Consider the following 143,551-nt stretch of genomic DNA (forward strand, 5'->3'; position numbering starts at 1 on the left):
TTATAAGGAGCATAAAATCCTGCCAAAAATTCAAAGCAGACAAAAAGGAGTCTGAGGAAGGAGCATGTGTGTGGGTGTCAGGACCTGTCAGAAACAAAATAGGGAAGCGGATGTAAGAAGCAACAATCCGGTCTATTCTGATTCATTTTTATTTATATACTGCTGACGGAAAGCCTTTCAGCTGCTTTGTGATACTCGGATAAAAATCCAATTCAACCCATCTGTGAAACTCAAGATAAAGCAAGAGGTGGTGGCAGGCGGAGGCAGCCCCCTCCTTCCACGTGCCCTTGGCACCCATCCCGCAGACGAGGAAGCAGCAGGTTTGCGGAATCGGCCAGGAGGAGGCAGAAGGGGAGCTGGGCAGTGAAAAGCAGCAGGCAAAGAGATGATAAAGCAGGAGAGCAGCAGGGAGCAACTGTGTCCAGCAAAAGAAGTGATGGCAGGAGAGCGGCCTGCCAGATAGACTGGAAATGCCAGTCAGATACGGAAATGCCAGTGAGGCGGTGGTAGCAGGGGAGATGCCTTAACTCACAGCGAGCTCCTGTGTAACCTTGCCAGGTAGCAGGCACCGATCCAGCACAGGCAGGGCAGAGAGCAGCGAGGACAGGCAGGAGTTCAGGAGGGCGCGGGAGGAGCCTGGGGCACGTCAGGAGAGCAGGAGCATCACACGGCGCTCGGTTTGCGCGCACTCAGGGCGCTGGCCTCGGCCTCGCGGCCCCTCTCGGCCTGCGCAGTCGGCCGGCGGAGCCGGAGCGGCTCCCTGCGCTGCTGGTGGAAGCACAAACACATTGTCGTACAGACTCACAGACTGCTTGAGGTTGGAAGGGGCCTCTAGAGATCATCTAGTCCAACCCCCTGCTCCAGCAGGGACACCTAGAGCACGTGGCACAGGACTGCGTCCAGGCGGGTTTGGAAGATCTCCAGAGAAGGAGACTCCACAACATCTCTGGGCAGCCTGTTCCAGGGCTCTGTCACCCTCACAGTCAAAATCTTCCTCACAGGGAGATGTACCTTCCTGTGTTTCAACTTGTCCCCATTATCTCTTCTGTCTGTATTACACTGTATGTACGGGCTGCATTTCATAACATCGTGCTGGTTGGTTTCAGTGGTCCTGAGGACGGGATCCTATTCCATGAGCAAGTGCTGCGCTCGGGGAGCTGCCTGACGCCCACAGCTCGCTTGCGCTCCCAGCGCTGCGTATTGGCAGGCAGCAGTGAACCAAAATAGAATCAGGCGTGGTATTTTTCTCCCCTGACCAAAAGGAATACTATTGCGCAGGTAAGGGAAGGTTGAGATGGAGGTCCCGTCTCCCATACAGTCAGCAGGACATGTGTTTTTAGAGGGTACAAGGGGAGTGGCTGAGTAGAGTGCCAGGTCATGGTGCTGCTCTGCCAAAGGTTCTGCCTGCTGTTTGGGAAAACACCTTACGGCTTTCGCAGAGCCATCACCCAAATGGATACCAATGAGAGGCACTAATCCAGGAGCTGCAAAGAACCTCTCTCCGTGGGCCACCCCGTGGCTGCCTTTCATCCCCTCGTCCTGCTGTGCCACAACAACAACTTGGACCCTCTCGCCCTCAGTGAGGTTGCTTGAAGCGAGGACGAGCTTTTGCCTGTGGCCTATTGAAAAAAACACAGTAGCTGCTTCCAGCATCTCTCTGGCTGGCTGTGCGCAGACTTCGCACGCTCTGCGTTGCTGCCTGTCACACGCGGGGCCTTGGCGCCTAATCCAGAGCAGTGCAGGGCACTCATTTCTTTTGCCATCCTTCTGCATGACATTCTCAGTCCAACTGTCTCCAGTGTTCCTACTGTCTGCCTACTTTTCCGTCACAGCAGTATTCAAGCATTTCCACTATGCCCAGGACTCCTGCATAAAGACATTTTTTTTCCTGTGGGCTAGACTCACTGCAATTATCTATACACAAACCAATCACTTACCTATTCTTCTGTCACGGCCACAAATTCATGAGTGAGAGCCGGTTCTTTTTGATTCACGTTATATTTGTACTCGTTTTCACTTTCTGAAACTGCACTTTTCCACCAGAGTGCTTTTTCCTAAGAAGAAAAAAAAAAAAAGAAATCACATTCAAAACATTAAATTAATTTACTCTTTTTCTTGCTGCAATATCTTTTACTGAGCAAAGTCACCTTGGGCAAGTAATTAGTGCCTCATTTTCCTCACTAGAAAAATGGAAACAATAACATTTTTCCACCTTTGATATCTTTAGGATGGAAAATGCTGCTACTTATTATTTATTATAATGTTTTACACCAAAATTTAATAACATAAACCTCAGAACCTGAAGGGAAGAAGGAAGAAGGGAAGCTGAGCAGAATACAAAATGCTGCTTTGATTGTGTATCTTGAAGACACCGGCAAATTCTTGCAGTCCATTGAATAGCGTTTGTCAAACATTCAAGCAGAGCTGGCTGAGTATTTTGCACAAGGTCAGCAGAAGGCCAGAAAACAGATCTTATCCCAGGCTTCCTTGTAGTTTTGCCGTCTTTCATATCCGAGGAATGTTGCATTTGGGACATGAGACTCCACTCACCTAACATCTGAAAGTGTTCGGACTTCGGGTTTTGCTTCAGGCCTGACTGTTAGGTTTTGCTTTCAGGATTGCCTTAGAGGAATATGCAGGATACTTCTTGGACAGCCGTCCCTTTTTCTGTGTCTGGTAACAACCGGCTCCTCCACTTAGAGCCCAATAATGGTCAGGACCTGCTCCTGGGATGCTGAGATTGCACATTAACAAACAATGTTTTATCAGCTGGGAAACGAAGCGATCTGCTAAGTGCTAACATTTTTTTTTCTGGAGCTATAGATGCTCTAAGTATGACATTCAATATTCCTGTTATAACTAAGGTATGTTACTGCAGGTGGCTAAAATGGGGGCCACCTGTAGCCTTCTGCACGTGCTTACCATGATCAGATTTGTGGGGAGGAGGTATTTTTTCCAATGCACGCTGTTCCCCAGCACATGGCATCGTGCTTTCCCTAGTCACAAGGCTTCGGGGTGACAGGAAGCAGAGTGCAGAAGGCCAGAGTCTGAAGCTGACAGAAGGGCTGTAGCTCTCCCCCTTTTCCTCCTCCGTGCCTGGCTTGCCAAACCCCTCTTCTCAGCCCCTTCTGCTTCTCCTTCACTTTCTTCCCCATCATCCCGGCCTCCTGCTCACCCCTGAACTCACAGCTTTTCACACCACTTGCCAGCATCACCCTGTCCCTGCTCCACAGGTGCCAGAGCCCTCCCGACATCCGTCCCTCAGGCTGTGAGTCCCCAGGGCGCAGGGTGCCCGCCTCTCGCACAGGGCTCCGGCAGTGGCTGCTTCCTGGGAAGTGCTGGAAAAAACATGTCCAACAACAATGATGCAGCTTCTCCGGCGCATGCGTGAGTACCTGGCGGCTGTGTATGACCGTGCCCGTGTGTGCAGCTACGCGGATGGGCTGTTCCAGGTGCAGCGTTGCGCCCCGAATGCTCTGCAAGGGCAGGCTGGGCTTGCAGCCGTGTCCTTGCAGGAGGTCGCTGCCAGGCGCTGCCGGAGTGTCGTGTCGCGCGGACGCTCTCCTGCGGGCCCACAGCAACTGCCTGTGCTCACCGAGGAAAACAACAACAACAACAAAGCACAATTAGGAAATGGCTGTATATGAGAAAAGACTGTAATCAAAACTTAACAACACCAGAGAAAGAACAGAAGCTCCCTAGAGTGACGTGCAGATAAGGAAGGGGTTTCACACACATTTTTTTTTTTTACCTTTCGTTTCCTTTCCATACCCTCACTGCACTCCCCAACAGGATGAGTCCTGAGCAGGAATGACCTTGCTCAACTCTTGGGATGTGACAAGAGCACAGTCCACAGCAGTATGGCTGCAGGCTAATGCTTTTATTTTTGTAACCATAAATTCCTAAGAGCATGGTAACAGCAGTTAGGGATCAAACCCATGCTTCTTGCGTAACAGAACAGAGCATTCCCATTAGGCTACTTGGCAAAAGATCAAGGTCTTTAAAAGACCAAGAGTTTTTTTTTTTTTTAAAAAGGCTTATTTAACAGGAAAGAGAGAAATACAGAGAACAGCTATGGCCAATGCAAACTCAACAAGCATTTGGAGGCAGTCATTTAGCCATGCTGCTAACAGGCACAAGCTACTTGTTTTCCTGCATGTGCTTCCAGATATCCATAGTAGATATCAGATACCTACTGGGCATGCAGCCACTATCGCCGTTGCACGTGCAACCCCAAGCCGAGCTGTGTGGCCTTCTCTGCTTTATTTCAGATACAAACTCTTTACAAACCAGTCTTCGCAAGCACTGATTGTGTCTACCAGGCTCCTGGCTGAACCTTTCCTTCAATCCTGCAATGAAGTTACAAGTCCTCATGAGCCGGTTAATCCCCTTCTGCCACAAGAAGAGGGCTTTAACCGAAGAGGTAAAGAGCCAGCTCCTACTCCCCATGTTAGCAAGATATGTAACATCATTCTTTTAATGCTGACCATCTCTGTTAAGCTTCTTTAGATATATGGGAGTGCTAAATGTTAGAGCTTGTTTCAAAAAAATTGGAGCTTCATTTTTTTTTCTATTCTGAGACTGAAATAAATGCCTGCATTCTGATGAAAATTCACTGCATTTCCAACTCAGCTTTAGACCTGCTTTTTTTTTCTTCTTCTCCTGGCCTTAATTCCAAAAGAAGAAAAGGATGGATGGATTTTTCAAGAACATTTCTTCCTATTTTTTAAATGTGTCTTTAAAAGATGGATGTATTACATCACAGATATTTAAACCAGAAACTTTTAATAGTATTTTATCATTTTCTTACATTAGCTTCAATGTTTTTAAATGTACATATTAATGCTTCAAGACATAAGTCATTGTTGGATGCAAATTAGGGGATTTCTGAATATATCTGGAAAGTTAATAAAAAGAGAAGCATGAAAAAGGATGCGAGTCCCTACATTAAAGATTAGAGTTAAAAATAGCTGGGAGAAGATATTATAATAGAAGCTTACTCAAATTATTAAGAATCTACTGACATATGTTAGTCTAAATAGCAATAGCAGGATACTTCCTACAGTTTAGGGCAGCCTTTTTCCAAACAAAATAATCAGGGGGCAGGACATAAAGAGAAGCTCTGATGAAGCAATTCATTTACTTATGGACAACATCAGTTAGGCTCCTACACCATTAAACTGTACTTTGGACATTGCCTGATAAGAGCATATTCTGGAAAAGGCTAACGTGTTTAAAACCAAACCAAAGAAAAAAATCTTTGCACCAAAAAATTGCTTTCATAAACACTTGCTCCTGCAGAGTTAGTTTCAAGCCGAAAACAATTTTTCATCTTTGCAAATATAAAGACTAACAAAAAGAAAATCCCTGGAAATGAGTCTAGCCCCTGGGATAAGAAGTTGATCCAATCTCTTTGTTGTCAATGGCAAGCTCCTATTTTAGTATTTAAGTGGGTGTTTAAATGCCTGGGTGGTGTGAATAATTGATTATTTGATTCTGTTGTTGAATCAAAAAATTAAGCTCTATTTTTGACCCATGGTCGACCCCAAAACAAAACATTTGTGTATATCTGGTAAACTGAAACAAATAAAACCACATGACTTCAGGGTAAATTATTTGCTTTTGGGTTAGTTTGGTCCAGCATACATTCTGCCATCTTTTTCCAGATATTTACAATAAAATCAAAGTACTGGATTCACAGAAGAACCTAGACATTGCATTCAGAGATGTTTTACCATTTCTATCCAAACTGGAAATGTAGTGAAGGCTTGAAATTCTTATGTGAAATATTTCTTCTCTGAATGAACAGTGAAATATATGTTAAGCCTTTCCAGTGATGTTATTACTCTTGCATTTCAATCTTTCAAATGCTTTCTATTGCTGTTAAGAATTTACATGAAGTTACTTCATTTCAAAGCTCATTTCAAACCATATTAGGCTGTTATAATTCCTTTATCCTGCAGGCCTGCTGGTCCTTAAAATTATGCCATATGAATTGCATTGCAATAACTGTATACTAAGGTGTCATGTTCTTTTCAAACTTTTTTTTTTTTTTTTGGTAGAAGCATGAACTTATTTTGCATCTGTTTGATAATGCTATGTTGCCATTTAATTCTAAGACCTACAGATATAATCTTCTTTTTCATTTACAAATTGGTAGGATGTGTATTTCCCACTTTAGTCTTTAATTTTCCTTTCCAATTTACAGAGATGTCAACAGGCAAAACACTATTGCATGCAACGGAACATCCATTTTAACAGTGAGTATCTTTGTCATTATCCCATAATAAAGACAGCACATTTATTTGATAAGTGTACCCAATAGTACTTCTGTGTGCTAGAGAAACTGTATTGCTTATTTCTAAAAAAATAAAGTGTCAACAAATTACTGTTCCAGGTGGTTATTTTTCTCCCTGGTTTTGGGAGAAGGAAAAAGGCTCAGAAAAAAAAAAAGCTGAAAATTCACAAATCTGAGCAATTTCATGCAAACCAGAGTGTATGAAGGAGATCCACCTTATGCCCCAATATTAATACCTTTTTCCTGGTAAGTGGGATACATTTGGGCCGGTGTGGGGCGTCACTCTGCTCTCGTTCCCACAAGCATCCAGACCAGGAGCTGCTGCGTAGCGGGGCGATGGCAGTTGGGTTGTGGCATGGGGCTCCCCTCTGTCCTTACCACCTTAGGAATTCACCTCTGAAATTCAAGTAATTTGTTTAATAAATACACAGGAAAGAAACACTTAATCATTCCTATCATGGTGACCTCATTGTTTTAAATGTCCAAAGTCTTCAGTGAGCGCGCTTCAAAATCACAAACAAATTTGCATCGACTGAATGTTTATTTTGGCAGAGAAACAATTTATGACGAATGAGCCAGCACTAACACATCGATTTCAGCGTGGCCTTCTGCAGGAGGAGAGCACATCCACTGCAGGGAGCCAGGAAGCAAAACTTTGCGGCAGGAAGGGATTCCGGACCATAACCAAGATCCAAACCTCTCAGCTCAGGCCCATCTCCAGCCGGCAATGAAAGTTGTGGTCTCAGACCAATACAGACCGTGGGCATTTCCTTGAAATTACCACTGGATGGCGAGAATCCAGGCTGAGACCAGCAATGCAGCAGGTCTTTCTGAGGAGGTCTCTCCATGCTGTTCGGCCTGCGTGTTTCGCTGCCAGGCAGAGGTGCGAGGTGGGCCCTGCTCCGAGCGGCCTCCGCGGATGCCTGGTGGCGGCAGAGGTGTCACCGTGGCCCGGAGGACCTGCCCACTGCTCCTTCCCACTGCTCTGGGCATGGGGACGGCCACGACGGGCAGGTCGCACAGCGTTAGGAGCAAGGAGGGGGCCTGCGAGGAAGGGAAAGTGTAAAGGAAGAGGAGGGATCGTTCTGGGTAGTTCAAAATGAGTAACTACAATCTAAGGCAAGGCAAATGAAAATATGAAAGAGCCACCCAGATATTTCTTAAAACTCGGAATGGTCTGGCAGTGATGTTGTTGGCTCCAGTGTGCAGTAGGAGCAGTCTCTATTACCTTGACTAGTGTTTACAGCCGAGAGCTTCTGGTTTTATTTTGTGCTTTACAACCTACAGCTATGCAAACTGCGGCACATTACTCCACCTTCCCTCTATCACTGCAGACTACTTCATATTCACTGCTGCTCCAGGACCACTCGGAGAGCAAGGTAGCTGTCATACAGGGTAAAATCTTGGCTCATTGACTGAAGTCAATGAAAGCTTTACTCTCTGACTTTACAACGTGCAGCAAACCATTGCCCTTTGTTCTACTTTTCCCATTCCCATAAAAGAGGGTGCCTTTTTTTTTTTTTTTCCATTTTCCAGCAGCCCATGGAATGAACGTTCTCATAGCTACAATAGAGCTGTTTAGGCATCTCCCATCAGCTCTACCTGCGAGTGCAGCTGAGGCAGCAGTGGCACCGCTGGAAGGGCCAGCGAGGATAAGGAGGACAATGAGCTTGGGGGTGAAAACGCCACCAGTTGCCAGAACATCAGCTCTGCCTGGGCTCTAATCACTCTAACTCTGGGTCAGCCAAGCCGACGGTAGCGATGATGAAACAGTTTTTGTTCCTATTCCTCTTTGGTGATACAGCCAGGATGGGCAGACCATGACATTACGAGTGTCTCCTTCCCCTCTTTGAACATGCCTGCGCTACGCCAGCAGCAACTTGGCCTTGTGTGTGGACTATTACCCTCACAGAGGGAAGGAAAAAACAAATTAATGAATGCCAAACCAACATTATCTCAGTCATTACTGCAGTATTGTCTAGGCCTGTTTCACTACATATAATAATCAGTATAGTACCGTTTATGTCCTGAAGTCTGAGCTATGGAATGTAGAGGATGTACATTATGGGAGAATTCCCACTGCTGCTACAACCTCAACTTCTCCATTTCCAGATGCCCAGCACTGTACGTCCACCTGCCTCACACTGCGTTAGTGCCAAGTTTGCATTAAGAAACATCTGCTTGTATTTCACTACTCTTGAAAATTGTTTTTAATCTGACTGGCCTCATCCTGCACCCGGCAGAGTCGAAGAACACTATGTCCAATTTTCCAATGACAGCTAAACCCATCCTATATCAACGAAATACCTCTGTATCTGAAAGACTGGTGAACGCAGGTAAATTGTAAATGGAGGCACATGCTCCAGATAGACAGATTTTTGTGCTTGGACAGATCCCACTGATTTCAGATGAGGCCTCACATACCTGCTTGCCTGCAGCAGCTTATAGGATTGGGGTCAGAGTTTTAGGTACGAGGAGAAGCCTTTCTTTCACCCCTGCTTCTGTTTTTTTTCTTATGCTCATCATGTTTACATCATCTTAAATAGCACTAATGCAGCCTGATCCGTCTAAACTATGTCATATTGGCAGAAGGAGAAAAAAAAAATGCCTCTCTGTGCTCTTGTCCTTTCTACTTTCCTTTTTTTTAAAAAAAAAAAATGCTAGTCATGATGACCTCTGCGAGAGTGCTGCATTTATTTTGGCAGATTTGGCTGCTAATTCATATATACTAGGACTGAAAGACATGATCTGAATTTCGAATATCTTTCCATTTGTAATCTGTTATCTTAATAAATATTTGTGATTTTTTATCTGACATAGATGATGTTTATTTTTACAATTATGCTTATTATTCATTATTTACATTGGTCTCTTATTTTGGATGGTTTTCATTTATATGTAGGCAGTTCATACTGGTTTATATATTCTGTCACAGTTGGTTGTGTTTTGCCTTTTTGTGCTGATCTATGTAAAAAACACAGCACACAAGAAATTAGAAAAAAAAAAAAAAAGACAAAGAGAATGTTTCCAAAATCATTCGTACCGCATCCATCCAGCAGTAATTTAAATGTGTATGAAAGAGAGTACAAAGCTAAACAGATGGGAAGCTTTTAAACAAATCAGAACTTAAGAACATGGGCTTTTAGCTCTGGTTACTGTAGTATCCAGACCTGAAGCTAAGGCAGAGTCCATGGGAAGACCGACGGCAAGCGCCTGCCCCTGGAGCAGGATCCCGCTGCCCACGGGCTCCGGCACAGCGGCGTCTTTGCAGAGGGGGCTGTACCTGCCACACGGCTCCCATCCCTCCCTCGGGTGCCGGGTGCTCTCTGCACTCCCACGGCAGCCCTGGGAGCGGAGCGGGCACCAGCCCCTCTGCCCTGCCTTGGCTCCGCTCGCCGGCGGCCCCGCTCCGCTCCCTGTCCCTTAGCAGCTCTGCGCCAGCCTCCCCCGCGTCACGCGTCCCCATTCCCAGCAGTTTTCGCGCCTCTCCATCCACCCTCCCGCTGTCACTGCTTGCAGGTGCCACGCTGGAACTCCTCATCCTTCTCCGTGGTGCCCTCCCTTTCCCAAGTGGAGCGCTGCAGAGATGGGAGGAGTGACTGAGCTGTCACCTGTGCACGGCATGGAAAGGAGGAGCAGAGCTGCTCTGGGCTTTGGGTTCTCCCCCTCCTTTAAAAATGGGTGTTGGGGTAACGGCAGCAGAGGCTTAACCCCCGAATAATGGGCAGCAAGAGGGAGTAACACACCTGAGTGGTGACCTCCGCAGCATGCAGACATTAGCCAGCCTCCAGGAGGACCACACCATGCATCAGCAGGTCTGAAGGATCCTCTCGAAAAAAAAGAGGCCAAAAAAACAAATGGTCCAAGTTTGGACAAAAAAAGACATCATTGAAAGAGTTCGGTCTGTCTAGCTTGCTAAAAATAATATCATCAGGTGATCTGATCAGTCACCTTCAGGGAGAGCAAAGCTTTAGGACTAAAGAGCTCTTTAGCCTAGTGGAGAAGAGCATAAATACTCCTGGCTGGAAAGTAAAAAAATGGTAAATTCAAGGGAGAAGTGTGTTGCAACTTGTCAGCAATTACCAGAATTAACTGTTGGGAAAAAAATACCAAGGAAAGGCCTCAATTCTCCACCTTTTATTTTCTTTCTATTGGTAAAAGAGGCATTTCTGGAGGTAGGCTGTTCTTCTACAAAGTTCCTATTTCAGAAGCTGCATGCCACCATATGGTAGGTAGCATGTCAGGTCGGGATGCTTTACTGGCTTGTCCTTGCCCTGAATTCCCGGAAAGCCGACATGTGCTTGTACCCGTTACGTAAGCGGGCACGAAGGCTGAACCAGCCACTCTCCGAGGTGAAGGAGGCGGCCAGGGAGGGTCTGCAGGCGGAAAGAGCCCTGAGCTCCGCTGGGGCTCCGGAACTGGTGATTCGAACTGGTACCACAAAATCAGCAGCAAAGGGAAAATACCTTGTTCTGTAAATCCGGCATAAAGAGCTGAGAGGTGGTAGGGACAAATACGTCAGTTTCTCTCATTGCTTTTTTTTTTCTTTTTTTTCCGTTTGGTGAAGCACGGCTAAGCTGACATATAAATATTTTAAACAGCTGCTCATCAGTAAAAATGGTATATTGTGGCCTCAGCTGAGACAGATACTGTTCACGCATGTTTTTTGTTTTCTTGACAGTATTTGGTCTCTGCCACTGTAGAAAAATCTTCTAGGTAGGGTATGAGTTTAGACGTAACATTATCCCATTTCTTCATGTATTTGTTTTCTTTGCATCTTAAGCAAGCCCAAATCACACAGATCTGTCCTATTGGAAAATTCCCATGTAATTCAGTGGGACTGGTCAGGTAAGATTTGGAGCAGCAAGCTCACATTCCATTTTTTCATTTTACTGCAGTATTTACAAAAGACCGAGCAACTGTCAGTTCAAACAAAAACCTGACTGCCTGAAAAAATGTCTCTGCTTTGCTTCTGCTCACTAGAATTAATCAATTAAATGGGCAGAGCTTCATTTCATAAAAAAGACAGGAGATAATGTAACATTTAGCAACATTAGAAAGGAAGGTGCATTAAAAAGAGGGACCTTGATACTGTTCAATTTGCTGTAAATACTGCAAGGTTGCAATGGCACAGTACAAATACAGGCAAGATTTTAAAATGTGTGAAAAGTACACAGCTAAGGCTACAATACTTAATTTGTACTTTTTCCTGATGAACAGCCGTTTTAAAATATTTACATCAGCTTAGCTGTGCTTCACCAAACAGAGAGAAAAAGAAGAAGAAAAATGCAATGAGAGAAACGGAAGTGTTTGTCCCTATCACCTCTCAGCTCTTTGCGTTGGATTTATAGAACAAGGTATTTTCCCTTTGCTCCCCATTTTGTGGTCAGCCCGAAGGAAGGGCTGAGTGCGCGGGTGCTGGAGGGCTCCTGGTGCCCCACGGAGCCCCACGGGAAGCGGAGCGGCAGTCCAGGGAGCTCCAAGCTCTCCACCTGCAGACCCTCCATGGCCTCCTGTGCCATCCCGCACTTCCTTTGCTCCTCGCCTCCATCTACTTAACAGGGGGAAGCAGATATCGACTTGGCTGAGATTCAAGAGGGTTAAATAACTCCCATTGATCTGAATAGTTTTGGATGAGGCCTTAAGCAAAGAAGTCTGAGTGAAAGAAGCATTCGGGAGATGCAGATTTTTTTTTCCCCCCATCCATGAATTATGCATGAGCACATTGTGATTGTCTTGATTCTATCCTCTATTTTGAAATTATTCATCTAATTCCTCTAGAAAATTTTTGGTTTGTAGACTGTTTGAAAGCAATTTTTGAGAATCTCAGCTCAGGCAGCTGCTAACTTCTAGAACTGAGTGAAAAAGCCTCAGCTTCCCACAGAAATCCAGAACGGAAGGTGCACACCAGATCATGATCCTTTCGTCTCCTGCCTCCCAGCTTTTACTGCAATTCTGCCTTATTAATATGGTTTGTGCTATGCTCCCTTGTGCACCCATCTTATGAACTGGATGGGACTGGATGCAGTGGGAAATGCGGGATGCAGCAATTTCACTAGAGTCCACCATGGTTTTAAGAGGGATGGGAAGAAGGGGAGAAAATGCTGGATTAATTAAAGTTGGTTGGACAATGTTCAATCTGCCATTCCTTGAGCTCTAAGAACCTGGCTGTGGTTGAGTAATAATATTTCTTGTTTTTAGGTGTGTTTGTACAAAATTATCCCCCCCCAAAAAACCAACAGAAATGCACTTGTCTCATAAAATGTAATAAATCCTTATTATAACCTTATAAGCTTATAAGAAGGTCATGAAATCACAGCTGGGAACCTAAGCTGTACGTCCTTCATCTTAAACTGATAGCACTTTAGGTGCTGAACTAGAAGGAACAAATTTGTTACCTTGAAAGGCCTGGGGCAAGAATGGGGAGGAGAGCTGGATCAGCGCAAGGGATGGAAATTCCTTGGAACAGAATTTCAAATGGAAAAACATGGAAAATCTCTACCTGCCAAAAAGCTGGAGAGATTTGTTGCCATCAAGTTTCAGTACACTGCTGCAATTTAAATGGGATTAGAACCTCTCAAAAAACAAAACAAGAAAAGATACAAGAATATTTTGCAGTAAAATTGTTCCGTAAGTGAAGTACACTGAGGTGTCAATACCTCTGTGATAGTGTATGCTTATTATTTTATTTTATTTATGGACTCATTCTATTCTGACTGAAGGAAATATTTAAACAAACACAAATTTCATCATGCAGTTTCAGACCTTTTTGTTAAATTCTGGGGCTCGATTCATTTGCATTTTGTTTAGTTTTTAAATGCATACTTATTTTAATTACAACTGCTGCACTTTAATTGTAATCTGTGTCTGTGCAGTGCCCAAGCACCTTGCTAAGTGGATAAGGGAAGCACTTTATTCCATAATAACATCATTAATCCATTATTATTCATTATTATTTCTCAGGAACGGACTGAAAAGAATCACAACTTTGAAAAGCACAATACCAACAAATTACCCGTGGCCAAATTAATTTTAAAGGATTCATACTTTCAGCATCTTCACCATTGTTTCTCTCCAGACATCACCTCTCCTAAAGAGGGAAGCAGCAGCATTTAATGACCTGAGCACCGGGCGAAACGCCGGTGGAAATCAGAGAGCTGCCGCCAGCCCTGCCCCTGCTCACGGCTTGGGCCGGCGTTGACCCGCTCTGCGCCCCCGCTTCCCTGCTTCTTTGGCTGCAGGAGACGCAGGAGGGCCGCCCCGCTGACATTCCCCTCCTGCATTACGGGAAAGCCTGCTTCAGGAGCGTGCACAGCTTTGCAAACGACGCGCGCCAGGTATTGCGGCAGCGGAAAGGGACGCAGCGATGGCCGGATAAAGGAGGAGGCATCTCCGAGCTATGCAGGGGTCATGCTACTCAGCTAAAGACATTCGGTTTCTTGTGATATCCTTGCAGATCCCTCCAGAATTAATGCCCTGTCTTCACTGAATTTTCTAATTACTGAGGATTATACACCTCTGCTGCTCTCTTGAATTTTTTAAGTAGATTCCTGCATATTCTTCTGTGTGAGGTACACAAGCATTCTGCTGTGTTTCTCTCTGGCATATGCTGTCTGTAAAACCTGGAAGCTCAGGGTCTGATTTTGCCTATTTTGGTCACCAGTCACCAAAGCTGTACAACAAGTCAGCTGGTTTCCTTCAGATTGTCGCAAACTGTTTGTCACCAGGTGAACGGCTGTGGGTCCCTGTTAATTTAATTTACGACCAAGATCCTTCGGAACAGACTGGGCTAATGAGGCTGGTGAAGCAAACGAAAGGTGCAACAAAAAGTGAATGAATAAATCGGGTCCACTCTGTATGGTAAAATCCACATCTTTCAGTGGGCATTCGAGCATTGTAACACATTTTTCCCCATTTCCAATCATCCAAAGCAGGACGAATTTCCCTTTTGGTTGGTACTCCCTCAAGAATACATGCCTCAGCCTGTCTTGTCATTTCAGAGAGGCCAGCACCACGTTTGTGACTCTCATTTCTCCATTATGCTTGTCCAGCTGAGCTGCAAAGGAACGTGATGTCCTCTCTGCAGAGCCAGCCCGAGCAGTCAAACAGCCGCCCTGCTCTGCAGGAGAAGCAGCCCCCACCTGAAGTCTCTCCTAACACGGACAAGGTAGCTCTTTTCTACATACGTGTGTACGCGTGCGTAAGCATGGACACACACAAGGGTGCCCACAGCTGTCCCCGCTCCTCACCCAGCATGTTCTAATGCCAAATTTGTGTGATTCCCATTGGTCTCCCTGAATTCCATTAAAGCCAAAATGTCGCCGGAATGAGACAGCGTGCCGGCACAATTCCCCAAATGATTATTTCCACCTTTCCCCTCAAATACACTATGTGCTTTCACCTCCCCTGTTCCTCTGTATGTGCCTTGTTACTGCATTTCCCCATAGCCATTTTTCCCACTTTACTACACAGCGCTCGCTCCTGCGTAGTCCGTCCCCCATCACAAGGCATTAAAGCTGCACCCGAGAATGACACAGAGGAAGATTTTCCCAGTAAAATCCTAAGAAGTGTGTGAGACGTGAAGGCTCTTATTCCTTGGAGTCCACTCCAAGGTCTTCCCCCTCCACATGAGGGACATACGGCAACATTTCGTGATTCCCCAAAGCCATCTCTAAGCACTTGCGAGACAACTGTGAAAAGGTTTTTCTTTTTTTTTTTTTCCGAAAGGAAATCTGTGAACAGTTTCTAATCCCGGTGATCCTGGTTGCATCAGTTTACACTTCCAAAGCTATCTGTGAACAGAAGAGGCTCGAAACACACCTTTCATCTCATCTGAAACATTTTTTTACATTTCTCAGTCCTTCACTTCAGGAAACCCTTGACAGTGGTGCAGGTTTAGCTCATCTGAAAAGGCTAACCCCCAGAATCACCTCCTTAAAAACAGATGCCTTTCATGTTGTAGGCTTGCACTTTCTATGTGGGTAGCTACATCTACTGACATGTGTGCCTGAAATTGGGTTTGACTGCTTCTTAGTTCCTAGTTCTCCAGGCCAGCAGTGACTGTACGGCATTTTTTTCCCTGATTTTTTTTTCTTTTTCAGAAATCATCAAACTTGTTTATGCAGTCATACAGAACTTCCTGGAAATAAGTTTATTACCCTCGGCTAGAGTATTTTGTTAATGAATATTGCAGAAAGCACCCAGATTTCTCAGCTGTCCCATGTTGCAAGTCTGTGAGCTCTGAAGGCTGTGGATGAGAAAGGGCAAGAGGAAGGTACTTCTTCAGAAATGAACATAATCCCTGTGGAAAGGTCTAAGGCCAAAGGCCTTGCCTGTCTTCTGTGGTATTATCCCCACAGCTTTCTCCCCCTCTCCCCCTTGAGGAACAGCAGTTAACCTCGTTTCCTTCCTTAAGGAGTGAAACTTGAGACCAAAGATGCAGAAGGGAGGGAAACTTGTGAGGCAGCAACATAGCATGTGCCTCTGACACCCATTTTCCCTTGGTAAGTGTTTCCCTGGGTCACCTATTGGTTCCTGCCTTCTAGCCACTTAAAAGAAAAATAAAGGGGAAAGGAATGAAAAAGAGAGAAAGACAGAGAAGGAAAAAAAGAGAAATCACTAAATCATCCTAGAAAAAAAAGAAAAAAGAAAAAAAAAGAATAAAGCAAATAAAGGAGGCGCCATGCGGGGAGGCCGGCGGGGGCCGCACGGAGCCCTCTCGGCGCGGGGCGCCTCAGGCGCCGCCGCTCCCGCCTCTCCCCGCTGTCCCCCCGCGGCCCCGCCGCGCCACGCGCCCCTCCGCGCCTGCGCGGAGCCGCCTCGGCGCCCGCGCGCGCGCGCGTGAGCGGCCGTTGGGGGCGAGCGGCCGTTGGGGGCGCGCGCGAGCGAGCGAGCGAGCGGCCGTTGGGGGCGAGCGGCCGTTGGGGGGCGCGCGCGGGCGGCCGTTGGGGCGCGCGAGCAGCCGTGTGTGTGCGTGCGTGCACGGGGCGGCGCGGCGCCTCCTCCGCGCACCCCGCGCCGCTCTCGCCGGAGCGGCGGCGGGCGGGCGGGCGGGCGGCGGGGCCCGCGCCGGGCGGCGGGGCATGGAGAGCCTGCTGGAGAACCCGGTGCGCGCCGTGCTCTACCTGAAGGAGCTCACGGCCATCGTGCAGAACCAGCAGAGCCTCATCCACACGCAGCGGCAGCGCATCGACGAGCTGGAGCGGCGCCTGGACGAGCTGAGCACCGAGAACCGCAGCCTGCGCGGGCAGCAGCCGCCGCACGCCGAGCCCCCGGCGCCGCCGCCCGAGCAGCCGCCGCCCGAGCAGCCGCCGCCGGGGCAGCCCGAGCCGCTCCAGCACCACCAACAGCTCCCGCCGCCGCCGCCGCCGCCGCAGCAGCAGCAGCCGCCGGGCAAGCAGGCGGCGGGGCGGGCGGCCGGGCACCAGCACCCGCCGCTGCAGCCGCCCCAGCCGCCGGCGGAGAAGGAGGCCCGCGAGAAGGGCTGCTGCGGGGCCCTGCTCCAGCACAAGCCCCCGCCGGGCCTCGGCAAAGGCGTCCTGAGCAGGAGAGCGGAGTAAGTGCGGAGGGCGCGGGGGCGGCGCCGGGCAGGAGCGGCTCCTGCCGGGCCACAGCGCGGGGCTGAAGTGGGGCTAACCCCGTGTGGGGGCGGCTGGGGAATCCCTCCCTCCTTCCATACCTCCTTGCATACCTCGTTCCATACCTCCCTTCCTTCTTCCTTCCCTCCTTCCTTCTCATCGGAGCAGACAGTGCACAACGGGGCGAGGATGCTGCCTCCATTCCCCCCATGCCCAGGCGCTCGTGGGGCCACTCAGGCTGCTCGCCCACCGTGCCCACGCGTAGCATCGCACCCCATTTGTCTCTCGTGATCCCGTGTCCGGCATCCAAGCGAGTGTGATGTAGCCCAGGACGGGGGAAGGTGCTTTGCAAAGGATTGCAGTGTTTGTGGCAGTGGCTGTTTGCCTCAAAGTGCTGCTTGTCCCTCAAAAATACCCGCAAACTTCCCTGAAAGGACCTGGGGTTTTCTTACCTCGCTCATGTAAGGGTATAACATATGCACTATGTTGCATGGGATGTATGCATGCTCATAGAGATGCAGATGCTTCACATATGCTTGATGTTTAGGGTGCATCATATTGTACTTGTATGTCAATTGTCTTTTATTTATTTATTTATTTATTTATTTTTGATGAGTGGCATCTGATAGTGATCCACGTCTTAAAAGGACAAAGTACTGTTTTGCTGGCCCTTCCTCTTCAGTGGAGGAAGCATGACGGCTACTACTGAATGCTGATAGTGCTCTGTGGGCATATACGTATAGTAAACCAGGGCAAGCATCCCAGTGCTATAGGGGGTGGAAGAGGCTACTATTGAGGAGGCACATTTTCTTGGATTGCTTGTCCTGTACGTGCCATAAGTACACCAGCCCGGCTGGTAGATACAGCTGCACTCAGGACTGTTTGCCTCTGCGTAGGCACTTGGAAAGTAAGGGAATGTTTTCCAGTTGAAAGACAGAGTTAGGGAAGTTAGGAAGAGAAGGAGCGTACTTTCTCATCTGGTCTCCTGTATAAAAATGAAGCTCATATAAGTAGTAAAGCTAGACCTGCATTACTTTCCTAGAATGAACTCTCTTGCTTTGGCTATCGTAATGTTGAAGCAAAGGAAGAAGGCAGCACACTCTGCAGCCCAGGACGTATTCTTTGTCTCTTTTGACTTGTAGGATAAATGGGCCCCTTCTCTCTTATGTTTGGTTTGAATACAAAATCATAGCTAGGGCATTGAGCTGGATTTTCAGCTAGTGTAAGTAGAGTTACGGCACTTCATATCAGCTAAGCATCTATCACGTGACTGAGAAAATCAGTGGAGACATTACTATTGAAAGAAATACTATTAAAGGAATGTGTACAATCTGAGGCATGTTTGAATCCCAAAAGACAAACCCATATTCCCAAAATACTGCACTGCAAGGACTCAGATTTGCACAATAGGGCAACTTAAAGGAACTGAGTGAGCTATGCAGAGTGCTAATTCAAGCATTTGCAGTATCGGGCCGTTATTCACCATGCCAAAGACGAAGTTTTAAAAGACATAGGGCCTGATCCTGATTTCAAGCCCTGCAGAAGTACAGAATAGCTTAGGTTAAGTCGCTGAGGTCAAAACAGTAAGAATCCCATATAAAAACACATAATCAACCTCATTATTTTTAAATAGTGGGTTCCTGCAGTGAAGGCAGTGTTAGAAACATTGCATTAGCAAGGGCTTTCCTTTCATCTGAACAGAGTTTCTAACATACGTCATTACACAGGTTGAAGAATCAATTTCTATGCACAAATCTAAATACCTCATCCTTATCTGAGCCTTTTTGCAGTGAGGGTTTCATTAGGGGAATAAAATTGTAGATTTTTTTTCTTCTTCTTACCAAAATGCACAAGGAGAACCATATTAAGAACACGGCTGATATCTAATATATTATAGCATAATCCATATATACATCAGATAGATAGATAAATATATGTAGCCTTTTTGTGGAAAGTCGGGGCTGCTGCTGGGGATAACAGAGCAATCCCTGCAGCGCTCTTCACTCAGGAGGATTAAAATAGACTGCTTCTGTTTCCTTCTATAGCTTAGGCAAAACAAAATCTTTGTATAGAAAAGGAAATATGAGAAATGCAAAACAGTCTGCAGTTCTCACTCCTGCAGGTTCCTGGGTTTTTTTATTTTGTCTTTTTTTTTTTTCATTGATTGTATACACTGGGTTTCATCCTCTCTCATCTTTGACTGTTAGACAGAAATCAAAGAGACCGTAAAATCTCACTTAAAGGCAACTTGGATGTGAAGGATATTTCACCTCCTTTTGACAGCATGCCCAGCATCCCTTATGATCCAACTGGCCAATCTGAGAGTTACGTTTTGTCTTTTGTGTGGCAGCAGGGGACATATGCTTTAATATACCTAAACAGAATAGGTGTCTGCAATCCCTCCCTCCTCACATCTATGGTCATATTTGTCACTGTATTAAAGACCCTGAAATTCAGCTCTGATTTTTTACCTCTTAACAAAGAACTTAGGGACTGACTAATAATCACAATAGAAAATGGCCACTCTGAGCAGAACAGAAATGAAATTTTAGTGGATCAGGATGCAGAGGCTGAAAGCGGGGGTTAAAACAGCACCCACGCAGCACCTGGCTGTCACTGCCCAGCAAAGGAATTTCCTCCATCTCTCAGAAAATAAGAGGCTCTAGACAGAATGTTTAAATGTATGTGTGATGTCCCTGCTCACCTCAGACACAGCCCAGTGATTTTGTTCATTTTGAGCTAGGACTGAGGGTTTTTTTTTTTTTTCTGCAGCCTGGCTCACCTAAAGTCCTGGGTAGAAGTGAAGAGCTGAGTCCTTGGACACATGTGACTGTTCATGTCAACTGGGGCAGCCTTCTGAGGGGGATTTGCAGGAAAAAAATCAAAAAATCCCTCTCCATTCTTTCAAGTTCATTCTTACTTTCTTTGCTAGGTTGCATTAAACCACTACCTTCTGGTTTTTTAAGCCTACAGTTTTTGAAGAGAACAAAGCCCATGTCCCTAGGCTATAAATCCTTCTCTAAAGAGGGAGGAATCTTGGGAGTTATGCGGAGACCCACTGTTGTGTGAGAAAGGCAGCGCTGAGCTTACCTATGAGAGGCAAGATAGGGTACAAGGTGTTTGAACAGATCCTCAGCAAGAACTAGGCTGATTATTATTCCGTGGCATCTGTCTCTTTCTACCTTAGGAATCTATTGCATAAGTGCCTCACAGCTTTAAAAACAAAAAATAAGGTCATTCATCATGGAATGTTTTGCTTCAAAAACACAGGTTGCCAAATTAGCATAGCTTGGATCACCCTTATTAGGCAGCCTCTTGTCTTAAGGGACCACCCTAAAGGATCGTCAAATGCTGTGAATATAATTTTTCCTTCCTTTCATTATCAGAAAACTACCTTATTTGCCAAGGATCAGTACCCTTCACCGAGTATCAGAGAAATACCACAGGGCTGAATTTAACAGATTAAGTCTAAATGTCCCAAATCCTGCAGTCATTTTATCAGTGAAACTCTTTAAATGGGAGCTCTGCCTATGGAAGATTTTCAACTCGTTCATTAGCTGGAAAACTCACTTTGATAAATACAGTTAGAATAGCAACTAAATACTTCGTAGTTCCTTCTGTCAAAAGACATGAGTCCAATATACCAGCATTCTATGTGGCACTAAAGTCTTTTTTAAGCTTGTCACCAACAGTGAGAAAAGGTGCAGAAACATTATAAATCTAGAATGACATAAATAACCTAAGCATTATTAGCCAATGTTTGTATTACAATCTCCCAATGCAAGAACAAACTCTTAAAACTCTTGGAAGAAGTTTTCTAAAATCACATTTTCCCAGAGGTCTTAAAGCTCATTTGTATTTGCACTGGGCTGAAACTTATTTTATTTTTTACTGGTTCTGGATAATATTTTCTATCTTAGTAAAGAAGGCATGGTTTAAAAGACTTGATGTTTGAGTCACTTAGTTTCTGTTGTGGTCTGAGGCTGTTTGCTGTATTTTTGTTTAATTTCAAAAGCTTAATTATGTAACTTTAAAATGAAGATATTGCATATGTAGAGGTGCTGCTTTCCATAATTTTTCTTTTTAACTATGCATTAATGTTCTATTCTATGGATTATCTCCAGGGTAAAGGCATTAGACCAAATCCCACAGATTTCAATGGGTACTAACAATTACTGTAAATATTATGGCTTACTATTAGCATATTTTGCTATATTTGCGCATTGCACCAGCACACACACACACACAAAAAAAAGAAAGAAAAAAGAAAAGGAAAAAAAAGAAAAGGCCAGAACAATTGTGATTTGCTTGTGAACCCCCAGATACCCACTTCTTTCACTTTGGGTGTACCCTGAATTTGCCCTCTGCTTTCAGTCTTTCGGATTCAAATTTCCCCCAACCTATTTCAAGGTTTAATTCCCTCGAGCTTTTACGTACCAAAAATAGTTGTGTGGTGCTGCTGCTCTGGGTGCTGCAAATCCCTGCTAGTAATGCACAGTTTCAGCACTGAAAGCTGTATGTAGTAAGGTGCTGTAAGCTGGAGTCAAATGACTGAAGTTTGCATTAGCGCAGCTACACAAATGCTAAAGCCCTGCTTAGATCAAATTGAAATGAATAGCAGAAGGAAGAAAAGAAACTAGACTGTCACAATCCCCTATTTTAAGTTATACCCATCCATTCTGGTTCCTTTCGCACTGTAATTAGCAGAGGGCATACATTATGGCATGAACATACCTGCTTCATATCTGCATCAGGACAGCAAAATCCCAGGCAAAGGAATATGGAATTAATGGTTCACAACGATATTGTAAGAAATACCAGATGAAGCAGAGAGGAAAAATCCTCAGTCTGGGGAAGGTTCAGGATGAAATTCCAGCGGCAAAAAGACTTGTAAAACTGCCTAGTAAAGATGGAATGAGGAATCCCACCTACAGGGAGAGGACCTCAATATGATGCTGTGTAAGATCCTGGCCAGAGCAACACAGGGTCAGCATCTAAAAGAGCTATTGTGGGAAATCTCACTGGCTGAATGAGAACCTCAGGAAGTAATAACAGGGAAGTAGTCTGTATAAAATACTGCCTACCTGCTTTGGACAGATACCACAGGGTTCTGTGTCTCGACTGAGAGAAGTACCTGTAGTAAAACAGACTCATCCTGATTGATCTTTTAAGAGAAGCCAAGGGTGGAAGAAACAGCAAAAAAGGTGTTGTTGTTATTGTTTTTGTTTTTTAACGCTTAAATGAAGAGGATGCAAATGCATTGTTTTGTTTTTCTCACAGGATAGTGCAGTTCTCGTTCTTATGTCACTCAGCTGTGTGATCTGTTGTAGCCAGGCTGTTCTTCTCTGGTGGCAAGGATGCAATCCTTGCATATGCTTGGACTGCTGCATTGGGTGTCACTTCCCAGGCAGTTCTGAGGTTAAGGCACACATGCAATAATTTTAAGAGCAGTGGACTCCTGTGACAACACTGTTAGCAATCAAAAGAACTCATACTTGTCTGTTTGGAAATGGTATCAAAGAAAAATGGCCCCAGATAAATGGATATTAACATCACCTTTGAGAATTCCTGATGGGCAAGCAGTGCCAGGTGACTCTTAGGCCACATGTCCCATTCTTGGCAGCACATACGGTGTAGGAGGTATCACTGTTCTGTAACCAGTGACTGGTACTTACGTGCCCTTCATAAAATCACATGTACACAGGAATATACAGTTTAAGACTTATGAATGCAGCTGGTTGCTACTTATATGAAACATAGACTCTGCATATTCCCACCACCCCACACAGGGTATTACTTACGCTCTTGGTCAGGGTAAGACAAAAAAAAAACCAGCCTTGGGATGTGCTTCTAGTCTTGGATGATGCCAGACCAGAGCATGTCAGCAAGCAGTTTGGTCATCTATTAATGTTGACTACTATATATTCAGTCAAAGAAGTGTCTGCATGATAAAATGAAGTATACTCTTGCAAGCACAAATACCTGTAGACACACAGATGTGCTGGATTGCAGTAATTTCCTTGTCTTGGCCTTTTAATATTTTTGCTTCTCTTGGAATCCAAGTAGAAGGAGTCTCTATATCTTAATATAGATCTTAGATATCTTAATATTTATCTTAATATCTAATCTGAACCTTCAGTTTGTTCATCCTTTGCTATTCCTGTTATTTTTTCCTGCAAGTGCCTACTTATATTGCTTTTTTTTCCTGCTTTCTATTTTAGTTCAACAATGGTTTATTTCTCTCTTTTTTAAAATCTCTAGTATGAAATCTTCTTTTGTTTCTCCCTTAGGAAAACATTATAGAAAGACAGAAATATTCCTCTGTGCAACAGATGGAATATACTTCATTTGTTATAAAATTACCTGTAGCCTGTGATCATTACTTAGTCTGCAACCATGGAACCACATAAGAGCAGATGAGCAAAAAAGGAAAAAGACATTTATGAAGTCAGAGCCTGAAATGTGATCTTTTTTTTTTCTTTTTCATGCAAATTTTTAAAATTATGTATTTTTTTTCTCTCGAAGAGGTGTGTCCTGGCACAAACTAACTAACAATATTATATAATCCATCTATTTTGGAGTTTGTTATTTCAGTCAGCTAAACCCTAGATGAGAAAACGAAAGTCTCGACTATTGGATTTGTTCTGTTCTGTGGCTATGTTGAAGAAGCAGTAAGATCTCTTAGCTAGAGCATTAGACTGGCAGTCTTAAGATCAAAGTTCAGTTCTTCCTAAATGTAATTTTAACAGACTTTTGATGCAGGACAGACATTTTTTTTTCTCTCTCTCTCTGTACGTTAAGCTCTGTGACAAAGCAGTTGAAGATGCATTGTTAGAGTGGGCTGGCAGGTCATGGACTATGCTTTTATGAATTTCAACATAAGAAGCAGCATAGAGTCCTTGTCATTACTTGCAATGTGTACTGCAAGGTGATATTGTATATTTGTACATATGTATGGATATATATAATGTGTATTTTATATATGTATATCTGCACATAGAGAATGTGCTTGCCTATACATTTGTCTACTGTAAATATCTAGGAAAAAAAAGTGAAAAGCACTTAGTTTCTGCGCTTTTTAAGCACAGAAAAGCAAATCTTCTGCTGGAGGAAATCAGTGTATCTTTACTGACGTCAATACAGCCAAGGCAATTTACATCACCTGAGGATCTGTGCCAGATTTTGTGTATCTGTCCTAATACACAAATACACAATCATCCACTAGTGTAAATGAGTGCTGACAATTGCAAAGAATAGCAGCTCATTGCAGAAATAACAGTGAATAATGAGAAAACCATCAAGCAACATTCTGATTTTTCATGTTGCAATGTTTTCTTATGGTACTTTAAGGTGATAAGAATTTTGGTGCTGTAGGGTTGTAAAGATATATTTGTTCAGTTTGTTCTGTTCTCTACCTTGAACATGCACTCTCAATCTGCTTCTTACACAAGTATTATTTTTATAGCTTTTCCTAAGATTATGCAAATTTATTCACTATTATTTTAATGTGCTCTGAAGTTAGAACCTTCTGAGTGGAATAGAAGGGGTTCAAAGTTTTCTGTGGTTAGTCCCATCTAAGAAGTGGTGTTTTGTGTGAATTGAACTGATTTTGAGTATGAAATAAGAGATGGTAAACCTCCTCATCAAGCCTGCCGTCTTCTGGCTGAAAATAAGGGGCCTGTGAGCTGCAGAACTAACAGAACTTGAGGTCCAGAAGATTTGTGTCATAGCTGCATTTTATGATGTCAGAGCAAGATATGAGTTCTGATCTAAGCTTTTTCTGATATTGAGGCTTTTATAACATTTCTTTCCAGCATGGAGTCTTCTGTTTGGAGTGATGGTTCAGTTCACTCTGCAGCCTTTCCCTCAGGGAAGACTCTACGAACCTCTCTCTCTCTCTATCCAGCCACCTGTTTTTATGGAACCAATAAGAAGTTAATGTATCTGAGATGATAACTATTTCTCTGTTAAACTTTGTAGAAATTACACACTGGGAACCATAGTTAGAAAGTAGGAAATAACACAGACACACACACAGAAAAACATATGCATTGAAAGAAGCACAGAAATACATGGTTATAGAAAATACATTTTCCTTAGGAAACAAGGCAAAAGGACCAAACCCAGAATTTTTTTAGAATTATTTTAGCTCAACCATACTCCACTCCAAATATGACAATATTTCATGGTGTTGACTTTCTGTGTGTAATTGCCTCTTAGAAGTCTTGGAATATTGAAGTTACAAAAATGACGGTAGGAATTCAGTGGGCAGCCAGGTGGGGGTTTAACAGTGCCATACAGAGTCTCTTGCTCTTCCTGGCTTTGCACATGAATTTGGTGCATCATCTTAACCCACATGCTAACAACTGCATGGACATAAGCTGTTGCTGAGATGGTTACTACAAGAGAGGTTAATTTATATTTCCTGAAACACACATAAAGCATGATGTCATTCTCAAGAGTAGTAGAAACATGGCACTGAAAATAGTACAGACGCTTGGAGTTTTCTTCAGCTTTTGCTGCACTCAGATGTTTGTTGAAATGCTGAGATTTCTATTAAAAATTAAGACCTCCCTCTCAATCTGTTTGTCTCCGTGCCCAAGTGGGGCCCTGTTCCTGAGGAACATTCTTGGATCCTGCTCCTGGAGAGATGTGGTTGTGGCACTGAGTCTCTTAGTTTTCTACACAAGACAGTGTTTACTGAAAGGGAGAGTATTTGTCCAGACTTATGGAGATTATTACCTTTCTTTCAAGTTTGCTTGCAGAATGAAGCTTGGCCCTTGTGTTTGTCCCCCCATGCAGACTGCTGTTTCTGCCTTTGCTGCACTGTTCTGAGAAAAGCTTTAGCTCTGCAGTCAATTCCAAAGAGTCACAAATGTCCTTGTCTTTCACTTGCTATTTTTTAATTTGAAAATCCATTCCCAGTAGGACACCAGTAGACTGCCTGTGTCTGTCTAGGCACACATATGCCCCCCTTCACCATACTGACTATCTGGGTTTGTCCTAAGGATCCATGCTGATTTCCATGTACAGTGGACACTGACCTTCATCTGAACTTGCAACTGATTTAAGGAATCACCTCTCTTTTCTCTGAACACTCTGTGGTTCCCATGCCAAAGACTTCCCTTTAAACATTTTTTTTTTCTATAGTGTTTTGTGATGATAAATCTATATCAAATCAAAGTCCTCAAGTAGATAGACAACACAGACCAGCGCTATGCACTAGTTTGCAATCTGGATAGGTTGAAGAGCCGGAGTCTGTTATCACTTAATGGCAAATCTGAGTAACTGAATTGCCTTAGTTAAGTGTCTGCAAATTTGAAGAGATGTGAGATTACGCTTGTATATGGTATCTGATGCTATGGATCTTCTTGAGGTGACTGCTGTCCCACCACTGGAACTAGCTAGTTTGAATTAGTTATTAGCCTGGCAGATTCCCTGCACACTTGCAGTGGCAATCATTTGGGATGGCACAGCCAACTGCTGTAATCTTTCCCCCAAGAATTCTTTATTAGTCATTTGGGATAAGACTGAGAGTCCTGGTAGCTGCAGTGACATCCACTGCTTGTTCCTTCTTTCTGCCAACAAAGGACTGAGATTCTCTTCTTCGTCAAGCGGAATACATAAATGCTAACTTCGCTAGACGTGCTCTGACTGGAATGATTATTCTACCTTTATCCCCTCATTTACTCTGACTCTTAACACAGCCAGAAAGATGGAGAATCCAGGACAAGATAGTATCATTGATGAGTGAAAAGAGTTGGCAAGGAATTCGGGTCTCAGACACTTAGGAGTATTTAGCCTCCTGAAGGTAAAAGGTGAAAGAACAAATGCATTACTTTTTAAGGGGTGGTTAGATTTGGGTGCCATCTACAGTGTATTTCTACTTTCTGCTCATGGCAGCCTTCAGGCTGGTCTTATTTCTTTGTTAACCTGCTCTTCAAATCCCAGGGCTGAAAGCTTGGCTGTAGTATTGCCTCAGGACTATATCACAGGGGTGGGCACAACTGCTTGCTCTCCCAAGCCTGTACAGCAGTCATAAAATAAAGCATGCCATACTTACGGGTTCTGCAGGGGTTACCTGTGCAGGGAGATATAGGTTGGTGGAAGAGCAGTGGAGAGGAGTTAAAAGGGGGCAGTGAAACGACCCACTGAAAGAATGGGTCCTTAAGAATACAAGAATCCCAGGGTCCCCATAACATTGTCCTGAAGAAGTCATAAGTGTTTGGTTGCTTGGTTCATTTATGTGTGCTACTGTAATAATATTTTAATGTAGCTGGGAGAAGGCAGGAATGATAGGAGTTATGTTCTATTTTTGTGAGCCTTTCTACTCTAGAAAAATTACTAATGAACACAATACCCTCAACATTACCTTTAACAGGTACTGTCTGGTTGAAGCCATCATCCCAGTCAGCAGCTCCGGTGCTTAAGGAAAGAGCTCACTACTGCATGCTGAGGTTGCATGTGAGTAGCTCTCATCACAGCAAGATGGGAGATTGCCAGATCTCATAAACAAATGCAGTTTGGCAGGGTCAGACAGTCCAGACAATTTTCAAAAAATACCTAGAGAGCTGGGAGGTGACCCTGGGGTGGGTCTGCAGATAGAATCCCTTTCAGCACGTTGCAGCCTAGTATTAGCACCAGTTTTTCAGATTACATGTCAGGGACTTAAAAAACCCGTGTCTCTATCCAGAATACACATGTAGAAAGCAATAGTCTTATCCCTGTTCACATGCCAGCCTGAATCTGTTGTCATGCTCCTCTCACATTGCCTAATGACAATAGGTCCGATTCTCTGTTGCCTTCCCCTCGTCAAGTTATTTACATGGGTTTGAGGTGCTAGAAAATCATCACTGAGTCATGTCCCACTACCTCAAGCACAAATGATAACATGACTTATATAACAGTAAGGAATTGGTCCCATTCTTCTGCTGCAGTTTTATACCAGGCTTCATTGCAAGCTACTATGGACAGCTGTTGTATCCAACCCTAGAAATGGCTGTGTTTCGGAGATGAGCAATATTCACAGTAATGTTAGATTCTCTAAAAGTGCTTTGGGGAATAATGCCCTTATTCACAAATGGGACATTTGCAGAGTATGTCTCTACCAATATTTGAGAGTGCAGAAAAGTAGCAAGTGTGTAAGCTTTTCTTCTAGCATATTTCTCACCATCACAAAATCTTGCTGCAGCATGGATGATAGAAAAAAACATAAGAAAAATTAATATTACCACTATCTTTTCTACATTGGGTTTATCAGCAGACCCTTCAGTGTTTTACAAAGGAGGTCCTACAGAATGGGATAAAAGATGGAAAATGTTCTGCTTGAGTTCACCCAACAAGACAAAGCAGAGAATAAAACCTGTGGCCCAAGGCACTAATCTGTCAAGTAAACTGCAGTGCCTGGAAAGAAGAGGACAAACAGAACAAGAAGTGTTAAATACTACAAGGTCAACTTCTATGGCATAAATAACATTGCTCTAACTCCTAAAATCTGATTCACTCCCTGGACGACTTGATGTTAGGAAGAGTTTTGCCCAAATAAAGATGCCAGAACGTGGTCGAAAATCAGTACCATCTGTTCATGATTGGTGTCAATCACATACACTAGAAAAAGGAGGGGTGAAGGGTGAGGATAAAGTTCAATCTTGAATTTGAGAGGGAATTGAAATACATGGTCTCAGCTACACAGGGCTGTGAATATGAATTGCATGTAAGTCCTTGTACTAATGAGCAAGAAAATACCACCAAATTTTAAAGATATGTAAGCCAATACAGCCTATTTTGTTTCTTGTGGCACCAAACCAGTTACAAGTTGCAGAGAATGATTTGGTGAGGGAGTAGTGAGAGGAGGTAGGTTAAGAGTCTACTGTCTCTGCTGTTTTGCTCTGATTTGATAAGAGTGAGCTCAGCAAGCGCATGGAAGGCACCAAAAACCCTTCCTCTTGTGGGAGCAAAAGGAAGAGCCTCCCACAGAGGTAGGCACTGCATGTGAGCTAGGAAAGTGGAAAGTAATTATCACAGCTGTGCATGTGAATAAGTTGACAGAATGCCTTCTCCAGAAGCCACAGCCTAGCAAGATGCAGTCCCTTCTTCCCACAGCTATTGTATCCCTCCCCCTTTCTCCTATCAAATAATGAGTCTGCTGTCTCCATCCCCCTGTACCCCTAATACAAACACTTCAGTACATGCAAACAACAAGCCATGCGTGCATTCTTCAAATCTTGCTCTGTGACATCCTTCCTGCCTTGGCCATGGAGAACTCCTGTGTGATTGGTACGCATGGCTTAATGGATTCTGGGCTGAGGTTTACCTTTCCAGCAAAAAAAAAAAAAAAAAAAAAAAAAAAAAAGGAGCATTTGCCCTGTTCCCCTCAACCTTCCTGTTTGTCATACAGTGCCTAGTGTTTCATTGGCTAAGTCTGGCTTGCTGCTACCGACCCTTTGGATAGGGACTTGTTTGTAACCTGACATTTACATTTAGACCTGATCCTCCATCCTGCCTTTTTTGTTTTGTTTTGTTTTGTTTTGTTAAGTGCTGGGCAGGCCCCACTGTTTTGCACAACTGAAATGTGCTCTTGGCCACATGGTCTCTCGCGCATGCATGAGAGGAGGACATTGTGGGAATTCCTCTGCACCTTGAATCCATTTCCCACAGTCAAGGGGTATATTCAATATAGAGCTAGCCTGCTTTTGAAAATGGCAGAGATGACAAGGGATATGTGAAACAGGCAAGAATGCCTTTAAGATGTAAAATGTGCCCCAGATTTTTCTAGACTTCCTTTTTCTGAGCAGCAAGGAACTATTTATGTTGGTTACTTATTTCTCTCAGCTTGTACTCTGGGAAAATACTGATTGGTCTCAAATTAAAATGACTCAGCACCTCAGAGGACCAAGACCTTGCTCATCTCTCCATCTCCCAGTGCCATTTTTTATATCTCCATTCTTGTTTTATCTCCTGCTGTTTTCAACTCCCTGGGGTAAAGAGTAAGTGGAGGCAAAATTAGCTGTTCCCTTGGGATGCAGTACAGCACCAGTTGGAGGTATGTGACAAAAAATAACTAAAATATTTTTCATGACATTTCCCTTTTATTACTCCTTTTGTTAAAGTCATGAAGAAAATTTAGGACCTGTATGACTCCTGAGAGCAACAGCAGCATTTGCGGGTACTGAATTAAATTGGCCTAAAAGGCGAGCCTTTACGTCCTCTCTCCAGACTTCACTGTCTCCTTCCAGCCAGCACTCATCCTTGCTGAGCTGGCCCTTGTTCCTCTTTCTGACTGGTAGCTCCCTTCCCTTTGCCCCCGCAGTCACCATTCTACAGCTCTGCTGCCCAGAAGCCAGCGGAGCAGATGCAGCTGCATCATGGAGGTAGTGTAGGAATAGAACTGCCTAGAATAAGGCTTTGATGAAGGATTCGGCTGCCTGCTTCCAAAGTGGCTGTTGGCAAGAGCGCTGAGAACATGGCATGAGGAGTGAAGAGTAAGAGGGAAGTGGGGTATATATGATACACCTGTATCCACAAGAACTTCCCGTTGACATACCTTTGTGTACAGATAGGTGAGGTCAGCTAGAAATGAGCGGTATTGAAGTATATAAATATATATATTCACTCATTTCTGGCTGGATGACCAGTCTAAGTGATATGTGCTTCATGTCACATACATCCGGTTTTTATATCTGATGACTTGCATAGGCTTCAGGAACCCCATGAATTAACAAAATCAACAGTAAGGAAACACTGAAGGGGAAAGTTGCCCAGTGACTTTTAAAATAACTTAAATTTAATTGTGTTGTTCAGTGGTGTGGTGATGACTATAGAAAAATCAGCTCCTTTGACCTATGTTTTGTGCTCGAAGGAATAAATGACCATTTTCTGAAACTGGGACTCAGAAAGCTCCAGAGACAGCTTTAGAATTAAGCTGTGAATAAGCAGAAAGGAAGTCATGCTGCAAGAAGGAGAGAACTAAGTGGAGGCTTCAAGCAAGAGGAAGTGAAGCTTGCCAAAACACAGGTAGGAGTGCTTAGGAGGCGAGCAAAATGCTGACTGGTGGTTCACAGTTCCAGCTAGTCCATGGAAACAAACAGGCAAAGGTACATATTACAGAACTGAGACTGCGGAAATCAGGTGTAGGCTTTTTGATCTCTGCCTCAACTGTCAGACTATAAGCCACGGAGCAGGAAGATTGTATCAACATTTCTTGCCACTCCACTTGTGTTCAGTGAGGTGAGCAGTGAGGTATGCAGTGATATCTTCAGTAGTCACAGTTCTGTTTCTATACAAACTCTAGAGGTGTATTTATGGGAATTAACAAGATAGCAGGGGATGCTCCTATTTAAATGGAAACAGTACATTTTGTCTTCATGAGACACCATGTTCCTGCCACTACCCTCTGCTAGATGAGGAGAGCTTTGGAGGCAGCAAGTTCATGTCACACCTACAGGCTGCCTTAAGTTGAACTCCAGTGAGTTTAGTGACTTCTGTTTACCCCATGTGTGGGTATTTCCCCAGATAACAAACTCAGTTTTGCTCACCAGAGCCACTGCACAAGTCCAGAACTAGATTTGCAAGGTAGAAGTTACTGGCAAAACTGAGATGATTACAAGAGATCTGCATTGAGAAGAAGAGACAGTGCAAACTAGAGGAAGACATGCCGCAGAACTCAAATGCAGGAGCAATGCTGTGCAAAAGGCTAGGAGATGCTGCACAACCAGCAATGCTGGTGAGATAGGTGGAGAAGCAATACTGAATAGCACGAGAAAGCCTAAGTAAGTCAAGAGTCTGATGCTTCAGCAGAGCTGTGCAGATGATCCACACCAGAATAACAAGGCAACTTTCTGCACCAGCAGCAGAGCTGCATGAATGAATAGGTCTGGCCCAGGAGGATCCTGGTGCACTGGCAGCTGCATGGGTGCTGAGGAGAAGGAAAGTGGAGTCACTGCAGGTGAAGAGAGAGTGCAGAGGACGACTGCTTGTGCTCTGCTTGGCACCAAGCAGTAGCTATTAATCTTTCACTTCCTCAAGCACTGATATTCATATAAAATATGAAAAAGTTCCTCAAATGCAGCAGAGAAGGCTCTTTAGCTTTCATATTTATGAACTTAGATAAAAGAGAACTTGATATGAATCTGAAAAAGTGACATCTCAATTTTATCTTGCCCATCATAATGATGAGTGCAAGTATGATCTGATTACTTGCTGCTGACCCCTCCCTTTCCCTCTTCCTTTGTAAAGTTCTGCTTTTCAGAGAACTAATTTTCACTGAACAGTTCAGGCTGTTCTCTGTCATTCCAGCCTAGTGATTTCCAGTAGCAGCAGGCCAGAAATCGCCTCACTTGCTAAGATATTCCAGTTAATAATAGCACGTCCATCTATCCACTGAGGATATTTCTAGGCTGTTTTGCAAGGTGGCAATACTGCTTTAATGGCACAAGGCTGGCACACCAGTGGGAAATCTGGAGGCTATTTGTGTAACAGTATGTTGAAACACAGTCCATTCGCCATGACAACTTTTGATGCACTACATACCTCACCAAATCTTAGTTGTGAGAGTGGAGCATAGCAGTTCCACAGGTATCTGAAAAACAGGTAGCTTTCTACCTGTGTAGAAAGACCTGATGCCTTTCCATAACACAGGATTTCTGTGTCCGCATTCATTGGCTGCCTGAGAATTAGACTTTGAAGAATCCAAACCAATTTTCTTGATCAGGCTTTTGCTGTTAGTGTTTTAATTATTTACAGCACAAGAATGGGCTCTCAAGGAAAAATAGATCAAGCCACCTCCCAAGCAGCAATCAAGCCAGTCTCCAGATTTTCTGCAGAATTAACTAAGCATAGATGCAAACAAGAATACTATTCACATGCTCTGTCTGTTCCCAAAGTGTTCTAGACAGATAGTGTGTAATTCCTCCTTTTTTTTACCTTGGGAAAAATCAAGAGTAACCATTCAAGGCAATGAAACCAGTCCAATGGAAGCCCATAGCCATGAAGAGATGTGAGAAAAGAGCAGAGGCCCTTGGAAGTCTGGTGAGCCCACAGAAAAGAGAGACAGATTTAATTCAATCTTTAGTTGCTGGTTGAACATTTATTAGGGAAGGCTGCTTCAGCCTTGGTAGAGGTATAAGCTGCATTGCTAAATAAAAGAAATACCTTGAATAAGCAAATAAGGAGTAGGGTAGCACTGTAGTAAATAATGACTGTTAACTGTAAGAGAAGAGGCTGTAGTAATAGGCATGGCATGAGTCCCAGTGCCACAGCAGCTGTTCTGGGCAGTGCTGCATATCTCGAGATTCATGTCCATTCCAGTTCTATCACAAGTGAGATAAAGATGATTTGAGATTTTTTTTTCCTTTTAATTTACCCCTTTAAGCCCCAGTGGATTTTTATTTTCTGGACACTTGAAGCATGATATCTTTGTTTCCCCTATTTCCTCCTTTTTGCTGGAGAATGCAGCAGAGCAAGTTGGAGAATCACAAGTAGGAACATCATGTGAAGCTAACACTCTTAAGTACTCCTTCCCTTCCATGCTCCAATACTTATTTTCTTTCTTTCAAAAAGTTCAAAAAGGCCACCAAGAAAATGATCATAACAAAACCCTCCCTAAAGAGAACAAAAGTTACCCTATGTTCCTCCCCAATTCCTTCATTACCCACTGTGAAGACCAAAAGCCCTGCAAGGTTGCTTTCAGTAAGGAACTGGTATATGCAATATAAAAAAGAAAAAGTTGGTGAGACTGAATAAAAATGGTGAGAGGAAAGGGAGTGTTAATTTAAAACCATAGTGTCATCTGAAGGCAGCCTTCATAAATGATAAAGTAGCAAAAACTTATGCTTCATTTTGCCTTGCATTTCCCCAGAAAGTATTTACAGGGGCATGCATGAGTGCAGCAGTCAGCCTGCTATAATACAGGCATAGTTTCTAGTAAACCTAATCAGTTGCCTTCCTTTTACCCTCTCCTTTAACAAAATGAGGGTCTTTAGACAGACTGCAAGCTTTCCCAAGGAGAGATAATAAGAAGAACATTGATACAAGAACTTGTTGTTAAGACAAATGAGTTTCAGGAAAGTCATTTATGTTGGTGAATTTATGTAAAGGATCTTGTAATCACTCCAACCCTGGCACTGTCTGACAGCAGTTGTTTTGATGAAGGAAGTTAAACAGAAGAATGACTGCTGCATAGCCCTCTCCCTTAGAAGGCTGGGTTAATTAAAACAAAACAAAGCAAAATAAAGCAAAACAAAAAACAACTGGAAAGAGAGGATGAGGTAGAAACTAACAGGTTTAGCTGATCAGATCTGTTGCATTTCAGAGGCTTATGCCCTCCAGAAGTCACAAAGCCTCAGCACATTCTGCAAGATGACATCTGAACACTTCAAGTTGCTGCTCTTGGGCCAGATGGCTGTATTGCTGGAGCATGTTGAATGCTCTACTCTCAGAAGCCAGCGTTATTGTTTTATGGAGAGCTAAGGGTGATGTGGCAAGTTTCCCATTCTCAAATGTGCTAGTATTGCTTGCTCCTGCAGGTTCTCATTTGTCTCACAGACCATTGTGTTTCATGTGGACCCCATCAATGGAGGAGCCTGCAGATGCATCATTCAGGAGCAGCCTCCAGATGGGTCTGAATTTCATTTCTATAAGCTTGTACAATTCCCCATTTTTTCTTCTTCGTTGCTTCAGTCTCCTTCTATTATTAGCAGTTCCTCATCCTTTCTTTCACTGGAGCACTCCTTGGATTGATGTATAAGCCCTAATTTATTTAGTCACCAAAACAGAATTGGAACTTCCAAACCACAGGATAATGCTCCTATATCCTATTCTTGTGCTTCCATCATACTCTGTTCCTTTTGTTTTTCTCCTGGCTCCTTGCAGGTTTTCTTGTTATGAATCTGCCATCAGTCAAAAAGAGCACATCATCATAAAGACGGAAGATTTTTATTTCATCTGAGGTCATATAATAAATGTAAGTGCTTTTCCTTGATATTTGTAAGATGCTGAGGCTGCCGTGGTCTTCCTGAGTCATCACAAGCAAGTGATAAGCTGAGGAAAAGGAATGGAGTGCAGATATGTCCTAATTTTAGCCTGACACTTGGAGCTCTCAGTACCAGCTGTTACAAAAACATATAAACCAATAGGCCAGAAGAGACCAACTGAGTCACTGATTCTAGTTTCTTGCAAAACCAAGCAACCATCCATTAGATATCTTACAACAAACAATCCATTACACTTGTATTCTATATGCATTGCAAGCTTCAAAACACTTTCCAGCAAATCTGGCAGACACTAGCAAAAGATCGAAGGCCATGACTAGAAAATGTGTTAGAAAGAAATCAAAGGAAATCAAGAATATCACATAGTCCTCGATTACTGCAGAAGAATGGTATGGTAAATAAAAACTCAATGATCCTAGAAAGTAGGCCATGCTATCCGCTGGAGAGGGGAATGACAAGAGAATAATGAGAGACTGAAGACTGGAGTGAAAGAACTTGGCAAACGCTTCTGGTTTAGAGTCTCCCCAAAAGGGAAAGTGACACAGACGTGCTTACACATAATTAAACTCCTTCCTCCCCAACCACAGCCCCTCAGAGGCCCTAAGAGGCCCTAGTGGAAACTAAGAAACCTAAGTCTCTGTCTAGGCGTTAACACCATTTCATTCAGTGCTTGGCACTTGGAAGCAGCAAGCTGTGGAGTTGGACTGAGCTGGTCTGCAGCTGCCATGCGGATGCCATAAAAACTGCCAAACTATGGCATTATATATATGAAGAAAAACAACACCTAGAGTGATTCAAAACACCATCACTCCTCCACTTGCAACTGTCTCATTTGCGCCTCTTGCCCTCAGCTTCATTTTAGTTTCTAAAAGTTGAGAAGGAGCTAGTCTAGTTACATAAATATTTCCAGAGGTTTAGGCATTTAGCTCTGGATTATGGAGAAGACAGTAGGAAGGAAAAAGCCATTTTAAGGATCATGAAATAAAATGTAAGCCTATGACAGTCAAGTGTTAAGTAAGGGATACTGAGGAACATCCTGCCAAGATCTAATATCTTTCTGATTCCAGCTAGCCAACACTGGATTTCCAGATTCACAGAATCAGGGATATAATGTGGAACTGTCCACAGCATGAAAGTTTAGCTCATCCGTTAGTCTCTTGCTGTGTAGTTTTGCTAAGGAATGTCTGGCATGTAGTTCCGTTGTGTGCGCGGTGGCCCTTAACAGTGCTCACCTCTGCAGTTCTTCCACAGATCAGCATCTCTGACACAACCATGAGGTACCTCCTATTCCCTAGCAAAGCAGTCAAGAAATTCTCTCCCTCCATACACATCCTTAACAAAGCTTTTTGGAAACATTTTCCCCCTTAGACATAAGACTCGGTGAATTAAAGAGTTCAGAGGATAAGTAATTGGAAACAGTTCCATCAAATAATGGTCATAGACATGGAATTTCCTTCTTGCCGTGAGGGACACTGTCCTTCATTTCCAAGTCAAAAGAATATTAATTTACATTTAAAGAGCTCTTCTTTATCCTGAGTACTCACCCTGATCGTTACTTGTCACTGAGACCCAGTTGCCTCTGGGAGAGAAGGCAGCAGTGCCCCTGTAAGGTAGCAGTGTCCCTGTGATCAGCTTTGCTATTTCTCCCACAAAAACTGTCGTACAGGTGTTAGGCTAGACCAGTTGATATCAGGGCATATGAGCATAGTGATTTCTGTCAACCAAATGCAGTTTGACAGAGGACTCCAGCTTTAGACAAGAAAGCACGAAAGCACAACAACAAAAAATCCTTTTTGTCTTACTAGGAGTTCAAGAGGTCAGGACTTCAGCATTATATCTTGCTGGGGGCCCTGGAAGTGTAGCACCATGCCATGACACTGGCTCACTGGTGACTCAGATGGAGGAATACCACCTACTCTTCAGCAGCACCCCCTTCAGTTTTCTTGGAACTGCAGGCCTAGACTGACCCACTTAGCTTATAATAGCTGACGTGCGTCCAGCCCGAGGAAGCGTAGCTGTAGGCCACCAAGTGTTGCTAAACAGACTCTGTTTCAATTCAGTGAGGAAAGTATAGCAACTGCAATGAAAACCTGACACAGTCTGCTTTTGAATCACTCTGAATCCATGAATTTTATCTTCTTAAATACAAGGATTCCACTCCAATTCTTTTTAAAGAAAGAGAAGCAGACCCTTGCAGGTGGAGATAATACAACACAGACAATGTCCATTCTTATTCCCAAAGTATTTCCACCTGCCAATCTTGAACTAAGTGAGCCTAAACTTGTACCTGTTCTCTACCCTTTTTCCTATTTTTCTTCTATAAAGCTTTCTCCAAGTCCCTTTTGCTGAACAGGTAATTCCCCTAAGTGTAACCAGATCAACTTAAACAATTTAGTGTGAAGTGCAATGAATAAATAAAGAAAGTTGGAAAGCGATAATGAATCAAATAGAATCTTACAGAGGTGAAAGCTAAAAGCAATAGAATGGCATACTTAAATAATGTGGACTTTGTGCTTGTTCTGCAACAACAGAATTAACTTAAGGAAACCTCTCATGTTTTCATGTTTCCGGGAATATTAGTTTCTGAACCCACATTGCCATAATTTGTGGGACTGTCAGCATACCTGAAATTCACAGCTGAGCAGGACAGCTCTGCAGTTGTTTCCCCAAATGGATTAATGATCTGACCACTTTGCTTCAAACCCTAACGCAGAAGAATGGGGTTCAGTTCTAAGGCAAAGGAAACTAACTTCTCATTAGTTCACTGTGGAACAGCAAATCTCTGATTTGACATCTGAAGGGCAGCATTCCCATCTACTCTGAATGAAGGCATATTAATGTAAAGACTTAGAACTTCTAAAGTCATGAGAAATATCACATGCCTAGTTTCCATTAACATTCGTGGAAAAGGCATCCTCCTAGGCAGACTTGGAGTCCTAGATAATCTTTTAGTACGTTTTGCAAGAGTAAGGATTTGTTTATATATTCCTGTCTCAAGGCTCCTCCTTTCACAGCTGTGCAGCATACTGACTGCCAAATCCCACCTAAGAAATGGCTAAACATCAATGTCTCTCTTCTTTTCACACACACAACCCCTTAAAAAGTACTTAAGGGATTAAAGGAATCATAAAGAAAATTTCTTATTGTTCCTATTCCAAACAACTGTTCTACTTTCATTGTACAAAAAACCAACCAAACAAAACCAAACAGTAGTTTTATGCCTGGTAAGGCATCTTCACTGTCTCCCTTGTCCAGCTATGTTCCTTACACAGGGCCCAAGAAATGACTTTGGCATCAAGATATTAGTTTTTCTCTTTTCAACACATCTCCAGTAATCAGATTTCTAACATTTCCTCCTTCCCAAAGCAAATAAAATCGCATATGTATCCATGGTCACCACTGCTGCATGAGAAGGAGCATGTGACATGTCCCAGATCAATGAGTAGCATTGCAACATCTTCTTCACAATCACAGCGTGAAAGCAGACATCAGAATGCCAGCTCACAGCATAGCTGGAGGGTGTTTTCACAGATAGTATTGAATTGTATTAACATCATTTTGCAGAGAGATCATTATCTCAGATGAAGTTCAGTCACCATAAGCTCAGCCGGATCACATCACTAAATGAGGAAGAAAATACTGCATTTGGTCCATTATGATCGAATTGTACTACCAGAATATTTCCATCTGGTGGCTAGCCTCAAAGAAGATCCTCTGCCATGTCAAGAAGCAACACAACCTGGTTAAGATTGAAAGCTTTTTTTCACTGAGCATAAACATAAGCAATTCTTGTATTCCCTCTCTTGCAATATTTAAGGGTATTTATGAACACTAAAACTGGCTAAGAAAGCACCCACACATTTTCAGTACCAGATAAAGTCTCATGAGAACCCGTATCTCTCAATTACTTTTAACACATAAGAATCAGCAAATGGGCTTTGGTTCCTACTTTTTTTCCATTGAAAGATAGCTAAAAAAAAGTTGACTAACGTGAAAAATCCAAAAGTGTTCCTTCTGGGCAAAAAAGCACTTGTCAAGAGAATATCTGGACAATTCTGAGCATACAATTTCTGAGCAGTTGTCATCTGATGAATTGCCATTCAGATAAAAATTTGACTTATTGCGCTTCAGTCAGGACTGATGTCGGTCATGGCATCTTTGGAGCAATCTGTCAGAAAAAGACTCAGCAATTTTTACTCTAATTGTACCCATTTAAAGACCAAGGAAACTTCCTACTCATTATTCCAAGAATAACAACAATGCCTTTTGAATGGGGATTAGCTGAAATTTCAAGTGTGCCAATCCTCCTCAGATCTGAAAGTTCTTCCATTGATGCCAAGCAACAAGATTAGTGTGCAGGAGGAGGAAGGCTGCATAGCAGCGAAGTGGAATAGTGCCCACAAGATTTTAAGGCTTGGTGACGTTAGTTGCAATGTGCTGAAAGCTCCTAGCTATTCAGTTTGAACAGACACTGTTATAGTAAGATGGCCTAACTGTGGGTTGATTCAGCAGAGGAACGTATGCCTGTGGGACCTGCAGTGATTAACAACCTTCTCAGACCTAACACCAAAGCAGAGGCACAACGTGAGAATAAGACAGAACTGCTTTGCCATCCTGCATGCATGAGGGGCTGATGCCTCTCATGATGAGCCCCTCATGCTCTTTCCTTTTACAGGAAAATGTGTTGGGATTAGTCACAGAAAAGGATCAAAGTGATTATGTGGGGGGCTACATTTTGTCTATATTGTTTGATTAGGAGAGAAGGTCATCATACAAATGCATGTATGAAGGTTTGTACATACTTATTTCTGTTCACTGGCTGAGGTTTCCATTTTGCTGGGCCTCCATTTTCTTTTTTCCTTGATGTGTGGTGGCTACTAGTGACAATCAGTTAGTAAAAGAGATAATATTGCCTGTTAGGGCATGTTGCAACTCTTCAGTCTGATTATTTTATTCTCTGTAAAATCAAACCAAATTAAATATCTTGCTTATGCTGTACTTCCCACCTCATGACATGTCTTCCGCCTGAATGGAAGCAGATGAGATGTGAGAACTCAACTAAATTGTTAATGTGTGCCTTGGGGAAAGATGCAGTTACCATTTTTAACAATCCCATGAAATAGGCCCAAGTTCTAGGCATGTCCTTTGTCTTTAATTTTCTTCCTGTGTATAAGTGCTACCAGAAAAAAACAAATATGAGCACATTCCTTCTTTGCAGTTTAGTCGCTGAGATGGAGAATGGTTGGCCTAAGGAGACTGGAGGAAATAATTCCAGCAACACCTATGCATTTTTGTGGAGGTCCTCTTTCAGCTCAGGAAGGAGAGGGTTATTTTTTCAGATAAAGACAACAGGAACTCCATTTCTGTACTCCCCACATGCAAGCAGCTGTTTAGCCAGGTGTTGCTGTGCCCATTTGCATGCTGCTGCAAGACTTTTGTAAGCTTTAGCAGTAATTTCAACATAAAAGTGTTGCTTATTTGCTATGTTGACAAACAGGTGGAGATTGTCAGTGTATTAGTGAGCACAGATGTGTGTGTTTGAAAAAGAGGAGACTGGTTAAAATACATGTAAAGTTAGCCTGTTAGCAACAACTGGGCAGTGCAGGTCAGGTTGATTTCTGCTCCTTTGGTTTATCAGTGACATGAGCCAATTCATTCCAGCCCATTTTGTGTTGCCTCCACTACTTGTAACTAATGGTTTGGTTTCCTCAACCTGTAAGGGTCAGGTTCAAGGCCCCTTTTTTGGCTGTGTGAGCTCATTTATTTTTCCAGTGACAGATTACACATTATCTGCAGGCCTGACAGTGCAAAAAGCTCAATTCAGACAGAGACAGTGTACTGCTGCTGAGGCAGACATACACGTTGTGACCACAATTTAGGCTATGTAGAAGAGCAGCAGGATTCAGGTGCCATTATTTTTGAGGAAAGGTACTTTCATCTGTTCCTTGGGGCTGCTATCCAATAAAGGAATTTACAATGACTTTGGGGGAACATCTGGTCAGGTGAGCTCTTCGGCAGAAGTGACTTGAATGATGTGCTCTATGTTTTCCAGTAAATGTTGCCATCATTTAAAGAATTTTTTTCTTTTTTGTTCTTTCCAAATTATCACAAATCAGCAGCACAGGAGGTATAGACGGCAAGCTTTAGCAGTTAAACGTAGGTTGTTTCTGTCTTTTAAGCAGCACACACATTCCCTCCCTCTCCCTCACAAACTTGTTGAATTTGCTGTGAAATTAATTCTTTTGGCTCCTGCTTAATATGATATTAAATGCCTACTTAAGTCTTTGCAGCAGTTTGAGCTGTTGAACTGTTGAATACGGAGGAAGCTTAGAAACCAGGACTGAGGGTTAGAAAAGTAGGAGCTTCTTTCTACAGACTTGCTTGCTGTGAGATATTGGGCAAATTGTACTGCCTTGCTTTTACCTCAGCTTCCCCCTGTGTGAGCAGAGAAGTGTTACTCACCTCTCTTGCAGGGGGTAGCATGAGGTGTCTGCTAGTGAGGTTTATAAAGAGCTTTGAGACTGCTACCTTTGAACGCTGAGGGGTTTTGCTTCAGCAAGAGCTGGATGACTGGACGTGTTTGACAGCACTTTGTGGAGCAAAGAAATGAGTGGGACTGTGCATTGTTGTCACAAAGAGGAGACTGTTTCAGAGACAGCTTTTGAAGCTGAATTCTGTATATCATTTTAATGCAAGAATATTTTAATTTAGACACATACAAGACAGTAAAACTTCAAAAACTAGAGCAGAGACTGAATCAGGCAGCTATGCTGGAACATTCCTGAACAACAGGCACTGTCCTTCAGGCAGCATTGAGTTTGGGGTCTTGAAAACCTCTGAAGGGAAGAATCATAAACCCCATTTCCTCTTCCAGTCAGGTTAGGTGGAGCAGTTTGAGATATAAATGCTGTTTGGTAAGAGAGCTCGTGGGACACTGATTTTAGATTGCTTAGCCTCATTACTATCTTTCAGGCATCTCTAGGCAAGTGTAGTGATTGAGACATACAGGTAACAGCTCAACTTCATACCCCAACAAGTGTTCTGTTGTACGTTGAACAAAGAAGGACCGTGGATTGAATTGCCTTGGAAAGCCCAAGGAACACAAATCTAGAAAAGAGGATATCCAGTCTCTTATGGAGAAGAAACAATATTCCTGGTTAGAACTTAGATATGTTTTGATTATTAAATGTGTGGCTGGGTAAGACATTCCAAATTCAAGAGAACAATTTTCCAGTGAGAATACTAATTTAAAAAAAAAAAAAAGGTGAAATTCACAGCCAGCCTAGTGTTTTTTTTTTTTTTTTTTTTTATTTAGAGTTCATTTGGAAGGGAGAGAAACATAGGTTCAAGCCCCTGCAGATTCAGAGCAAAGGTTTTCTCTCCAGTCACTGTGAATTAGGTAGAATAGGAACACAGCTCACTCGGTCTCCCACATGCCCTACCAACAACCGGAAAAGCCTGTTTTGGAGGTCAGTCAAGACAATCAGAGGTCTCCTTTTGGCCTTCTGGCACACTCCTGAGAGGACAATGTAAGACAAGAGATGAGATAGCTAAACATAGAGATCACTCCTGCTGCTCTTTTCCCTTCAAAGGGAATTTAGTCTTAGTGAGAAGTTCAGAGTTGACATTACTGAAGTCTGAGGTTTTCTGTTTACCTCAGAAAAGAAGCACAGCACAGTCTATGTCAGCTCAGGCTTCCATAGAATGCCTCAGCAAATCATCTTCAGCTTTCACACAAAGAGTGCATACCTCAGGACCATGGGAATAGTATCCTTGCTGCATATTACCACTTTGTTCTTTCAAAGCATCTTCAACCCAAGGATCTCAAAAGACTTCACAAAATTCCTTTGAGAAGGTTCACTGATCTCCGTGAGAAGATGGGACAGCTCAGAACTGCTGCTTTATTTCCACAGGTGAAACACACACCTACTTCTGTGGCAAGCCAGGCCTGTTCTTAGCATCAACTTAAAGGGATACAGTAAGTCATTTTATGTCAAGTCAAGTCGCATTATGATACTGGCACTCAGACTCTGCAGAGATAAGCAGGACAGTTTGTACCTCTCTTGCTGTGTGTTCAATCTTTTTGTGGTTCTTGCCAGTCATACATTGAGGATTATCTGTGAGATAGATTTTTCAGAACTGCATGTCAACACGCATAATCTCTTTACAAACAGACATTCAGGTAGGCTCAACATGGAATCATCATGGTCCCTCAAAATCAGGCCATTGATTCTGTTACACGTAGAAAAATGTTCCAATTTTAAATTATTTAGGAACAAATGTAAACAAGAAATGAGATAGAGAGGACAGCACAGGCATTAATAGGGGAGATAGCTCAATGAGAAGCTGTATTGTTTACTAATTTTCCTACTTGAAATGACAGTAAGTGACATTTCTTATTCAATAGACAAGAATAAGAAGGAAGAGCCTTCCTTTGAATGTCGATATTTAGCATTTCAGTCAAGACCTCCCTTAAGAGCTGAATTGGCTAGAACTCACTGCATGAGACTTTAAATCAGATCCTATATGAAATCAGTTGAAAGGCTGTTTAGCAGGAATTGGAGGAGATCCCAGCCGAATAACAATCAGGTTCCATTTCAACTCGTACTCTTTCCAGCTGCTTCTTTTGTATTAGCTGGGAAAGTTTCAAAAGTTTGGAAACAGTATTCATGTGGCATCTTATCCCAGTTCAGGGACATTTTCTGTCTGTACCAGAAGTGCTAACAGACAGTTAATAAAACCCAGACTTGAAGACATTCAAGAGTGTGATCATGGAGAACTGCATAAAGCCAGCCAGGGAGCAGTCTATTTCAATCAAAACCATTCTGCCTTGAGAAAATTTCAGTGACAAAGGATGATTAGATGTGGAAATGAGGCCTATACATATTGATATGAAGTCAAAGACTTCATATTGATAACAGTTAATCTTATGTTTCCTCTGAAAAGAGTAAGAATACACAGAGGGCTGCCTACTCCTCCATTATGTTCCAGCTCTACAGAGAAGTCCACATGTGCATCACTGTAAGGCTTTGGGTCTTCTGGAATCCTTCCAAGCTCTTTATTAATGGGGAATCTTCTAGTGTTGTTATGTTTTGCTTATGTTTGACTTAGAGGGAGTCTTTCATCGATCTCTCTCCTCTCAGAACTAAGCGTATACACATAAATAAGAAGTACCTATAGAACAATATCATATGGGAAGTTCTCAAGCCCTTTCTGGGAGAAGAGCACACTGCAGTACCTCTCTGAAGTGCCTGTACAGTAATGCGTTCAGAATGGGAAACAAGCTGGAGGAATTAGAAGTCCGTGTGGAGCTACAGGGCTACAATCCAATTGGGCTCCGCAGCAGCAAAGAGGTGTGGACCTACTGGAGAAAGTCCAGTGATGGGCAGTGAAGAAGATTAAGGGACTAAAGTGTCTGTCATGTGAGGAGAGGCAGAAAGAGCTGGAACCTCCCTGCTCAAGCAGGACTATGTAGCACAGATTGCCCAGGACTGTGTCCAGATGGCAGGACAGGAGTCAATGGGCACAAATTTAAACACGTGAAATTCCATCTGAACATAAGAAAAAAGCTTTTTCACTGTGAGGCCTATCAAATCCTGGAATAGGTTGCCAGAGTGACTTCAGAGTTTCCATACTTGAAGATATTTGAAACCTTCTCTAGCTGACCCTACCTGAGTAGAGGATTGGACTAGATGATCTCCAAAAGCCCCTTCCAACCTCAGCATTTCTGTGATTCTGTAACTGATGAATACTGGATTGCATGGAAACATTACTATGGCACTTAGGAAGTTCTCTAATAAAGCCAGGCAAACTGAATCTAGAATACGAAATAGTGCAAAGTTCACTGAATACATTATTCATTGATTTTCTTTTTTTCTTCCACTCAGCTACAGAGTGAGTAAGAACAGATTATACAATAATTCAATTAATGTCACTTGCCTAACTACTAAATAAGAACAGAATCCTACTTCTCCTGATATCAAAAGTTGACATTCCCTTTAACCTGGGTGATTAGACAGGAGCTGCAAATCTCCAAGCCGGATCTACCTGTGCATAGGCTATGGAAATGCTGTTCACAGAATCATAGAATCACAGAATCACAGAATGGTTGAGGCTGGAAGGGACCTCTAGAGATCATCTAGTCCAACCCCCCTACTCTATCAGGGACACCTAGAGCACGTGGCACAGGGTGGCATCCAGGCGGATTTGGAAGATCTCCAGAGAAGGAGACTCCACAAGCTCTCTGGGCAGCCTGTTCCAGGGCTCTGTCACTCTCACGGTAAAGAAATTCTTCCTCATATGGAGGTGGAACTTCCTGTGTTTCCCCTTACACCCATTACCCTTCATCCTGTCACCGGCCACTACGGAGAAGAGCCTGGCCCCATCCTCCCTACAGTCATCCCTGAGGTACTTGTACATGTTAATCAAATCTCCTCTCAGCCTTCTTTTCTCCAGACTAAACAGGCCCAGCTCACTTAGTCTTTCCTCATACAATAGATGCTCCAGTCCCTTAATCATCTTCATGGCTCTCTGCTGGACCCTCTCTGGAAGCTCAATGTCCTTCTTGTACTGGTAGCCCAGAACTGCACCCAATACTACAGGTGCAGCCTCACCAGAGCTGAGCAGAGGGGGAGGATCACCTCTCGCGACCTGCTGGCAACGCTCTTCCTGATTCAGGCCAGGATCCCATTGGCCTTCTTGGTCACAAGGGCACATTGCCGACTCATGGTTAACCTGTTGTCAACCAGGACTCGCAAATCCCTCTCTGCAGAGCTTCTTTCCAGTAGGTCAGCCCTTAATCTGTACTGGTGCCTTGGGTTATACCTCCCCAGGTGCAGGACCCTGCACTTGTCCTTGTTGAACCTCATAAGGTTCCTCTTTGCCCGACTCTCCATCCTGTCTAGGTCTCTCTGAATGGCAGCACAGCCCTCAGGGGCGTCAACCTGGGGGTGTCAAATTTGGCGTCATCTGCAAACTTGCTGAGGGTGCACTCTGTGCCCTCATGCAAGTCATTGATGAACAAGTTGAAGAGCACCGGGCCCAGTACTGACCCCTGGAGGACACCACTGGCCACAGGCTTCCAACCAGATTTGGCCCCATTTATCACCACCTTCTGGGCTCTGCCATCCAGTCAGTCCTCAATCCACTTCACAGTCCTCTCATGCAGTCCACACTTCCTAAGATTTCCTATGAAAATGTTATGGGAGACTGTGTTGAAAGCCTTGCTGAAGTCCGGGTAGACCACATCCACAGCTCTCCCGTCATCCATGCAGCCAGTCACCTCATTGTAGAAGGCTATCAGGTTTGTCAGAAATGACTTTCCCTTGTTTCCCTTGGTGAATCCATGCTGTCTACTCTTGATCACCTTCTTTTCGTTGACATACCTAGAGATGGTCTCTAAGAAGAGCTGCTCCATCACCTTTCCAGGGAGGGAGGTGAGGCTGAGCAGCCTGTAGTTTCCTGGCTCCTCCCTCTTGCCTTTTTTGAAGATTGGAGTGACATTGGCTTTCTGCCAGTCCTCAGGCACCTCCTCTGCCCTCCATGACCCCTCCAAGATGATGGAGAGCGGCAATGACTCCTGCCAGTTCCCTCAGCACTCTTGGGTGCATCCCATCCAGGCCCATAGATTTATGGGTGTCCAGTTTGCTTAAATAATCCCTAGCCCAATCCTCCTCAGCTATCGGAAAGTCCTCCTCTCTCTTGGTTCTCTCTTGTCTCCGGGCTCAGTACATGGGGACTGGCCCTCACAGTAAAGACTGAGGCAAAGAAGGCGTTTAGTAACTGCCTTCTCTGCATCCTCCGCCACCAAGGCACCCTCCCCATTCAGCAGTGGGCTAACATTTTCCCTAGTCCTTCCTGTTGCCCCTGACATCTCTTGCTAGAAAAATGCTGTTGATGCTCATAAATTACTGTAGGCTTATATCTTGTCCTGAATGTTCTTTTAGGTGTCTTTTCTCCATGAAGTCCAGTGTCCCTTTGATACTTTGATTTCATGCTAACAAAAAATCACCCTGGATTTTATTATTTATTGATTTTTATAAATAACTTTGTATCTGTAAAGCACACAAGCCAGCTGCTATTATATGTATTATGCTGTTTATTCTGATTGGCATTTACAGCCGCGCAAACAATGAAAGCTGACTACTCCACATAACATCTTTACAGTGACACTTAAACCCTGCAATTGGGTCTTTGCATACAGTACCATGAAGTGATTGAAACACCAAATACCCTTATTTTTCCCCTCGGTGCCTACTATGCAATTCAGCATTGTTTTGCAGTCGCTTATGCTGTTGTATGACAGTAATAACCATGAAATGTCAACAAATGCCAGAAGAGAGTGGTGCATTCCAAGCGCAACCTAGCCATTGAAGTCCAGTCTATAATGCAACCTGTTTTTTCAAAATGGGAAGTTCTGTGTCCATCCAACTAAGAATGGGTCACTGCATGGAAAATCCTAGTAGTGAAGTGGAGCTGTAGCAAGTGGGAATGGAATCCAAGGCTTGTTATCATAAGACTTGAAGAAAAAAGAGAGCCTCTTACATTTAAGCTATTTGAAGAGTATTACTTTGGCAAGAAAGGAAGAAATATTGTGATTCTAAGATCTTGCAAATTCCAAAATAATATCCCTCTGGATTTTCCCAAGATACTGTTCCAGTAAGCCTTTTCTGTCCTGGGTCAAAACTTTGGCTATTTAATCTTCATCATCTGAATATTATGGAGTGCAGGAACAGCTGGTACACAAATAAGATAATTGTTAATGCAGTGGTTGTTCGCTGAGATTTAGAGCACTTGCTAACTACAGTACTAACTACAGTACATAGAAATAGTATTTAAGATGTCTTAGGAATTTTGGTTCATGTGTTCATTTACTTTGGAAAAGAGAGATGATGATGACCACTATTGGCTCTTCAATACGCCTAAAAGCATGGATGAATTCAATTATTCTATCCAGACATTAAAAAAACCCAAGCAAACGCACCCTCAGACCTACTGTTACCATGAGCCTAGGTGTTTGTAAGATGTGCTTCATATAATGGAGTGGAGCAGAGAGAGCGTAAATCAGACACGGGCCTGTATCACCTTGCTCTTTACAGGCAGAGAGGCATGGAGTGAAATAGCAAAACAGTCCCTCTGCCAGTTGCCAGAGGCTAATAGTACAAGGGGATGAAAAAGGCATCAGAAGCTGCCCTTTTCTTTGAAGAGAAAAACCTCAAGCTTTTTATATACTTGCTGCCCCCACTTGCCCTTCCCTCCCACGCTTCCTTGAACGAGGGAGTCTGGCACCAGTAGAAGGAATTCCACAGCAGCACAATTAAAAAATGCCATCAGTGAGGGAAGCTTCTGACTTGCAAGAATCAATTTAATATCTTTTCATCATTCAGATTTATTCACAGTGCTAATACCTCAGGGCTCTAATGCACTGCTCCCTCCTGCCACATACAGATGCATACAGTACTTTCAAAAATACCTCTTTGGTCATTTGGTAAATAGTACATAATTACTTGCAAAACCCAAGTCCCTCCTGGTAGAAATCACCTAGCGGAGTACACATATTTGTTACTAACCCATATTTGTTACTAACCCTTGTTGTAGTCGGTTTCTTGCCAGGGTATCTTTTGCTTATGATGATTCAGATCCAGCAAAGTCTACTATGTACTGAACCCCCTCCCAGTTGTATTGTGGACATAGCTGCTGCCACGCAGACCAGAGAGAGAAATCCGCTACCTTCGAGCTTAATTTGAATATATGGGGGGTAAGTCTGAGTTCGTATAGTTTGAGTAACTACCAGAGTGGTCACTGAAGCAATCAATAGTCAGCTGTGAAAGGTATAAACTCTTATGAGAGATACATCAAAAAGGATAATAAAATGCTGCACAAAGCAGGTAGTTTGAGCAGGGATGTCTGGTAGATGCTGGAGAGGTCAGCTCAGGAAGACGGAGGTATTGACAGGACCATTCTAATCCAGCTTGGACATCCTCTTGGCAGCTATCGTGAAGTAGTTGAGACTAGGTAAGAGAGAGAGATAAGAACTGTTGAGAAGGTGCTTTTCTAGTTAAAACAGAATGCAAGTGTAGAAAAAGTGGAATTGTTTCTCAGCGTTATTTTCTTGTTGACTTTGGAAGTAAGGCAGAACAACTTTTGTCTCAATTGGAAAGAGGGTGCCCCTCCGTCACCCCATTCAGAAATTTTTGTCAGATTGGTCTGAATTGGTGGTTGTTCAGTATTCTTGCTCTGCAAAATGAATCAGTTCTCAGGATTTTTATCAGGTGCTTGCTGCCTGTATAAAAGAATTTCAAATTATAAATGGTCCCTGGATCACTATTCAAAATGGCCTTGGAGACCCCAGCCTGCTGAAGGCAGCAGCTGCAGCCCAGATTCTGCCTTTCTCAAGGGCACCCAGGGAGCAGTCCCAGATGGCACCCTTGCTTCTTTGTGCATTTCAAGAACATTTCCATTGTGTGAACATGCAGGGCTCTGCCAACTATGTAGGGAATCAGGTAGTAATCCTTTAGAAGAAGAAATAGAAGCTATTGGAAGACAGGACTTATGGGATTTTGAAGTCAAAACACCATCTTATTGCTCTATAGGGTAGGACTGGAGTGGAACAGCAGAGCAGCATGTAAGCAGGAGAGATATAGATAACTCTGGAGACAGAGTACAGGAGAGAGGGCACATAGTCTCCGCGGCACATTAAACAAGCTCTATTTCATCTCCATGAAGGAAATCCATTGACTAATGAATCCCTGTTACAATTTGCTTGCTCTGGATTCACCCTGAGAACACTGTTCTCTGTCACTACTTACAGAACAACAGCTATCCAAAGGGGAATTCCCCCTCCACACAACTTCTGAGGCTAAACTGGACTCTAGGCACAAGAAACAAGATTACAACAGCTCCTAGTGTTAACTACAGATGCAGATACTGTAGCTAGTGTGTGCACTGCTTCCTCCAAAGATGGAAAGCATCGTCACATCCCAGCATACAGGGTCTGGAACCATCACTGATGTAGCTTCACGGCTCAAGTGTGAAAGCAGAAATAGCACTGCCAGCTTATGTGGAGCCACATGGTGTCAACTTATGCCAGAGCCCTGTTAGCACCAGGGCACTGAAGCATACTTATTAAATCTCAGTTGTTAGAGGAGATTGCCCAGCTGTAGTACCACAAAGTTCAAATCTGCATCAGCCATCTTGTTTCAGGAGCATAATCAGTCCCAGTTCCTGACTCTGGCTGCCAGTAATTGTGTTTGCAGCTTGCCTGAAATATCTCAGCAGACCTCAGGCTCCTTAGGGTTTCAGAAGTACTCCTTAGATCCTTTTTTTTTTCTTTTTCTTTTTTTTTTTTTTCAAAAAAAGGAAAAGAAATAAGAGCTTAGGCACACTGGTGAGAAGCTCAAAACTGTGTTAAATAGAGAACAATAGTGGATTTGTAATTCAGATGCTTTGGCAAAGTAGGACTCCCCACAAGGCATAAGCTGGCTGCAGTAAGGTGCTACACAACGATCTGCAGCATGGAAAGATATGAGCAGCTCATTTAATTCAAGAGTAGCTCTACAGTTGGTTGCAAATGCAGGCTGTAGGTTCCTATGGTCATCACTGACTGAGATACTGCTTTTTTTGGTCAGGAGTATGAGTGCAGATTGACATTTGTATCCCAGTACTGAGATAGGGCATGGGTGAATTAGTGTAGGCAGACCATCAGCTTAAGAAATCATGCCTTCTCAGTTGTGGTGATTTTTTTCCCCAAAGCAACTCCACTGGACATGGAGTATCACACAGTCCAGTTCCTGGGACTGAGAGCAGCCTAAATTGTCTGTAATCATCTTGATATATTTGCCGAGGATATTGACTTGATAGTACATTGTGTGTTGCTAAGGCTTTAACTGCTCAATAATTCCTGAGATTTAAGTGGAGAAAGAGAACAGTTTCCATAGCTTTTCCAAATCTTAGACAGCTCATTAATCCCACCTGCACTCCTGCTAACCCAGGAAGCACAGGAGTATATGAAGCCTTTGAAGTCTTCTCTTAATGCCAAACCATGTATCCTTGTGTTCAAGCGTTGAACTGCACCTTCCAAACTCCATCCTCTCCCTGCCTGAAAGGGAGCTTTTAGGCACAGTTCATTAGTGCCAAAGGGAAAAAGGCCTTCCCAGGGCAGCTACTTATGCAAATTCCACTGCTGTCCATGTCAGTATGATGCTGACAACAAACAAGCCTTGAACTTGTCAAAAGCCTGGTGCAAACATATGGCTCTGCATGGTAGGGAAAGGGACAAGGAGCTTTCCCCTGACACAATGCTCACTCTTCCCATTTAGCTGTCACCTGAAGCAGCAAATCAAGCTAAATCGAACTAAGGTCTTTCTTGTTGTACTAAACTACGCTCCTCTTGGTATTTTGCTTTGTTTGTATAAAGCCTCAATATATAGTAGAGTTCTGAGCAGCTGAATACTAAGCAGCAGGACTTATCCCAGTGAACAGTCTTGATAGTCTTTGGTTGCTGGTATGCAGAATAAAACCAGAATTTAAATGTAGTGCAATCAGTCCAGTGGACTACACTGTACTGATGGTGCAGTTCGCTGTTGTGGTGTCTTTGCTTTGGCAGCAAAGACAGAACTACCTGTAAGGACTCAGAATTACAGCAGTAGAAGCAGAAAATCAGACCATGCCTCTCCATGCAGGGGCAACTCTGCGAAAGGCAGTGGTGCAAAGGCACATGAAGAGCTCAGTGGCGAGCCATTTCTAGATATGCAGTTAATTTGCATGCTTATGGGATTCTGCAGTACTGAACAGTACTCCTTTGTACAGCTTTGTGCCATTCTCCAGTGCTGAAGGACGGTTTGATTTCAACCTCTAGAAAGTTCTCTAGTTTTCTTCCTGTGCTAAAGGGTTAAACGTGAGCTGCATGACTGAGCAGCCAGTAAAATGTCTAAACCTGATTAAAAGTAGACCTAATTCAAACAAAAATCCTGAGTTGAAGCCTGACACTTTCTCAAAATGTAAAAATAATTTATTCTTGTGGAGGAGGATACCTAAATTCCATTTATATCTCTCAGTCCCAGTAATTACAAAACGGTGGCCAATTCCACTAACACGAACCTTAAATTTTTTATAGTATTCATACATATTAGTCCAAAATAGGAGAGGAAAAAAAGGTATTTACTCTGCTAGCAGAGTGTCCAGGCAGAGTGCTAGTGCTGGATCTCTTTAGCAGGACTACATACTCATTGGTATTAGGCTGACAAACTATAATTAATACATGAAGAACTGGAGGAGATTTGAAGGATGTTCATCAGTGTAATTAAAAGTGAGCTTTTGCCAGTTACTTTCATTCTACATAGTTATAAATCTATTATTTGAATAGAGAAGAAAGGACCTTTATATAGTTCAAAACAGCAGAGTTATGAAAAGATGTTTCAAAGCTATGGAAGGGCATTATCAGTACATATTTGCAGACATATATATATATATAACCTTTTATATATATATATATATATATAACATATATATATATATATAACATATATATAACCTTTTAAAGTAATGATGATACAGAAGATAGCTAAAGTTGAGAGAAGGAAGTATTTGTATACAAGATAGATACTGTCTCAGAATAGTAGTGTTGTATCCGTATAACATCTTTTCATTAAGAAATTAATCAATACAACTTCTGTTTATGGTAATTATTTCATTGAAGGAATTTAGGAAGTTACGCACACACATACAAAAAAAAAACACTTCACATTTACATAATACTTTCCTAGTTGCGATATTTGAAACATACAACTACTAAACCCCCTCCTCATTGCCAGTGAGTGTTTGATGTATCACTATCACTGCTTTGCCTTCAACATCTTAATGCTAAAAAGGCAACAGTCCAGCTAGCAAGCAGCCGGGCTTTTGTGGTTGGTGTCCTCTGGAAGAGAGAAATCCAATTTAAATGGAGTGAATGGACTCCCTATTGACATGTGATTCAAAAACATCTGCAGGGAGGCAGCCGTTCAAGTCCTCTTGATGTTGCTTTCATGGTCGCTCTGGTTCACTCTCCCTTCCCCACTTGCATTTCTTTGCCTACTTTAACACTTCTATATTCTGTCTTTCTGCTCCTCAGAGCACTTGGACTCTAGTTCATACTTACAACATGCCTTCCTGCTACCAAGAATCCAAGTTATCTAGCAGCTGGTAACAAATTCTTTTTCCAGCCAGCAAGCTTCTTTCTGGGAACTGCAATCATATTTCCCTCATCCCTCTTCATACTATGCCTTAAGAAAGAGACTAATGGCAAGAAGAAAAGCTTCAGAGTGAATCACTGCTACTGAGCAAATGTGAGAACATGAGAGGCATCCCCCATAAACCTAAACAGTACTTCCTTAACTAGTAACTCTACAAGAAACACCCACATATAGCTACCTCAGAGACATGAGTGCTCCTCACTCCACAGGAGAGCATTCATCAATGCAAGTTTCTCTCAGGCCATCCACATGTCCCAAACCTGACAGTTATGTTCAAAGTTGAATACCTTCTTCAAATCTGTCCAATCTTATCTTTTCTGACGATATGTATATGCAAGACATTATGTTTACTCCCTTAAGGATCAGACTTTTTTTTGTACAGTAAATACTTCATCTTAAGCATCTTCCCATGCACAGTGTCATCTAGGCTTAATTCCAGTTATGATGAAGTTAGCCCACAGATAACTGAGGGTCAGTGGATCATCGATATCTCACACTAAGTGGGTTATTTCATCCAAATGTAGCTGAAACATCAAGAGTTAAAAAACTGCACAAATAATAACACATAGCATGAGAAAGGATGGAAGTTGGGCCAAAAGTTGGCCACAGACTTTGAACCCCCTTACATTTTGTGAGCTCCAGATAGAGGTATTTACTTTTAGATGCTACAGGAAGAAGTTATCTAGCAAACCAGACCCAGCAGCTAGACTACACTCTGCCGCTTTGATTCCAGGAGCCTGTATGAATACCAGCTGTTCCTTCCATTCTTTTTTCTTCCCTTACCTATTTCTAGCATGTAGGGGTGGTTCTGGCAGTCAGCCCAGCCACTCCTCGTGGGCTTAATGAATGGATTAGACTTCCTTCAGGTGTTTCTGGGTAACAAAATTGACTTGTCAGCAGCTATTTTCACTGAATAAAGTGAGTCTGCAAGTGACATCTCCCTCACTCGTGCTACTGAAGTCTGGTGCCCAGGTGCTTGGGGAAGGAAATTTCTCTCAGACAGGCAGTCACCCACAAGTAAAAGAGTCCACGCACTCATGTGCCAGCCATTCTCACCCTTGTCCCCAATAACTTCATCAATGTACGAATAAGGATTTACAAGGATGAATGTGTGCCATAGATATGGGTGAAACTGAGCTGAGAAAGCAACTGTTTAGGAAGATATGGCATTAATATCTCTGTCCCCAGAAGCAGATTGTGATAAGTGAATGACATATTTGATGTATTTGTTATAGCCACCCAACTGGTTAACTAAAAAAAAAGATCAGATCACAGCAGCATTGGCTCAGATTTTCTTCCTCCAACACAGGAAATTCCATTTCCTCAACACAGAAGCCTTGTGCTTATCCTTCCAAGCTGTTTTGTTCTGAAGAACCCATAATAGCTGAAAGATACTTATTCACGTCAGCAGGACATATTGAATTTTCACTTTCCAAATAATAATGTATGCATATGGTATTGTATGGTGAGGTGGATTTGTCTTAGGATATTTTATAGAGCCTGTAGAATTAACACATTCCAGTGTGAATCTAGAAATGTTCTGTCAGTGGGTCTTCCCTCTTTATCCCATGCTCTAGCTCCAGAAAGGCAGATTTACAGTAAAGATTGAGAAGGATAACAAAACAGAATATATTAACTTAAACTGAAACTGTACCAAGAACCAGTATGATGAGTAAGCAGATACTAAATATGTTTTAAGGAGTGAGTTCTGATCTTTTGATTTTGGAATTGCCAAAGAAACAGGAAGAAGTAATTCTCTCCAAGAATCACAAGGCATTCAAAGAAGTTCCAGACTACAAAATGTATTTGTTTTTTCACTTGTCAGGCAAGCAGAAGGCTAAGAGTTCCTGGTGACTTCCACCCTCCACTGCCCCCCGGCTTGACTTTGAACGGGGTAGAGGAGAGGGGAAGGAAGAGCAGCTTTGAAAATGCTTAAGAAGGCTCATAGCACTATAAACCCTCAAGTGGCCTGAAAGAAGAGTTATCCTGTTCCTTGGCTGGGCATGTATGTGTATGTCATCCATCCATCCATCATGCTGAAGTACTCAGGATTTCCTAAGCAATTTGTTGTAGGCAATATTTTCATGCTGGCATCTAGACATTACTAAGATCCATCCTTATCTTTCCATACAATTTATCAGAAATCTAAGCCTGTGGAGGGTTGCAGAGTAAGACAATCCCTGACTGAAATGTACAAGCTAAGAACATCCTATGCTGAGATGATGTAGCTGGCACTCAGTACATAGATATGTTCTGAGCATCTATCCTTGGAAGCACAGACCTTGGATTGGAAAGCCAATGACAATGTTGGAATCTGCAAGCCCTTTACGAACAAATATAGCACTGACCTTCCAGATAGATGAAAGGGTAGGGATGGTCATTGCCACTTGAGAGTCTGCCTCTGCTGAGAGTGGAGGCAGCGATGACTCAAGGAGCCAAGCAAATCATCAGCCAAAAAGAAAAAATATATATTAAGTGGAGTATTAGATGAGGCAGAGGCTAAGAACTTGGGGAGGTGTAAATACAACCAAAGCAGCCCAGAAACATCAGTTCGGTGACTGGTGGATCGAGGTTGGTGAGTCCACATACAAAGACAAATTCCACATCATCTTGCTAATATCTTTTGTACAGTTCTTCCCCCTGCTTCATTCTTTGCAGTTTCTTCTTAAGCCACCTCCCATGCAAATCTGACTTCAGATTGCTGCAGTCTTGTTCTGCTCTTTGGGGATTAATACTGGAAGATTTTTGGACCAACTCCAAGGACTTTTGGCGATTTAGAGAAGAATAGTAAATCAGTCCATTCCCAAGATATATCTCTGAGACTATCAGGTTTGGACTGCTTGTTATTAGGAATATAAAATAAAGCAATGATTTCAGCTATCTTTTGTTGCACTACCGCAGTAGATATACAGCCACTGCCCATGTAAGCTCTTTGACAATGAGTGATTAAACCAAGCATTTTTCAGAGGTAGGAGCTAAGACAAAATCTCCAAGATCCCTAATATCTTGGCTACTAAACCCGTTGTCATCTATCACAGGTTTTGTTGTATGGCCTTGTTCAGTCTGGTGTTCCAGGGATGGCGAGCATCAGATGCTCAAGAGGAAGGGCAAGAGTAATAGTAAACAGACATGGGACACCCATACAAGCCTTCTTAAAAGGCTGAAAAGTTGGACAGCATTGATTTTGGGAAGGATGTAAAATCTCATCTGCATCAACTATTCTAGTAGGATAGTCTTATCTTTCTTTTAAGCATCCAGATCCTCTCCGGGTTTTTCCAAATTCTTGCCATCAGCAGTGTCATATGAAAATTAGGAGGTCATCAAATTATAAAGAGTTAAAGTCTGGAAGTTAACCAGAATATATTTTTAATCATATATTATTCCTCCATAAATAAACTAGCTATACTCAACTCTCCCCAAAACATCAGTCTAATGACCTGTGGTTGAGACCAATAATAAGAAATCTAGGAAGCTTAAGCTAGGGTATTTCAGAGAAAAGGGTGAAGGGTGGTAGGGCAAAACAGCTAGTTATTTCAAGGTACTCTTCTTTTCAAAGCACTGCCTCCTTCAAATCTCACCTATGCTGTTCCAGACAGACTGCAGTCAGAAATAGACCTAACACAGCAGGAAGATGCTAAAATGAGTGAGGTTTATAGCTAATCTTAGCTAGGTTATATTGCAGTTCTGGGGGTAGTGAGAGCATTGAGCTGTACATTTTGGGGGAAGTAAAAAGCGTCTTACAATTGTGTGACCATGTTTCATAAACTTTGTACTACTAAATAGCTCCTGTCTGCAGTTCTCCAGCTGTCATCTTAGGAAAGATAGCAGCCAGTAAGAGCTAATCTGAGATGACTTCAGTTCTCTTTCAACTCTTTCTGCCTTTAATCTCCCACTTCTAGACTGTACTTTTTTTGTGGCTCCATTTGTTCTCATGTCAGTCATCTAAAAAATATAAGATAAAGACAACTAGCAAAGGGCTCCAGGAAAACTGAGTTATCCAGCACTACATACAATGATTTTTGGTCAAAACCTCTACCATTTCTCCAAAAGGTGAAGCTTTAAAGAGAAACCAGAAAGGTTATGAGAGTTGGCCTAGTTATTTACTGATAGAACATTGACTGAGGAAGGAGTGATGGCCCACCAACACCGTCAAATTTCTGAAAATTCAAGTGCATTTGGACAAAGGGCAAAGCTACTGAACAAGCAGGCTGGTAGGGCCCAGATATCGGGTTACAGACTTTAGTCTAGTATTCCTAATTAGAGAACTCAGCGATCTTCCCTGTCCTCCTTGCAATGAGGGCCATTACAGCTACATGACATAAGCAGGAATCACAGGGCAAGGCAGGGTGATGCAGCATGAGAGGAGCATGATCTCTACATTCACAGTGAGACTAATTTTCATTCTCTCTTGATTTCTTGCAGTCTAAAATCATTCATACAGAAAAACACCTAGCTGCTCTTTGTCCATGGGAACAGGCCCTTTGGGGTATTTGTTTAATTAAAGCTGACTACTGGAGAACAAGGAGCACAACAGCTTTCCATATGCTGAGTTGGGCATTTATTTTGTTCTGGGATGGGGGAAAGGAAAAGAAGAGGTTAGAGCACATAAGTTGTTTACCTCAACCCAGCTTTCAGCAGACAGGCATCTGTTTTAGGACAGCTATGGTCAGCGCCAGGTTTATGGACACTCATGCCCCAGAGGGGCAACAAGACTGAATAAACATAAAACTCCAGATGCTTATCTTAATGAGAGATTCAGCCTTAAGGTAACATTAGGAAAATTTGTACAGCTTAGACCTGGTGATGTGCAATCTAGACTGCTAGAGTGACTTTAGGTGTTTGGAAATCAACTCAACTACTTTCTACAACACCATTTTTAAGAGGAAAAGATGCTCAGCCCCTTGGCATCCATAGCTGTAAAGGCCAAGGAAATAGTGGCAGAGAGCCCCTTTGCAGCCCAGTCTAACTGTCTATGAAGCCAGAAATGTCTAAGAAACTTTGAGCTAACTCCTAGACCAACTAGATATCTCATGTTATCCATGAGGATCAGTACAGGCCTCTCTTTATTAAAGTTCCTCACAGACAGAATCAGTGTGCCCAGGGTGGTTCATTCACCAATACCTCCACTGAGCTGCAGGCAGCTGCCTGGAGGATACCTCTTGTCAGGAACAATGTTGAAGACAGCTGAATAAAAGCCAAATAAAAGTCAGTCATTTTGCTCATGGGAAAAGAGGCTAGCATTTCAGTTGACAAGAGAGGTTGCTGCTGGGCCAGGCACAGCTTTCCCTGCATTTAAGATGGTCTGTACTGTCAAATTCTTGCCTCTGGAGCATGCGTTCCAGCTGGGCAGAGCAAGCACTGACAGGCGCAGGCTGTTCGTGGTCCTCCTTTTGCATCTATGCTCACCCTTGTCCTCTGCAGCTACACAACTGTTACACTGTTGGCAGCACTTACCTCAGAAGACCCTTCACCACACTCCTTCCTTGCCTCTGAGTGTCTTCTGTACCACCTACCTCTCCTTCACCTTCCCAGAACACCATCTCTTCTGGCTTGCTTCTCTCTTACAGGCTTCAATCAGATAAACATTTGTTCATTTTTAAAGCAACAAATTTGAAACAGAACAGTTCAACAGCATCCTGACAGACGGGAGAACTCCTCTCTCTTCCTTGTTCCTTGCCTGCCCTGCCCACAACAGCGCTTCTTCAGCTGTGCTCCCTGAAACAGTTTGCAAGACTGGGGAGGGCAAGCTAGAGGCAACAGAACAAAAGACGGAAAGGCAAAAAGATGAGCCATTGACCTATCCTTTTAAGAAACCATTACCCAGCCACCGAATCATTAAAAAAAAAAAAGAAACACATAACAGATCTGCAACCAAAGTGATGGGTCTGAAATCACCAGATTGAAAACACCCTGCCTTCCTCCCTGTTTTTCAAAATCAAAACAAGTCTTGTGCTTTCTGATGTTTAACTCCTCAGAGGATGCACATTCAAACTTAATGCAGCTCTTCTGACTTATGAAATTAGATATGTGTAAAAACAAAATAAAAAGAAAGTACAGGGAGGAAAAAAACATTTAAAGTTTTACACTGACTTCAGCATAGACACTAAATATCCCAAGATTCTCTTCAGAACTGAACAGGATGACAGACCTACAGGAAAATGCAATCCAGATAGCCACCAGCCATTACCACCCTGCCAGGCTCAGCTACAAAAATCTTACCTTAAAGATTCCATATAGTTAAAAGGACAACTGCTTTCCTGAACTGCTCGCTCTAGGCTCAAAAGTGATAGTAGAGCCCTAGGACAAGTGCTTTCATTGCCCAGATAAGGACTGCCTTATCCAACTGCCTCTTCGTGGAGGTTTGCTCTGGTTAACCTTTCCTCTCATAGCACTCTATTGGTTATGCATGCCATGCTGCAAAGCCCAGGGCCTTACTTTCCTGTAGCACTGCACCTCCAAGATGGAATCCGCTATCTGTGGTGTATGTCTGGGTGGGACAAAACATGAAGTAAATTGATGCAGAACTCCGAGTGCTTTTGGTTATTTGAGGAGCTCAGAGATATCATAGGATATTCCCCAGCCCCAGGAAGAGCTTTTTGTGAAGTTTTAGAATATCCAGTTACACTACATATTCTTCCTCCATCAAGCAGTGCTTCCTTCTCACCATCTCCTTGGTGACTTCTCTCTGGGAATCATGGCCCTGGACTCGAGGATCCCAAAAGCCTTGGAGGAAAATTTTTGCCTGTGGACACGATCAACTTTTGGTAGTGGTTTGTAAGGTGCACAACTGCTCTAGAGACATTCGCCTCTCCAAGGTTCAAGAGGACTGTGGTTTGGCCTCAGAACACCTGAGGTTAATATTAAACACCCAGAAATCATGACAGAGTCAACAGCTGACTGTGCAGCTGCAGTGCTTAAAGCATACTGATTCCCTAAAGAGTATATGTAAGATTTTTTTTTTTCTTAAAGCAGCTGACAGAGGTTGAACCTAAAGTCATGTAATTTCACAGTCTTCCTTTTCCTGTTTCCTTTTATTCTTTTCTATGTTTCTTTCCTGGTAATTAGTTAACAAGGTGAGAGTCTTTTCATACATGTGTAGGCTTCTCTTATTCTTTTATCTATTCTTGTTATTCTTCTTTTTTTTCTGTGTCGCCCCTCTTTGTTTTTTGCTGTATTCTTTTTAAGACTGTAGTCAGCAATCTTATCTGAGCGGTGCATCTAATATTAGAATAAGGGTAAAGAACGGTGGAGTTCATGCAGGGAATTGTTGAGATTAGAGCTGGCTGAAATTCCATTTTTTGGAAGATTCCACTATTTCAAAATATTCTTATCTGGAATTCTTATCTTTTTTTTTTTCTTCTTCCTTTTTTTTTTTCTTTCCCCAGCAGTTCCTGTGGACACAGATTTCCGAAAGCCTTTCAGTAGGAAACGCCAACATATAATTCCTCCGAAACCAAATCTGCTCCTCAGAAGGAATGCTAGCTGTTAGTGAAGCAGCTGAGAGCCTTCTGCATTTCCACACTGCAGCTGGCAATTTCTGCTACTCCAGGGCAGCCCTGCAAAGCTGTCTGCCTTGGCACAGGGGCTCCACACCCCTTGAGCTAGCCAGCTCCAGGATTGCTTCTTTAAGAAGTGGGCAGAACAAAGTTTTGGAAGGATGAAGAGACTAAGAACTGTATGGTTCTTTCCCAAGGTGCTTTTTATACGTCATGACTACACTAGAGACTGGAGTCTGAAAGCCTGGTCCTCCAGCAGCTTCTAAGCAAAGATTCATTTTGATAATACATTGGAAACACAGGAAGCAGAAACACGAAGCAGTTTGTTCTGTTAAGCTAACTGGGAAGGCTGAAAGAACAACCTCTGGCTGTTCCCAGAATCATTGTTTTCTGTAATTTATGTATCTTGGTGGCCATATCTGACAGATTTTGAGAAAGAAAAAGGGGATAAGCTTCCCATTTCAGAGTGACAGAAAGTGTGGCAGGACCTTTGGAAGAATCTGAGACCCCATGCTAAGCCAGGAGACAGATTTGCTGCTATCACTTGGCTAGAAGCTACAGAATATTTTAACGAGGAGATGACCTCATTTAAGTCCTGAGTCTCAGCAGCAGCACTCAGAACACAACTCTCAGTGCTCTTACACTGATTTGGAGACAGAGTGATTTGTGCCATCTGGGGATCCAACTTTATTTCGCTTAGAAAGCCCAACCTTGGCTTTCTTCCTTTAGATGAATTCTTTCACGTTTCCCATCTAATAAACACCTTTTACTCAGTTATTTTCCTCTAGTTTGTTACTTCTTACATTTTTGTTGTTCTTTCTTTGCTGTGATCTCTTCCTTTATTCCTCTCCACTTGTGGTTGTCCTCTTAGTTTTTCACAACTATTTCTGATAATCCCTGGTTCTGATATGCAGAGTCTATTTCTGCTCTCTTTTTTTTTGGAGAAAAGAAGTCAGATCAGTAATTGTCATGACAAAAAAAATCAGCTTTTTTGCATTAAAGTGTACAGGAAATAGTAAGCACCACATAAAAGCCAGAGACTTGCAAAGCTTTCCCCCCCCCCCCTTTTTTTTTTTTAAGATATATGGGGTCATGAGGCAGATGCTAATGAGAGAAAACTTTTCATTTGGCTCTGTTGGCCTTGTTCTCTACAGTTCGATGTAGGGGCAGATGGTGAGGCAGGTGAGGAAGGGGGAGAGAATTGTTATCTACCTTCTTTCCCACTCCCCACCAGCTCATAGTGCAAAGCAGTCATGTAATAATCAAATTTCTCTTTCAGCATCACTGGAGAGCCACTGTCCCCTTGGAACAGCCTTGGGAAGGGCAGTCTGCCCTAAGTTTTCCATTGAGTGAGCTAAACACTAACCTGTTCATTTTTTTTCTTACAGGAATGAAACTGTTTTACACCAGTTCTGTTGCCCAGCAGCTGATGCAGAGCAGAAGCCTTCCTCTCCAGACTCCTCACCAAGGTGGGAAACTGTTGCTAGCAAAGTTCTTTCTTTTCCATCCTCTCCTGTTCTCTCATGAGCTACCACTGATCTTCCTGCCCCAAACAAAACACACGCATTATATGCCTACATCCTCCTCCGTCCTCCTTCATGTCCCATGTCTCCAGCACTGCTGTCGCTCTCTTTTACTTCACAGAGATGTTACCCCTTCAATGTTATTCCTCACAATCCTCCACTGGCATCCACTCACATGCACCTGTGAGACTCTGAACACATACTATCAGCCTCTTTTCAACTCACATCCACACTTGTACCTTTTCTTACTCTTCTGTATCACTTTGACACCCGTATAGACATACCTCATTCTTCTCCTTCAAATTGGTTACTCTACATTATAGTGGTGCCCGGACATACACTCATAACCTTTAATAACCTTAACTAGTAACCTAATCCATAGCCTTTAAGCTACAACAAAATTCTCAAAAGAAACTGAGGATTCTTCTCTCACATCAGTGTATACACAGTATCTATTTGCTCTGTCTCTTCCACACATATCTGGAACCTCTCAAAAGTGACCTCTCAAAAACTGAGGCGGCCTGTGCATGTGTGTTGGTGGGGAGCACTTTAACATAACACACAACTGAAATGATCTGAGCTTGACTCAGAAGGACAAATGCAGACTAGTACTATTAACTGCTACCAACTTGCATCCAATGCATCCAGGCTTGGGTCTGTAAGCAACAGACACATCATCAGTACCCCCTCATCAGTAATTGACATCAATGCCAAAACCAAGGGATCCAAGGAAAAATACTGGATACATGTTCTTGTCTCCGTCTTTCTCATTCTTGCCATCTCCTTTTCACTCACAACCACTTAAGCCTCTATTTCACAAATCTGCTCCTTTTTTTCTCGTGCCTTATCACTCTGTTGACAGCAGCAAACTAGCACCTTTGGAAAGATTTCCCTCATTACACTGCTACACTTTTACATCTGACCTTTGCCATCAGTATAAGAAGCCCAAGCTACTGGGGAGGGCTCTGAACATGAGTGGGCAGCTGAATTGCAGTAATGAGGTTCGATCATTTTTGAAATACTTTTTCTCTTGTTTGTTCTGCTCACTAGAACAGTGTCTGGTTTATGATATCACTGCAAGGAAAAGCAAAAGGAAAAAGAAAAGTATGAGTTCTGGACATGCCACGAAGATGATTAAGGGACTGGAGCATCTATTGTATGAGGAAAGACTAAGTGAGCTGGGCCTGTTTAGTCTGGAGAAAAGAAGGCTGAGAGGAGATTTGATTAACATGTACAAGTACCTCAGGGATGACTGTAGGGAGGATGGGGCCAGGCTCTTCTCCGTAGTGGCCGGTGACAGGATGAAGGGTAATGGGTGTAAGGGGAAACACAGGAAGTTCCACCTCCATATGAGGAAGAATTTCTTTACCGTGAGAGTGACAGAGCCCTGGAACAGGCTGCCCAGAGAGCTTGTGGAGTCTCCTTCTCTGGAGATCTTCCAAATCCGCCTGGATGCCACCCTGTGCCACGTGCTCTAGGTGTCCCTGATAGAGTAGGGGGGTTGGACTAGATGATCTCTAGAGGTCCCTTCCAGCATCAACCATTCTGTGATTCTGTGATTCTATGATTCTGTGAACAGCATTTCCATAGCCTATGCACAGGTAGATCCGGCTTGGAGACTTGCAGCTCCTGTCTAATCACCCAGGTTAAAGGGAATGTCAACTTTTGATATCAGGAGAAGTAGGATTCTGTTCTTATTTAGTAGTTAGGCAAGTGACATTAATTGAATTATTGTATAATCTGTTCTTACTCACTCTGTAGCTGAGTGGAAGAAAAAAAGAAAATCAATGAATAATGTATTCAGTGAACTTTGCACTATTTCGTATTCTAGATTCAGTTTGCCTGGCTTTATTAGAGAACTTCCTAAGTGCCATAGTAATGTTTCCATGCAATCCAGTATTCATCAGTTACAGAATCACAGAAATGCTGAAGTTGGAAGGGGCTTTTGGAGATCATCTAGTCCAATCCTCTACTCAGGTAGGGTCAGCTAGAGAAGGTTTCAAATATCTTCAAGTATGGAAACTTGTGGAGGTTGTGGAGTCTCTTTCTCTGGAGATCTTCCAAACTCGCCTGGATGCCACCCTGTGCCACATGCTCTGGGTGTGCCTGCGTGTGCAGAGAGGTTGGACTAGATGATCTCTAGAGGTCCCTTCCAACCTTAACCATTCTGTGAGTCTGTGATTCTGTGACATTTGCGGGAAGAATAGACTTGTGTGTGTCAAAAGTGAGGTTCAGCCACATTTGAAGACAGGGGAAAGGAACAGGACCTCTCCTGCCCATTTCTGTACGAAAATGAAGAGTTAACTCTCTGTGGTGTCTGTGCTGAAAGCTCTCAAAAATTGCTAAGGTTTGTGTAATGCCCCTGTGGAGAGCCTATGACTACACCACAATGTCAGATGGGGAGATACTGTGAGGAAGAGGAGGCAGCAGAGGTTTCTGCAGTAGGAAATGCTGCCTCTCCCTTGCATTTCTGGAGAGACAGTTTCAATTTGTGTGCTCTGTTTAGTCTTCACTGAGGCTTTGTTCACCTATGGCTTTCAAACTCTGCACCCTGACCCTTGCCCCATTCTTGTCCCAGCTTCCATCTTATTCCTGAAGGTTTCCTTGCCTTAGCTTCTAGCATTTTCTAATCTCACTTGAGCTGTGTCTTAAAGTCTGGAGTAGTGTGTATCACCATCATGTTCCAGGCCTTCCTTTTTTCATGCCCCACTTATCCCTCAAACCTAAATGTGTCTGTGCTCCTTGTATTGGGAATGACCCAGTCCATCACCTGGAGTCTGGCAGGTAAATGGAGAAGAAAACAATCACTCATTCCAATAATTTATCAACTTGGCAAGTTTTTTTTCAAAGATGAGCCTGAGTCAGGAAAGTCAGAAGTGGAGATGAATGACCCTTACAACATGTTGCATCTGAGCTTCCAGTTAAGGGCCACCCATACTGATCTTTGCCTGTCAGTTTAATGTTAGCTAGATTGTCTTTTGTAGTTTATCCCACTATGCAGGCCACCTGTTTTCCATATTTTCTTTCCAAGACTTTCTTTTCACCTTTTCATTTCCAGTCCCTTCTCCCTCATCCAAATAGCAGTTCTGAATCTGTGAAATATTATATTCTGTGAAGAGAGAGAAACACTTGAAGCCACCCTGGCTATTTGAAGGCTAGAAATAGGTACCCAGACTTTTTGCTTTTTGAAACAGAGCAGCCTTTAAATGTGGTCTGTGTGACTGTCTCAGGTGAGAAGAGAATCCTTACTTCCCACACAGCACGAGGAGAAAGGAAGAGCCACACAGGACTATTAAACTCACCAATCAGCTTTATGCTGACCAGAAAGCATCTTCCTCAGTCCTCCAAGTTCCAAGGTAGGCATCCTTTTGCTCCTGAAGTGTCATATCCAGTGCAGTGAGGCAGGCAAGAGAAATAACAGAGAGAGAAAAACACAAGGTGACCATGGGACTCATGCCCATAGCTGATAGCTATGCTGCTCTGGAAGGCCTTGATATGCTGCTGGAAGAAGTTCATCTGGTCATTATGGAACCTGTCATCCCACTTATATCCTGATCAGGATTCCCATTAAACCAGTGCAGTACAAAAGCTGAGTCAAACAGGACTGAAATGTGTTGGTCAGACATCCTGAATAGACAATTAGCTCCTGGGTGAGCCAGGCACAGCACTGAACAAGCTCATCAGGGCTCCTGTCAGAACAGCCTGGGACATAGAGGGTCCCTGCACAGCTCCCTGAGTCCTGCTGAGGGGACAGCTGGTCACGGCAGTGCTGCAGTGAGTTTGATAAAACAGTTTGGGCTTATTCTTCCTTTTCCCCCTCCATGATCAAGCATTTCCCTAAATGAGATAAATCCTGTCAGAACTGATGCCACTAATAACTGTCAGCCGTCTAGTTTTAATTAGAGTTTGCTTCATTAATGTCCCAACTCCTCTCTGCACAGCAGATTAAATAATGTACTTGCAGCTCATTTACACAAACCCCCAAACTGCAGGGCTGAGCTGCAATCCTTTAATTAAACAGCCTGGCTGATCCCTACCGCTGCCTCGGCTCATCAGTCTAAGCCGATTAAAGAGAATAGGGACTAATAAAGAGCATAAACAGGGAAGTGACTCTCATCTCTTCAAGGGACTTGGAGACTCCAGCAGCGATTGGCTGATGGCTCCTTCTCTGCCAGGAACCTTATGTCAGCCCACCTCACCTCCTTCTGGGACCTGCAAGAACAGTTTGTTCTGCCTTTAGTTCCTCAGGATCCCAGCCTCGTCTTGGTGATGGTGGTGGAACAACGTTGGAGGACAGAGGAACTAATGGGGAGCAAGGAAGGTGAAGGTAAAGAGGGGTAACTAACACAAGGAAGTCAGAACAGTGATGAACAGGCAGACTAGTGAGAGCAGCTATGCAGCTCAGGCATGGGACAGAAGAGCAAGGACACACAGAGTTTAAATGGGAGGCTAGCACTGAGGTTCAGACTGGGGAAAAAATTGTCACTGCTTGTGTTTTGCGGCAATCATTGCACATTCTCCTTGTGCGGCCTCCCCTACTTGCTATCCTGCAAGATTTCTACCTCTTTGCAATGTTGCCCATCCAGCTAAAAAGACCTTGGCTTCAAGTTGGTGAATATCGATTAGGTGCATATCAGTGTCTAATCATTAAAGAGAAGTTAATGCAGTGAGGCAGAATTTCCATTCACCTTGTTCTTGCTTGCTTCAATGACCGCCACAAGCAGAACCTACTCCTTTTCTTCTGTCTCCCTTCTCTCCTCTACCATGTGAATTCTTGGAGGATTAGAGCTTCTAAAATTAACAGTGCAAATTTCCCACCTGACTGCCCCATTGAGGTTGTGCTAGGGATCAGCAAGTCTGGTGACACAGGGTATGAACATTTGGAGATGTATCTTTTCCCAGAGTCTTCATCCAAGAAGCCTACAGCCAAAGCAAAGGGTAAGATGATGGAAGCAACAGGCAAATTCCTATAATGGGGCTCTGTTTAGGGCTTCCCCATCTCAAACTGCCTTGCAAAGTTTGGGCCATCAGTTTCTGCATTGGGCCTATACAGCACTTGGCACAAGGGAAGTCTTGCTGCATGATTATACCTCATCTGCCAAAGATAGGATTGAGGGGATTGAGGAGACTCCAAAATGGTAGAAATGGGAACTAACCCTGCTCCTTCACTGAGATGCTGATTAACTCCAGTTTAGCCAAATCCTATCATTTCATATAGGAACTGCTTTTTTTCTTGATGGCTTCTGCCTGTTAACAGCAGGGTTCATTCTAGGAATTTGAATAGCTTAGTAATTGCATTTCCGACTTCTCCCAGTCTTGCACCATGAAGGCTGGCATCCCAGAACAATGTCCTTAAAGTGTGTCCAGTGGCAACCCGGCTCCAACAGGATTACATACCATTTGCCTTTGTGTGAGGTAATGTGACTGAGATGAAAAAGATTTGTTTCTATTAGTGTAATGAGAGGAAATGATGGAGTCACAATCTGAGGGAACAGTATATTGATTCAGTTGCCTTTCATAGGCTTTTCCGAGCCTGCTTCTGGTTCTCCTGCAGCGTTGAACAAGAAATCATCAGAAAAACCTCCTCCGCTCCAGTGATGGGAAAAAGACTCTACAAATTTTTTAAAAACCTAGGACAGGTCTTCTTTGGCAATGGGCTTTGGGATATCACTTGAGGGCTGAGACATCACATCACAAAGGAGACTGGATAAGATCCAGCTATCTTTGTGTAAGGGGCAGGATCCGACAGACCCCAGACAGCACTTTGAAAAGGGAGAGTGTTACAACAATGTTTGCGGGAGAAGGAAAGTGCTTCTTATGTGTAGGAAATGCAAATAAAACTGCTTTGAGGGCAAAGGAGTCTTCCCAGGAAGAGGAGAGGTCTGAGATCTGAACAGCATTGCCTGGAAGTGCTTGGGAATGTACTGAGTAGAAAGGCTATGTTCTGAAAGATTTAGGAAAAAGGAGAGCAAGCTCTGCTCATGCTATTTGTATATAGTATATACTTATGAGGTTTAGATTTCTAGTATGGAGAATGCTTTTTAGATCAGGACTGAATCATGATCAAGGCAACTGGCAAGTGTCTACTTCATGATTATGACCCAATTAAATTGTAACTCAATATAATTTAGACTTCAAACAGCTGCGTACTTGTTTCTAAAGCACCTTCTGGATCAGTCACTGTCACAGACTGGCTACTGCCTGGCATTACTGCACCAAATACTGAAAAAAGACACTTGTAATTGATCCTCTTACCCATTGGTTACATGCCTAAGCCAGCCAGCCATTTCAATTCTGATGAAATTCCCTCTTGCCCCATTTCTGATTCATTAAACCACTCGGATGTGATTGTGTGTCCTTGGCTGAAGTGGTTATTTGTGCTTGTCACCCCACTGCTGCATGTGGAAGGGTGAAAAGTGGACAGTTTTTGGGCAGTTCTTTTGAAATCAAACCTTTAGTCAGTAGAAACACATTTATCTTCCCAATACCCTGAGCTGGATGAGTGTATGCTACACTCATCACAGTACTGTTAAAAAACAAAATCTGATTTCTTTTAGTTCTGGAGGCCTTTTGTCTTTGACTCTTTGTATGTCTTTACCTGAACTGTCTGTTTCCATTGCACACATACTAGCTGCGTGCTGTGAAGTCACGCTGAAAGGCACTGGCAAGATAGTAATGAATATTACCCACTGCATAATCACAGCATCATGTCGCTCTTTGGCTGTTCACTTCTGTATCGCAGGAGTATCTCTCCCCACAGTACAGTTTTCACTTTGCCTCTAGGCCATCTTAGGTCTTCCATCAGTCAGATCCTCCTGAGAGGTCCACAAGATTTTATTTGACTTGCTAATGCAATACCCCCTAGGGCTGGAGCCCATGAGGTTGATGGGAACTGAACCACTCTCCACATTAATTCTGCTTTTAACTACCACCAAAGCTTTTTTAATAAAAAACTTGGACTTAGGTAGGGAGTCATGATTTTACATCTGCGTTGTTTCAGCACTACTGAAGACAACTGAGCTATCCAACGTTATGTCTGAACTTGCCAAGAGTTACCCTCTCTGCCTGACAGAAGTGGTGCAAGTCCACTTGCACTTCACTTCATGAAATGGGAAATTAACCTTTCTGTCCTAGGACTGCTGGCAGGATAGAGAACCTGTAACCTGGAGAACAGTGGTTCCTCTCAGCTCAGAGGTTCATGGTGGCTCTTGGTCTATATGGGAAACATGATAATAATTCTAGTCTATATTAAATGAGATCTATAACCTACCACACAAAACAGTATAACGACTTTGACTAACTGGCATCCAACTGGCAATATCAAGTGCAGGCTCCAAGAATAAGCGGACCATGGATGCTGAATTCTCTGATTCTTCACTGAGAATCCTTTATGTCAGAGTTACAGCAACAGGACATGCCAGTTTAAAGGAAGCTTCCATGCCCACAGTCTATGCCTTGTATGCCCTGAGGAGAAGTGACTTCACTCTTCAGTCTTTCATACCTACTAAAGTTCTCCACCACACTCTTTTGTAAAAGGCACAGGAGAAATTTCAACAATATTTCTGCTTTGCTAGCACATACAGTTTGTGCTTCTTTTCTTATTTCTTTTCCTTATTGAGGTCACAGGCATGAAGAGAGGATTTTTTTCTGCATCTTAACAGATCATCTACTTCTTATTCTTTCCTCCCTGTAGATTTAATAATCCTCTGTTCAAGATATTACAATTGGAGGTTGTGGGGATGCTGCAAAGAGACAGGGATGGGTCAACAAAGTTCACCTAAATATTCTCCAGGCTCACAGTTATCAGAACTTTCATTTCATTCTAACACAGAGATGTGGGCCAGGAGTAACACCTGGGCCTGGATTTCAGCTGTTTCTAAACTTGGAGGTGAGTGTATCCTTTTTTTTAAAGGGTGTGTTTTATAGACAAGACTAGGAGCTTTCATTGCTTTACAGGAGCTTAAGTTCAGAATCACAAAGACATTTCATGCATCCAGATTTAGGGGAAATAAGAAAACATATATGATTATACGTAAAAATTAGACTATGATTTTAGAGAACATCATTGACATCATCGTTACCAACGACCTTGTAAATCAAGAGATGCAGAAGTACTGCTGTCAGTTGTTCTGGTACTGTTAGCTGGAAGAATTGGCTCTTTCTTGAATCACATGAAAAAAAAGGAGGTGAGTTTCAGATGCAGAAGCTTAGTCCTGTAAAAAAGATCAGCCAGGACTGAAAATTTTGACACACTTTCCTATAAGGACAATTTGCTGCTCCTTCTCTACAACAACTGGTGCCACCAGTTTCAGGCAGGTTAGAGAACATAAAAGTGGGGAAGTAAAGTGAAGAATAGATGACCTCTTCAATGGGAAAAGAAAGGTAACCCCAATAACAGCTGCAGCCTGCCTGTCCTATTGGCTGCTTGGTTTATCCTCTATCAACTCCTTACTTCAGGAGGAAGAAAACTGGCTGAAGAGAGACACCAAAAGAAGCTAGCATGAAGCATCTCCAAAGATATCTGTTGTACAGGTGTACCCTGAAAGCCTGAGTCTGCATCCAGGCTTTGCAAAGCCCCGTGTGCTGCATTTCTTCCTTTGCCCTTGTTGCTTCTGTTGCCCATACAGGTCCTACTCTAGAGCAGTTCAGACTGGGATTCAGCCACTCTTCTCCAAAGGGCAATAGCTCTTGCCACCTCTTGGGCTGAAGCAGTATTAATCTAATGTCAGTGAGAGCAAGTCAGTCAGCTCTCCCCACAAGGTGGGGGGCACTTCTACCAGCTATTGTTTGTTATTTGCTATAGTACTGGGTGACTCACTCATGGCTTGCAAATGTTCTCTGTGTTGTAAAGAATCCACAATCTAAAACAGAGAACATTGCTTAGTACCAGTCTCAAGACTTTCCTTCCCTTCTTTGCAACTTTAACAGCTACATCCTGTTTTCTGTGTCATAACACCTCAGAGCTGCTGGGGAAAAGGCAATGAAGCAATGACAGCTTTGGAATCAGTCTTACATCTAGCACTGGGAAATGGACACAGAAGGCTGGTAAGATAAGATAGGCTTTGGTGGGATTGATGCTTTTCATCCAGGTCACTACTGGCATCATTTTACCTACTGAACTGTATCAGTCAAGATCATCTGCAGACCCCTCTCCCCAAAATTGGACAACTACAGATCTTTTCTTCAGTAAGATGTGTTCTGTTGAACTCATCAGATGGTCGTGATGAACTCTCTGACCACACACTTGCTCATGACTTTCAGGGCAGAGAGATGAGGCAAGTATGTACTGAGAAACTGGCAAAGAAATAGAATGAGAGACACTGAGAAAGAGAGGAGGGGATGGTTTCAGCCCAAGAAAGAAAGAAGTGCCACTGCAATGGTATATGTCGAAATGCTATATGGAGAAGAAGAGTGATGAGAGAGTGATGGGAGAGAATGGATCGGGAAAATCAAGTTAAAAAAATAGCATAAATGAAATAAGAAATTGGAGAGAATAAGAATGTGTAAACAGGGGATAAGTGAGCAGGTCCCTTGGACAGAACATTCCTGTTTGTGCCAACATTCATTGGCAGTGACAGAAAAGAGGCTCTGGCCTATTATTACACATTTTCATACAGTGAGATATTAATACAAAAGGGTTTTCTCTTTGCTCTGCTCTGCAATCCTAGCTCATGCCCATGCCCATGGGAAGGTTTTTCTGCATGTTTATTTTCCAGCCATCCCCATGGGGCAGTCTCTGTTTTCAGATGCAGTAAGCTCTCCTTTTGGAAAATCATGGCTATGCTTCAGAGTACCTTCCTCTGCATTGACCCTGGTAAGCTTTCAGCTTTTCCAAGAAGAGCTGAAGAGCTTGAGCAGTTGAAGGGGAGCATGCTGTACGCTCAGGGCTCTCTCCCTGGACTCTACAGACAGGTGGTTAGCTGAGAAAAGAGGGTGAAAAATATGTTGGGACTGTTCGGAGATCATAGGAGAGCTGGAAACCATCCCCGCTTCTGGGAAGAAAGAGCTTCCTGAGGAAGAGCATCAAGATACTCACAGGATCTTAGGTTCAGTTAGATGTGAGTGCCTAACTTCCTCAGGCTCCATTCAGAGTCTGTGGCTGCAGTTGCTGGGTGGGTCTCAGGAGGTGAACTGCAGTGCAAGGATGCTGCTATTGAGAAGGGTGGAATGGGGAGTGATACAGGTGGCAGCAAGTAGGACTCTGTGGACAGAGAGGGGCATCTTGTTTCCTGACGGTAAATTCCCTAAAATAGAAGGGGAAGAATTTCTCCTTTCTGCAGAAATACCTGTTTCCTAAAGTCCTTTTCTTGTTGCTATACAAGGTGACTTGCCATTTTACTGTCTAGATGGAAAGTCAGTGCAGTGAGGAGACAGAGAAGAGAGGCTGGGCCAGTGGCTAGCAGGAAGCTGGTCTAATGAAGACACTGAGGAGGATGACATTTAAGTGGAAAACAGCAAGATTTTACCTTTCCTTTTTTCCTGCAGCATGTCACTAAGCTGTCCCTGTAAGCATGCAGTACAACTGCAACAAACCAGTTTCAGATACTGGCAAAATGCTATACTAAAGCAAGCAGAAATGCTGCATAGTGTTAGGCTGATTTCATGGATGTAAACCTCTCTTCCCAAGAGACTTGAATTTTCTGTTCTAGAGGTTTGAAGCCAGGCTTCAGGCCAGGTTGCTTTTAGTTATTAAGACTACTAAGTAAACTACCTAGATGAAAGTGGTCTGTGTCTTCAAAACTATGGAGTCTACTTAAACCTCCTTCGGGCTAATTATATGTTGAAAGCCAGCTGGCATAATTTCAAATGAGGCTGTTTGCTCTCTAGATTAAGAAATCTTATTGTGGCCACACAGTTTTGAAGTGTGTGATAGTAACTTTTAACCATCTCTGGTTAGTATTTTGGTTGTTTACACATATAGAGTGTGCCATTATGCCACTGGGAACTATATTTGTTCAGCAGTGAGAGCCAAGTGTTGCCTTTGTCATGTCCTAGGCTTCTATGTTGTTGCTTTCATGTAAACAAATTATGATGCTGTAATTATCGCCTGCATTTGGGGATTGATTGCAACCTTTCTCTTCCCCTCTTATGGAGAAAGGAGAAGGAAGGTGGTAGGTTGCCCTGTGTATACAATGGTTAGTACTACTTTACGCATCTATTTTCTGGGGTCACTGGGGAAATGGAACAGCTGCCTGCAATTTTCCAGAATGCACAATGTTAGAGAAGTAAGTAAAGACTGCACTGTTAAAAATATTGCTGTTGATACAGCTCAGCTAGGTCTTATGAGCATGATTCCGATCCTCTTAAAAATATAGCATTTAAGGCTAGATCCTCCATTGACTTTGATGGAGCCCCACTGGTGTGAGGCCCTTCAGCACCAGCCATGGCTCTGCCCAACAACACAGTGGGCTTGATTGTGTAAAGACAAAGTTCCCTTTTTCTTAGATGATCTTCCCCAGAAAGATCAATGTTTGACTACAAGGTGCAAGGCAGGAATCATTTTCATCCTTTATAGGGAAGGAAAGTTGAATGGTCCCTAGAGGCATCTGATCTTGTATGACAAGATGTGTAAGCTGCTATGACATCCTGTTTTTCAAATGGAAATGGAAAAAAGAGAAGAGAATAAGGCCCTAGGGAAGAGAAGTGGCATAAAGCTGATCAGGGTGTGAATAAAGAAGCAGTAGTGAAGGGGGGTTGGAACTTGTAAAAGTATAGCCTTGTGCTGGTAGCACAAGATTGTGATGACTGCCCCTGGATGGGGGAAAATCAGGAGATAATGCTAACTATACTTTTTCTATCCTCATCTTCAGCCATATGTCAACTCCAAAACATGGATCTGAACATACTGAGTAAACTAAAATCTGGATCAGATCTGCTTCCCTAAGGCTAGTGAATGGTGTTTGGACTGTTTGTAGTGAGGGTGGTGATCTGAGGCTCTGTTACTCTTTATGTTGAGGATGGCTGGGCCTCCCTTCCCCGGGTTTCACACAAACAATGGTCCTCTACTGGATCTCATCTGCAATGATCACAAGAGATGCAATATGTGAGATACCTGAGGCCAGAAACCAAAGTATCTCGGATACATTAAGGTCGTCTTGTGACATGGCTTCTTCACTGCTCTCAGTGATTAATTCCCTTGCTCCTCAGGAAGGAACCCAGAGCTGCAATCCAACCTATGCTCTATCACAGCATGATGAAAAAAAAAAGAGAAGACCACAGAGGTCCTTGCCTAGGTCTGCAAGTTCCAAGAGTTGTGTCCCTGGTTCAGCTCATAGGTAGAAGGCATAGGAAAGCATGGGCTCTCCTGTTGGAGAGGACTGACAGGAGAAATAAGACTTCCTCCCATTGCGGAGGCTCTGCTGCCTCCCAGCCCTGAATTCATCTCATTTTAGCAGTGAAATTCTATCTTCTGCATGATTGCACCGGCAGGCTTTTGTTAGCGAATTCGGTGATGTTCAAACCTGCCTCGGGGATGAGGAGCCAAGAGATCTGAGTCGAAGTGGCAGAAAGACTGCTGCTGAGAAGCCAAGTTTCTCTTTCCTGGGGTGCTGAGCGGGCAGTTACACTAATGCAGGATGCCATCTGTTTTTTCCTCCTCTAAAAGGTCGTGTTTACCAAACATTGCAGAGGCAAGAGGGGTCTGGGGTTAAAGTAAAAGCAATTACACCCTGCAGAGCAGGGGTCTCCTGCCCCTTCCCTGTTTACTCAGTGCTTCCAACACCTCAGCGGTAGGCGCAGGTGCGTGCGCTGCTCGATGCGGCCATACGTAACCCCCTGCAGTGACAGGCTGTGGGAGCTCCTCCGGCTCCAACCCGCGGAGACAGCACGGCAGTACAGCCTGGGGCGTCCCGTGCTGAGGTGCGGCGGGCCGCTGACACAAGGGCTGTGCTTCCTGGGCTGCGCCTGCGCTCCTGCAGCTGGTGAAACTGGAGGCATGGCTAGGAATGAAGGGGAGGGGAGTGTGCCAGGGAGGTGGCCCAGGTGTCACCCCAAGGTGTCACCCGGGCAGACATAGGAACTGTAAGAAAATCTACGTGAAAGCTACACCACCTGGCACTCCCAGCCTTGCACCATAGCTACCTTTTCCCATTCCATGGGAGCTGCCTTAGCTGTTCCAAGTCACCTCTGAAGGAGCCTCTCTCTTACTGTGAAAAAGCAGAGATCCTAGTCCTCAAGTGGCTGGAGTCAGTCTTGGCGGACCTGCCCCTCAGACAGGCAGTCAGCCAGCCCAGACTGACATCTGACAACCGTCTGCACCATGAGGACCTGTTGTGCACCAGAAACACGTGCCCCTGTAGCATGGTTCTGTAGCAGGAGAAATAACCATGTAATGATATGGGAGTTAAACAGTTCATGGGGATCATGTGTAAACTCTAGATCTGAAGTAGGGGCCTTGACTTCAGCATGTTGGACCCTGTGGCACCCGAGGCACTTGTTATTATTGCATACTCCATGTGCCTAATATACATCTCACCAAGCCTGCTTTAAGGAATGTTGAAAAGATGTTGCTCGGTTCACTCTATGCTTAAAGGCTGTTAAATTGAATTAATTTCCAGAATATTTACTGTACTGTACTGTCAAAACTATTGTACAGGTGCATGTGCCAGCATTTTTTTTTATGAGACAAGTAATATATGCTGGGATGGGTAATGAGTTTGGTTGATTACCATTAATTCCCTCTGCATAAAACTAGTGAGAAGACGGCTCAGTGCCACTGCTTTGCAAGGTGTTACGTGAATGTAGACAAAATCAGAATCTTGTTCCTATTTTTGTCCGTGTTGGGGAAAACTGTCTGAGAAAGCTGCAGCTCGGTTGTCAGGGCATGATTTGCCAAGATCAAGTTCCAAGTTCCCTGCCTCCCTGGCAGGAGGGATTTTTTGCCTTCCATCATTTTCTGCATGCTCCCAGACAGTCTGCCTCCAAGTCACCCTAAACCCCAAACTTTAAAGCAAATCAGTAGCAATTCTTTTGAGCTCAGACCCCAGCGTGTCAGAAATCTCTGAACCTTGAAAAGATCCCATAGAATGCTAACAAGCCTGCCACAGCCATTTTTCGTTGAATTCCGATCAACCCATTCACCATATGTTAATGGTATCCTCAGGGAACACTAAAATGAAATAAACTGAAAAGGCACTTTGCACCCTGCTAAGTCAGCTTTTCTTTTTTTTTTTTTTTTTTTTTTTTTCCTCTTTGAGCAAGGAGAGAAGGGAGAGGACAAGGGGATGCTGGAATGTCCTAAGACAGATGGAGGACACATTCTTGCAGACTTGGGATCTGGACTCCATATTCTTGGCTCTTGCTAGTGACCTCGTTTTCTAATTCTCCAAATGGTGTCTTCTAAGTGATTTTATTCTGACCTCTCTAAGGCTTTGAAGTCTCATATGACTCTCAGGCTGTGGTAATGCTAATTGCTTACAGCACTTTAGAGCAGCATACAGACAATAACCAACTGATCTGTGTTAAGAGGCTCCATGAAAAAGATTCATAAATTATTGTGGTACTTCAGCACTAATCCATATAATTAGTCTTTACCACAGTTACAGGGCACCCTTCACCGCTGTCTTCTTCTGGAGTGGCACTAAGAGAAAGTGAGCTGTGCCTGCAAAGTACTTTTGTAACAGCTCACACCCTTAGCTTCCTCTGATCCAGTCAGCTGGATCTTTGCATCACTAGTGCCTCTGCCAACAGGGTATCTGAGCACGCTCTTCTTGAGTGACTAGTTGCTTGTAGCTCTACCTAGATCCAGATGACTCATTACTGGTTTTGTTACTCTGTGATTTTTCTTATTTATCTTAATTATTTTTTCTTTTTGTAGTTGAACAGAAGCAAAAATACATGTCTTGTGTCTTTGGACCACATGGGAGCTGTATAGCTATGGAACTGTCAGTTAGAAAGCTCAGTTTCCATTTCTCACAGGCCTAGGGTTTATTGTGAAGACCTCTCTTGTTCTCGAGAAGAGTAGCTCTCCTGGCTTTAGAGCCCCGTTTAGTCACTCAGCTACCCTGTAAACATCTCTTCAAGAGCCCTGAAAATTACTGCTTGAAGCATGAACTGATTATGGTATTTGACATTTTGGGCAAGGGAGTGGAATGTCTGGAGCATCCAAGTTCTGTACTCCTGCCTATAGATCTAGCTTGAAAACGTGTGGAAACATTTGGGATTTGGGGATTGCATGCTCTTTTTCCAGCCGTCAGGCATGGGAATACTCACATCTTACTGTCAGGATCCTATAAATAACCATGGTACAGCTCCATAGTTAGTAGCTTGCCTCACTGCAAACATGTTTTCAGTAAGAGGGAGGTAGGAAGGAGGATGCTAGGCAGTGTACCATCTTAGTGGTGTTAGAACTGAGAAACAATCAAATCTCATCCAGAGAAGAGGATGACACAAGAGCTCTGTACAGATAAAGGGAGCTGATGCTACCGGGAAGGGGCCGTGGGCATCTCTGGTTGAGAAATCAGGATCAAGTCTCATTGATTTGGACTTTAGATTTCCATAATATCAGCGGAGGAAAAAAAAAAAAAAAAAAGGCAGTCTGGGGAAAAAACTCTCCACAATACCACAATACCATTTTTCCTCCTCCTCGCACTACATCTTTCTCCTTAAACAAAATCTTCCTGAGGAATCTGCACACAGAAGCTAAATCCTTGAAGCTCGATTTGCCTGTGCTGGACACTGTCAAAAATACGTACTGATGGCCAAATTAATAGTCTCAGTGCGAACTTTCTTAGCACTGTGCTTCCTGGAAACAAACACTAAGATTTAAACCAGAATCCTGATATGCCTGTTTTGAAATATGCTTCTTGCTAGATTAGCTGTCATGTTTCATTTAAGCCCTGGGACAGATTGTCTATGGTCACCATCTTTGTTAACAAAACTGTTTTCTATCTGCAGCACCTATATGAGAGTTAGCACTGCAAAAGCAACAGGAGATACCTGAAACATTAGACAGATGTGTTTTCTACAGCAGATGAAACCCACTTGTAATAATAACTAATCTAGTTGCTATGGGTCATAAAAGTCATGAAGGAATATCTAGAAAGAACAAAACAGCTGCATTTGTAGTCTTCATCTTTTAACTGATTGCAAGCGATTTACATTAACATTGCAACTTTCAATCAAACAGAATTCAAAGCACATTGACAACCTTTCCTACCTGATTGCACAACCAGCAGAAAATTGCTTCATTTATCATGCAAAGGAAGCTGTAAAGTATGTGGAAGACGGTGGCATATGACACTTTAGGACAGCAAGCAAAGAATTCTGATTACAGTTGAAACTGCAGGGGTGATGCTGGGAAACAAAACTAAATTAACCTATTTGGAGTTTGGCCAGGACATTGGGCCTCACACCTTAGACTCTGCATGAGATTTTTAATTATCACAAATGGCTGGAATTTTTTTCTCATCCAAGAGACAGAACATGGAATTACTCCATGTCTCTCCTTTTACTCAGGATATTTGATTGCACATTGACAAGAGAATAGCAACAGTATCCCCGTAATTTACTTACAAGAGCACCCTGAAGCACCTCAGATTTTGCCTCAGATATCTTACATGTTGGAATTTCTATCCTAGCTCTACCTGTTTTTCTTATTTTTTTTCTATTACTGTGGTTACAATAGTCCTTGAGACTCTCACTTACTAACAAAAATTGTCCTCTACCAATAGAGATCACCTGTGTCACTGATGGCAGAGGGAAGGGATGAGGATCATTCAGGTTGTAGTCTCTATTTCACTGCAGTATCTGATTGGATCTTCAGCAATGTGCACCATCTTCCATACAGGGGCTTCAACCATGTTCATCTATTGGAGAACAGAGAAGAGACCTCACCACAACATTTCTTTGGAAACAAATTTAAAGTGGGAATGAACTTGGAAGAAAAAAAAATGGTTGTTGCTGGAACCACAGGGCTGCAATGCTAACCTTCAGGCTGCTAAGCAAACTCTGTCTCATTCCTTTTCCTGTTGCTTATAAGTCACTGAAGTTTCCCATATCAAGCTGATATTTCCTGGGTTCTGTCTCTGGCCGAAAGGTGAAGTAGGTGTGTTTTGTTTTGGGTATTTTTTTTTTCTCTCCACCAAGTAAAAATTATTGAGCTTCAAAAAGAATGGAGATAACTATTTCCACTTTAGCAAGAGTATTTGCTATTGCTTTGTGAACAGCTCCACAGCCAAACCAGCAGGGGGTTAAAAAGTTTATATTTAGCATAGAAACATCTAGCGGAAAAATGCCTTTGAGTGATTCTGAAATCTGATTTTGATTTGACCGAGTTTTAACCCTCAGAAAATTCCACACCGCATAAGCACAATACTGGCTACATGGGTGTTTTCCCTGGGCTCAGAAAGGTGGAGGAGGAAGGCAAGGTTATATGTGTATGTGTGCTTGGCTGACGTCTTTATCCTAACAAAGTGTCTTTAGGGGTTTCAGTTATGCAATGCAAACAGAAGCACTGAGGATAATGGTTATTTTCAGACATATGTAACTGCAGGTGTGCTCCTAGGGCTTGCACTCTCAGGACCTTGCTGTGTCTTGAGGCGTATTCTGAGTGCCTGCTGAGGTTAAAGAAGGCTCCTGGGCATGTTGGGTTTGTCCATGCAAGGTACAGAGTTCAGGGGGCAAAGCATAAGATCCTTCATAAGGTTGGAAGGAAGGGCGTCAACACTGTTGTGCCTCAAATGCTGCAGATTATTGGAGATGTCTCTCCTCAGGATCCCCTGAAGGAAGACAGGGAGGCAAGGCCAGCCTTCGGAGCCCCTTGTGTACCAGGCCACTTAAAAGGCCTGGGGCACTTAATAGTTTTCATTTTGCAGGTCAGCAGAACTCACACTACTTACAGATCCCGTCTGGCCTCGCAGTAAGCAGTGACAAAGCCCATTCTGAGAGGCCTCAGGGCCATGCAATGGAGGATGCTGGGTTGTCATTCCTACATGATGCTGAAACTGCAAGAGCAAATGGGATCTGCAAGGATGTGTGGAAAATGGGGCTGTGCTCACACCTGTCCTTGCAAATGGCCCTGCATTGAGCAGGTAGTTGGAGTAGGTATGTCATCTCCAGCCCTTTTTTCTGAACTGAATTGTTCTATAGTTCTATAAAGCCTGCTCTCTTTTTCTGCTATATTAGCTGCACATGCAAGATATCCTGCCATAATGAATGTTACATGCTCATATTCTGAACTCCATGGGAGAGGAAACCGAACAGCCAGTATGCACTGGAGGGGGCATAAAGCCTCACAGAGCTATAGGTCTCAGTCCTGCAAAAACTCGTGCGCACACTTCATGTTCTACCATGAGCACTCTGGCAGCAGTGGAGGGCCTCAGAATAGTACAGCTAAGCACGTGTGTGAGTGTTCAGAGGGCCATCGTGTCAGGGAACATTTTCTGGCATTTACAGTCCTTTCATGCTCTCGGGGAAGTCAACCAACACTCCTGCCCACTGCCTGAGGTCCTGACCTGCCCTGAAGAAAGTCTGCACAGAACGATGTGCGCTGCGGCCTTGGCTCAGCTGAGCAGTGTGGGACATGCTGAAGTGCTTTGCTGTATCAGAGTCTGAGTCTAGCTGAAATTGCTCTGTAGGGCACAGTCCAGTTCCCACTGAGATGGTTGTGAGGTTTTTGGTATGCGCTCAATGAGAACATGATCAAACCTATGTTCACTTGGTTATGCCTTTAGCTGAGCATGAAAATGACTGCACTGATGGTTAAGATGAGAATGGATAGAACAGAGGCTTCCAATAAAAGTGTAGCAGTAAGGGCAAAGTCTCTTATTAATGTTGCCTGAGTTGTGGACAGACATGGAACAAAAGCAGTTAAAAATGAATGCATGATATACACGTGTGCCTTCTGGTGCAGGAAAGTAATAGGGTAAAGAACAAGGAGAGGTTTTATAAGATGTACAACATATAATGACAGTTTTATGTCTCATTTTAGAAGGGGCTTCTGATTTGTGTCTATGCAACTATGTCATTTTAATATACTTTTGACAAAGTTGTTTATGTAGCATTTATGCAAGAGACTAGTTTCTTCCATGAATTTGTTTTTCTAACTCTAACTGGTGGCTACATGAATGAGTGTAAAAGTAGAACTTTTCTACCTTTAAATCTTTCTTCCTTAGTTCTGAAGTTGGGGTTTTGTGTTTGTGACCCTCATCAAAGGGTCCTTTCTGAAAGAGTATTTATAAATTTGATTTTTTAAGTCTTTTGAAAGGAAGAGGAAGAGCTGCCATTGGAAAGAACAAACTTCATTTTAAAGTACTAGTAAGTATTCAAAAGTGCTGTGATGCTTAGGAAGTAAAGTCCATTTACAGGTGTCAAACTTGGACTTTTACATGCCTACAGCACTTTTGAAAATGAAACTTAAATGCTTCTAAGTGATTGGGGCACTACTGAAAACTGTATCTGATTTCCCTCACTCTGCTCTGACACCAACACTAACTGTACAGATACACAGCTCTATCTGACTTATAAGGTGCAGGAGAACGCGGAGTCCACTCCAACTGGCCTGCACATTCTTGGGAATCACAGATTATTCCTCTGTAGCCACTGGAAAGAAACTGATGTAACATAAGAGGAAAAAAAAACCAAACAAGTGGGCCAATAGTTCAGACAGTACCCCAGGATAAAAGAATTCTTGAAATTGGACAATTTCATGAAACATTTGACAAGAAAGATTAACAAAAGACTTCCTCACCTCTTAAGTGTATCAGACATATGCAAATCATGTCAGCTCTCTTAGAGTGCACTGTTAGACCCTGGTTTCCTACAATTATTCCTGTGGCTGACAGGAGGAAAGGGTGTTTTCCTTTCCCCATGAGATTTCAGTGGCACAGCAATCTGCCCTGTCGATCAGAAAGAACCAACCTATTTTGTAGAAGCTCTGCAGCCTACCATGACTCCGCTACAGACATACTTTAAAGAGTCAGTATCTCAGGGCACACTAGATGTTTCTGCTATATCTTTATACTCTCTGCACTCCAAAAGTTCCTCTAGAAACTTTGGAATTTTTGGCTGCCCTGTACTATTTCCCTCATGCCCTTAAAACTCCGTGGGAAAACTGGATTCCTGAGGTCTGGGCACCAGGATGGGACCCCAGGACACGCAGGGAGTTGGCATGCGAGGCACAGAGGTGACTGCCAGCTGCCACCTGCTTCAGGAAGCAGAAGAGGGATCCTTAGGCCGTGACAACCTCTTTGGCCCCTCACCTTCTGCTGCAGCACCTTGAGTGGAGGCAGCTGCGCAGCTCAAGGGAGTTGCAGTGTTTGCAGCACAGGTGCCTGCTCTTTGGGAGGGAGGGATCACAACTCTGACTGCATCAATGTACAGTCTTGATTCGTCTCTGAAAGACACCCTTTCCAACCCCAGGCTCCCTAAACATTTAAAATGCAGAGCAGTGAATGAATATAGCAGACAATAATAAAAATAATCATAAATAATACAAATAATAATAATTAAAAAAAAACAAATAAAAAAGCAAAACATTGCATTTTGTTCACAGTGATGATCCCTGCGGTTCCACAAGCAAGAAAGCCGGGTGTGAAACGGAGGATCCGAAGGAGACCGGCAGACACAGTGGCCAGGAAGGCAGGTCCGACACCCAGACGCTAAAAGCCCAGCATGCGGAGCTCCAAGAAGAGCAGGCAGCGGGGTGTTCCCCGCTGGTGCAGAAGGCGAGCCTCCACCACACGGGCTCCCCAGTGAGAGTGCAGCGCAGCAAAGGGACGGCCTCGTGTTCCCATGCAGCTGCCTCCGATTATGAGCTCTCCCTTGACCTAAAGAATAAACAGGTACAGAGGCTTCCTACTCAGGCTGTGGGAGAAGGGGATGGGGTGGATGGGACTGCATTCACGCTGTGGTGGACCATATCTCTGCAAGTACTTTAGGTTCCCATTCACCTCGAGCACTTTTCCCACCTGAGCAGGCCTGGTCCTTTGGCTCTGTGGGGCTGGTGGAGGAAATAACTTCCCCACTTCTGCCTGCCAGTCCTTCACCTAACCCCACCAGGCTCTGCTCATCATTGCTTGTGTTCTGTGGTCTAAAATGGACCCAGTTGCTCAGGTGCGACTGTAGGGTTAGAGATGCGTTGTGGGCAGCCAGATGCATGGTGCCAGCAGGGCTCCCAGCAACTCACTGTCTCCAGTCAGAGATCTTCAGGTGCTCTCTTGCTCTCTTGGACCACTCTGGGCAGGCTCCATGCTCTCATCCTCATTAGCCTCTTCAAACCACGAGCTTTTTGGGGAAGTGGGGTTGACTCAATAGTTGACCTGTACAGAGTCTACTATGGTCTCAATATATCACTGTCATTCAACCCATCAATGGATTTTTGAGAGACAGGCAGGTTCACCAGGCTGGGAGAAAATAATCCATTCCAAACCGTGAGCCCATCATCCTATGCCTCAGGCTGCAGTTCGGCTCCAGAGCGCTGTGTCTGGCCATCCCTAGTCGGGCAGATGTAGCTTTTGGCAGGGGGATAGCCAAACTGGGGCTAACGGGAGCCAGCTTCCTTGCTCAAAGACAGTGGTGGAACGTGCCCCCCACTCTGCCTCTTTGCAGGTGACAGGCCAGGAGAACTGTTCTGCAAAGAAAAATACTAAGAATTGATTCTGATTTTCCCTGAAATGGTAGCTCAACCAACCTATCCCTACAGGATAGGAGATGGAGAGTACAAACAAGTGGTAGTAACAGTGTGTGGACTGTGTTCAGTGGGAGCATTCAGAGGGAGTTGTGTTATTGCACATGAAGATGAAGGAACAGTGGTCTCAGCTAACAAGGTTCCCACAGAAGAAACTGCTGTTCCTGTGTGCTACTTCCCCCAAGGTATTGCTGCTGTCCCAAAACAGACACATCAGACCAGTGGTCCACTAAATTCCCAAGCAGCAAAAAGGCCTTACTTCTTTAGCTCTGTCGTTATCAAGTACTGCATTCTCAACTTGACTTGGACAGAATTCTTGCTTCGCACTGATGAAACAAACAGGAAAGACTAATTAACTGCCTTCACAATCTAATGTGACATATCCTCAGGGTGGGCCAGATCTTGGCTGGTATATACAGGCTTAGTCTCCTTGATGCCCTTGAGCTCTGCTGGTTTGTCCTGGGGAGTGTCTGCCCTGTGATATTTTAAGGTCATGTTGTCCTATGACTGTTCTTGCAGCAGAGGCCAGACCTGCCCTGGATGCATGTGAGACAGAGAGATGTTAGCTGCTTGTTCATTACATTTTGGTGCCCTGCAGTACTGTCCTTGCAGGGACCTTGCCTATCTCATAGGTGCATGTGCTTTTCTCACAGCTAAAGGGGGACTGCAATATGGGTGCTCCTGAGCCTGATGGTTTCCTCAGTGAATTGCCTCCTGCTCTGGAGATTTTCAGGGAGGGAAGAGCATTAATTCTTCCACTTTTACATTCTGTTGTATCTGTTTTTAATAGGGGTTCCTATTGATTTATTTGTCGAATAGATGCTGTTGAAGGGGAATTAAGGTGGTAGGATCCTCACAGCACTATCCCAACATTTACCCTGTCATAGCACATAGGACTGTTAAGTACAGTTAGTATGTAACAAACAGGTGAAAGGAGAATTTTTAGCCCTGCAGTGCAGCTTTGAAGTGGGGCTGAGTGCTGGTAAGAAAGGAGGGCAGCACAGAGCTACCTCTGCAGTCCTTGGAGGTGCAACTCATTTAGCAGCATTTGCTTCTCAGCACAGCACTGAGGTGCTGGTGCAGGAGGTCATGGCTCTGCTTGCTGTCCATTCCACGAGAATGAGTGTGCTGACAGTGCTCATAGCAGAAGCACACCATGCTGCAAAGCTGGAAGGGTAACTCTGATCCTGAAGGCTCTTCTCCCTGAGTTCTGCTGGAGAGCAGAGAGTGGAGAGGACCACAGAATAGAGCAGCACACTCAGTAGTACATGGTCCCTACTGACACTGTGCTGAAAGGCTGGCAGATGTCCCTGCTATGAAGGAAAATGTCTCATTAACACATGGTCATTATAACAAAGCTCTTCTGTTGTGAGAGGCGAGGGAGAGGAAGTTAAGCAAGGATGATAGAATAGTTGTATTCTCCATATTTTGTTTTCTTCCATTGTATACGTTGACTTGCGCAACTTAGATTCTGTTACTGAACATGATTCTCCTCAGCTAATACTGAGGCATGCAGCCTCGCTGAGGTGTGCACCTCAGATTTATGGCCACATCCAGGTCTGGCATTTGGGCTTGCCTTGGACTAGACGTGTTAAATCTCCCTCCATGTGCAACCTTGTAAGGCAATGGGTATTTCCCAGTCATTTCCAATTCAGTCACAAGGCCTGAGTTGCATAGACTGAGTGTTCATGTTGAGAGACAGAAACTTATTAGGCTACTTATTCTTTAAAATACACCCATATTTTCCCTTCTGCTTTTGTCTTTGTTTGGCTCTGGCTGTCAGATCATTTCCCAGAGAAAAGTAGTTTTAAATAGGCAATTACTTGTGATTCATAGGGTTTATCAGGAGTAAGAGCAGGCCAATCATGTCTGGCCTTTCTCATCTCTCAAATGGGAAGAGAGGGTTCCTTCAGCAACCCAGACATACATCTCTATTACCTGTAACTGCTGTGATATGTTAATGGGTGCCCTTCCCCATCTTGAGATGGGAAAGACAGGCCAACAGTTGTATGAATTCCTTAATTCCTCTGGAATGCCAGTTATCTTGGCCTGATAGCAAATGTGAATTCTCAGGCTTGAGTAAACAGTGTAAATGGCTGGGCCTATGTTAAGGGGAGAGAGACAAAGACCTACAGAGCAAGGGTTAGGAGAACACAGGGATGTGGGTTGCTGCTCTTTACTTTGCTAATGACCTCAAACATAGAATCACAGAATCATTTAGAGTTGGAAAAGACCTTTGGGGTCACTGAGTCCAACTGTAAGCCCCTCAACACCATGCCTGCTAAACCATGTCCCTAAGTGCCTCATCTACACTTTTCTTGAACACTGCCAGGGACAGTGACTTCACAACTTCTCTGGGCAGCCTGTTCCAATGCTTGACTACTCTTTCCATGTAGAATTTTTTCGTAATATCCAACCTGAACCTCCCCTAGTGCAACTTGAGGCCATTTCCTCTTGTTCTATCTGTAGTTATTCTGGAGAAGAGATTGGTCCCTGCCTCACTACAGCCTCCTCTCAGGTAGTTGTAGAGAGCGATAACGTTTCCCCTGAGCCTCCTCTTTTCCAGACTAAATAACCTTCTGGGGTTATTTAGTCCCCTTTGGGCCGTCCTTTGGACCAGCCTTGGTAAATCCTTCTTACCCCAGCTGCAAGACACTGTAAGACTCCCCCTGCTTTGGGCAGGGCCACTGCATACAGAACGTGTCCTTGCACTCTTGGTGTGAGCTGGAGAATGGCCTAGGTTGGGACTTTTCTCACTTTACGTCTTGTTATGCTGCTTAATGTCTTAGCCCTTGGGGAGGACTGAGATAATGGACTGCAATGAGCTGATGATTGTACTGGCAGCTTGGACCATTCCTTTAGATTCTGTGAAGGGCCTTTTCTTTTAGTAGTTATTAAAGTCTGCCTATTTGGGAACTGTCCTTGCATGAGAGAAACCAGCCTTTTACTTCAGATAAGCAATGACATCTTGTCCTAGGCTCTAATAAGATCAGAGCGTCTGAATTTTGCATTTGCAGAATGGCTGTCACCTCCTTGGAAACCTCAGATAATTATAAGGCTGATGCTTCTGCCTTATTCTGTGTCTTACTATTATTCCATCCCTCAGATAGCTGTGTCAGTCCCTCCCATTTGTTCCTTTTTCCCTCCCAACACAATTAGCTCTACGTTTTGATTAACCAGACCATTATATTAAGTGCTCACGGTCAGTTGCCAGTAATAACTGTCTGGGTTGGGTCTGTGCAGGTTATTGGTTTAATTTGCATGGATCTGCATGAGCTTTCCTCCTGGAGGGAAATGCCAAAAGGTAATTCAGACTCTTTCCTTTGGAGACATGTGGCAGGAGTGCTGGTTTTGTGGTTAGGATTTAAAATTTAAGTAATTCAGACTCTTTCCTTTGGAGACATGTGGCAGGAGTGCTGGTTTTGTGGTTAGGATTTAAAATTTAAGATGGTCATTTGGAAGGAAGAGCAAACTCAGGTCCAGTTCTTATGTTGACTACTCAGAACCTCTTCTTGAACCTGTATTCCTGCTTCTCTTTCTTGCCGCATGAGACAAACAAACTCTGGGGATACACAAATACTTTGTCTATCCAGAAAAAAAAAAAAAAAAAAAAAAAACAACCTACTGATGAGTCTTGCAGCAAAGGAAGCTGAATCTACAGATCCACAGTCCTTGTGTGGTCTAGCAGCAGTTTTGCAGGCCCCTTCTGGAAGGGCAAATATTAGACCAATATTTTCCACACCAGGAGTAAATAGAGCTCTGAGACAGCTGTCTCTACCAGTGCAGTGACGAACACCATTGCTAAGCAAATTTTTTTTTATTTGTCAGTGCTAAGATTTGATGCTTGCCTTATAAAAATGAATTCAAAAGCAGCACAAACCCCAAACCTTATAGCTGAGCACAAGATAAAGAGTTTCTGCTTCATTCCCTGACAGGGATGCACAAAAGTATGTGCTCCCTCTATTCTCCAAGAAATATCAGCCTCCCACCAAAGCAGCGGGACACCTAGACTTACTACTGCCTGGGAAGATGGGGTAGTAGAGGGTCAGTGCCTACTCCTGGTACCTGTACAGGGTACAGTCCTGGCAGCTGGTACCTGTACAGGGGCAGAAGAGCTGCGCTCACGTTGGTCCCTTTCTCCTGCCATCTCCCAAAGCCATATCAGCTTTCCCTACTTCTAGAGCAGTTAATAATATTGGAGAGATGACAGGGGTGATTTGTACTTCTCCCAGCTGTCATTTCAGGCCTTCACTTGTAGCTAGATTACTTGCTGATGGTTTTCTCTGCAATTTACATACTATTACAAAAAGGGAAAGAAGAAGGGAGCAGATGAAAAGCCGTGACTCTCTGAGTTGGGCTGAGTGTGGCCTTGACTACACAAAAACAATCTATATTGAACTGCAAATCTTCCATGAGCTCACTCTTTCACCCCATCAACATTGTGCAAGGCACAGTGTGCGGGGTAGGGGTATCTATCTGACAATAGAAATGCCTCGGGTAGTCAGTAAAATACATCCTTACTTTCGTTCTGTTGATAAGTTCAGACTCACTACAGGAATGATGTAGCAACTCTCTTATTCATTCAGGACTAAATTTTCCTGCACTCTCAGTCCTGTACTTCACCTTTTTTTTCTGGACTTCTACATATAAACACATATACACATATACATATAATGTGTTTGCTCCTGTGTTCTGCAGCATGAGGTCCAGACACTGGGTAGTTTAGTTAATAGTACAGCCATAGTCTTGATGATGATAATTTGAGTTTATCCTTTTTCCCCCAAACTCTCTATCCATTATCATGCTCACACCAGCCCCCTTGTCTCCTGCCATTCAGGCACTGAGATATCAAACACCCTCCTGCAGCATGTAGTGATGTCCCAGCTTCACAAGAAGAACAGGGAGGCTGCTAAGAAGTATAAATATCAGACTGTGGAATAAATTCCTAGTTTGTTGAAGCCTGTTAAGGTGCCACTTAGCTCTGGGTGTACGTATTTGCATATGTATATTGTTAGCAGCTCAGAAAGGATCAAATCCTGCTGCCACTTTTCTTGATATCTTCTCTCAACATTTAAAATCAGATTTTCTTACCTTTCAGAACCAAAAGTCTTTTTCTTCTTGAATTATTTTCATTTCATTTCTGGCTAATGCCTGAAAAACTCAGAGATCAGAAAGGAAGACACTTCTTTGAATTTTAGAGAGCTTTTTAAAAGGTACTGAACAAATCCAACCTCCGTTGACTTCTGCGGAATTTGATGTTTCTCACTAACTCCTATGACCAAGACAGTATTTCTTATGGTTAGAAATTGACATTTATTTACTTTTTCTGAATGGATTCTCCTTTGCCCTGAGAGTATTTCCTAAGGTGACTAAGGAAGGTAGGAGCATTAGCAATACTCTGGGATAACGATTCATACTTGAGATCCCCATGGCACTGCTAAGCAAGAATAGAGGGTTGCCAGAGTATTGCATTTGTAGTGAAGAGCCTGCTCTAAAGAGGATCAGAGGTGAGAATGCAAGGCAAGGGGAGTTTCAGCTTGGATAGCTGGTGGTGTAGGAGGAGGCAGGATCATGATACAGCCATGAGAAAGCTAACAATACTGATGCTTCAGGCAGCTGTGCCCAAAGAGGTGCCTTCTGTCAAAATCAAGGGCATGACAATGCAGGAAAAAGCTAATTCAGTGCTAGAAGTTCTTCTGTCAGTCATTTCTGACTAATCAGTGTAGGAACTGGGGGTCATGGAAAGCCATCAGAAGTCAATTAAGACAAAATAAGCCCATTTGTTTGTATGTCTTTCAGATTGAAATGCTAGAGCACAAATATGGAGGTCACCTGGTGTCTCGCAGGGCAGCCTGCACCATCCAGACCGCTTTCCGGCAGTACCAGCTCAGCAAGAACTTTGAGAAGATCCGCAACTCATTGCTAGAGAGCCGCATGCCACGCCGCATCTCTCTGAGGAAAGTCCGGGTCCAAAACTCGGAGAGCTTCTCCGCTGAGAAAGCCCTGGTAGAGGGATACAACTTTGTGGGCATTCCTTTGGTGAGGTCCCCATCTTTGCCAGCCACTATCAGTGGGGCACTGACTGAGCTGGAGGACTCCTTCACTGAACAAGTTCAGTCTCTGGCCAAGTCCATCGATGATGCCCTCAGCACCTGGAGCCTGAAGACCATGTGTTCTCTGCAAGATGGGAGCTCATACCAGATCAGAGAGACCTTCAGTGCCAGCTCAATGCAGCCAAACCAAGATTTAGAAGCTGAGCTGCAGGACAAGGAGAAGGAGGAAGGGCTCCTGCCAGACACCCTGCCCAAGAGCAGCAGCACCCTCATGATGGCCTTCCGGGACGTCACTGTCCAAATTGACAACAAGAACATCTCTGTCTCGTCGTCTACCTCGGTGTCCATGGCAAACTGCCTCAGCAACAATGGCCAGGCTGGGCTCTCCCAAGCCACCAAGGCTGAAGAACACTCAGGAGAAGGGGAAGGAGAAGCTGGGGAGCCACAGACTGCCCCAGAGAGTTTACCTGAGTCCACAGCTCTCCAGAACAGCCACACTTTCACCGAGGTGAACGTCAGCACTAATGGCATGGAGGATAGCAGTGCTGAGCCTGGACAAATGGCAGTGCAGAAGCTCCAGTTTGATGCTAACAATGAGATGGGGCAAAGCAAAGGCTCTGAGTCTGAGAACGTGGACAACTTGGAGCAGCTGAGCAGCAGCAGCACCTCCACTTCAGCCAAGTCAGCCTCTGAGGTTTCCTCGAAGGAAGCACTGCAGGCAATGATCCTCAGCCTCCCACGGTACCACTGCGAGAACCCAGCTAGCTGCAAGTCCCCCACACTTTCCACGGACACCATGAGGAAGCGCCTCTACCGCATTGGGCTGAACCTCTTTAATATGTAAGTTCTATTTTTCCTAGACTACCTCAGGCCTCACAGGAGTACTAGTGATGGCAGGCTCTGGGGCTAGACCCATCTCTGGGGAAATCCTTTCATATTCAAAGCTGTGAGCCTGCAAGTGTGTAACAGACCACCGGCTGCCAGCCCAGAGGCATTGTCCCTGAGTTCCTGCAAGCGCTATCCTGATTTTCTGTCACAGCAGAGGAACCAAGCAGTGTCCCATGCTCCGCTGAGTCCTGAGCCTTCAATCCCAGTTGCTGTTGACCTGACATCCACCAGCTGAGCTTGGGATCTAGGCTCCTGCTCCACTGTTGTAAAGGCGCAAGTGTAGCTGGAGATATAACCCCAGCCTTGGTAACTTAAAATGGGGCATCTCCAAGGAGAAATACAGACAGACAGAGAGTTGAGTTTAGCTAGCTCTGTATCAGTGCTTTGGCTGCCATTTTCCTTTCAGAATTTGGGTAGGTTTTTTTTTCACCTGACAGACCAGGTTTAGTCATCTCAGTCTCTCACACATCTGAAACTGGTTTAGTACGAAAATGCTGTAGGTGTGAAAGCTAAAGAAGAGCAGCCCAATGATTACAGTCAGAAAAGGTTAACTTGAGGGGTAATACACAGTCTATTTTGTACTGACGGAAAGCAGCTGAGCTCCTATAAGGATCTTTAGATTTGTTCATTGCCTTTGGAAGAGACTTTCCTGACTGCTTTTTGCCCCATCATTACGCTCTCATGTGATGCTGTTAAGTCTCCTGATGAGGATGCTGGGGGTGTGATACTTCCATATAGCAAAATGTTGTGCTACATGTTTACATGGGCCTTTTGACCAGAGCAAGGACTGAAGATTACACAGGACTAGACAGCAGTTTTCCACAGACGAGGAAGCAATGTGCATGACTTACTTACATATGTCTAATATGGAGGTGATGGGCTCCAGGAGGGAGGAATCAGGGTAAGAGGTTTGTACGGCTCAGAGCACACCCAGAACTAAAATGAAATTTTAGCAGACAGATTTGGGAGTCATGGAAATCAAAAGAACATTTCACAAGGTCTAAGATCAGATCATGGATGAGTGGGTCCACGTGTAAATATCAGAGTCAAGTTGTGGGTGGGCAAGGATTTGCTTGGTGAATACCCACAGTCTGGAGAAAAGAGAAGGTAGGTGCCAGGCACAGATTGTGGTGGAGATAGTTCCAAGTCCACAAGAACAGATGCTCGGGTGCTGGTGTTGGGATAGGTGTCCTTCTGGAGTGGGACTTGAGGCTCACATCTTTGCAAGCTGTGTTTCAGCATTCTCAGTGGTGCTTGGCAGGAGTCCCTCTACCCAAAGTGTTTTCTTTTGGTTCCTGCAGAGTTACCACAAGCACTGATGTGACAATAAAGCAGGAGTGAAAATGCTCTTTTTTTTTCCCAGCCTCTCCTTCTTCCCCAGTCTACTTGGCACACATTCATGTGACAAATTATTGGTGCCAGGTTTGTTTGGGGGAAGCAGCTTTGCTGTGTACCTTCATTCAGTGACCCAGGTTCACCACATCTTGCAGGTCCTTGTGGGACTGGAGTCTTGGTGATGCTGCAGAGCTCAGAAACATGACTTTCTGATGAGGCTTCCCCTGCAACTAGTTGCTGAAATAATGTACTAGTAAAATTTAGAGCTTAGTTTTCTTGACAAAACATCAGGAGAAAGAGAGAAAGGAAACTGGCTTCTTAGCACTGAGGAGTAAAACCCCTTTATTAGTGAACAGTAGCAAGGGGCCACATAGCTCCCCCGTGACAATGTAGTACACCCCAAGCCCTGAGACTGCAGTACAGCCATTCAACCCTTTTCAGTCATTTGGTTGTGGGCATCCCTGCTAATTTCCAGCAAGGAGCCAGGCTTTACCACGCTAATTTACAGCAAGGAGCAAAGGTTTACCACTGTAGGGCTTGTGATGTGGGCACCAATCCATAGGGCACGGAGCTGAGACAATGAGTGTGAGTGCATCTTTTCACTGGCTGCTCCACCAGGACAAGAGGTGAAAGCCTCCAGTTGCTAGCACTGTCTGCCATAATCCATCTTGCCCTGCTCTGTGTTTTCAGGAAGGAGCATTCTAGCTTGGAGCAGGCCCCTGGGAACATATTGATCCTGCGCTGCGGTGGCACTTTCCCCATTCCTGCTCCACAGTGAGGGGGAGGAATCCCTGGAACACAGACTGCTTCATTATACAGTGCTGCTCTAATAACTCAGCGTGTGTGGGGGCTGCTGGCTGCGTGGGCAGAGGGAAAGCCAGCAGGACGTGAGGAATCCCACGACATTTGCTGGCCATGCTACACACCTCTGCACCACTAAGAAAATAGCAGGGACCCGGCTCAGAAGAGATGGAAGCAGAGCTGTGTACTGCATACCTGGGTAAAAGCTACATACTGAAGTATATGAGAGATCTGCAGGTGTTCAGTGGCAGAGGTGCTGAGTCACTAGCAGAATTTTGTGCAGAACAATGTGGATGCAGGGAAAAGCTGATGAAAGGCAGTTGTTAGTGAAAGAAGAGCGTGCACAGGTATATTTGAGTTTTAGCCTAGGCAGTGCAGAAGGGCTCTCAAATATGGGCTGTTCTATCCTGTGCTGTCATACTTCATGTGTCATCCCTCCTAATATCCATACATCCATGCCTGTATGTGAGCTGCCTTCTGGCTGCATTCAGCTCCCAGCTGCCCTGGAGTGAATCCCAAGTTAATTCAGTGACCTTACAGCCTCACTAGTGTAGCTGAGATCATCCTATGGCCTTGAACACTACCCTGTCACTTGCAGGACACCAAAATATGCACATGGAGGTGCATTTTATGAATCTCTTTGTTGCTGAGCTTGATTCCAACTCATATATATGACCCTTGCACTTAGCAGAGAACTTTACCAGTGTTCTCTGAAGGAGACTAAGGTTTGTGCAATAGCACAGAGGTGCACTGTGCTTTTTCAAAGAAGATCTCACTAGGCTAAACAGCTCTATTTCTTTCTAAGCAAATTGCAGATTTTGCAGCTCTCCTGTTAATAAATGTAGTGGGCTGACCTGCTCTCCCCACCACTCTCTCCAGGGATGCCTTATTGTCCAGTATATTTTCCTCATGGCACTCAAAAGTAACCAGAACTTTCCTGGCCCATCTAGTTGTGTCATGCTGACAGGGCCCCCTGTGCAGAGCAGGCCGCTGTCCTGAATGCTCATCATCTTACAGCTAGACATATGTAGCTCACCCACGTCCTTCACCACCTGACAGTGTCTCAGTCTCTGCGTGTGCACATCGTGCATTCCCATGTTCTGAGATCTCATGCTGTCCTTTGCCCACCCAGGGGACCATCTGAGCAAACCCACTCTTGGCATTAGCAAAGATCTCTGAATTCAGGCTAACGATCAAAGTGCAGAACCCCTTCTCATTAGGAAGCAGCTCTTTCTCCATCCAACAGAATTTGGAAATCTTTCTGGCATGCACTTATTCATCACAGCAAGACCACCACTGCCCTTCAGTGGGGCAGACTGAGGCACAGGAAGAAAGCCTCTTGCACAGCATGCACATACTCACTCCTTCCTGCGTGTAACTGCGGGGTGGGCACTCACACACACTCACAACCACTCCTACATGCATAGAAACATGCTTATAGAGACTTGGTGAGAAAAAATGTGCATGCTGACGGCGGGGGCAGCTCTGAGGGACGTGTAGGGTCCTAGAGAAATGTGCATGTATGAGGGGGACACACTCAAGAATGTGTGTGCTTGTAGGCACATGTATTATCCCCAGAGAGCTGCATGCATAGGCGTATATGCAGGCACACTAATAAGCAGAAAAACATTCCCCCACACAAGCACTCATGCTCACTCGACGCCAGACCTGTCCTCTGAGAGCCACTCACAGCCACAGAGGGAGAAACACCCTCTGTCTCAGAGCCCTTACGCAGCTCTCTCCCTACTCTGCTAAGGCATCCTCCAGGTGCACGCTCTCATCTGCCCACACACAGAGATTTCTGCCTGAGGGTGTAAATCAACAGAGAAAGGAAGAACAGCACAGCTAGGCGTGGGGGAGTGCAGGAAGAAATGCACAAATCTGAGGATGGGATGTCTATTCAGGCAGCCAGCACCAGGCTTGAGTAGGGAATGTAGGAAGTGCTACTCGACACTGAGCAGTAAACTGTAAGAAAAAAGGAATAAAAACTTTTATGGGAAAAAAGGTCCCACCTTTGATAAGCATGCTGTGTACCTGGATATTTATTTGACTCTGGCCATACAGTAGAAAAGCCTCCTAAATCTCTCTTGTATCTTTGCCTTTGTGTGTCCTGCACAAGATGCAGCTCAGCTTCCCCAAGGCAGTTGCACAGACCCAGCTCTCATGCTTGATCCTTGGGCTCTCTGTGGGGTGTATTTGGAGCAGTTGACCCTACTGATGTTCCCTAGACTCTTTCTCTGGGCACCCAACAATGCCTATCTGGGTGTTATGTCCACACAGAAGCCCTAAACAAACCAAGTTGGGGGATACAAGAGAATCAACCCTATAGCAGAAGCCTAACAAAAGAGGGTTGCTTATGAGGCTGGTGCTGTGTGCCAGGTCCTTTAGGGCAATGGGGTGGCATTTCTGCTCCCCAGGTGGCAGAAGGTGCTGCAGAGATGCAGCAGGTCCCTTTGTCCTGAAGTCAGCGGCACCTGGGTAGCAGCCATCAAGTCACTTGTTCCTGTCCTCACCAGTCCTGATCCAGCCACACACAGGTGCACAGGAGTCCGTGGGCTCCATGGGCACCAATCCATGCCAAAGGCTGCATTGCTGGAAGCAATAAAATAGCCAGAAGTACAACACATCAGAGACATCATCCACACTCATCGTGTTTCTGTCTTTCCCTTACAGCAACCCAGACAAAGGGATCCAGTTCCTGATCTCCCGAGGCTTCATCCCCGACACCCCCATTGGGGTGGCACACTTCCTGCTCCAGCGGAAAGGCCTCAGTCGACAGATGATTGGGGAGTTCCTGGGCAACAGCAAGAAACAGTTCAACAGGGATGTCCTGGAGTAAGTGTGGAAACCTCTTCTCCCCCTCCCTGTCCTATGAAGGAACCATCAGAGCTACCTGCTCCTAACTGTGACAGCAAACAACCCCTCCTCCATCCCTACTCTGCAGGAGCTTCATAATTCCTCACCTCAATGTGGCACCTTTCATTGCATTTCCCATCAATGTCTTTGCTCCTTCATATCACCAGCATGTTCATTCTGGCTTCTTCTTCCCAGAGTGCCTGCAGGAGCTCAGCATTAGTAATGCTGAGAGGCTTGTAGCTGGGTGGCTCTGTGGCTGAGGAGTGCAAAAACAGGTCTTACCACTCATCCAGGTAAAGCACCTGTGACACTTTCTGGGAAGTAGTCAGACAGGCAAAGGGAAGAAAAACATCTACTCCTTGCTGTAATACTAGCAGGGAGCAGTAAATGCTGGTTGCTTGCTCGGCTCCCTCAGTGCTCAGTTCTGACATCAGTGGCCTTTTCAGTTTGTCTGGCTGTACTATGGATACAATAATAAGGGAGCTGGTCTTGTTGGTGCTAATGAAGTGACCTGCATGAGGAATCATGATACCTTTGTTACCACCTCTGTACCCCAAGGCACTAATGAACATCCCCACTTTAAAAGCTCCTACAGGCTGAGCCGTCCCTCAATAGAACAAGGGTTCCTCCCCATTTATGTTCAGTGGCTGCCCTTGCTGGAGTGTCTGCTCATGTGAAGGGAATTGTGACTATTTCCTGGTCCCATAAGCCTCACCATTGTCTCTCACTCTATACTCTCTCCTCTTCCAGCCTTGCAATTTGGGATACAAAATCCTGTGAACTCCTGAGACCCATACATGCTAGCTCAGCATCTGCCTGTAGTTCTGCTTCCTGCCGAACAACTGTTGCTAACTTGTCGGCACCCAGCTGTGTGCCTCACAGGAGTAGGTCTGAGGTGCTGGGAAGTGTCTTAACTGTTTTTCTGATCATTGTCCAAAATGACAGGCTTTCTGCAAAGAGAGGCCTGGGGAAATGAGATAGGCCTTCATTTCCTGCTTGTTCTTCATCATCATCTGCTTGCCAGTCAGATGAGAGTAAAGGAGAAGGCACAGCACTGCGTGTGATGAAAAGGGGATATCAGAGTCAGGAGTCACTGCCTCTGCACCCAGAGAAATGCCCACGGTGAAAGCCAAAGAAGTTTGTGCTGGGTTGTGAGCATGAGTGCAGCCCTACATGGCTGTTTGTGCCTCTCTGCTCATGGAGCCCTGGTGTAGTGTCATTCAGAGCCCAGTTTTTGATATGATCAGCACTCAGCTGGGTCTTTCTTTTATTAGGCAGCAGCACAGCTCTTGGTCGAAGCTGCCTTTCCATTAGGACCTGTTTCGACAGGATCTATTGTTATTTTTGGTGATGGGACCCATCCTCCCAAATGTTAACTTCATCTCCCTCAAAGTCAATAGAAGCCACAGTGGCTTCTTATTGAACCTGCTGAGCCTAAATGAAGTCCTGAATCCAACATACACACACACACACCCCTTCTACTTCAGGGAAAGGTTGGTGTCAGTTTGACAGCCAAAGCTAGGCTCAGATTTTTAAATCCATCCCTGCTGCAATTGCTTCTGTTTATTGTGGTGGGTATCTGACCGTTGATCCAACCCTATTTTTAATATACTATATGGGTATTGATCTGGCCAGCAATAAGACACATGTTCTCTCCAATCTCTTCATGCTGAGAGCTACAATTAAAAGTAATTGCTTCTCCTTCTGCAGCAAGCAATGTGTGGGCTGCTTCCCCTGACAGATGCTCCGCTGAAGTCCAAACCTAGCCTCTGCACAAAGAGATATTATTGCAATAGCAATAGGCTGGCACTTCCTTGTAGTCCTAAATTGAGCACCATCCCTACAAATGACCGTGTTCTTCCGCCTCACGCTTCACTACAAGCTATCTGCCAGCAGCTCCTGGAAACAGTCCCTATTGCAAAGCTTGGTCTCTGCCTCCCAGCCTCAATCCACAGGAGTGTGGTGTTATAACTGCCATTAAAGCAGGTAGCTTTACCCTGTCGTCCCCATTGCTCTCAATTTCCCCTGTACCTCTACTGGTAGTGCTTCAAGTATTCAACAAAGGAGTGATTCTGTCATCCTATCTACAGATGGAGAAAGCAAGGATTGGAGCTATGAAGTGAACTGTTAAGGCTGTGTCTACGTACTGCAGTCTTTAAGCAACTGAGTCTGAACTCAGGGCTCAAACTTGTGCCTGATTCCTCCAGGCAACAGATGATGTTCTTGCACTAATAACCTGGGCTGCTATGCCCTGGTCACAGTAAACTGCTGACTCATCTTCCTTAAAGGAAAAGATAAAAGTAGGCATAAAATATACATGGATGTTCTAAAACAGCAAGAAAAGAATGACAGATTGCCAAACACACATTCAGCTGATTACATCTCCGCTGGTTGCAGGTACTTTTGCTCTCTTCCTGTGCCAGTTTTGACTCAGGGGACAGCAATTGTTGGTGGGTTTTGCAAGCAAATTTTCATTGTCTGCTTGTAAGAACTGACTGGGTGATGGCTGCATGCCCAGCGGTGTGACATTCACGGGCACAAAGCATCCTCAGGGGAAGTACAGGCCCAGGATTGCCATCCTGTCCATGACATCCTTTCCTATTTTCCTGTCCCTGCAGCAACATGAAGAAGGCTGGCAATGTAGTCAGGTGCACTGATATTTCCAGTATGTCCATGACAAGGACTAGCCATGACTTCTGAGCTGCTAGCGTGTGAGCATGATGCAACTCAAGGACCTTTTGGTACTTTAGAGCTGGAGAAGACCTAGTCTGGATCTTGTTCTCCATCCATAAGGAGCAACTCCCATGAAATTACCAGAGGAACAGTGGCATGGCTTGGACAGTGGAGCCTTCAAGGGCTGTCTCATGGTCCACACATCTGTGCACACCTAGGAAGGCAGCATTAGTAAATGTTGTGTTCTCCGGGGAGCACACAGCAGTCAGGACAGCTCCTACAGTAGCTTCTGCACAGCCTGCCAGCGCCCCATTGCTCCATGTTGTAACCCAGGTGGGGTTACGCTTTGGCCGCAGGGGAATGGGCACTGCTGCTCTTGGCAGGCTCGGGACTGCCCAGGAGAACAGCCATGGCCAGCGGGCGGGCGATGAGCACGTGCAGTGAGCTGGCCCATGTCAAGGGAGGACACCTGCCCCTTTGCATCCCAGGCTAGTCCCCGGAGCCTTCCCGGTCTGCCCTCTCCCTTCTGAGAGCAATTTCCATTATTAATGAGACTTGCTGTGTTAGTTTAGCTTTTGCTCGATAGGAAAACTTGTGTTAGAAATGTGTACTGTAAGCATTGCTTCTCTCACAGCCAGGTTGAATTAACCCAACTACATGAATAAGTAATAGGGCAGCTTTTAAAACATCTGCAAAAGTCTCAGCCTCTCCTGTGCATTTGGATGCTGGGCAGAGCTGCCCGTGTTTCAAACTCCAGGCTCAGCCCTAGGTCTATGCTCGGCAACTTCTCCTGCCTTCCACGGCAGTTAGTCCTCATGGAGGCCCCTGGCCTGGAGCAGAGGGGGCTGACAAGCAAGCTGAATGGCAGGGAGCAGCGCGCAGGAGCGCACGGCCACATCTGGCCTGGCCAGGAGCACCTCTCTTCACTGCCCACCTAGCGAGTGTGAAACCCCAGAGCCACGGCAGGCTGGCTGCAAAGCGGCTTACGGCATGGTGGGGTGTGAGCGAGGGTAGGAACAGGATTCGTTTTGCCTTCCCGTATCAGAATTTCTAACTCTTAAAAGCCCTGAAATTATAAGTTTCCTTCCACTTTCCTCCACTGTCTTTCAGCCTTTACTTGTTTTTCTTGGAAACCCAAAGAGGAATCTGATTAACACCCAGGTAATTATACACGCTAGCCAGAAGAACAAGAAAAGTGAGGTCCAAAACATTAACCCTTGTTTTTATTAAGATGTATGCTATTGTTGTTAATATCCTTTCTTACCTCCTTCCTTTGGTATTAAAAATTCATCAGCATTTGTTATTTCTGTTTGCGCACTCTTCATTCCGTGTTTATTTTTTGCTTTTGTTCTTCTTCATTCATCCTTCCCTTCGCTGTAGTGCTTTCCTCCCCTCCACCTGTTTCTGACTCAAGCACTGCTTCCATTCATAGTTCATTCATGAGCAGCATAATGCGAGTGATGCTGTGAACAACGTTGACTGTGCTCCTGGTGTCAAGTGGTTTGCGCTCAGATCATGGCACTCCGGGAAGGCCAGAAGTAGCTGTACTTGCATGGATGCTGTCGGAGGACAAAGGGGCAGGGGCTGAAGCGGAGGTGCAGGCATCGTGCAGAGCTGAGGGCTCGTTGCTCTCAGGATGTACGTGCTGCTGTAGCTCTGACACATTCTCCTTGCAGCTGAGCAGCCACCGCCTGTCAAACACGTATTGTCTTCTCTTCCCCTAATGGGAAGTCACGGAGAGGAAAGCTGCTCCTATGAGTGTAAATGCAAGCTGGGCACCCAGCAAAAAGGCTGTCTCTCAAAGAGGTGTTAGATTCCTCCTGAATTGGCAGAGTGAACTTGACAGATTAGTCCAAACTCGCCTCCCTTCCCCTTCTCACTGAGGACATTACAGAGAGCCAGGAGGGACCTTGCATTACAGGAGTGTTTGAGCAGCGCAGTGCTGCAGCTCATGCTGTGGAGCAATAGATAACGATGAGGAGGAGGTGGAGGAGGCAGGGCAGAACGTGCTGCTCGGCTCTGACCTCCTGCTGCTGCACCTGTGCCACAACCTGCCTTATGCAAGCAGAGCTGCGCGCGCAGCTCAGCCTTGTGAAGCCGAGCAGCCTTATTGCAATAGTCTTAGTGCAATTATGAAGTCTGCCTAATTGCTCTTATTGAAAGCCCATGCCAAACTGCACAAGGGCTAAAGGCACACTTTGCATCTGCACAGGCACCCAGGGAAACAGTAAGTTTCCTTGCGCAAAGGTCCCTAACGTCCCTGGAGGGGAGCTGAAAACTGGACAGAACACAAAGCCAACCTGTCTTGGTGGGAACAGCTCTGTGCCTTGGGAGCCAGCGCTGGCATAAAGCATGACAAGCCAAGCAGTTCCGCACTTGTGAAGGAGTGCGTGCCCAAGCAAGCAGCCATGTGAGCTGCCAACAAGCCTGGGAGGGCTAGTAGGCAAGATTCAGCCCCAGAAAAGGCACAGGCTGTATATGCAGTGCACCATCTTCCAGAAAAGTGAGACTGGTGTATGCCATGATAGAGGCTCTGTGGCAGGTAGAGGTCAAAGAGAGGTGCTGTGTGGAGTCTGGGACAGGGACCCATGGCTGTGCTTGCTGGTGCAGAGGGCCCTGCTAACTCTCCATACCAAGGGCTTCACATTCGCAGAGCCGCCTCCTCGCAGGGAAATGAGCTCTTCTGCAGCCCACCCTGAGCTCAGTTCTTGTGAGAGCCTAATGGTAAGGATGCTGAGAGGAGGGATGCTTTTTATTAAATCTTTGTGCCTTGTGGTTTTGAACTTTCCACCTGGCTGCCTCCCCCCGTACTCCCTCCCTAAGTGTGGGCTGCAGGTTCATTACGGACGCTTTAGTTGCATCCCAGCTTCTGCTGCATTGTCACCTGAGTGGAAAAGCTGGAAAATAGGTCATTATGCTCGGGCGAGCAGATCCCAGCCCCACATGATACAGCTGCTTCCTGCCTTCTCTGAACCCTTTTACCACGAGACTCTTCACTATGCTTAGCCCTGCGCTGAACCATTGCAGCCCTGATGTCCCTGTGTCCACCCCATTTTGGGGGGACCTGTGCCCTGAAGCTCAGGAAGCAGAATGGCCACAACATATCTAATAGTTGGGCAAAGTGATGAACTAGGCGCCTGCCCTCTGGGTCACATCACCCAGCACCTGGAGCCCAGTTCTTGCAGTGGTGGGGTGCCGGTCTGCTGAGTGCCTTGGGACAGACCCAGCTGCCTGTGCATGCAGCTGCCACGGGAGCCTTTAAAATGCACTGCCTGTTTATGAAGCAAGGTGCCAGCAGCTTTCCCATCCTCTTCAGCAACATGTCCCAAGCATCCAAAGGCCTCTCACTGCAGACACTGGGCTTGGCTGCACGTGCAGGTGGTCTGTGAGCTCGGTGTGCTAGGCTCAGAGCAAGCGCTTGGGAAGGAAGGAAGGGGCTGAAATGGGAGATTTTGTAAGGCAATTACTCTGCCCCCTCCTTCTTTATCCTTCAGGTGCTGGAGCAGGCGTCTCACAGGCATGCTGCTGTTAGGGGAAAAATGAACTCACCACTAGTTCTGGCTGCAGACACATAAGCTGTTGGCTTATGGCTTGCATGCAGAAAGCCATCTGCTCTCAGCTCGACCTTTATCTCTTACAACCACTTCTGGGGAGAGACAGCCTCCTCATGCATGCATTTATACCATCTTTTACATTACAGCTTGGGAGGCTGATGAGGCAAAAGTATTTTGTGCAATATGTTTGCCACAATATCCCGTGTCTGGAGTCTCTATCTGCTTTGGAAAGAAAGGACCTCCTTGTTCTTGTTTCACAAAGAAAAGCTGCATTTCAGGGAAGTCCTGATGTAGGCACCACAGTGTACGCTTCAGAAACTTAGCAGAGCCTGACCTGATCTGAGGACAGGCAAGTCAGGAAAACTTGTAGCCACCCAGAACAGGAGCGGGAACATGGCAGCCCCTTGGCACAAAGCCATTTGTCCACTTGAATGTGCTTTGCTGTGTCGAATTTGCTCACGAAAATTGTCAGGGAACTCTGATCCATCATTCTTTCTACTTGCCTGCAATTCCCTAGCAGCATATCTGAGGACTGCTCTAGGAGCTATTCCTTGTACAGGAATGGGAGCTTGGGCACAGGCTTTGCCAGATAGATCAAATGAAAGCTCAGGCTGACTTTGATAAATAGTTCCAGGTGAGCCTAGAAAATAGAAGGATGCAGAAGACAGGTAATCCCTTTCCCCTTTATTTTCCACTTTCTAGCCCCCATAAGGTCAACCTGTCTTGGGAAAAATGTCCTCCTAACCCTAAATTTGATTTCAGTTTATCCTTTAAAACATGGAAAAGGCAAACAAACCATATACAGGGAAAGACGAAAAGGGAGAAGAAGACAAAGCCAGCATCCAAAGAATGTAAAAATAGAAAATGTGGAGCCATTGGATTTTTAAAACATTTGTAATGTCCAGGTGGTGCCACGTGACAGAAGATTAGCAAACTAGTACTTTGTATTTAAGCACTTTGTATTTAAAAAAGGCTTAAAGGAAATAGGATTTTGGCAGCTGTGGATTTCTTGGTCTGGTCTGTGAGATAGTATGTCAGATTTAAGATATCACTTTAGTGGAAAGCATAATAGCAAACATGACTGTAAATGGTATATGCTGAAGACATTGGAGAGTAGATTAATCCAATGTGTTTCTTTGACAAACAACTGATTTTCTGGACAAAGGACATGCAGAAAATAATTCTGGATGTCAGCAAAGCACTAGGCGTAGGAAATTGCCAGATGAAACTAAGAGGGAGAAATCAGTACAGCAATCATAAATGTGGGGCAGAATTGGCTAATGCAGATATTAATACTAACCTACAGTGCTGAAATGGGAACTGATGGGCTTAAGGAAGGTTATGAGTAAAGTTTCCTGAGCCTGCTTTTAATTAATGTATGCAGTAATGACCTGGGCACAAACGGTAGGAGTACACTAGCAAAATGTGCTGAAGCTACAATAGCAAGGCATTGTCATTAGAAATGAAGACCAGAATATCATGCAGTAAGAAAAAGAACTAGATGGTTTGACCAATACAGACAGGAAGAACTGTCACAGTAGATCTTGGAGAGTTACAGAAGGACTTCATGAGCTGAGAACACTTTAGTGGGAGAGAAGAGAGGATGAAAAAATAGGGGGTTTATTAGAAGATCTAAAGCAGCTGTGAACTGCCAGTGTTGCTGTAAAAAGAAATGCAACACTAAATATCTCAGACAAAGGATTTTCAGCAGATAACAGGGAAGCATGGCACTGAAATGTGGTGGAAATGGAAAGAATATTGTGGAATGGGTAGAACATACAAAATGAATACTGTTCAGACAGAATGAATTCCTGGAGACTTCTGATATTTCAGTGTGTGAGAAGAGTTTTGCCCAGTCTTGGCCTGATGTTACAGTGGCATTCCTGTACAGCAACTTCCATTTCCTTTTTTTCATTTTGTGTGTTGGCTATAGTCTCCAAAGACATAGTAAGCATCACTGCTGCAGTGGTTGGCTCTGTGTGAGGAGGGGTAAAGAAGCTGTGGCTTGTGAATGGAGATGGATGCCTGGTGGGAATTCAAGGGAATTCTGGATGAATTCAAGTAAAAGAAAGGTGGATAAGTAGTAGTGAATAAGTGCATGTGCTGGAAGGGAGGAAGAAATGGGTAGTATGTGAAGGGTTGCCAGGTGATAGGAAAGACAGAAACAGCGATATGCATATTTATGAATCTATATAGATATATAGGGAGATAAATATATATTGATACAGATACATACTTTTAGTGTGTGTGTAAATGTATATATGGTTAGGCATAAGAATGGCTCACCTGCTTCAGAGTCCAGGAATGGGTTGTCTGAAATCGTTACCCCATTTCTGTCCCATCCGGGCAGCTGTAACAACATCTTAAGGCCTCTGTCGTAGTAATTCCCGTGGGGACATGTCCTTGGCGCTGCCGTAAAGGAGCTTGCCTGGCCTTCTCCTGGGAAGCAGGTTCTGACAGAGGCTGTGTCCCTCTCCTGCAGCTGCGTGGTGGATGAGATGGACTTCTCGGGCATGGAGCTGGACGAAGCACTGCGGAAATTCCAGGCCCACATCCGTGTGCAGGGGGAGGCACAGAAGGTCGAGCGTCTAATTGAGGCTTTCAGGTAAGACAACAACTTCTGCAGCCATCCTGTTTCCTTCGTGCTTTAATGGGGTGGGAACAGGGAGCACACTCAGACAGTAGCAGTGGATGAATGGCAGGGACCTCCCTTCCAAAGGAGCTGAATATGGAGGTGCAGTGGAAGCACAAAGTCCCCTGTCCATGCAGAGCATGTCCTTGATGGATGCTCAGTGGCATGAAGGGCACAAGATCCAGGCATATATGGCTTCACAGGGCAGAGTGGCACCAGCCCTGACATGCCTGCCTGCTTGGGACTCCCCTTTCACTGATCACTCAGAGGAGGAGCAGTACTGGGGCTTGTAGGGCTGCTGGGTCTGCTCCCTTTGTGCACCTGGAGGAGTGTTTTGTCCTTAGCAAGGTAGGCTGGAGGAGACACCTCCTGCATTAGCCTCGTGTAAAGAGACCACCCTGTGTTTTTGCCTGTCTTGTCCTTGGTTCCTGAGGACAAGAAGGCTAAAGTTTCAAGAGTCTGCTTCAGCCACTGGTGAGTAAAAAGGCCTTCAGAGAGCAGTCTGTTCTGTCTAGTTTTGTGAGAGGTGGAGAGATCCCACTTGCCCTTCTGGAGCAGGCTGGACTTTTAAGGTCTCCATATTAAGCGTGTGTATCCCTCCTGCTGCAGCCAGAGGTACTGCATGTGTAACCCAGATGTGGTCCAGCAGTTTCATAATCCAGACACCATCTTCATCTTGGCCTTTGCAATCATCCTCCTCAACACGGACATGTACAGCCCCAATATCAAGCCTGACAGGAAGATGATGCTGGAGGACTTCATTCGCAATCTGAGAGGTGAGGCTCCGTCTTTGCTTTGTTTGCTCTCTTGCTGCTCTAAAACCCACTGAGGAGAAAGCTGTAGCCAAAAGTTAGTGAAACTGCCTTTTTCTATGGCCTCTGTGCTCTCTGTGAGTCAAAGATGGAGGAGGCCACTTTCAGCTGTAGTTTGGCACCTAGGACTGAGAAAGAGGGAAATCTCAGCTTTGTCCTCTGCAGAAAGCTGTCCAGGCATCTCAGAACTAGCTCAACAGAAACACAAGAACTGCATTATTTTCCTTGAGAGATAGTTTCATCTTTTAATAGATCTCACTGTTTGGAAGCAGTCCATCATATTAAGTTTTTCTATTGCTCAGCTCTGTTCTTCATAGACCCTGTCGGATTGTGCTAAATAAGCCTTTCCTTTGCTTGCTGCTTCAAAAATATTAACACATTTCCCTTCAATTCAGTCTAAATTTTCCCTTTCTTAATTGTTCACAAAACTTTTAGTAACTGTTGGCCAGACCAAGTTTATGCATATATTACATTTTAACAATTTTTGATACATTAGTTCCCCAAATCAATTTTCTTCTCTTTTTCAAAGTCCTTCCCATCTTGGTAATAGGTTGTTAAAAGCACTTTTTTAGATGTGGTCATGACATGCTTATACATAGAGCCACTGCCTCATCCTTCTTCTCAGATCTGCTACAGCAGCTTAGTGTTGTTGGCCTTTTTGACATCATGTCTAGACAAAGTATTGTCTAATTTCCCAGCTATGCTCAGTCCTAGGTCAATCATCCTCCAAATGTGAGGATGACTGTCCTTCCCATTGTGAATCCCTGTCTAGTTTTAAATTCCTGTAGGTTCCTTTGTCTTTTTTCTTTGTCCTCATGGCTATTCAGACAGTATCATCCCTGCCTCCTACACATCCCCCAGTCTGCCATAAACTTCAGATTGGAATAATGTGCTGCCGAGGCCCTCTTTGTGAGGATGCTAAATGGCACTAATATCTGACATCATTACCTTTGGTATCACAGTAGATAGATAGCCCAAACTCATTTTTTTTAATCGTTTTGTTTGTTGTTATCTTGCATATAGAGTTGCTCAAAAAGCTTTCAGCACAGTTACAATGAATTCAGCCACCATGAGTATCACTCACTTGCAGTCTGTAACACACCACACCTCGTTAGAGCCAGGCCCCTGTATACACAAAGGCAAATGGTTCACCCCAGAGTGACCTTCAGCCCAACACTCAGGTCAGGACTTCACTGGATAAAGTTATAAAAACCTGAGAGTAGTCGGGCTGCATTTGCAAGGATGTGAGCAGGAAGGCAGGAGATAACAATGCTTCTTTGTTCCTCAGAGCTCTTCCCCTGCAGGGTGGTACATCTCAGACCAGGGAGCGGGAGGGAAAGCACAGAAAATCAACATACACTGATTGGAGAAAAACATTTCAGGAAGAAAGATTAGCAATTTAATTTGTAGTGTTAGGCTAAGGGAAGGGTGAAGGAGAACTTTTCCGCTAAGTCCTGCAAGGATTGGACAGCAAAATTTGAAAAATTATCTAAGGAGACCTAAAAGAAGGAAAGGACAGATCCAAGAGAGAGCCATCAAAGACAGTGTAACGGGAAGATATTAAGTCAGGGAGACGTCACAGAGGTGAAATAGAGTTCACCAAGCAGACAGGAGAGCTGGGGCTTGCATTGGCAGGCAGAGCAGCTAGAGCCCATCAGAGATCTCCTCCACCTCTAGCAGTTATGATAATATGAAATCAGCACTGGAATTGCTGCTGAATGGCCCAAGATGCATGAATATGAAATTGTGGCTATAAAACTTCAGGGAACATGTGGAAAGGAGTCGCCACGCAGAGCAGTGGAATAATGAAATCTTCCGCATTGGCCTTAGAGGTGTCAGTCTCTCCTGCCAGTGCATTAGGTGTGTGAGAGTGAGAGGGAAAACAGCCTAAAGAAAAGGATCACTTTTAGCCTTTCCAGTGCTGCCCAGTGCACAGGCAGTAGCTGATGTCTGTCAGGGATCACCAGTTCTTCCCTTCCTTCTATCCCCGTTTAGTCTGCCCCATGTTTTCTATGTTTGGCAGGGGTGGATGACGGTGCTGACATCCCACGGGAACTGGTGGTGGGGATCTACGAGAGAATCCAGCAAAAAGAGCTAAAATCCAACGAGGACCATGTGACTTATGTCACCAAAGTGGAGAAATCCATAGTTGGAATGAAAACGGTGAGCATCCATACCCCTGCTGGCACCCACTCACCTCTCTCATCTCTATCTCCCTCACTGATTCCTCTTTTCTGGCTTCTTCCTCATTGCTCCTTCTCTTCCTCTTCCATATAACCTTCCTTGTCTGTCTGAATGCATCCACTCCTTTTTCTCTCAAAATCTAACTTTATTCCTTGCCTTTCATTCTTTCTTTACTCCTTGAATTCTTCTCAGCCAGCGTTTGTCTTAGCTGGTGCAGTAATTGTTTGCCCAGAATCTCATTGCAGCCCCTGCTTGCTCATGCCTCAGTTGTAGCCCTGCAGTGCCCCAGATTCTCAGGTCATGTGAGATGCAGGAAGCAGAAGGGAAAGTGAGAGAAAATAATCTCACCAATCTCTAATGAATTCCCCAGGACCTCCTGGGGTTAAGATGACCCCAAATACAGAGACACTTTCTTTAACAGCCGTCAATGTATAATGCAAAAGCATACTGCTTAAGCAAACCAAGCTGAGTAATCTCCCAGGAAACCCCACAGTTGTCTGGGGGTGACAGAGGATGAGCAATCACCCAAGCAGAGGTACATGAAGACAGGATCTGTGGTCAGCAGGGTTGCCTAGAGCCTGCTCCTCTCCTCTGATTTGTCCAAGTCACAAAATCATGGATCTATCTCTGCTCTTGAGCCAGCAGGAAAACTCATGAGGAGGAGACAATTTGAGTGGGCAGAGCTGGCTTTTGCTACTGCCACGGGGCAGGCCAGTGAGGGAGGCGGTGCAGAGCCCCACGGGAGACCCTCCCACGAGTGCCCACTCCTGTGTGCCTTTTGCAGGTCCTCTCCGTGCCCCATCGCCGGCTGGTCTGCTGCAGCCGCTTGTACGAGGTGACCGATGTGAACAAGGTGCAAAAGCAGGCAGCTCACCAGAGGGAAGTTTTTCTCTTCAATGACCTGCTGGTGGTGAGTGTGTTCTGGCAGTTGGGCACCACAGTGATAAAGCTAGCCCCACTACCGATAAAGAAGTCCTCTTTCCTAAGAACAGGCTGTCTCCTGTCCCATAAACACTTCAAGACAATGCTCTGGATCCTTTGCTGTTAAAAACAAGCCAAACCTAAAATTTCTCTGATCTTTGGAAAAAAAAAAAAAAAAACAGATCCACACCCCACAGCCATCCAAGCAGCATCATTGCTCTCTCTCATCTCTTTGCAACCAGGGAAGGTTAATTTCTTTCACTGTTTGTACGATGGTAGGCAGTGCTCTCCCATGCACTTCAGATCTTTGCTGCCAGACACTTTAAAGCCACTGTCTTTTACCAGTGCAAAGGTAATAGCTGCTCTCTGTGGGAGAGTAGATAGTACTTACTGGAGCCAGGAATGTGTATAGCACTTTTAAAAGTGTGCTTTCCTGGGGACCTTGCTATTGAGTTCAGACAAGTTCAAGGGAAGGCACAGGCAGAAGGGAGCAAGCAGAACAAGGGGAAAGTTCTGCATTAAACACTCGAGGAAAAGTCCTGAATGTTATGTCAAAGGCAGACTGTGGCTGTTCCAAGTATCCAGCCAAAGCGAATTCCGTGTGTAGGAGCAGTGGAGAAAAGAGCTTTCTCCACCTCTTCCTCAGCACCCATTTATAGGTATGAGTGTGGGGAGGTGGTCTGATCCTTGCTTTGTGGGGTAAATAATATCCTTGAGACTAGCACTGAAGGACTGAGGGTAGCACAGCATGCAGACTGTTTGTGCTAGCTCTCAGCTCTAAGGTATTTCTGACAGGTTTCCCTTAGTTTTCCAATCTGGCCCTTGGCAAGCAGAATGACCCTTGCAAAGTCAGAAATTTGAGCATCAAAAAGCCAGTGTCCCTAGGAGACAGAGAGCTGAGTGGGCCCCAGGGCTACGAAGACAGAATTTCAGAAGTGTTATTACAAGTGCAGCATGCCAGGCATTTATCTGGGGAAAGAGCCTGTCAGTCACCAAGCATTACTCCCGTATTCCAGTAACCAAGCCTGCAAATAAGTCTTTTTTGCTTAGTGCTTTGAGTGGTTTGCATTGTTCTTGCGTTCTCCTGTTCCCCTGTGCCTTGCCCAATGATACATCTCTCCTTTCAACAGATCCTCAAGCTTTGCCCCAAGAAGAAAAGCTCCTCAACCTACACATTTTGCAAGTCAGTTGGCCTGCTGGGGATGCAGTTTCATCTCTTTGAGAATGAATGTAAGTCTGTCACTCCATGACAGCTTGGAGACATTTGGCAGGGAGGAAGAAGAGGAGGGAGAGGGCTTTATTACCCATTTTGATTTTGCATCAGACCAGGAATTCCATCAGGGATAAAAGTGGGGTGGGGGGTCAAGAAAACCAATGCGTCATAGTGAGGTGATAAGTATGCAGTACACTGCAATGAAAAGGGGCTCCTGGTGCCTTTCTCTAGTCCTGAGCACCCACAGAAGTGGTGAGCTTGAGCTCCTTCAAGTAGACTGACTTGTGGTGGTGGCAGAAGGGTGCCACTGGGGAGGGATTAGGCAGCCAATCCCCAGATATATCTCACTTAGCTCTCAGGAGCTGACTGTATGTGGAGAGCCTTGTTGACCAAACTGCTGCTGCCTTTAGCCCCTCTCCCCTTGCACTACAAATCACAGCAACCCGCAGCTCTAACTTTGAATTAGACAAAGGCTCAAATGCTGGTGCTGCCTCTTCCCAGTGTCCCATGGCATGCTGTGCTGAAAGCTTTCCGAGACAGAAGTAGAGCCCTTGGAACAGCACCCACCAAAGCATGGCGAGAGGCCAGCCCTAGTCAGCCTGACCTTGATGGTCTGGGCATAGAGCCATGATGTGTCATGACTGGGGTTGGTTGTGTGGTGGAGGAGTGCCAGAAACATGGAGGCTCCCGGCTGGCACAGGCATAGGCACTGCATGGCTGTCCCAGCTCAGCGTGGCTAATGATGCCCGCCGAGTTTTGGTGAGCACCTGCAGAATATGCTGCAGAGAAGGGAGAGCGCAGCATCTTACATACGCTGTTTACTCCTCCACAGATTCAGGAGGGCTTTCCAGTACCATCTCTATGATCAGATTCTCTAAGTCAATGTTACACTAACTCTAAGGGCAAGAGTTTTCTGGTCATGGCACCACCGTGTCTGCACATAGCAGAAAAGATGCAGTTTCATGGTGGTGATCGTGCTTGCTGCTGCAACCTGGCCACTATGTTCATTCGAAGTGCTGCAATGCTGTAGGCTTCCACAGTTTGCAGTATGGCAAACTGAAAGTACACCATTCTTCTGGATTTGTGTTAGGCATTTTCTGTCCTGGACAGGTACCAAAGCAGGCAAGCTCTCCAGCAAGAATGACTAATGCCTTTTTTCTTGTGTTGACACACTTTATTTCCAGATTACCCCCATGGCATTACACTGGTGACTCCAGTTTCGGGCTCAGAGAAGAAACAGGTACTACACTTCTGTGCTCTGGGTGCTGAGGAAATGCAGAAATTTGTGGAAGATCTGAAAGAGTCAATAGCAGAGGTGACAGAGCTGGAGCAGATACGAATTGAATGTAAGGGCCTCTAATATGGTTCAGATCACAATGCAATCACACTGCTTATGTCCGCAGGGGGAGAAAGGGCAAATGAGGTGGATTCTTCAGGAACATGGCCAAAAAGGATGAGTTGTAGAAGTCTGCATATGATTGTCCTTGTGTTCACCAATAGAAAAAGCAGATAGCATCTATGACTACCTGCCAGTGGGAGAACTGGAAGAATATAGCTACTTACGATGCTATGAAACAGAACCCACAGTATGGTGTCCTGAAATAGTGAAGTCTGAACAGTCTGATCAAAGAGGTTCTTCTTCCCATATTCTTTTGACTATGCATATATTATCTGTAGCATCTGGGAAGTACAGGGAAGGTCTGCTAATCTTAGCAGAGCCATCCTCTCCACGAGTGAGAGGACACTCATGGATGGTGATGATATCTGGGACACAGGCTGTCTGTATTGTGCCCTTTTGTGGAACCTGATGGCCTTCAGTGTGAACTGATGAACCAAAGTAGCTAAGCGCTTGTTAGTGGTCCCTCCTGTGCAGCAATAACCTGTCCTGTGTGAGTGCAGGTCATACACACAGGTGTATGGAGATATTTAAGTGATTTCACAAGTTAAGTCCACTCTGATTTCTGTTTCTCTCTTAATTGATCGTCTCTTCCTCCTTTCTTACCACCCTATTATCATTTGCTTGCATTAATTCCCCTTGCTGACTTCACACATTGTTCTTTCAGTATGCCATTGCTCTTCCCTCCATTCCTCTCCTCATTCACTTCTACACTTCTCTCTCACAGGGGAGTTGGAGAAACAGCAAGGGGCAAAGACTCTCTCGTTAAGAACCAATGGAGCCCAGATGGAATCGCAGTCTAAGCAAGGGTCGCCAACAAGTAAGAGAACAACCACCTTCTCTTGGCCAAGTTATGCTACCTTTACAAATGTGTTCTTATTGATCCCTGTGGGAACAACTGATAAAAGAAGTGACCAGTTTTGGCCTCAGTTATAGAGTGGAAATATGAGAATAGTGTGCATTCTTCAGGTATGCTAGAAAGGCCTTTAAAATCTCATTACCTAGTCCGTAGCTGTAACATCAGGCAAAGAGGGGTTACTGATGGAGCAAAGTGCTATGTGGTAACTCCTTCAGACCCTGGCCTGCTTTTTCTTCTCCGAACTGATTCCACACAAATCTGCACTGTTTTCATCTACACTTGTACAGGAGTGTGTTTAGCTTCTCTTGTGTGTTGCATGGCTTTGTGTCCTTGGTTTGGATTATAACACAGCAAAATGAAGTGCAGTAGTGAGGGATTACCAGCTCACTAGATTGGCACTAAGATCAGGACCTAGGGATAGGAATCCAAAGAGGTCTTTTCCCTATACCACTAAAGAGCTATCAGGTTGCAAAAGGGCATGGATTTGATCCTGGAACTGAGAGTCTTGTTGGACCTGTTACCTCTGCTTTGAGCTTTCCAGTACACAGTATGCGAGCCAGCTGATTGATGACTTGAGGTATGGACTTCATAAGTGAGATGTTTCGTTTTATTTCAAAGGCAAGAAGGACTTGGGAGAGAAGGTCTCGGACAGCACAGTGGAGGTAAGTAGAGTGCAGAGCAGCTGAGGTAAGTTATTCCCTCTCACTTCAGCTCTTCTCACATTCTCTGTTGTTTCTTTTCTCAGGTTTTAATCAATGCCTCCCCAGCCAGACTGACAATTTTACCAATTTCCAGAGATACAATTAAAAGTTACTGCTAGGACGGGTAATACAACTTTCAAATCCAAACTAAACTTCAAAGCATTTTCAATCCGTTTTTATAACTGTAACATCCCTCATGGACCAAGCTCCCAAACGCTGTGGACTAACCCACCCTACTGCTTATGGGGAGACTGAGAGCCCCACTAAAGAATTCCCTGACATGCTAACTCCATGCAGCATCACATGCAAACTCCTCTGCAGCCCAGCTTCCCTGCACAGTCTCTGCAGCCCTAACTCTCCATCCCCTTTAAGGGGATTAAGCATGGCCTTTGTACATCAGAGACTTTCCCTAGAGCTTTGCCTTCCTAGGTAGGGAGCTTGGCTGTCCCATGTGCATCTGTCTTTGCAGGGATGTCTCACATCCAGTGGGTTGCCCATATCCTCACAGGCACCTATACTCCTGCTGCCTCCGAGGAAACAGGAAAATGCCATCTTTACACAGAAAAATCTTATCTCCTACCTTCTGCTCTTTCGTTGTCTGGAATAACCCCATTGCCCCAAATTTGCCATTTCCAGAGCACTTCTTGTCACAGTATATTTACTTGAAGAGTTCAACCTTTCTTTGGGGACTGGGTGCTTCTGCTTTTGCATTCAGAGCACCCTGTTTTCTGAGCAAATATTGACAAACTTATGCCTTGATATGCAGTGAGTCTGAGCAACTTCTCCACTTGAGTAGGTACAAACAGCTCATCCTTCTCCCACCCTTATGGGTTTTTTGGCCACCTCACAACTGCTCTTTCCTACTGATGCTGCCACTCTTCCCAATCATTGGCTCCATAGCCAAAATGCACTCTGTCAGGGCACCTACAACTGTCCCATGTACACCGGCCTAGCTGGAAGTGCCCTGCCAGCCTGCAAAGACTTGTGTCCCACGTAGGATTTGTCACTTGACTGACGTTCTGTTTAGAGAATCTTGCTCTGCTTTGGGGTCTCATCAGTTCTTGTCCTTGCCAGGAGGAATTATGATTTCGGGCACCATTTTCCTGCTGTGCATGCCCTTTGGGGACCTCCAGACCAGATCAGCTCCCCTTTCACAAACCAGATTCAGCAAGCTCCCTTCTGTGGGTGACCACATTATCAGCATCTCTTTGCGGGGATCCTGCTCCTTCCCTCCCCTCTTCCAATTGCCCAAGAAATACTCCGCCAGCAGAAAAGCATTTCCATTTCTTTGATATTATCTAATCTGCTACCATTTCATCATGAATTTCTTTTATCATTGTATGAGCTAGAAGGGCATTTTTTCTTTCTTTTTTCTTTTTTGAAAATCATTTCCTTTCACTGACAAAACCATCAAATGGATCAGAGGGAGCTGCCTTTTTGCCTGATGTCAGATTTCTGCCTTTTCCTTTGTAAACAGATTAGCTGGTCATGTGGTGTACCTTCCTACTCAGAAAGGCAGGGAGCTGGGAAGGGTTTGAGTCTCTCTGTCTCTCTCTATCTCAGATTCAGCTACCATAATTTTGCTGAAACGTACAACCTCGATTATTTGCAACCTTGCTCTCCAGCCCGCCCTCCTTTCTGCTGCTGGGGGCAAGGTGCAGACCTTTGGGGCCTGCTCATTAACATGAGAATTCACTCCTCTGCTTGCAGAGCTGATTCGTGCTCCCTGTGCCGTTTGGATTATCAGAGTTGCATTCCATTGGGAATGATGGCCTTGCTGCCTTTGATGTGATGGAAAAGACAGGGGCACTTAGGCCTAGATGGGGGTGCTGGGGCTGTTGGAAGGGGGGAGCCCCCAGAGGCTGTGCCTGTGCTTTTCTCTTTGTTTTTTTGTTTTTTTTTGAGGAGGGAGGGTCTAGTGCATGGGAGATTCACTGGTGGGAAGGGTTCAGGGCAGCCAGCAGCAGCAGATGGGAAAAAATGTCTTGTAACATTTAATGCTTCTTTGACTGTTTCTAAACTAGGTGTCAATTCACAACAGGCTTCAAACGTACCAGCACAACTCCGCCCTGGGGCACGAGAGTGGAATGCAGCCCAGCACGCGTCTTAACACGCCACGGGAGCGGCTGGAGACAGCGCTGGTGGCCTCGCACCCCGCCTCGGCGGGGACACTTGTACAGTGCCAGCAGATTGTCAAAGTCATTGTCTTGGACAAGCCGTGCCTCGCTCGCATGGAGCCGGCCCTCAACCAGACTCTGACGCGCTACGTCACCTCCGACTCGTGCACCTCCATCCCCTGTCGCAGCGCGGGCAGCGGGCTCCCCGGGACCCCCATGAAGCTGGTCCACCAACCCCCCCTGCCGCCCCCACCACCTCCTTACAACCACCCACACCAGTACTGCCCCCCCAGCTCCCTGCTTCAGAGGCGCAGGTACTCCAGTGGCTCGCGCAGCCTCGTGTAGCCACACCACCAGCACCAAAACAGCACAGACCTACCCCTCCCCTGCCCCAGCACCTCCTCGGAACCCCTCCTGCCTACAGAGATCTAGTTTGTGATTTATTTTTTAGTAAAAGAAGAAGAAAAGAAAAAAAACGCCAACCAACCTAACTCTGGCCCTGTCTCCCCTTGAGATGATGCTAATTGTGAGGAGCCGTCTGTAGAAACTGCTGACCTACACGCTCACACATCCTCACGCCCTGCCAGCCCAGCTGGCCTCCTGCACTCATGCTGGCCCCATGTAGCACTTTGTTGCCCTGTTCCTGAGAGGCTTGATGACCTGCTGCTTTCGAGGCACTGTGTCTTCCGTTTGCTACTTGACCCCCTTCCCCTGCCTTGCATTTACCTGGCCATAGGTTTATACCTAACCCAAAACTTCAGCAGCTTCAGAGAGGGACAGGCTCACCCATGCCAAGGCTCAGCCTTGGCTCACTAACGGGGCTGGAGTTCCCCCTGCCACCGCTGCTGCTGCCTGCTGAGCTGGAGCTGAGAGTTGTGCCACTTGCCACGCTTCTCTTCATCGCTCGTCAATGTTATCTCCTTCCTGCAGCACATGGTTCGGGGCGAGGGAGCGCACCGAGAGCATGAGAGGAGGAGAGACTGCCCTGAGCTGCAGTACAGCACAAGGAAGGCCTCACTCTGAACACCAAAACTGTTTCTGTTGTTACACTGGAGCATTGTACCAAGAGACCTCTGCTGTGACCTAGCACACCTCATCACATGTAAATACACCTATATGGTAGAGTATGTATGGAGCATGCTTACTAAAGGAAACACCAAGCAGTTCTGAGGGAGCAGAAGAGAGATATTCAACCCTGGGACCTTCCTGGGCTGGATGGGCAGTTCTCCAAAGAGATGGCATTAAGAGGTGCCCTCCCACCCAAGCACACATACACTGTCACACACATGTGCACACACACACTCACACACACACACACAAGGATGGTCGTCTTTGGCATGAAAGACACCCACCTCTGCTTTCCCCTTGTACTGGTTTGTGTTTCCTTCCCACCCTGTTTTTCATATTCTCAAAGAAAAAACAAGTATTATGTTCAGCTTGAGAGATGGGTGATCCCTTTACTTAGCCTCTTTCTCCTGTGTTAGAGAGAAAGGGCTCTTTAGAGACTATCCACACAAGATCCCAGCTGTATCCCCTTGCCCCATCAGCCCTTCCTGAAGGAAAGCTCCACACACACTAGCTCCAAGGCCTCTTCTCCTCCCTTCCTCCCTCCCTATCACAGCTTCAAAGTGAGGGGAGGGGAAGATCCTGAGACAGAGATGACAGCTCAGCTCCACTGCTTTATTGGGGACATTGATGTACGGGAAGACAGCATTAAAAATGGGCTAGGCCTGTATTTTTAGAAGAAAAAAAACTCTGAGAAAATAGGGAGGGGAAGATATTAATTAGCTTAAAGGCTTTGGTCTCACTCACTTGCTCTATCTCCCTTCAAGGCTTAGGAAGATCATCTTTAGGATGTTTAAATAGGACAGAATGCCTGTTATGGCCTTTATTCTTATTTTAGTGGGGAAGAAAGAAATGCTTTTACTTCCCACGTGAAGCTGAGACATGGGCACCAGCTGCTGATGACACAGCTGTTGGGTGAGGAAAGATAAGCGTTGCTGGCAGTGGTATGGATGTGCTAAAGGTCAGGGAAAGGAGGACAGTGAAGGATAGATGCAGGAAGGATTTTTTGACTTTATGGGGTAAAAGCAGCAATATTCTTAACCGATGCTCCCCCACACTTATCCCTGGGGCTATTACCAGTGGCCAAAACCCCTGTGCATCAGGGTTGGCCTGCCTCAGTGCTGCTTGGATGCCATCTGGCCCCGCTGAGGCATTCAGAGGAAAGCTCATACATTTGCCTGGGCACCAGCCCAGCTGGGGCTAGGAGAGCAGAAGGGGCTGCAGTGAAGGGTCCCCGGTGCTTGGCTAGCCCTCCAGGGCAGCGAGCCTGCCCACCTCTGGCACCCCCTACCTCTGAGCCTGACTTGCGTACCGCGAGGTGCCGGCAGGCCTGGCCTGGCCGTTGCTTAGCCGTGCGACTGCTGCTGTTACCTGTAATAGCAGATGTATTGCCCAGGAGACAGGAGGCACAGCCCCAAGGAGGCCTGTGAAAGCAGGGCACCAAAAACCTGTAAGAAAGAAGTCATGCACGAAAGACCTGAGGCACTGAGGATGCCGCACAATCAGAGCCAGACCCACAGAGAGGCCCTCACCCTCTCTGCAGCACAAGCTCCAGTCTAGGGCTCAGCCCCTCATCCTTCAGCTGGCTGAGAAATACGGCCCACCTAACCTGCCCCTTGCTCCCTTCAGGGCGGCCTCCTGTCGCCCACACTTGTCGCCAGGATCTTGTCTGACTCGCCCGTAGCTCCCTGGAAAAGCTCACATCCAGCTGGCCATTTTGTATTTACTCACCACTGAGGTAAAAGCGATGGTGCCCAAAGAGCCCCTCGCGCTGCTCGTACTCCTCAGCAGTCCCTTCGCTGTCTGAAAGCAACAGCACCGCTCATTTGCTGATTTTCTCCCTGAGACAGTGAGCCATGGAAGGGTGTATGTGTGTGTGTGTTTGTGTATGTTTGTGCGTGTGTTTGTTAAAGTAAATAAATCAGATTTTACTTGACATTTAACACAAAGTGACAACAACGAAAACCTTAAGGAACTTGACGAAATATTTTTTTAGATAAAATATTTATAACAATGCCTAAGAAGTTCCTGCAAGAGAGATTTGCTGCTTTAATAAATGATTGGGAAAGCTACAAGAATGCAAAAAAAAAAAAAAGAAAGAAATAAGGAAGCTTTTTTTGAGATGCCCATCTTAATGCTGGATGGAGGCACATTAACTAAAGTGCCAAGATGCCTGAGGCACAACAGTTTCTCAGGGCAAGTTGGCTCCCTTTCCCTGACCTTGCAAAGACTAATTTTGGCCTTGAGCTTTGGACAGAGAAGCAACCATAGATAACCCCTGCTATCTTGTAGCCTGCTGAACATGGCATCTTCTGTCAGGGTCAGCTGGAGAGATACCAAATCGTTTTATTCCAGATTCTAGTGAGAGTCTGCTCTAAATTTTGTCGTGTAGCTGAACCCCTTCAGACTTCACTTCAAAATAAGGATTTTTTTTTCCTTTGAAGGTTGGTCTAGAAGGATAACAAGCACTTTAAAGCATGTCTACACCTCATCTGATCTATTGTATTGTCTGTTCCCACAGCCCTCCCACATGCAAGTAAACCCACAGACTCGGTACACCTGTAGTGCTGTGAAGACACCCTTGCACACAGCCCAGTCATTGACAGGGTGCAGGCTAGCACAAGTATGTTAGTGACAGCGTAATGAAGGGCAAAAGGTGCACAGCAGCTCGCCATGAGGGATCAGCCCGAGGAAAATTCATCATCCGTTGGCAGCAGTGAGCCTGATCATGAGCCTAGCGTGATCTTTCAGGTTGTGGGATCAGGCAAGAAGCTGCGGCAGGGATAAGATCCATCAAAATTGCCAAGTGGCTTTTCCTTGCTCAATTCATATCCTTCCATATTAAAAAAAAGGGGGAGGGGGGGAGAAAAGACCAATAAGGACAATTCTGCCGTAAGTGTCCAATACTCTGTGGCCAAACAAGAGGTGGCTCTGTTGAAAGGTGGAAAAGATCAAAGTGCTGTTGAGCTCTGGGCAGTGGTGTCATGCAGATCTTCAGACTTCAGTCCTGATTCTCTCCTGCCCGTGCTGGTGCGAGTCCAGTGAAATTAATGTGCTTGCTGCAGCAGAAACGGGTTGGAAAAATGTGACTGGAGCATGAAACTTATCACAGACAAGTTGGGTATAATGCAGTATTTCGCTGCTGCTGTAGAACGGCTAATGCTGAAGTTTGGGGCACTGCTGTAGCAACACTGAATACTTCCTGCAAGACCTTCAAAGCATCCCACTGTGGGCATTTTCTGTCCTCCGTGTAGATGGAAGGTGTGGGTGCTCTCTGAAAGCAGTATTTCATCAGCGCTCAGGCTTCCTCGTGGAAAGGTTTCACCAGATTCGGAAGCATTTGAGAGCCTCTGAGCCATAGGAGTTTGAGTTTCGTGGTTCTTTTCTGAAGGCTCAACCTGCAGTTACATGAACACGTCTGCGAGGTTCCCACAGCAAACGTGAGTCCTGGATGGAGGGAGAGCCCGTGCGAGCGGGAGCCCCAGGGCCGCCCGCCGGCTGGAGCCGTCCCGTCCCGCCCGCACCTCCGCACCCGGCCTGGGGCAGCAGCCTGGAGAGCACCCAGCGCTTCCGCAGCGGCCACCGCCCCATCTGAACGTGTCATTCTAAAAAGCAAAACCAACAACAGAAGTGTTATCTGTGTGTAGGCTTTTGAAAGCACCTGTCTGTCTGTCTGTACTTGTTTCCTGCTGTAAATATCACCAAGAAAAAGCTTCCTCTGGGAAAAGCGGTGTGGTCACACCTAGCAAAGAATCCAAATGGCTAATATTTTGTAACAAAATAACAAAAAAAATAGATCAGAGGTATTTTATCTGTTCGATTAATAGAGTTTTAGAAATTATATTGAGATATGTCACTTGTGCGCCAATGTCTTCTTTGCGTCAGCCGCGCTCCCGGGCTCTGTCAGTGTCGGTGCGCGCAGGCGCAGGGCCTGCACCAGGGAGGCTCGGGAAGCTCGGGATGCTCCCCAGGCCCTCGCAGCTGCCGCTGAGGTTTCATTGCGGTGGCGGCGGCTGGGCCGGTGCTCGGCCTCTCTGAGGGTCACCCCCCGGCAGAAACAGCTTTGCAGGAGCAGGCGGTGACACAGACGAGTCACAGCTGCAGGGTGGCGGAGGGGAAACGGGGGAAGGCCAAGCTGCTCCGCGCTGCAGGTGCTTCCTTCCCGCCCATGGGGAGGCGCGAGCCGCCCCGCGCACTCGCTGCGGGTGCACGTGCTGCCCAAACCAGGGCGGCCGGAGCCCTGGCGCGAAGCGAGCGCGAGCGCGGCAGCGACCAGCACTCAGCATGCAGGGCGGCGCGGCAGAGCGCGTGCAGGCACCTCTGCTCTGCCCTGCTCTGCCCTGCTCTGGGGGGACAAACGCGCCACGCAAAATGCGGGGCATGTGCGTCCAGGCGCTGCCATAGCTGTGCCAGCTGCACCCGCAACCACAGCACAGCTTGTACGCTCAACGTGCTCGTGCTTGGTTAGCATTTGGATGGGAGGCACATAGGGAAAACGACATTTCCCATGCAAATCAGAGACATACATATTTACACAAAACGTAACCCACTGTTAATGGAACTGACCTTTGCAAAACTCTGCGTGGGGCTGAGAGACGTGACCAGAGACAGCCACATGCGCGCAAAGCGAGCTCTCCTCTCCAGCAGATGGGTGGAGGCAACCTGCTCTTTTGCAGCCGAGACTCAAACGAATGCTGGGGTGGATCTGCAGCAGCTGGAAAGGCTGTGTACAGGCTGCAAGTTCTTTGCTGGCTACAAAGAATCCCTTAAGAAAGAAGCCCAGGCCCAGTGAAACACTTTGGAGGGCAGAGACACAGACAGGAAGTTTCCCAGGATTGTGAGGTTTCTGTTTATGTTTTTGTGTGCCACAGACATATTATAAATCAGCCCATCCCAAACACATTTATTTTCTAAGATGTCTTGAAAGAGGAGATTATCTCAACAGGTTTCTGCCTGATGTTTAGATCACACACCTGGCTGTAAAGATGAAAGCAATAAACACAGATTGTCTATATGGGGTATACTCCTGCCTTGCTCTGATGTGCATACGCTCATTACCACTAATGAGAAGATGGCACGTCCCTTTGTGACAAACACTGTGCAGGCAGAGATAGGGACTGTCTGTACAAACACTTCACAGATCAAAAAGCACATACTGTAGTGCTCACACTGCATCTCTACACTGCTTTCTTTAAACAGTAAGCATAATATACAATAACATATACATAATGCATTCAGAGCTGATCGAAATACACTACTTCTTTCCACAGGGAATTTCTACGTGCATTTTCTTTCCCCAAAACTTTAAAGATGGGCATTAAATGCAGCACATCCCTAAAGTGCTTTGCTAAGCCTGGCTTCCAAGCAAGCAACCAAGCACAGATGTTGCTGCTGACTTCAGCTCTAGGCAGCCTGCTGCCTCCTGGTCCATGCAGGCATTTCTGTTAGGACTAAACACGCTTCCCATGGCCAACTAAAACTATGGGACCCTCAGGGAGCAGAATGGCAGCAGCATAGTTGTTGTTGCATCATGTTCCCATATCAGGGATCACAAGGGGACAGTGCCTGCAATGTCACTTCTGAGTGCAGGGCACTACAGCCAGATTTCCACATCATCTGGAAAGGCCCTGCAGGTACCTCGGGGGTCCCTGAGGGACATCCGAAGGCAGAATCAGGCCCCTGGGTTCCTGCAGGTTCAAGCTCCCCATCTTTGCCTAATGTGGGAGAAGCCACCCTCAAAAAAGTCTGCCCAAATCCCATTCAGAGCAGCCAGGATTCATGCACATACTACAGCCTGGTGTGAGCAAGGTGACTGAAAATAGGCAGGTGCCTCAAGGACAGCTTGGTGAGGAGGGCTGTAGGAATTTAGTCGGCCACACTTGGGAGGACTTAGAGCATCTTTCCTGTAGCTAATGAGGGCAGCTGAGGTCAAAAGCTGGCCATGGAACTATGTTTTTTTCCTAAATCTATACAATCCACAAACTGGGATGGTTCCCAGCCACGTTGTGTAGGATGCTGTTTTATGCAACAACCACACTCCAGCCTCAGGCTGTGACAGTACGGTGCAGTCAGCAGCGACGTCCTCAACACGAGAGTCCTGGCTCCCAGAGCATTCCTGCTCATGCAGGGTAGACAAGCAGTATCATTCAGACTCCCAAACAACATCATGTTCACATTAAAAAGAAAGAAGGTGGCAAAAGAGAAACGGGAGCTTGGAGCAAAGTCACTGGGAAGGGCAGGAGAAGGAGGACAGCACAATTTCCCTTGTAAAAGGGAAATTTCCTGCAAATCTGGAGGTCTTGCTAGATATTTTTTCCTCTTCAGAAGGGTCTCTGCTGTCTGCCTCCCCCTGGGGCTGGTGAGACCCTGCTTGGCAGCCCCAGACGTGCTGGGAGCCCAGGCCCATCCTCCCTCCAACCCTTGCAAAGCCAGGGCTGATGCTACCAACTCCCCAGGACATTTGGTTTTGAAAACCCTTTGGGAGAACAGAGTGCCTGGGACAGGCTGGTGTCCCTGAAAGCCTCTCCCAGGGACGCAGGAACACGTGCCCCGTGAGCAGGGCCAGGCTTTCACCAGGGCCGGCTCCTTTAGCAGGCGAGGCCTGTCAGAGAAGTTCATCTCCCACATACTGGGTGTGCCCAAAGTGCCCAGCCGATGCCAGACTCAACCAGAGCCCCAGCGGCTCCCCGGGAGCCTGGATGAGGCAGAGCTCAGGTTTCGGCCATTGCATTTGCTCTTTGTGCACTAAGGATCTGCCCCGTAGCGCATGCTGTTTGACACAGCCCTTCTCCCCTCCACGTGGGCCTGGTTCCCTGTTGCACCATTTTGCAGGGTTATTCATATTCCATATGAATCTAGGCAGAAGGACTCTGACTCCCACCCCCAACCCTTTGGATTAGACCTTGTCCTTCAGCTTCCTCTCCCATCTTCCTGCCTCCCCTGAGGACAGGGCAGCCTGTCCAGCAGCTCGGGACATGTGGTCAGGAAAGGAACGCGAAGGGCATGAGCAGAAGCCCTCATTAAAGAGCTTGTTCAAAGATAAAACCCGGGCCATCTGTCGACTCACCGCAGCACAGGCACCGCTATTATAATTAGCAGGGGAAAAGGAGACAGGGTGCAGGGGGAGAAACAGCACCTCTCCACCATTTCACATAGGTCTGCCTGGGATACAGGGGAAGGACGGAGCAGGGCAAAAAATCCATGGGGATAAAGATCGCGTTGTCTTGCCAGGGCAGAGGCTGCTGGCAGCGCAGAGCAGAGCCCTGCGGGGTCCAGGCGGCTGCAGGATGCCCTGACCTTGTACCGTTGTGGTCCCAGCAGCGCCGCAGGGCGCCGCGCTCTGTGCTGGGGCAGGGACCGGCATCAGTCAAGGGCAGAGCAGCTCCTTGGAGCAAAGGTGGCCGTTAGTGTAAGGGTTATGTTTTGCCTCCTGCACAGAGGGAGCTCCCTGCAGACACCCCGTGTCCATGGGATGCCTGGGATGCGCCATGCGGCCAGCAGTGCCTGCCCCGGCCCATGCTTGGGACGCGCTGCGGTGCGAGGCTGCCGCAGACCCCCTGCTGCAGGCACGGGGCCTCCCTGCCTCCCTCCGCCGGACCTTCCGCGTGCCAAGGCCCCGCTCCAGGGCGGGAGGCACATGGGCCTTTCGGACAGCGGCCACATGGGGAGCTCAACCGGCTCCTCTCCTTGCCCGCTGGGGGGTTTTAGCACATTCCCCTGGGAAGAGGCTCTCCTCCTTGGAGCCACAAGTGCGTCCAAGTGATCTGTGAAGGTACCCGCAAGAGAGCTGCGTTGAGCAGGGCTGGGCGTGAGCGTGGGGCGACTGCGTCGGGAAGGGTGTCCTGGCTCCCCGGGGATGGCAGCAGCAGCAGGGGAAGGAGGGGGACGCAGGAGCAGAGCTGGAAGGGCACCAGGATCTGCCTCCCCGAAGCACGGGGGCTGCCAGGCAGAGGGCAAGGCAGGGATTTGCTTTCCAGATTATGTGAGTGGCTTCTCAGCCATGGAGCAGACCGCAACGAGATCAGGACAGATGCAAAGGCTGTGTTTGCATTTGAAAAGCCATATATATACATATAGGGAGAGAGAGAAAGAGAGAGAAATGAGAGAGAGGCTTCAGCTGGTGCCACATCAGCCTAGCAGTACCAATACAAAACATTTCCATCTTTTCCTTTACAGGGTCATTGCAGGAGAGCTTTGTCTTTTCCCAGCACCAAGGCCAAGAGTTTTCGCTGCCCTGCACGGCCTCCAGGGAAAGGAAAACACCAAGCAGAGCACTATGCAGGGCTCTGCTGCAGCTCCTGCCCTGGAGCCCCCTTGGCAGCCCTCAGCGCCCGGCTGCAGCGGGGCCGATGCTGGCGCTCCGGAGCCGCGGGCAAGGGCTGGGACCGCTTTCCTGGAGGAGCGGGGCTGTCCAGCTGTGCCGCCGCTCTCACGGCTGCCAGTGCCGTCCCGGCAGGCACCACCTCCTCCGGGCCTCGCCGCACACGCACGCGTCTCGGCTGGCGGCCCCCAGCCGCGTGCCCAGCCCCTGCGGGGACCCGCGGCCCTGCGCACGTCCGCACGGCCTCGTGGCACCTCTGGGATGCAGCAGAACAAGCTCCAGAAGCGGGGAAAAACTGAGTGCTGCCCTTGTCGAGGCGCTCGCAGCACCGCGCAAGGCACAGGAAGGGCCCCCAAGGGCTACGCTCAAGGCAGTGCCTGCCCTGATGTGCTGTGAGAAAGGGATAGTGTCAGTGGGGTTGCTCCTGATGGGATAACAGAGCCAGAGAGGCCCGGGGGTTACATGACCCGGCCACCGCGCAGCTCGGAGCGGCGCCGGGGACGGCACAAGCACCGCCGCCTGCTCAGACCTCTAGCCACAAGCACCACTTCAGCACGTTATTAGGGACAGAGCAAGCGAAGGAGAAAGCTGTTAAAATGTTTGGAGTGTGAAGCGCGGTGGCTTTCACATCGATGACAGCACTCATTCCCCTTCTTCTGGCCGTGGAGACCTTTCCATGAGGGAGAGGAAACTCTACTTCATCTGACAGCCTTCGGCAACAAAAGAGTATTAACTTCCCTTAATGCCCATTCCTGCCCTTCCTCGAAAGCCTCCAAGGGGAGCAATGAGCAGAACATCCTGTGCGCTCCTTCGGAAAGCTCGTGTGCCAGCCATGTGCTTTGGAGTTAGCCTACCATGACCGCAGGAGAAGAATGGTCATATTGCAGAGCTCAGTCGTTCCAGGATTTTTCTTCCTAGGCATGTGATGCTGGGACGACCTCTAGCCAATGCCTGAACTCCGCAGAGTCAGAACGAGACACGAGGAGAAGGTAACCACGCCAGACGGGCGCCCTGCGCAGCCCAGGCCAGCTGGGCCCGCCACGGCCCCTTGCTACAGGCAACCCGCAGGCCGGCGGGCTCGGAGCGAGGCACACAGCAGCGCCCGGCTCCGTCGTGGCCCAGACCCGCTCCCCGTGTGGCTGTCAGCACCGAGCACTCCCACGGGTGCCCTTTTCCCCCCGCGCCGACTGCCCGTGCACGCGGCGCCGCCGCGCTCCCCGGCTCCCCCTCTTCCTGTGTGCGGCACGGCTGTGCCCGGCGCGTCGCTTGTTTGAGCAGGGATCCCACGCGCGTCCCGCGGGCGGGAGGCATCCGAGCAGCGACGAAGCGATCCCGCTTCCCACCTCTGCCCCTGCCCGCCGTGCGCTGCAGAGGGTGGGGGCGGTGGAGTTTATTTTGTATTTCGCAGCCCTCAGGAAAAAGCGGATTTCAGAGGGATTAGGGCACAGCTCCCTAAATAGCTCCTTAGAATTAAGTGATTTCATGGTGGATTATTCTGGCCGGCTGGCAGGGAGGGAGGCGCTGACAGGTCCCACGAGGGCAGCAGCGCTGCCCGTGACCGTGACAAGGGCCAGGGCAGCAGCATCCTGCTCTCATCCATGGTACAGGCAGAGCGGGGAAAAAAATCCCACCTGCCCAGCCACGGAAACACCTTCTCTGCCTTCATGGTTTTAAAAAAAATAGTGCGAACCCAGGAAAGGCCACAGAATCCTTCCGAACAGCCACAGCTATGCAAAAGCTGGTGGGATATGGTTTGGAGCATCTCTGTGGTCAGAATCGGGGCAGTGTTGCTTGGTTGGTGCAAGGAAGAAGAGCAGGCGGCAGGAAACGCATTTTAGGTTGGACACTGGGATTAGCATCACCTCTTAGGGACCAGGGCCCGCGAAAGCTGAGCTCCTCCATGGGATCCTGAGCTCTTCCAGCTTCCAGTGGGAAGAAGAAATAAGACTGGAAAGACAACTGGTGAATGAAGCAGGGAAAAGCAGCTAGTAATAAAATACAGAGAAATAGGGTAAGAATAGAAAGGGGGAAGAGAAGGAAGAGCGCTGTGATTTGACAGCAGTAGGAGGAAAAAAGCAAGAAGAAGTTGGCTGAGGGAGATAATTTACAATGGGTGGAAATAGCAGGGCAGATCTGAGGCAAGAGAGGGAAAAGGAATCAGGGAAAAAAAAGAATAAAAAACAGGGACAGAGGGAGGAAATTGAGAAATTGGCTATGTCTCATTGAGTATTTTTACTTTTAGGAGTTACCCTGTGCAAGGCAGCCCTGCTGACACACCTGGAGTGATGTCCCTCACGCACCACATGCAACACCACAGGCCAGGGAGATGCTGAGACGAGAAGTTTGCAAAAATGAGGTGGGCACTTAGGGATTTCCTTAGCCAGCGGGGAAAGGATTTTGATTTTCTGGAGCAGCTGCTTCTCCTCCCTGTATGGAGGAACAACCTGGGTGCTGCAGCCCTCTGAACACGTCTCTCCCTCAAATGAGCTCTTTGGCCAAGAGTTACAAAAACTGCTAGTGACACTGGGCTGCTTTACCTCAGACTTGAGCTAGCCCCAGAAAACTGGAAAAAATCACTCTTCCGTGGTGGAATTTGGCCTGATTTCAGCTTGTATTTTTGGACCCTACAGAAATTGTGCTTACAAGGGCCCCTGTACTTGGGTGCGCTGTTCACAAGGCCTTCCCCAGAAAGCAGGGCCTCCTTGGGAGGGTCGCGCTGCCACAGGGAGAACGAAGGAGCTGGCAGCCATAAGCACGTGTGCCACACGTACAAACGCCACTGCTGGCAGATTACTGCAGAATTCACCAAGCTGCGCTGCTGACATGGCAGGGAAGGCACAGCGCAGGTGACCGGCTCCAGCTGTAATCGCCAAACGGCTCCTTTCCTCCTTAGGCGGCTGATGTCTAGGCTAGAAGAGAGGGGCAGCGCAGGCTGGCGCTGCGCAGCGTGAGACCAGCCTGCGTCACTCGTGCCCTTTCCTCGCTGCGAAACGAGCTCTGGGCAATTGCGCCAAGGCTCCTCGTTCGGCCAGGGCCTGCCACCGCGCGCCTGAGGGCCTGCCACAGCACCCTGCAGCCCTTGGGCAGGTCACGCGCTACACTAGGCCTCTTGGAGGGAGGAGCGCGTGGCCATGGCCCCGTACCTTTCCCTGGAAGCTTTTTTGGGGGCTAACTGATTCAGCGTGAGCATTAGGGCTGCTCTGAAGAGGGCTCTGGCCTCCCGCCTGGTGCTGCACACACCTCCAGCACCACCTACAACAACTCAGCATCCCAGGGCTGTGCGTGCTGCCAGTCAGGACGTGTCAGCGTCGGGACTGTCTGCACACAGATTTCCTAAGGGAAATCAGTGCTGGCTCGCAAGGTCTGCAAGTCCTACCAGCACCTCCAGGTCTTCCAGAGGTTGGGATTTAGGTATGGCAACTTCCCCCAAAATGTATAAGTTAAACTACCTTTGGGCGCTATCCTGCATCTTATTGCTTCCTAAATAGGGATGTAGCCAAGGAGGCTGTTCAGCAGGAGCTGTTTCCTTCCAGTTAGCGGGGAGCTTTGTCCCATGCTGGGAAGTCTGTGTGTGACACAGCAGGCCTCCTGCCTGGGTGCAAAGCTGGTTGCAGCAGAGCGTGGTCAGAGACAGGTCAAGCCCTCCACTCACTCTTATAACTACATATTAGGGGCAGGGAGTAGCTGCTGCACAAAGCCACAGAGGACACATCACTCCAGCAGAAAAGGCTGCCTCGCGTGCTCAGCTCTGGCTCGCAGCAGCAGCCCCAGTGGGTCTGTGATAAATGCTGGAGACTGAGCAGAGCTCAACCATGTAAGCAGCACAGGACTGCCCTTGCTGCCCTCTTCCAGTTTTCAGGATGGTGTCCTGCAGCGGCCAGCACACCAGACTCCTCACTAGAATTGTTCGTTGTGCCACATCCCCTCCAATTGTGCATTTACTGGTGGTGTTTTATGCTGGATCAATTGATAACGATCTGGGATTTGAACCCTGATGTCAGCTGGCTTTATAAGGGACAACGTCACTGTGGGCTACAGGCTACTCTGTATAGTATAACATGAAAAGGAAGATGAAGAGCAAAGAAATGGTCAGTGAGAAGTCTAAGCTGCCCAGGAAAGATCACCTCTTGTCAGGAGAAGAAAGGCTCAGGTACAGACTGTTCCTTTTTGAGAGCCCAAAGCAGGGTGTTGCATGATGAAGGCGGTCACCACACAGTGTCCTAGTGGCAGCTCGTGCAGAGCCTTGGCAAGCCGGGCTGGCTGGAAGAAGGATGGCAGGGCTCCCTCCACCAGGTCTTCTCGTCAGCGGGAGAACACCACAGCAGAGCCAGGGACACACGAGCCGTGCCGGGGAGGGTGAGCGACAGCGTGGCACGAGCAGCTACGGGGCAGGGCGAGGGCTCCGGCTCTCCTAGACGGCAGCGTCCGAGGGTCTCCCGTTCAGCGACGTCTTTGGCTGGAGGCCGTTGTTCTGCACGCTCACCTCGAGCTTGGGCTGTGTCATCTGCTGGAAACGCTGCCCGGGGAGAAAGGAAGAGAGTGCGTAAGCTGCTGGGGGCTCCGCGAAGGAAAGAGCAGAGAGACGTCTGGAGCGTGACCGCAGCGGAGGGTCGGGGCCCCTCTCCTCAGGCTGCAGAGACAGCCCTAATTACAGCAAGAGGTGATAGAGCACACTACTAAAATTACTCCTCCAGCACCGCTCAGCGATTCAATGTGAGTCCACAAGACACCTTTACTTTGGTACTGCTCCCAGCACAGCAGCTTCTCCTTTTAACTGAAATACAGGGATCACCTTTAAAACACAGGCAAAGTGTTACCATGCAGCATCAGTGCCAAGTGGGAACAAGAGGCAGCTGTAATGTCACAGACTCCAGAACAGACCCGCTCTACCAGTCCCATATATTTTTTCAGCTGGAGTTTGTTATGAAACGTTATTAGCTAGCTGCAGCATGCTGGCACGGTTGCAGTCCTTGTCTCTGACGCAGCCAGACCTGTCCCCCGTCACCGACCTTTACACCAGCAGTGATGCCTCGTTATGCTACCCTGAAGGGATCAAAGAAAAACCACAGAGATAAGTAAAATGAAGAAAGAACCCAGGAAAACACAGAGAGGCAAGTCATTGCTGGAGGCATGCGGATTGAGCATCAGGAGTGAGGTAGAAGAATGAATCCCTTTTCCCTGTGAAAAGGGGACTGATGCTTTAGGGCGCAAAAGAGAAGGCAGAGGAGGATTGAGCCTGACCTGAACAGACATCACTAAGTCGGGAGAAGCCCTTTCCAGCAAAGAGAAACAAGCTCCTGCTCTTCAATACAGCTGGAGTGGCTGTTGCTGGGTGAAGTCTCTGAAATGTTCACCGAGCTTCTTCTGCCATTCACGGTCTTTTTTTTCCCCCTTCACATTCATGCTCAGTAGGATCAAAATGACTTATAATCTTTCCTGTCTGTCAAAACCACTTTATTCTGCATTGGCATCTAATTTCCCTCCAGCTTCAGCTCTATTACAGACTAATCCAGGATCTGGGTATATAGGAGGCCAAAAATTATCACTCTGTCTGTCTCTCTCTCTTGCACATGCACACACACACAGACAGACATACTTTCTTCCTGCTGCCATTTCTGCATCTATGGACCATAAGGAAGAGGTCTGGGCCTCCTAAAAAATGGCATGCACAGGGTTTGGAACCTGTTAGAGGCAGAGAGGGAAGAGGACAGCCCACACAAGCCACTCATGCACTCACTGCTGAGGGAAAGGGAATACTCATGATCTGCCCTCCGTGCCCCGGTCTCTGGGGCAGTTTGGGAGATCCAGGTGCAGCCACGCACTCAGTGCCAGGATTACTGTGCTTGCTGCATACTGTTAGTACAGGCACTGTGGTTGAAAGCCAGGGAATCCATCCCAGGAGGCCTCAGGCCAGCTCAGGTTGGATCCCACTGACACCAGGCCATGATGTCACTGTCCCTAGTGGGAACAGGATTAAGACCAAGAAAAGGGTTGTACTCATACCTATGTCTGAAGACTTTTCCCCCTTTTCCAGTTCATACTATGAATTACATATATAAATATATATTTATATACATATATATACTCTCAGACACATACATATGTAAAATCTGCTATTGGAATTGCAGTTGGTCTTCAATCCAGGATCACCTAAGTGGCTTGACACAGTGCTCTGGCTTGAATCCTGCAGAAATCTCAATGATAATCTCAACATCAACAGCAAAAAAAAATGATAAAAACCCCCAAATGATCTAAAACTAGAGACCAGAAGTGTGAAGCAGGTCTGAGATATCAGTCCAGCCCAGTTTCAACAGCAGAGCCCCTCCAAATAGGTAGCTGGGAGGAAAAGGTCAATCCCAACAGGAACCTGAACTCAGGACCTTCAGGCTAACCTCAGCCCAGCAAATTTAGTCAAATATTTTTAAATAAACATTATTTAAAATAAGGTATCCATGAAGTAAATACATTGGATTTAGATGGTGTCTATAGCTGATGCAACAAATCAGCATCCCAGTAGTAATTTATTATGCCCATAACTTGCAAATTATGTTTATCAGGTCAAGGACTTTGTGCACAGCATTCTCAAGGCTGAATGTCAACATTGCAAACAGGATCTTAACAACAATTACTGGATATGATATACAGAGAACCATGCTTCGCTGCTCCATAAAGCCCCATTCAAATCAAGAAAAATGCATTTTAAACAAGCACAAAGAGTTGTGGACACTGCGAGTCCTGCAGAAAAGTCTGCCTTGGTTCTTAACCCCCTCATTCACTGAGTGACCTTTGCAAGGCACATGACGAGCTGCTGCTGTGCGTGTTTGATTCACTACTCAGTCTTTGTCCTGAACTACTGTGAGCTTCATGCTGGGTGGATGCTGATCTCTGCTGAGAACTGCCAGGTAAAACCTTGCTTGTAGCCAGAACTGGCTGGGAACTGGGATTCCTGGGGTCAAAAAATCTCATGGATTTCTTCCCAAGCAATGAGAAGAGAAGATAGAAGAGAAGATTGAGAGGAGATCTGATCAACATGTACAAGTAGCTGAGGGGAGAATGTAGGGAGGATGGGGCCAAACTCTTCCCTGTGATGGCCAGTGATAGGACAAGGGGTAATCTGCGCAAGTTGAAACACAGAAGTTCCACCTCCATATGAGGAAGAACTTCTTTACTGTGAGGGTGACAGAGCCCTGGCACAGGCTACTCAGAAAGGTTGGGGAGTCTCCTTCTCTGGAGATCCTCCAAACCCGCCTGGATGTCATCCTGTGCCACGTGCTCTAGGTGTCCCTGATGGAGCAGGGGGGTTGGACTAGATGATCTCTGGAGGTCCCTTTCAACCTCAACCATCCTGTGATTCTGTGAACCGCTGTGGTGCTTCTTGCAAAGAATGAGCTATCCAGGTGCTTTCTGTGATGACAACAACGCAAAGTTTGACAAGGGATCACAGTAGAAGACACCAACACTAATCTCAGTCAAGGGGAGGCTACCTGAAGGCCTGTCTATGTGGCCACATACACTCGCATACTGCCTAGTGCTAGGACTGATTTGTATTCTGGAGGAGAAGATGCACACAGCTCTTGCAGCCTGATGTACACTGACAAAACAGACTTTGTCAGAGGAATGTAACGCCGAGTCTGCTTGACTCTCCTTTCATTTAGTTCAGGGGGAAGTTTACACTAAGCAGAAAGCAGAAGAGTGGCCAAGTCAGTCATACCTGCCGGAGAGTTCCTTTTGAGGTGAAGAAACTGTACAGCATGTATCCTGGGATCAGCACCATGGACGACAGAGCCATGAGCCAACCAATGCCTTGTCCCCACGCAGGGTAGACATATTTTCCCAGTGTCAGAGGGGTCATTTCCACCACACTGAAGAAGAACACACCCTGGGAAAGAATCAGCCAATACAGATTAAGATGTCAAAAATTAGGGACCATCCATTCACTCTCTACTTCACCATCCTCCTAGCATTCAGGAGACTTAACAACAGTTCAGCAGTCCTTAGACTAATCTCAGAAGTTCTCAGCCTACCAAATGGTAATTTTATACAATTTCTCCCCTGAATTTCCTGTATGGAAAGCTGGAACCAGAATACCCCGATTTCCTCCTTCACCAGACTACTCAAACAAGCAGTACCCCCCTTACCAGGTCCTAAGCCTGTTAGTAGCATCCTCACAGTGTGAGCTTCCTATCACTGTCCTTCTCGCACCCTTCCTGGTATAGCTCTTACTAGGAGTGTGGCAACCAACAAGGGTTCTGAAAGATTGCTTTGGTTCAAGAGATTGCTCTGGAGACAGCTATTTTGTATTTGCTAATGTCTCTTGCTTTGATAAGTCTAGCAGAGGCTGAGGCTGGAGCTCAGTCAGCTAAGTGCCTTCTTTAGCACTAATAATGTCTTTTTAAAACAGTACATTTTTTGTTTACCATTTTGCATCTCAGGAAGAAGAATAAGTAACTGATAGTACCATCCAGGTTAAAACAACCATTCTGCTAGCCTTTCTTCTGGGTAATTTCCAGGCAGAGTGAAAGAGGATCATGGCATTACTTTACCCATCTCAGGTCTGCCTAAAAAAATCTTGCAATTATGGGCAGGCCTCTGCTGGGCTGGAAACATCATTTTCCCCATCATTGCATCCAAGCAATCCAAGCAATTATGTAGCTAGGATCCCTCTGTTCTTACCAAGCAGACTAGAGGTGTGAAGAAGGCCCAGCAGATCTTCCACCATGTGCATGGCTTGTAGCCAATCATTTCTTCAATATTCTTGTAAAATCTGTTCACACCTACAGGAAGAAATAAGCATGAAAAGAAAACAATCCTTCTCAGTGCTGTGCTCATTTCCTCTTCTCATGACACAGCACAGTGCAGTCACAGCAAGAGGATGACAGCAATGTAGCACAGAGAAGTATTATCTGGAGAGGGCATGGGGCTATGCCAGCAGATTCATGCTAGCACCTTCCATGTTCCTGTTGTCCTCTTGAGACACCAGAGAGGCTCCTAGGCACCTGCCAGTTTGTACAAAGATCTCTGTACATGTGTCCTCTGGCTGGTGGCCAGCAGAATTGAGAGGAAAGCCTCCTGCTACTGATTTTATGAAGTTATCAGCCTAAAATATATTTAGTTGCAAAGCTTGTATTAGCTTCACGGTGCGAAGCTTTTGAAAATCCCACCATGCCCATAGAGACAATGAGGGAACTGTGTCTTTTGTGCTTACCATAACACCAAGAGATGGAGATGGTCTCAAAGAAGACAAGAAAGAGAAGACACATGCCACTGGCTGAGTAATAATCAAACAGCTTGAAGACATAAATGCCACCCTGAGGAGACAAATCAGATTCCAGAAGCTTAGTTACTGATCATCACAGTATCAGCCAGCTGTTTGGACTGGTACGATCTACATCTGCTGGCTTTAATATCAATTTTCTTGGACACACAAGCAGTGTCTTGGACACAAATGCAGATGCCACAAACGGAGGTATAAGCACAGCTATGTGTACCTGGGTGATATTGGAGAATCCAATAAGGTAAGAGATCAAACAGACTACTGCAATGAAAACCTTCTTCCTGGCTCTCAGGAGTTGAGGATACTCATCCATCAGGGCTGTAATGAACCCTTCCACTGTGCAGAACTGCAAGAAAAGGCAAGAATATACATCAGCATCCTAGCCTGATTTCCCCACACCTAGGTTTAACTCTTGTGCTGGGAGCTTCATTTTTCTAAGTGCACTTTGTAAACGCTAGAAGAAGGCACCTCCACACAAAGTTGGGCTTAATGATCTGAGAGTTTCTATCCCCCTCCACTGAATATAGGGATAAATAAAAGCCCTAGGTCTAAATACCTAAAAATAATGGAGATAAATCTTCAGTTTCTGTCTTCCTGTGGGAAGCTTCCTCTTTGTTTTCCCCCAAAACTCTGGGCCTCCCCACCACCCGGCTCCCCAAACTTGCACTAGGGACACCAGCCTGTCTGTCACAGCAACATGTGTGTTCTTCCCTTCCCATATGCGTGCCTCTCAGTGCACCACCATAGTGATCGTCTCGTTCAATGCTCTAAACATTTATTAAACAGTGGCATTTCCCAGAGTCTTGTCTCTCACTCATATGACTGCATGGGAGTAGCAACCTCATCTCTGTCTGCCAAGTCCTTGATTTTATTTTCCATTTTCAAGCACACAACATTTGGTGCATACAGTGAATTAAAAGTTTATCCTCACAGCATGTGGCCTTTCTAGTGCTAAAATCACCTGGCTAGCTTGTGCAGCCCTTGACCAGGCACGGCAAGTTAATACTGTCTTCAACCATAAAGCATAAAAATAACCCCATGGATGTTACCCTCAATCAGTCTTCTTACTAGTTCTGCCTTATGGCCTGAGGACAGTTTGACTTTTTATATGTGAAGTGCATCCTTCTCTCGTATTTCTTGTTACACTGTGAGATTCACTTTTATATCTCATTCCCAGAAACCACTGGTAACATACAGCTCTCAGAGAGCACATCATGCCTCCAGCAAATATACTGGGAGGTGTATCAGGGCAGCAAGATCCTGGTTTCCCTGGTCACCCTCAGCAAATGTACAAGCCAGTGCACTGAGAATGAAAGACACGCTGCTCTTGGATGTCAGGGACCTCTCTGTCCCTGGAGAGAGCACTCCAGAAGAGGACTGTTTGGGCATTTTTAGACTCTGCTTTGAATACAGAGGCAAAACCTATCTGTAGAGGTGCAAGTGTTTGAAAACAAAACCTATCTGTAGAGGTGCAAGTGGAGACAGGCAGACTACAAAGAGCAGCGGAGCGCTGGGAGAACCTACATCCACAAAGGTGCACACAGCTGGCATCTGGAGCTGACTTTCTTGTAGGCATCAAGAAAGCCAAAGAGAGGTGTTTGTGCCCAGGGTTTTGTATCCACATGGCACAGTGTGGAGAGCCAGTATTCCCAAAGAGCCAGAGGTCAATTGCTTGAACTTGATTTTTTAATGAACTAAGCATTTTATGCTGAACACAAATGCTATTAAAGCATCATTTTTTTCCATTCTGGCATGAGTTAAGCTACCTTCATACTCACTGCCAGCAAGCTCTTCACCCCATGCCACCCAAATCATCGCAGCAAGAGCCAGGCCTGAAAGGTGCAGCTGGCACCACAGCGGCCAAGACTCGGCACGACAAAAAAGAAATACCTGTCACAACCTATTCCTTCCGTGTGGGCGGGAGAGCGGCTGCAGACAGGCAGGCGCTGCAGGAGGGACGGCTGCGCGACGAACCGCAGGTGCCGGGGCAGAGGATGGGGACAGCTGGGGACACGGCGGCTGGGCAGCCGCGAGGACGGTGTGGGCCGGGTCACGGCGCCGAGGCGGGCAGGGAAGAGCGTGGGCAGAGCACACGTGTGATGGGGGCCCAGCCAGGAGGAAGCGATGAAAAGACACCTTGGATTAAGGGAGGGAGGTGACAGCCCTTTGGTGCAGGAGGACGGAGGGGAAATCAAAGCAAGGGAGACTGCAAAGGAAAAGTCAGGGAGATGGGGAAAGGACGGCTGGAACAGTGATAGAAACTGGATCCAAATCTCTTTGCCTGCCACTGAAACTAAGATGATGGCAATGAATGCAGTGAGGAACCAAATGGTGAGACAATGCTCTTGCTAGCCATAAAACAGGCAATGACTGCTTTACCACTTAGTGGAAATTGCCTGATGTCACCTGCAAGTTTCAGAGCTGATACAGCCCAGAGGTCTGAGGAGATTCCCCTTTCTGATGTTGGGGACCATGATTTCCAGATATTTTGGGGTCTAAATTTCCCAGCCTGCATACCTAAGCTTAGACACTCACACAAGATATGTAGGCACCCAAACAAAAGCAGAGTGTTTTTCAGGAGTGAGAAGCAGCTGGTCATTGCAATGTGCCCTTCTGTTCTTTCCTTCACCCAGTGTGTGCACTTGTGCAGTGTACGGATGCACATGCACATGTGCACTGCACACTTCAGTCTGCTTTACAGAAAGTCCCACTTTCCTCAATAATAGATAGAAATTTTAGCACATATTCCTTTTTCCCTCCTAACTCAGCCCATGATCCTGTTTTTCTCCTAAAGAGAAATGATATATTTTATTTATCTATCTAAATTTATCCAATATCTAAATATCTAATTTATCTAAAATTGCATTTCCATTTTAGTGTCTCTTTCACCCTTTTTTCCTTTTAGGGGGCTTAACCATTAGACGAGCTGCTTGGTTGCACAGACTGGGCTTGGGAGCATATCTGGATGGCACTTTACTCTGCATGACCAGCAGGATAAAGTCTCTCTCCCACCCTTTTTCGGTGCCAGGCCATGCAGGCCAGAAGGAGCACCCTGGCCAGGGCCCAGGAGGTTTAAGCAGAGCACACAGACGTGCAGCAGATCTGGTCTCGCAGCTTGGCCAAGCGCTGAGCCCTCAGCCAGGACCCCTCCCAAATAACGTGTGTGATCACGGCAGGCCCACATGGGACACACGCAGCCTTGCAAACAGAAGCCACGCTGGTTCCCCCGGGGACAAAAACGCCTGACCTGGAAACTGGTAGGTTAGAAGAAAGCATCAGCATATTATGCAAGAGGGTCTAGATGCAAGAGAGCCAAACCCTGCACAGATCTGAGGCAGAGCAAACAGAGAGGCACATGAGTGACAAGTGGGGGCAGGAGGGAGGTGCCTGTCTGTCAGTATAGGTCATTAATCCAGTTTATGGAAGCACACGCACAATGAGCAGCAGTTCTTGATGCCTTTCCTGGTAGAAGAAGGTGGATGTAGCAGTGCCAGGTCTGCAGAAGTCACTTCATCAAAGCTAAGGGGCATGGACCCTGCTCTCACCACTACGTGGTCTCGTTTTGCCCTTGAAGCCATTCCCTGCTGCTGCAACCAGCAGCACCAGCCCACGTCCGTGAGGGCTGGAGGGAAACCCTGCGGCCCCACCAGGCCGCAGGACCAGGCTGCTGACCCCGATGGAAAATAACAAATAGCTCCCCACTGCGCCCCCGTGAAGACCACAGATGCCATTTAGTCAGCACGTAGCCAAACCGCCCTTTTAAAAGCTGGATGCTTCAAAATGCATGTGCAATTTCAGCTGCTGTTACAGCCCTGCGCATGTTATTTCTTTTATATGCATAAGCTGCTATGCTCTAAATCATGTACTTGATTGAATCAGAGCTCCAGCGTGCAGACAGAAAGCCTCTTCACATGTATTTATCTGCACTTTTTTAAAAGCTTTTTTTGCCTTTGATGCTTCGTTCCCCCACCATACTTCCTCCTCCTCCTCCTCCAGGCAGTGATAGCACCCCATGGACTGTCTGCCCTCTGAGACTAACTGTCATAGGGGGCATGCAGAATTTTAAGTGGTTTTTGAGAAGCAAATGCAGCAAATAAATTCCACGCAGCGCTTAGAGGGCTTATTGTCATGTCTCAAACTATTTACCAGAACTGAGTGAATAATCCAGGGAGAGGTTTTTGGTTTCGTTTTTGTTTTCTTTCTTTCTTTTTTTTTCTGTAAATGCAGGTTCTTTCAGAACATTCAGTCAGTATTTGAAATTATTTGCTAAATAATGTCTGTGATAATGCAGATGTGAGCTTCACAATCTGTTCGTGACAGTGCTCCATAATTGAAAATCAGGTTGGGTTGATTGGATTTTCTTGGACATGGGTGTGATATTTCAGGAATATGTACGCCTCTGATTGTGAGTTAAATCTTGGTTTCTGAATATGCTACGTGTAATCCGGGACAGCATCCATTTTGTACTCAAATTTTGAGCTATAAAGAAAGACTATTTGGGCATAGGAGAGGAAATGACAGATCAGTCACAAGCTTTTGAGAGAGCCTTTGATTTTGATCCACATTCAAATCAAAAGGGAGGGTGACCATAACTGACAGCTTCATTTCTGGGCTGAATTATCAGAAAAGCCTCATAATTTGTAAAAAGTACACAATTTGTTTCTGGTTTCAGAGGGGGACAAGAAAGGGATCTTTTGCTACATCCAGGCGTTTTCCCCTCTGCTTTTCCTCAGACATCTTGGAAGACGTATCTGATAGCAAAGGAGTCAGTTTGAAGATATCTGGGGAGCTCCAGCTCTGCTGAAGTCACTCGGGTTATTAAAAACACTGCTGAAATACAGCAGCAAAACTCCTGCTCCTGAACTGTGGCATGGCCCTAATTCAAATGCCACATCACTGCTTTTCTCAGTGCAACCCCTTGATTGGTACTGCACCAGAGCAGCACTATTGTCTAGCTGAAGATCAGTATGCTGTGCAGAGATGTTCCTTCCAGAGCTTAGAAACAGAGATAATCAAGATTTTCTAGCCTAAACTACAAAAATAAGCTAAAAGATGACATTTTCTTGACTGCGCCTCACATGAAATTCAGTTTGGCCAAGGGGTTCCATGACACAGTAAGGAAATCCAAAACTGAAATTCTCTTCAAATTTCGAGAGACCTGTGATTAATACAAACTATCGTCATGCAGATGCAAAACAAAATACTTAATAATGATTTTTCTTGTGTCATATATCTATTGGGGGAAAAAAGAAACAGAAAAACAAACAAACAACAACAAAAATAGTTATTAACTGAGATAATTTTTTCCTCTTCTTTTCCCTATCCCAAAATATTTGGAGGGATAGTTTCCCATTAGCTCTGTTTAAAGCTTGGGCACTGTCAGTCAGCTCAGCTGCAGGGTTGCCCTGCAAAGGGATGTCCAGTAAAAGCAGGACGTACTGTGCCCTTGTAGCAGTGCCAGCAGTTCACGAGGGCCAAAAATTGATCTGAATGCAGAAAACCTTTCCAAAGATCCTGCTATAGGAAAACAGCACTCATAAGACTGGTTCTGCTGGTCTGCTGGAGCCTGACTATTGCTCTCAGTTTTAATTGCTAACAGACTGTGACTAGAACATTACGTAGTGATCAGATCTGTCACACATACAATATATACTCACATTAGGAAAAGGGAACAAAGTGGGTGACCACACAGGAGGGTTTGCTTCATATAGCTGCTCTCAAAGCCAAGAGCAAGAAATGACTCTGCTTACCACTGTCTCCAAAACTCAGAAGGGAAAGCCACCGACATAACCAAAAGTATCTTTGTCTCTTACCCGGCTTTGTCCCTGCGCTTTCTCACCTGACTGTCCAGACCTAACATCATTAACATGGAGAAGAAGAGGATTGACCAGAGCGGGGACAAGGGCAGCTGCGTGACGACCTGAGGGTAGGCAAGGAAAGCCAGTCCAGGACCTGCAGTAACAAAAACAGAGAAAAGTCCATGTTTATAAAGCATAGGGAATTCTGAACTAAGTTAAAGAGAGAGAGTCAAGAATTGCAGGTATTCTGTACAAGCGCTACAAAATCCTGACTCTTCATGCATGGCACACTGGCTCTGTGGCTGCATAGGGGCTGGAAGGGAAAGGAGGAATGACCAGAAAAACTCTTTGCTTTTTCTTTTCATGTAAGCAAGACAGTTATCAAATTACTGCACCCAAATGGAGCTGGTGCACTTTGCTAGAAAAACAAACTGAGAGTCAGAGCTGGTTATAACTTTCCTGACAGCTATTTTTCCATCACAAAATACTATTTCTTGAGATAAAAGCTTTCTCTGGGAAGACAACAATTTCAAAATATGCCATTGTATAAAAAAAACTCAGTTCCATCTGGATTAAAAAAATTACAATTTCAAAATTTCCCATGGAAAAGAGACTCCAAATTTTGATCAAATCTGATGAATCATAACTGGTGTCTGAAGATCTACTCTCCACAGGAAGGTTTTAGAAAGCAAATCGCCTAAAGATCCCTCTTCAGCAAAAATACATGAAACTTCAGCACTAGAACAAGGTTAACATGAAAATCAGGCAGAGATTTCCTCAGCAGCAGGACCTGGAGCGCAACGAGCACCAGCCACAAGTGCCAGAGACCCATCTCCGTGGGAGGGCACGCTCAGCTCCACAGGGGCAGCCCACACAGCTGCTGGGATAAGACTGCACACTTGGGTGCTATCCAGGAAAGGCCTGGGAGCATCCTATGCTCTCTGACAAATTTCTCTTCAAGTCTGTTGTTGCATTTAAACCTGGGTTTCGCATTTTAGGTGTTTTGTGGTAACCTCCTGGGGAAGATCTTCAGATGAGGGAAGTGGTACCACTACATCAATGTGAGAAATAAAGCTCTGTCCCTCTGCATGTGCACAACTTATAAAGGTTGCCTAGGAAATATTAGATCTGACTCTTCTGTGTTTTAGCACAGGAACAACCCCTAAGTAACAAAGGAGAGAGATACAAGCACGAAGAGTGGATGTCACAGAGACGGGGCTGGGAATGAAGCCTACATCTGATTTACAGCCCTGTTTTGAATGCAGCATATGCAGTACCTGCTTACCTGAAGAGGCCAGCTCAGCGACTGACTTCTTTGTGATGTGCGACATGAAGCCAACAATAGAGAAAATAACAAATCCAGCAAATATACTTGTGGTGGAATTTATACCGCAGACAATGATAGAGTCTCTGGAATAGACAAAGAAAGAAGAAAATAAAAAATCTGCAATACCCCACTAAAGAGCTAAGGGTTGGGTAAACAAAACGTAACACCTGAAGAGGGTGGTTTCTGTGCTTTGGAGAGAGCCAGGAGTAGAGTGGATGACTTGTTCAATATGCTGCAAGTCACAACATCCTCTGATAGAAAGACCAAAGCGCACCCCACAGGCTGCATGTTGGCAGAGTGGGGACAGTCAAAGACTGGCTGCTACCAATGCTCCATGACCCTCCTCCACCCATGAGCAGTCACCCACAGGACTAGTCCCAGCAACAGCAAGCCAGAGTTCAATTGCCAAAGCAATAGTGCCAAGGCACTTCGTACTGTGACCTTTTCCTGTTCCTGTCAGGCAGAGGGTTGGAAGAGCTCAACAGACCTGTAGACGTTGTTGTGGAAAGTGTTGTAGCTTCCTAGTGCGATCAGGGAGCCCAGGCCCAGCCCGTAAGAGAAGAAGATCTGTGTGGCCGCATCCATCCAGACCTGTGGAGAAGGAGCCAGTTTTGAGTCTATGGCATGATTCTGCCCTGCCCAGTGGATCCAGCCTACTGAGCGTGACTGTCATCTTTCCTTTGAGCAGTTGGAGGCATGTGGGGGAGAGATGACATACCCTTTCCATACAGTGAAAATTTTTATTGTTTATACTGTCTATCAGGGAAAGTGTTGCAGCTGCTGTAGTCAAAAGCTTGGTTGCTTCTCTTTGCTGAATTAGTGAACACTTAGGGCTGGCACATTCTGGAGACAAATATCAACCTCTGAATAAAGCAGCCCATCCCTCCCTTCAGCTTTTGCAAAGCTGCTGGTGGGATGAGCTGGGTGAGCCATGCCTGCTGCAAAAAGGACTCCATGTGGCATGGATGTCACCTGCAATGGCCCCAGGGACAGAGTCAATGCTAGTGAGGGGTCTGGATCCAGCCCGCCGTGCTCCAGATTTGACCGTGTAATGCGCCAAGGCCACCTGGGGCCAAGGGTGCTCTGTTGCTGAGGCTTGGTTACCCAATCTAATAGGAAATGCTTGGGCCAGTGGTTTGAATTCCCACAGGAACTGCCTTGAATACTGTTACTGTTACTGCTACAAGACCTGCACGCACTTGAGCAGGTTTTTTTTTTTTTTTTTTTTTTTTCTTTTCCCATGTTTAAGAACATTTCTTTCCTGGGTAAGGTAGGACTCAGAGAGGATGACACATGAAGAAAAGAAAATAAGGGAGAGTGTGGCTTTCTTTTTGCCTTTAGGATGGAGATGACCTGTGTTTGCGTAACCCAGACGTCAGTGCAGCACACGCAGCTGCCTGGAGAAACTGTACATCCTGCCGCTCTGCTGGGGTCAGCAGGGCCTCTGCCTCTCTCTGCATGGGAAGAAGATGCCAGAAAGGATGGCAAGGATGTTTATAACACAGGGCTCTGGGCTACAGACGTGACAGTTGCATCTCCTACCTGCAGTGTCACAAAAGAGACTGCTAGAGAACAAGACCTGTGCTCACAGAGGAGTGGGAGGAGAGGGATGGCTGCCTCTTTCCCAAGCGGCACAGGCAGAAAGAATGATACATTACCCAGCTGCAAACATACACACCAAAACCTCCCAAAGACCTGGCATGAGGCTGGTTCCAAAAATGGACAGAGCTGGAGAAAGCACCATGCGCCAGGTGCACTATCGTGCCACTCAGCACCCAGTTCAGGTTGTTAAGGCCTGGCTGAATGTCTGAATTTGTGCCCGAGTTAACTTCCTCACGGCTCCCTGTTTGCTGGTGGCGTTTGCCTCAGAGCAAGCCCCGTGTCCTGCTCTCACCCCCTTCCACGAGTCTTTCATTAGTGTGTGTGGTTTTTCAACACCAAGTTTCCTGTGCAAACAACAGTGGAGGACAGTTTGAAAAGCTGGTCCCAGGGAACCTGAAGGGCTTAAAGCCTAGAAGGCACATGAAAAGATTGCAAACTGCTCATTTCTTAATTGCATAATTTTTAAGCTACTCCTGCAGTTTAGATAGCCCAGTTTCTAGCTTTAGCACCAATTCAGCTGGCAATACAGGTAGGGTGAGTTTCCTTTGGCAGACTCACACTAGAGTGAGGGATCACTGGGACCTCAGAGGAGGATGTGGCTGTTCAGTTGTCCCTGCTCACACGTGACTGGTGCCCTCCAGAGCTGTGTGAGTACAGCTGCTGGAAAAGGCAGAGACTGTGTTGCCTGAGAAACTTGCACTTTGCAAGCCTCCTTGCTTCTCCTCGGTTGCCTTTTTGCTTCAGCTGATCAAAGTAACATTACTGGCCATCACTTGTCATTCAAACTCTCCTAAAAACTGCTGCTATGTGAATTGTTAGGCTTGCACTACTCCTGAGCCACCCACACCAGCGCTACCGCCTCGTCCATTCTCTGGGCCTGCCAGAACTAGGCCAAAGAGCCAGCCTGAAAATAATCAGTGCAATGAGGCCATAACAACCCAGAGGGGAGGTTTCTTTGTTGGTGTAATTTTTCACCACTCCATGGATAATATTTCTTGATTACAACAGAACTGCATGAATTTCTACCCATTAAGGGCCTGCCCTTCAATTTGGTCTCAAACTGTGAAGGTTGTGATTATTCAAATGGAGAACTATTTCATTTTATTTTTAATATTCTCTTCTTGAAATATTCAAGAAAAGTGCCTGGGGAACACTAATGCAGAGATAACAGGGATGTGAAAGCTTTCCTTATTAGGTGACAAACCTCAGATTCGGAGAGTTTTTTGAAGTCTGGTGTGAGGTAGAAGAGGATTCCCTCCTTGGCTCCTGGTAGAGTGACTCCACGGAAGAAGAGAATAAATAACATGAAGTAAGGGTAGGTGGCTGAGAAATACACTACCTGTGAAAGAAACGGGGAAAGAAGCCGTTAGTTGCTCAGTGCCTGGCCTGCTGGGACACAGCTGTTACTGCATTTTCCTGACTTAATGGTACAGC

The 143,551-nt window shown here is 45.6% G+C and overlaps 2 protein-coding genes across 4 annotated transcripts in view; one reads left to right on the top strand and one right to left on the bottom strand.

Annotated features, from left to right (window-relative positions):
• The first annotated feature begins 16,364 nt into the window (after positions 1–16,364).
• Positions 16,365–115,864, top strand: IQSEC3 (IQ motif and Sec7 domain ArfGEF 3). 3 transcript variants are annotated; one of them, XM_088521552.1, is made up of 14 exons: positions 16,365–16,853; positions 61,977–62,057; positions 82,603–82,891; positions 89,536–90,629; positions 95,487–95,648; positions 104,379–104,501; positions 105,138–105,304; positions 107,364–107,503; positions 108,309–108,434; positions 109,576–109,675; positions 110,843–111,004; positions 111,782–111,874; positions 112,532–112,575; positions 114,639–115,864. In XM_088521552.1, exons 1-14 carry the CDS (start codon positions 16,381–16,383, stop codon positions 115,074–115,076), a joined length of 3,492 nt encoding a protein of 1,163 aa, XP_088377678.1. In that variant the 5' UTR covers positions 16,365–16,380; the 3' UTR covers positions 115,077–115,864. The 3 variants fall into 3 exon arrangements, with proteins under 3 accessions (XP_088377678.1, XP_010209479.2, XP_010209481.2); XM_010211177.2 differs by lacking the exons at positions 16,365–16,853; positions 61,977–62,057 and adding an exon at positions 112,659–112,738 and having other exon boundaries at positions 82,782–82,891; positions 114,639–114,766; XM_010211179.2 differs by lacking the exons at positions 16,365–16,853; positions 61,977–62,057 and adding an exon at positions 112,659–112,738 and having other exon boundaries at positions 82,782–82,891; positions 114,656–114,747.
• A 12,653-nt stretch (positions 115,865–128,517) lies between these two features.
• The window catches only part of LOC104564536 (sodium- and chloride-dependent GABA transporter 1), a 25,748-nt gene continuing 10,714 nt past the window's right edge, over positions 128,518–143,551 (bottom strand). Inside the window, exons 6-14 of the mRNA XM_010211176.2 lie at positions 143,322–143,456; positions 141,003–141,106; positions 140,474–140,598; positions 139,230–139,342; positions 133,605–133,736; positions 133,322–133,424; positions 132,790–132,890; positions 131,828–131,995; positions 128,518–128,632 (exon numbers count right to left, since the gene is read on the bottom strand). Coding sequence (XP_010209478.2) covers positions 128,528–128,632; positions 131,828–131,995; positions 132,790–132,890; positions 133,322–133,424; positions 133,605–133,736; positions 139,230–139,342; positions 140,474–140,598; positions 141,003–141,106; positions 143,322–143,456 — 1,086 coding nt within the window. The 3' untranslated portion in view covers positions 128,518–128,527. The remainder of the gene's footprint in view (positions 128,633–131,827; positions 131,996–132,789; positions 132,891–133,321; positions 133,425–133,604; positions 133,737–139,229; positions 139,343–140,473; positions 140,599–141,002; positions 141,107–143,321; positions 143,457–143,551) is intronic.

The sequence above is a fragment of the Tinamus guttatus genome, unplaced genomic scaffold (assembly GCF_059628265.1).
Source record: "Tinamus guttatus ecotype Peru unplaced genomic scaffold, ASM5962826v1 Tinamus_guttatus_pri_ptg000125l, whole genome shotgun sequence".
Lineage (NCBI taxonomy): Eukaryota > Metazoa > Chordata > Aves > Tinamiformes > Tinamidae > Tinamus > Tinamus guttatus.

Excerpts from the sequence above, each read along its gene's own strand:
- IQSEC3 (XM_088521552.1), top strand. The coding sequence starts at position 16,381 with ATGGAGAGCCTGCTGGAGAACCCGGTGCGCGCCGTGCTCTACCTGAAG. Across the intron at positions 82,892-89,535 it reads TTGACCTAAAGAATAAACAG|ATTGAAATGCTAGAGCACAA; the intron begins GTACAGAGGCTT and ends TATGTCTTTCAG. Across the intron at positions 108,435-109,575 it reads TCTTCAATGACCTGCTGGTG|ATCCTCAAGCTTTGCCCCAA; the intron begins GTGAGTGTGTTC and ends TCCTTTCAACAG.